We start from the raw sequence: 144,179 nt of genomic DNA on the forward strand, positions 1-144,179 counted from the left end.
AGTTTAATTTGGATGCCCCACCACTGCTATCAATCTTCCAAGTACTGCGGGGATTTATGTATATCCCACTTTCTCAGTTCCACTTTGGAACTCGCAGCTCTCCGGCGCCCCCTTACCCTCAGGTCAGTCAGGGAACTGCACCTAGGATAATTAGTCGCCGGACGGGCTGCCTGTTGTGAACCGGCAATTAGGCTTCTGCAGTAAGGGAATTATCAATGCTGTGGCCGCAGACCCTTATTCAGCAATATAAGACCCTTCTAGACTGCCAGCAAGCCGCAATAGCCGTGCACAACGCGCTGCCACCAGTCACGGTTACTTAATTCACAGTGTTAAATTAAGAGGGTCCGTGGCAAACCCTTTGAATTAGTAGCGATTATCTAACAAAGGCGTATAGTTCGATTCTTAGAGCATGGAGACAGATCTAAATAATTTCATTTATTTTCCGAAAGAGGACAGTGATTACAGATAAAAGTTGCTATAAAATTGAGACATAAAATATGTACAGTACAGGTATAAAATAAAAGTGGAGAAAACAAAGAGATTACACTCACAGTTCCATATTGTTCCTTAGGCAGACCATGCGGCTAAGGTGGGTGGAGGCGGAGCTGCACTTCTCCGCTCATCTGAGTTCTTGTCAGCACGGACTCTGCAGCTGTTCTGTGCTGGTTTGCCCAGGGAAGGCCTTATAGGCTTTGCTTTGTGACATCACGGAGAGATGCATTCTGGGTTGATCCCTCCTCTCTCATCCGAGTTATGTTTTGGCTACAAAACTTAGATTAGCTATAACTTTATGGGAGAAGCTGGTATGGACTCATCAGTGGTATCATGTTACCCAGCGTAATGAGCCTATCAAGAAAACATCAAACATCTATGCGATATGACCATCCATTTGGGCGCAAATCATATCTCAGGTTCTGGACATCCGAGAGTTTTGCAACAGGCACCACAGCGAAGCTGGGTCTGCTCGGATCGCAGAAATATGATTTTCATATCTCTACTTGGTACGGTTTTCGCAGGGCTCTTAAAGTTTTTATTTCAAACAAAGACCTTTTTCCCGCATTTTTCTCTTTCAGCTGAGAGAAGCCAAATGGTGTGAGGAAGATGGTCTAGCTAATTAACATTCCTGCTCTTCCAGAGGAAGTGGCAGGGTTGATAAAACCTGGGGGGGAAGGAATTCCTACTACTGACAGTTTACAATGTCCTAGGATGGAGGATTTGTTAGCACATTGCAACAGAAAACATATCTTGCAGACATTGTACATCACACCTCCCCCCTTAAGAGGGCGCTAAGGAGGCATTACCTCTCGGTAATCGGCCATGCGCACCTCAGCGGGTTCGCCCCGGCAGGACAACCCATCGGCATTGCCGTTTTCACTGCCCTTCCTGTGTTTTACAGTGAAGTCATACTGCTGAAGGGCAAGGCTCCAGCGGAGCAATCTTCCATTGGTTCCCGACACTGTGTGCAACCAGCTCAGAGGGTTGTGGTCAGTTACCACCGTGAAGGCGCGCCCGTACAGGTAGGGCTGCAAACGTTGCAGTGCCCACACCATGGCCAGACACTCCTTCTCGATGGTCGAGTATGCCACTTCCCTCGGCAAAAGTTTCCGGCTTAGGTACAGCACGGGGTGTTCTTGGTCTCCCGAGTCGACCTGGCTAAGCACAGCACCGAGGCCAAACTCGCTGGCGTCGGTCTGTACCAGAAACGGGCGACTGCTGTCGACTGCTCTCAACACTGGAGAGTTGCACAGGGCTGCTTTCAAAGCTTGGAAAGCCGCCTCACAGTCATCTGTCCAGTTGACTGTTTGGGGTAGCCTCTGCTTGGTGAGGTCAGTCAAGGGTTTGGCAAGGGCGCTATAGTCCTGTACAAACCGCCTATAGTACCCTGCAGTGCCCAAGAAGGACTTCACCTGTTTCTTGGTCCTGGGGGTGGGCCAGGACACGATTGCGTCCACTTTTTCTGGCTCCGGACTCATGGAACCCCCGCCTACCCGGTGCCCCAGGTAGTGGACCTTGTGCATGCCTATCTGGCACTTCCCCGGCTTGATGGTCAGGCCTGCCTTGTGAAGACGCTTGAGCACCTCCTGGAGGTGCTGAAGGTGTTCCTCCCAGGTGGAACTGAAGACGGCAATATCGTCTAAGTACGCCACTGCGTACTCCTCCAGTCCCCGAAGCAGGTGGTTGACCATCCGCTGGAAAGTGGCAGGGGCATTCTTCATGCCGAAGGGCATGACCGTGGACTCGTACAGTCCAAAGGGGGTGATAAAGGCGGATTTCTCCTGCGCCTCAGGGCTCAGGGGAATCTGCCAGTATCCCCGACTCAAATCCATGATGGATATGTAGTTGGCGTTTGTCAACCGCTCGAGCAGATCCTCGATGCGCGGCATCGGGTGGGCATCAGAGGTTGTGATGGCGTTGAGCCCCCTGTAGTCCACGCAGAACCGGGTGGTTCGATCCTTTTTAGGCACGAGGACTACAGGTGAAGCCCACGCACCTTTTGACCGTCGAATCACTCCCAGCCTTAACATCTCATCGACCTCTTGGCGCATGACTTGTTGCACCGTTTCAGAGATCCGATAAGGTGTTCGCCGTAATGGGGCATGATTCCCGGTGTCCACCTCATGAACCGCTAACTCCGTCCTCCCAGGACGGTTGGTGAACACGGGCCGGAAGAGTTCCAGGGTGGCCATCAACTGCAACCGCTGGGACACGGTGAGCGAACCACTTATCTCCATGTCCTCAATGGACCCATTGGCCTTGGCCTGGGCCAGCATGTCCAGGAGGGAATCTTCCTCCCCATCCTCTGGCAGATTGCAGACCGGTAGGACGCAAGCTTCATGTTCGTAGTGCGCCTTCAGCATGTTGACGTGAAAGGCCTTGCGCCTACCCCGAGCATGGTCAAGCGTGACCACGTAGGTGACCGGGTTGAGCTGTTGGTGGACGACGTACGGGCCTTCCCAGGCTGCCTGAAGCTTATCCGTTGGTACAGGGACCAGCGCCCACACCTTTTGACCCACCTGGTAGGTCCGCTCCCGGGCGTTCTGGTCATACCAGTGCTTCTGGTCAGCCTGAGCCTGCGTCATGTTGTCATGCACCAACTGCGTCAAGGTCTGCATCTTGTCACGGAAGCGCATGACATAATCCACGATGGACACTTCTGTGGGGTTTGGCTCATCTTCCCAGGATTCTCTTATCAACCCAAGGGGTCCCCGGACTCACCTGCCATACAGGAGCTCGAAGGGGGAGAACCCGGTCGAGGCCTGCGGAACTTCTCTGTAAGCGAACAGCAGGTGTGGGAGGTACCGCTCCCAGTCGCGCCCTTGGGTCTCAACCAGTATGTGGAGCATCTGTTTGAGGGTACCGTTGAAGCGTTCACACAAACCATTAGTCTGTGGGTGATACGGACTCGATACCAGCTGCGTCACCTGCATTTTCTCACAGAGAGGCTCCATTAGGCGAGACATGAATTGGGGCCCTTGATCGGTAAGCATCTCCCTGGGAAATCCTACTCTTGAAAAGATGGTCACCAGTGCGTCAGCCACCTTATCTGCCCTGGTTGAAGACAGAGCTACTGCCTCCGGGTACCGGGTAGCGTAGTCTACCACGGTGAGAATGTATCGCTTTCCGGAGCTGCTGGGGACGGACAGCGGCCCTACAATGTCCACCGCGATTCTCTGGAAAGGCTCCTCTATCACCGGCAAAGGAATAAGGGGAGCCTTAAGAGCAGGCCCCGCCTTACCCACTTTTTGACAGGTGGCACAGGAGCGGCAGTAGTGTGTTACATCTGTCCCCATCTTGGGCCAATAAAAGTGTTGAGACAGCCGTGCCTTTGTTTTGCTGATCCCCAAGTGTCCAGCGAGTGGAATCTCATGGGCAATCCGCAACAACTCAGTTCTGAACTGATAGGGGACGACCAGCTGTCTTTCCCTCAACCACTCCTTTTTAGGATCTCCGGGTACTGTCTCCCGGTACAACCTTCCTCGTTCCCAGAACACCCTCTCCTTATCAGACTTGGAGGTGGGCGTCTCGGCGAGACCTCTCAATTTCTCCAGGCTGGCATCTGAGTGCAGAGCAGCCTGGAACTCCATGCTGGAGGCTGCCAGAAGTGACGTCAGGGTCCCCTCTTTACTGGGACCCTCTGGAACCGGCTCTGGGTTCACCTCTGGTTCAGTCTCTCCTGTAGCAGCAGAGGGTCCAGAAGACAGTGCGTTACCTGCGATCTGGGCACTCTGACTGCGTGTGACAGCTGCTATGTATGCTGTCTCCCTGGGGATTTCTTCAGACCCACCAGCTGGTGCTGCCCTGGGCTCTACCTCCCCATCCACCCCCAACACTTCAGGAGCAGTGCTACTTATGGGCCAGTTACCTTCCTCGGTGGCACTGGTCAGCTGCATGGCATTACCTTCCTCATGGTCCCCATGCACCTCCCCATTTCCTTGAGCACCGTTGCTTACTCCTGCCAGGGGTTCCTCAGCCGTCTCACTCCGCAGAGTGATGGGGCTGAGCACTTCGGTACCTGTGGACACATCTACCGCTTCAAAGAAAGGGTTAACGGGTTCAGTCGGCACAGATACATCAACATCATCATCATCCTTCCTAGGAGAAGAATGGTTATCAGTTTGCTTTGGTACATTCACATCAGCATCAGCATCGTACCTGGGGAAAGAATGGTTGTTAGTTGCATCATTACTCATCAAGGCATTAGCAGGTAACACATTCAGTTTCCCGTCATCATCATCATCATCAGGGTTAACGTTACCCTTATTATCAGTTTGGGGAAGGGTGTCAGGGACGTAGTATGCAACCATCCGCCCCAAGTCAGTCCCCAATAAAACATCAGTGGGCAGGTTTTCAGACACTCCCACCTCCCTCAACCCGCTCCCGGCACCCCAGTCAAGAAAAACTCGTGCCACTGGCAAGGGACAACGGGTGCCTCCAATCCCGGTGACAGTCAGGGTTTTCCCCTCAACAAACTCTTCAGGGGCCGCCAGTCCAGGACGGATGAGGGTTCGTTCAGCCCCGGTGTCCTTGAGGCCTGTAGCAAGACGGGCCCCCACCTGAACAGGTTGAACGTTGTCGTCAGCCCTCCCAACCACACCTCCCACCAAAAGAACAGAGGCGTTGGGCCCGGGGGCCTTGGCTGGGGGGTTCTTCGGCCTATTCGGACAGGTGTAAAAGAAGTGACCAGGCCGCTGGCAGTGGTGACACAGGCGACTGTCAGTAGCTGGCCTGCTGTTGGCAACAGGGACTGGGCCTCCGGAGGGACGGCTAGCTGGGGCATTGGGCTTGGTTGCTGGCTTACCCCCTTTCCAGCTGGTGGCGACTGGCCTCCGCGTCTCGGGCTTCCGGTTGGCCTCGTGGTTGTCGGCGATCTGCGCCGCTTTGTCCGCGTTCGTTGGTTCGCGGTCCAGGATGAACTGTCGGACCTCAGCTGGGCAGAGATGCAGGAACTGGTCTTTGATCATCAGGTCCCGTAGCTGCTCAAAGGTTTCAACGGACAGTCCATGGATCCACTGGTCAAAGTGGGTCGTGAGTCCTTGCACCACATCACTGTAGCTATCATGTGGGCCACGTTGGAGGTGCCGGAACTTCTTTCGGTATACCTCAGGTGTCAGCCGGTATTTGGCGATCAGCGCCTGCTTTATGGCGTCATAGTCATCATCGGCTTCTGGCGGAAGAGAAGCAAATGCCTCCAGGGCTTTGCCTTTTAGCCCTGGGGTCAAGTACCTTGCCCATTGGTCTCTGGGCAGCTGGTACTGTCTGCAGGCTTTCTCAAAGGCTCGCAGAAACGTGTCCAAGTCCCCGTCCTTTTCCATCACGGGAAAAAGCTCTGGCCGGGGTTTAGGAGTCTGGATGCTGCTGGGCTCACCGCTTCGGGCTGTGGGGGCATTCCCACCCCGCTGGAGTACCTCCAGTTCATGGGCCCTCTGCTCCTGGCGCTCGGCTCTCTCAGCCTCTGCTCAGCGCTCAGCTCTCTCAGCCTGGGCTTGACGCTCGGCCCTCTCAGCCTCAGCTTGGCGCTCACGTTCGGCTTGGGCCTCCTGCCGATATTGCTGGATCAGCCTCACCCGCCCATCACTGTCTTCGGCGGGGAGTTCGTCCAAGGCCATTTGCAGATAGGAGTCCACCCCGTTCTGGCTGAATGTGGGGCCAGCGCTCAGGAGTGGAGCCTCTGCTGCAGCCCCATTGCCACTTGGGCCAACTTCTGCGCTCGCTGGATTCTGGTCGTTGTCCAGCTGCACTAGAGCCGCGATCATTTGAGCTCTGTTTTTGTTCGTGGCGTCAAGGCCTTGGTACGTGCATAACCCAGCAAGAACTTCCTTTGTCTGCCGGTTGTACCAAGGTTCTCCTTTTGCCGCCATGGTTGCCAAATAAAAGATAGAAAAAGAAAAACGAAGAAACGGGAGGGGGATACTTGCAAGTACACACTAATGTCTCAGGACTAGTAACCACTGAGTCTGTTCTCCAAAACCTATGATGCAGGATTCCCGCAGGAACCGTGCAGGTTTTTAGTGAGAGGAATGATTGCTCAAACCAAATCACTAATGCTCTAGGATTATCCCACCGCGCTGCCACCAATATGTGACGACCAGCCCACCGCCGTTCGTCCACTTACGGGCGATGACTAACGGGGGTCCCGCTGCCACCAAAACGCGACGGACAGCGGACCCTGTGTCACCACTATGTCACAATCCCACCACTGACACCGGTGTATCAGCGGACGGAGGGATGTGACACAATGCCGGCACACGGCTATCACAGGCGCAGTGGGGCTTATCTTAGTTATCCCACCACTGGCACCATGTGACAAAAATATCCAGCAAGCTAATCTCGCTCTACAATTTGCCGCAGGGGGAGTTTAATTTGGATGCCCCACCACTGCTATCAATCTTCCAAGTACTGCGGGGATTTATGTATATCCCACTTTCTCAGTTCCACTTTGGAACTCGCAGCTCTCCGGCGCCCCCCTTACCCTCAGGTCAGTCAGGGAACTGCACCTAGGATAATTAGTCGCCGGACGGGCTGCCTGTTGTGAACCGGCAATTAGGCTTCTGCAGTAAGGGAATTATCAATGCTGTGGCCGCAGACCCTTATTCAGCAATATAAGACCCTTCTAGACTGCCAGCAAGCCGCAATAGCCGTGCACAACGCGCTGCCACCAGTCACGGTTACTTAATTCACAGTGTTAAGTTAAGAGGGTCCGTGGCAAACCCTTTGAATTAGTAGCGATTATCTAACAAAGGCGTATAGTTCGATTCTTAGAGCATGGAGACAGATCTAAATAATTTCATTTATTTTCCGAAAGAGGACAGTGATTACAGATAAAAGTTTCTATAAAATTGAGACATAAAATATGTACAGTACAGGTATAAAATAAAAGTGGAGAAAACAAAGAGATTACACTCACAGTTCCATATTGTTCCTTAGGCAGACCATGCGGCTAAGGTGGGTGGAGGCGGAGCTGCACTTCTCCGCTCATCTGAGTTCTTGTCAGCACGGACTCTGCAGCTGTTCTGTGCTGGTTTGCCCAGGGAAGGCCTTATAGGCTTTGCTTTGTGACATCACGGAGAGATGCATTCTGGGTTGATCCCTCCTCTCTCATCCGAGTTATGTTTTGGCTACAAAACTTAGATTAGCTATAACTTTATGGGAGAAGCTGGTATGGACTCATCAGTGGTATCATGTTACCCAGCGTAATGAGCCTATCAAGAAAACATCAAACATCTATGCGATATGACCATCCATTTGGGCGCAAATCATATCTCAGGTTCTGGACATCCGAGAGTTTTGCAACAGGCACCACAGCGAAGCTGGGTCTGCTCGGATCGCAGAAATATGATTTTCATATCTCTACTTGGTACGGTTTTCGCAGGGCAGGCTCTTAAAGTTTTTATTTCAAACAAAGACCTTTTTCCCGCATTTTTCTCTTTCAGCTGAGAGAAGCCAAATGGTGTGAGGAAGATGGTCTAGCTAATTAACATTCCTGCTCTTCCAGAGGAAGTGGCAGGGTTGATAAAACCTGGGGGGGAAGGAATTCCTACTACTGACAGTTTACAATGTCCTAGGATGGAGGATTTGTTAGCACATTGCAACAGAAAACATATCTTGCAGACATTGTACATCACACATACTGCCAGGCTGGATGAAACTACTGGTCTCAGGCACCCTAATCTTAGTGGTTGGACAGAGCCAGCGCCACCCAGAGCTTCTGGTTTCGACATCTCTTCTATTACCAGCAACGCCTGCACAATAAATAAGGCGCTGCTTGGTGATGGAATCAAACATCACAGGAGCAGATTCCAGTGGAGAGGGGACACACCATCTGCAGATGCCCTAATATAGCAAAATTACAGGGAACTGAAGCAGTAGAAATCCCCATAAAGTGACTCCATTATGGAAATTATAACCCTCAGTGAATTATTCTATGGGAGTAGTGACACTTTACGGAAATTAGCTCGCACTGGATGTTGCAACATGAAAATTGCACATTTGCCATTTTATTACCCAACACATAATGCCCAGATTGTGCTCCAGGAAACACACACCGTAAATTAAGTGGGTTCTTCTCACTATAGTAATGCCAAATATATGGATGCTAAATATGGTTTGGGCGCACTACAAGGCTCAGAAGAGAGTGGATATTTGACTTTGGGAGAGCGGATATTGCTGGATTGGTTTATGGAAGCCATGTTGCTTTTCAAGAGCTTTTGAGCCACAAATATTGTGGAAACCTTTTGGTTTTCTTCTGACAGATGATGGACCTTAGTGGTGTCTTGTGTTTCCGTGAGATGAGTAGAAGTTTTATTGGTATAATTTTTGCCTATATAACATTGTTTGTTGGCTTTTTATTCCATGTTTGGGAGGCAGAATGAACAAACCATTGAACACCATGATGCACTGGTTCATGCTATGAGGCTTTCGATTAGACTGTGAACTCTCATTGTCTTGGTGAATAATTCAATGGTTTTAAAAAGCTTGTATCTTTTATGGACAGCTTAAGTAGAAATGTTCAAAAGTATAAAATTTGAAGATATTTTATTCAAAATTATTAACTGGTTTTATTTTTAGGAACGCTGACATCTTCAATTTTTAAATCTGATGATCTTGAGATCACACAGGATACAACTGAAGTGATTGCCATTACTCCAGATATACCATCATCCCTTCATAGCAAAGATCTGTCATCTGATCCTATGAAACAGGTCCCATCTTTTGGTTCATTACCAACTACTAAGGAAAATCAAAGTCACAATATAGGCATTAAAAAATTAATTGCTTCTAAAGGAAAGGAGCCATTTTCAGATTCAGAATATGGAAATAGTTTTCTTGAAAAGACTTTTCTTAAACATGAAAAAATACACATAACAGACAATAGATTTTCCTGTTCTCAATGTGGGAAATTAACAAAGAAATCAAATTTGGTTAAGCACCATAGAACTCACACAGGGGAGAAACCTTTTTCCTGTTCAGAATGTGGGAAATGTTTTGCACATAAATCACATTTTGTTACTCACCATAAAACTCACACAGGTGAGAAACCTTTTTCCTGTTCAGAATGTGGGAAATGTTTTAACCAGAAATCAGATTTGGTTAGTCACCATAGAACTCACACAGGGGACAAGACTTTTTGCTGTTCAGAATGTGGGAAATGTTTTACAAAGAAATCAGATTTGGTTAAGCACCAAAGAACTCACACGGGGGAGAAGCCTTTTTGCTGTTTAGAATGTGGGAAATGTTTTACAAAGAAATCAGTTTGTGTCAAGCACCAGAGAACTCACACAGGGGAGAAGCCTTTTTCATGTTCAGAATGTGGGAAATGTTTTATCCAGAAATCACATTTGGTTAATCACCATAGAACTCACACAGGGGAGAAACCTTTTTCCTGTTCAGAATGTGGGAAATGTTTTACAAAGAAATCACATTTGGTTAGTCACCAAAGAATTCACACAGGGGAGAAGCCTTTTTCCTGTTCAGAATGTGGGAAATGTTTTACAAGGAAATCAGATTTGATTATGCACCGTATAACTCAAACAGGGGAGAAGCCTTTTTGCTGTTCAGAATGTGGGAAATGTTTTAATTGCAAATCACATTTGGTTAAACACCATAGAACTCACACAGGGGAGAAGCCTTTTTCCTGCTCAGAATGTGGGAAATGTTTTAACTGTAAATCATATTTGTTTAAGCACCAAAGAACTCACATGGGGGAGAAGCCTTTTAACTGTTCAGAATGTGGGAAATGATATAATGGTTGACTATGGGATGGAGGATGTGTGATGGGTATATGGGCACTGGACTATGGGATGGAGGATATGTATGATGGATATATGTATGATGGAGGATGTGTGATGGGTATATGGGCACTGGACTATGGGATGGAGGATATGTATGACGGGTATATGGGCACGGGACTATGGGATGGCGGATATGTATGGTGGGTATATGGGCATGGGACTATGGGATGGAGGATATGTATGATGGGTATATGGGCACAGGACTATGAGATGAAGGATATGTATGATGGGTATATGGGCATGGGACTATGAGATGAAGGATGTGTGATGGGTATATGGGCAGTGGACTATGGGATGGAGGATATGTATGATGGATATATGGGCACGGGCCTATGGGATCGTGGATATGTATGATGGGTATATGGGCACAGGACTATGGGATGGAGGATAATTATAATTTGCTATAACTAACCACAGTTAGTTACTATGCCCGGGCAGCGCCGGGCTCTTCAGCTAGTGTTACAATAAAAACACTCATTGTACGAGAATGATCAGTAGTAAATATATTGAACAGCCATGTCAGACTAAGCTGCCATCATAGAAAATCTTTCGCTAACTAACTTTGCAGCTAATGAGATGACTTTATGGGAGCTCTAGCCAGAATGGAGACATAAAATGACATCAGAGCCATTAGCAGGTATGGTTGGCATACACAAGGGTTAATAGGAGTAGCTGCAGGGCATTGTGAGAGTAAGTAATGGTGTCATATGGTAGTAAGCAGTGTCTGTGATGAGGACAATACAGTTGTCAATATGTGAAGAGTTATGTGAGTAATGACATTAGTTAAAAGGGACATGGGGATTTATGGACTGTAATGGGGTTTGGTGAAATACTCCTAAATATTGTCATTTTGTATTATCACTTTCTTTAGTATTCTAGAATACATGTCTTCCCTGCAGTATGAGGTTATCATGTATACACCTTTTGCCGCTCTATGTAGTTTGTTTGTCTAACCATATATATATATATAAAAAGCCCAAATGAGGTCCTCCATATATTCAGAAGTAGAAATCAACAACATAGCCTACAAACGTTACTCCCATAAACAACATTTCAGTATGGAATATATCTGTATTTCAACAAAACACATAAAAAAATGTAAAAAGAAGAGATTATGCAGAGAGAAATCATCAGGTATGTATATAAAACGAATCTAATCTGTCCCAAAATGTAGTTTAGAAAAATCCTTTACATACAGTCATATGTAAAAGTTTGGGCACCCCTATTAATGTTAACCTTTTTTCTTTATAACAATTTTGGTTTTTGCAACAGCTATTTCCGTTTCATACATCTAATAACTGATGGACTCAGTTATATTTCTGGATTCAAATGAGGTTTATTGTACTAACAGAAAATGTGCAATCTGCATTTAAACAAAATTTGACCGGTGCAAAAGTATGGGCCCCCTTATCATTTTCTTGATTTGAACACTCCTAACTACTTTTTACTGACTTCCTGAAGCACTAAATTGGTTTTGTAACCTCATTGAGCTTTGAACTTCATAGCCAGGTGTATCAAATCATGAGAAAAGGTATTTAAGGTGGCCACTTGCAAGTAGTTCTCCTATTTGATTCTCCTATGAAGAGTGGCATCATGGGCTCCTCAAAACAACTCTCAAATGATCTGAAAACAAAGATTATTCAACATAGCTTTTCAGGGGAAGGATACAAAAATTTGTCTCAGAGATTTAACCTGTCAGTTTCCACTGTGAGGAACATAGTAAGGAAATGGAAGAACACAGGTACAGTTCTTGTTAAGCCCAGAAGTGGCAGGCCAAGAAAAATATCAGAAAGGCAGAGAAGAAGAATGGTGAGAAGAGTCAAGGACAATCCACAGACCACCTCCAAAGACCGGCAGCATCATCTTGCTGCAGATGGTGTCACTGTGCATCGGTCAACAATACAGCGCACTTTGCACAAGGAGAAGCTGTATGGGAGAGTGATGCGAAAGAAGCCGTTTCTGCAAGCACGCCACAAACAGAGTCGCCTGAGGTCTGCAAAAGCACATTTGGACAAGCCAGTTACATTTTGGAAGAAGGTCCTGTGGACTGATGAAACAAAGATTGAGTTGTTTGGTCATACAAAAAGGCGTTATGCATGCGCTGTATTGTTGACCGATGCACAGTGACACCATCTGCAGCAAGATGATGCTGCAGGTCTTTGGAGGTGGTCTGTGGATTGTCCTTGACTGTTCTCACCATTCTTCTTCTCTGCCTTTATGATATTTTTCTTGGCCTGCCACTTCTGGGCTTAACAAGAACTGTACCTGTGTTCTTCCATTTCCTTACTATGTTCCTCACAGTGGAAACTGACAGGTTAAATCTCTGAGACATCTTTTTGTATCCTTCCACTGAAAAGCTATGTTGAATAATCTTTGTTTTCAGATCATTTGAGAGTTGTTTTGAGGAGCCCATGATGCCACTCTTCATAGGAGAATCAAATAGGAGAACTACTTGCAAGTGGCCACCTTAAATACCTTTTCTCATGATTTGATACACCTGGCTATGAAGTTCAAAGCTCAATGAGGTTACAAAACCAATTTAGTGCTTCAGGAAGTCAGTAAAAAGTAGTTAGGAGTGTTCAAATCAAGAAAATGATAAGGGGGCCCATACTTTTGCACCGGTCAAATTTTGTTTAAATGCAGATTGCACATTTTCTGTTAGTACAATAAACCTCATTTGAATCCAGAAATATAACTGAGTCCATCAGTTATTAGATATATGAAACTGAAATACCTGTTACAAAAACCAAAATTGTTATAAAGAAAAAAGGTTAACATTAATAGGGGTGCCCAAACTTTTACATATGACTGTATATATAATTGTAAGTGGAAAGTCCATATGGAAGAAGTATAACAATTATATCGCTTATCACCCTATATCATTACATATCTCAGGTGTAAGGTCTCCGCCGAATTGTAAATAGCAATTCACAATAAACCCAGATACAACGAATATATAGAACGGGTTTACAATCCACACAGGAATAAATATTACATTGTAGACTCATAAAGTGACAGTGCTCATGGAAACATTCAAAAAATAGTACAGACAATGAATGTTATAAAGCCGATTCCATAGGGCATGTGTGGCATTATGGGCATGACACGGTCACGGCTTCACATAGAGTCTTCATTGCTGGTGCATAAATCCAGAAGCAGCAGAATGGGGCAAACTGCACATTACCCGCGTTTCTCTTGTAGAAACCCCTTTCTGAGGAAGCATTACAAGCGAAACGTGCTGAAAAGAGGCATCTGGGTAATGTTCCATCTCTATAGATCGGTCTTGTCTGTGTGTGCCTCTTTGGTATGTGGACATTGTGGGGTTCGCCACGTTCTCCTGCTTCTGGATTTGTGCACTAGCAATGAAGACTCTATGTGAAGCAGTGACCGGGTCACAATACTATTTTGTCCTCACACTCACTCCCTGTGATTGTGTGGATGTGTTTGGCCTAAGAGAGACAATCAGCAAGTGGGTTATAAATTAGGTATAAATATAATATATATGATCAAATATATTGTAGTTCCCCCTTCTTTCTCTCCCATAAGAAGATTCTTGCCGGTAGAATCAGCGCGGATGAGCTCCTACTGTGCTCTCTCCCCGGCCACAATTCCCCATCTTATTTCCATCCTCACCCTTTCCCCCTAGTCATCTTTTCCCATCTAGATATATATCTACCATCCGACTATAGTGATAAGCTCTCTGCAGATTAATGATATACTATATCGGTCTGTGTTCCTGGAGGATAGCTTCTGCTCCACTAGATACCATTGATAAGATACATGGTGATTCACGTCCAGTATTGTGAATAACATATATTATTATGGGCAGCTGTTCTTTCAGATCGGTAGATTTAACATATGTCAAACTAAAAAGCGGGTCTGTAATATCCCAAAATTTCCAAGGTTCAGGTTACAATCGATAACTTCCTTGTCAATTCCTGAACCTGGTGGGAAAATTATATTTCCACCTTATTAAAACCAAGCCAGGTATATACTGAGCCTAATATGAAAAACTTACCCATCAGCATTTTCTCTTTTCTTCTTTTTTCCATAAATTCCTTGATGTTCCTGATTTCTAGTTTTTTAACAGGATATTGGGGCCCATATGTCCTGGAACCCATGTTTCTCTCTGTGTCCTAGTACACTGTGCTTCTGGTCTCCGGCCCATACTGCTATTAGTGAGCAGAATGGATTCCCAAAATATTGGACTCCGTTCACCTCACTTTCTGAAGTGATGCAGCGTTCGGCTCATTCTGCTGATTTACTGCCCTCTGTGCCTGCTCCTCACGCTGTGAAGTTTGAGCTTATAATTATTTTCATTTAAACAATTAAAATAAAATCTACATAAAATTATCATGGTTAAAATATTTATACATTTAAATAGCCACAAAAATACTCATCAGTACATAAGAAATGATTCAGGCATTTATTCTGGACCTCATAACTTTTAGCCTGGTATCTTACCTCTCTGGTTTTCTGTCCATGACCCTGGTATCTTACCTCTCTGGTTTCCTGTCCATGACCCTAGTATATTACCTCTCTGGTTTTCTGTCCATGACCCTGGTATATTACATTTCTGGTTTCCTGTCCATGACCCTGGTATATTACCTCTCTGGTTTTCTGTCCATGACCCTGGTATATTACATTTCTGGTTTCCTGTCCATGACCCTGGTATATTACCTTTCTGGTTTTCTGTCCATGACCCTGGTATATTACATTTCTGGTTTCCTGTCCATGACCCTGGTATATTACCTCTCTGGTTTTCTGTCCATGACCCTGGTATATTTCCTCTCTGGTTTCTTGTCCATGACCCTGGTATATTACGTTTCTGGTTTCCTGTCTATGACCCTGGTATATTACGTTTCTGGTTTCCTGTCTATGACCCTGGTATATTACCTCTCTGGTTTCCTGTCTATGACCCTGGTATATTACCTCTCTGGTTTACTGTCCACGACCTTGGTATATTACCTCTGGTTTTCTGTCCATGAACCTGGTATCTTACCTCTCTGGTTTGCTGTCCATGACCCTGGTATCTTACCTCACTGGTTTCCTGTCCGTGACCCTGTTATATTACCTTTCTTGTTTCCTGTCCATGATCCTGATATCCCACCTCTCTGGTTTCCTGTCCATGACCCTAGTATATTACCTCTCTGGTTTTCTGTTCATGACCCTGATATATTACGTTTCTAGGCTCCTGTCCATGACCCTCCATGACCCTGGTATATTACCTCTCTGGTTTCCTGTCCATGACCCTAGTATATTACCTCTCTGGTTTTCTGTCCATGACCCTGGTATATTACATTTCTGGTTTCCTGTCCATGACCCTGGTATATTACCTCTCTGGTTTTCTGTCCATGACCCTGGTATATTACATTTCTGGTTTCCTGTCCATGACCCTGGTATATTACCTTTCTGGTTTTCTGTCCTTGACCCTGGTATATTACATTTCTGGTTTCCTGTCCATGACCCTGGTATATAACCTTTCTGGTTTTCTGTCCATGACCCTGGTATATTACCTCTCTGGTTTTCTGTCCATGACCCTGGTATATTACATTTCTGGTTTTCAGTCCATGACCCTGGCATATTACCTTTCTGGTTTTCTGTCCATGACCCTGGTATATTACATTTCTGGTTTCCTGTCCATTACTCTGGTATATTACCTCTCTGGTTTTCTGTCCATGACCCTGGTATATTTCCTCTCTGGTTTCTTGTCCATGACCCTGGTATATTACGTTTTTGGTTTCCTGTCTATGACCCTGGTATATTACCTCTCTGGTTTCCTGTCTATGACCCTGGTATATTACCTCTCTGGTTTACTGTCCACGACCCTGGTATATTACCTCTGGTTTTCTGTCCATGAACCTGGTATCTTACCTCTCTGGTTTGCTGTCCATGACCCTGGTATCTTACCTCACTGGTTTCCTGTCCGTGACCCTGGTATATTACCTTTCTTGTTTCCTGTCCATGATCCTGATATCCCACCTCTCTGGATTCCTGTCCACGACCCTGGTATGTTACCTCTCTGGTTTCCTGTCCACGACCCTGGTATATTACCTCTCTGGTTTACTGTTCATGCTGTTGTGAGCAGAATGAATTCCCACATTATTGAATTGAGTTGATTTTACTCTTTGAGCTCGGCACTATGGGGAATTCCATCCCAGAGCTTCCATCTAATATGGCGATCGGCTCTTTCTTTTTCTCCGTTCTCGGTGCCTGCTCTGCAGGCAGTGAAGTAAGAGCTCACTATGCTTTTTATTCAAATAGGTATTTTTGCTGAATTTTATTAAATGTTAACTAAAATGAACATGGATATAAATATTTATAAGTGCGCTAAAACACATATCAGGAACTTCCGGTGTGACAAGAGGTCTGTAAACCAGCTTCTCTCAGTGAGATTACTGGGACCTATTCAACCTTGCGACTGGCTAATTGCCTGTCAGTGAGACTCTCCAGACATCTCCATCGGCGGCGCATGGAGAGATTTATTAACAGAAGCGGGTCCCGGAAAAGTTTAAATCCCCACACACCACTAGAAGCGTGCAACAAGATGGCGCCCGACACTCCAAAAGCAAAGAAATCTAGTAAGTCCTCGGGCACAGCACCGCATATGATACAGATGGGGGAGGAAGAGGGGGAACTACCAGTAGGACTTAATATATCATATAAAGCTCTGGCTGCAGAGGAGGCTAAAATATTGGCACCAGACATAAAAAAGACTTGAACAAACAGTTTCTGCATCATTGCAGCAGCCGCAGGCTTCCATCACCCAGCGGTCTGAAAGGCTTGATATAGCTGAGCACAGATTGAGTGCAGCAGAGGATGAACTTCAGAATATACAACTAAAGCTGAGAAAAGCCACAAAATTGAGCCTGCAATTGTCTGAAAAAGTAAATGATCTAGAAAACAGATCGAGGAGAAACAATCTAAGGATAATACGTCTCCCAGAATCTATCCCCCCTACTCATTTAATGAAGATTTGTATGGAGGAACTTCCCAGATCGTTGGGGATAGAAAACAGTATGAAAGTAGAAAGAGCCCCCAGAGTGGGTCCACCTCTGCCGCAGCAGCACAATTCTCCCTCTCCTTCTAGTAGAGCAAGACCGGTAATTGTGAAATATCTGGACTTTGTGGCTAAATCTGTCCTTCTACAACATTACAGAAAAAAGTCGACTCAAATCAATATTAGAGGGCTACAAAGGTTTATTATTCAACGATTATTCCGTAGAAGTCACAAAGAAAAGGAGAGCATTTAGTGATCTGTGTACTGCAGTAGCTTAGCTACCGGGGGGGGGCAGAGGGGGCGGTGGCCCCGGGCCCCGCGCTCTGATGGGGCCCACCCGAGCTATGCTATGTAACTATATCGGCGTGCAGATTGTGCCGATACAATTCCATGCTGCAGCAGGGAGTGAGTCATGTGACCGCTCTTCTGCAGAGGAGAGGGGGAGGGGAGGTGACTCACTCAATCCTGGCTGAGCGCGCTCTCCTTGAAAGCTCCCTGCTGCAGAGAAGTCATCAGCTCCAGCAGCAGCCTGGACGCGGGGGGCTCTGCCTCTGCCTGTGAGCTGAGTTCACTGTCTGCTCTGCACTTGATTGCTTCTGACTGAGAGGAGCCTGACAGCTGAGGAGCCGCTGCTCCAGGACCAGTGGACACTGCACACAGCATGGGGATTGATGAGTATCTATGTTAATCACTATTTGAAGTGTCTAATCTGTTGCTTTGGATATATACATACAACTTACTGCTATTTGGGTGTAATATTCATTACATGATGCTCTCCTTACGTGTTACATAATTTTCAGGCACTTTGCAGCGGTCACTGATGCGCTATATGGCGATGCTTTGTCTTGGCCTGGGAATTTACTGCACTTTGGGACTGAGAGAAAACCAGGAAAAGTGCAAACTAGAGATCGCACTGCTGGCTGCAGGCATTGAGCTGTGCAGAGAGAGCGGCGCATCCTCCCTGGCAGGCAGAGGGAGGGTTAAACCAGTGTATCACCTTATCTCGCTGTTTGTGCTGGCGTGTAATTATTAACCTACCCGTTACCAGGCTGACAGCGAGTCCTGGAGGATTAGGGGATGTGCACACGTTGTGGATTACTCTGCGGATTTTTACGCCCGGATTTGGCCAAATCCACAGGTAAATCCACAGGTTAAATGACCGGCGTTTTACCTGCGGATTTAGTGCAGATTTTGTGCGGATTTCCCCTGCGTTTTTACACCTGCAGATTCCTATAATGGAGCAGGTGACAAAACGCTGCAGATTCCGCACAAAGAATTGACATATTGCAGATTTAAATCCGCAGAAAATCCTCAGCGTGTGCACTGTGTTCTTCATTTCTCATACACTGTACTGTACAACGCAGCAGAAACTGCTGATCCGCAGGACCAAATCCACTGCGGATCCGCAGCAGAATCCGCAGCGTGTGCACACAGCCTAACTAGTGTTTGCTGCTCCTACTGGGAAGTGAAGTCTGGCACTTGTAGTGCCACAGCAGCAGTTAGTGCTTGATGACAAATAGCTGTGGAATAGTGTGTTTCTATACAGCGATTGTTAGTGGCATGGACATGTTACTAGTGTGATATATTAGTATCAGTAATGCAGGTGACTTATCTCTAACCCTACAATGTGGGGAGCTACGGGGGGGGGGGAGGTCACCCCGGGACCAGCGCTCTGAGGGGACCCACCCACAGCACGCCGATAGTGTTACATTCTGCGGCAGATCAGGCAGAATCGATCTCCCTGCTCTGCCACCTGGCCGCTATGGGGCCCGTGAGCAGGCGCTATGGCCCTGCGCCAGCAGTGGGTCCCCACCTGTCATTGCAAAATCAACTGTGTTGGCTGGAGGCCATTTCAGCTGACTCCATTGATGAGAGGAGGAGCATTACGCTCCCTCTCCCATCATCCCCCTCTCATCAGCTTCTGATGTCACTAACGCCAACACTGACAGGGGGTCGCAATGACGTCACTACTCGGAGCCTACAGTCCGGAGATGTGCGGGAGCTCACAGCAGTGAAGAAACCAGGAGGAAAGGTGAGTTTTGGATTTATTTTTTATGAGGCTGCCTATGGGGTGCATTATATAAAGGGCTGCATTATTCTATAGGGTCTGCCTATGGGGAGTGCATTATACTATATTGAGGACTATAGTGAACTTGTCTGGCACATTATACTATATGGAGGCTATCTAGCGGGCCATCATACAGTGTGGAGATTACAGTGTTGGAGCTATCAAACAATTTGGGGAATACTAAGCGGTCAGTGTATATACAGTGAGGGTGGATTAGACTGTGTATAAGAGAGCGTCATACAGTGTATAGGGGAGCATCATACTGTGTATAGGGGAGCATCATACAGTGTATAGGGGAGCATCATACTGTGTATAGGGGAGCATCATACAGTGTATAGGGGAGCATCATACAGTGTATAGGGGAGCATCATACAGTGTATAGGGGAGCATCATACAGTGTATAGGGGAGCATCATACTGTGTATAGGGGAGCATCATACAGTGTATAGGGGAGCATCATACAGTGTATAGGGGAGCATCATACTGTGTATAGGGGAGCATCATACAGTGTATAGGGGAGCATCATACAGTGTATAGGAGAGCATCATACAGTGTATAGGGGAGCATCATACAGTGTATAGGGGAGCATCATACAGTGTATAGGGAAGCATCATACAGTGTATAGGGGAGCATCATACTGTGTATAGGGGAGCATCATACAGTGTATAGGGGAGCATCATACTGTGTATAGGGGAGCATCATACAGTGTATAGGGGAGCATCATACAGTGTATAGGGGAGCATCATACTGTGTATAGGGGAGCATCATACAGTGTGTAGGGGAGCATCATACTGTGTATAGGGGAGCATCATACAGTGTATAGGGGAGCATCATACTGTGTATAGGGGAGCATCATACAGTGTATAGGGGAGCATCATACTGTGTATAGGGGAGCATCATACTGTGTATAGGGGAGCATCATACAGTGTATAGGGGAGCATCATACTGTGTATAGGGGAGCATCATACAGTGTATAGGGGAGCATCATACAGTGTATAGGGGAGCATCATACAGTATATAGGGGAGCATCATACAGTGTATAGGGGAGCATCATACTGTGTATAGGGGAGCATCATACAGTGTGTAGGGGAGCATCATACTGTGTGTAGGGGAGCATCATACTGTGTATAGGGGAGCATCATACTGTGTATAGGGGAGCATCATACTGTGTATAGGGGATCATCATACAGTGTATAGGGAGCATCATACAGTGTATAGGGGAGCATCATACAGTGTATAGGGGAGCATCATACTGTGTATAGGGGAGCATCATACTGTGTATAGGGGAGCATCATACAGTGTATAGGGAGCATCATACAGTGTATAGGGGAGCATCATACTGTGTATAGGGGAGCATCATACTGTGTATAGGGGAGCATCATACAGTGTATAGGGAAGCATCATACTGTGTATAGGGGAGCATCATACAGTGTATAGGGAAGCATCATACTGTGTATAGGGGAGCATCATACTGTGTATAGGGGAGCATCATACAGTGTATAGGGGAGCATCATACTGTGTATAGGGGAGCATCATACAGTGTATAGGGGAGCATCATACTGTGTATAGGGGAGCATCATACAGTGTATAGGGGAGCATCATACAGTGTATAGGGGAGCATCATACAGTATATAGGGGAGCATCATACAGTGTATAGGGGAGCATCATACTGTGTATAGGGGAGCATCATACAGTGTGTAGGGGAGCATCATACTGTGTGTAGGGGAGCATCATACTGTGTATAGGGGAGCATCATACTGTGTATAGGGGAGCATCATACTGTGTATAGGGGATCATCATACAGTGTATAGGGAGCATCATACAGTGTATAGGGGAGCATCATACAGTGTATAGGGGAGCATCATACTGTGTATAGGGGAGCATCATACTGTGTATAGGGGAGCATCATACAGTGTATAGGGAGCATCATACAGTGTATAGGGGAGCATCATACTGTGTATAGGGGAGCATCATACTGTGTATAGGGGAGCATCATACAGTGTATAGGGGAGCATCATACTGTGTATAGGGGAGCATCATACAGTGTATAGGGGAGCATCATACAGTGTATAGGGGAGCATCATACAGTATATAGGGGAGCATCATACAGTGTATAGGGGAGCATCATACTGTGTGTAGGGGAGCATCATACAGTGTGTAGGGGAGCATCATACTGTGTATAGGGGAGCATCATACAGTGTGTAGGGGAGCATCATACTGTGTGTAGGGGAGCATCATACTGTGTATAGGGGAGCATCATACTGTGTATAGGGGAGCATCATACTGTGTATAGGGGATCATCATACAGTGTATAGGGAGCATCATACAGTGTATAGGGGAGCATCATACAGTGTATAGGGGAGCATCATACAGTGTATAGGGGAGCATCATACAGTGTATAGGGGAGCATCATACTGTGTATAGGGGAGCATCATACAGTGTATAGGGAAGCATCATACTATGTATAGGGGAGCATCATACAGTGTAGGGGAGCATCATACAGTGTATAGGGGAGCATCATACAGTGTATAGGGGAGCATCATACAGTGTACAGGGGAGCATCATACTGTGTATAGGGGAGCATCATACAGTGTATAGGGGAGCATCATACTGTGTATAGGGGAGCATCACACAGTGTATAGGGGAGCATCATACAGTGTATAGGGGAGCATCATACAGTGTATAGGGGAGCATCATACTGTGCATAGGGGAGCATCATACTGTGTATAGGGGAGCATCATACTGTGTATAGGGGAGCATCATACAGTGTATAGGGGAGCATCATACAGTGTATAGGGGAGCATCATACTGTGTATAGGGGAGCATCATACTGTGTATAGGGGAGCATCATACAGTGTATAGGGGAGCATCATACAGTGTATAGGGGAGCATCATACTGTGTATAGGGGAGCATCATACAGTGTATAGGGGAGCATCATACAGTGTATAGGGGAGCATCATACAGTGTATAGGGGAGCATCATACTGTGTATAGGGGAGCATCATACAGTGTATAGGGGAGCATCATACAGTGTATAGGGGAGCATCATACAGTGTATAGGGGAGCATCATACAGTGTATAGGGGAGCATCATACTGTGTGTAGGGGAGCATCATACTGTGTATAGGGGAGCATCATACTGTGTATAGGGGAGCATCATACTGTGTATAGGGGATCATCATACAGTGTATAGGGAGCATCATACAGTGTATAGGGGAGCATCATACTGTGTATAGGGGAGCATCATACTGTGTATAGGGGAGCATCATACAGTGTATAGGGGAGCATCATACTGTGTATAGGGGATCATCATACAGTGTATAGGGGAGCATCATACAGTGTATAGGGGAGCATCATACAGTATATAGGGGAGCATCATACAGTGTATAGGGGAGCATCATACTGTGTATAGGGGAGCATCATACAGTGTGTAGGGGAGCATCATACTGTGTATAGGGGAGCATCATACAGTGTGTAGGGGAGCATCATACTGTGTGTAGGGGAGCATCATACTGTGTATAGGGGAGCATCATACTGTGTATAGGGGATCATCATACAGTGTATAGGGAGCATCATACAGTGTATAGGGGAGCATCATACAGTGTATAGGGGAGCATCATACTGTGTATAGGGGAGCATCATACTGTGTATAGGGGAGCATCATACTGTGTATAGGGGAGCATCATACTGTGTATAGGGGAGCATCATACAGTGTGTAGGGGAGCATCATACTATGTATAGGGGAGCATCATACAGTGTAGGGGAGCATCATACAGTGTATAGGGGAGCATCATACAGTGTATAGGGGAGCATCATACAGTGTATAGGGGAGCATCATACTGTGTATAGGGGAGCATCATACAGTGTATAGGGGAGCATCATACAGTGTATAGGGGAGCATCATACTGTGTATAGGGGAGCATCATACAGTGTATAGGGGAGCATCATACTGTGTATAGGGGAGCATCATACTGTGTATAGGGGAGCATCATACTGTGTATAGGGGAGCATCATACAGTGTATAGGGGAGCATCATACAGTGTATAGGGGAGCATCATACTGTGTATAGGGGAGCATCATACAGTGTGTAGGGGAGCATCATACTATGTATAGGGGAGCATCATACAGTGTAGGGGAGCATCATACAGTGTATAGGGAAGCATCATACAGTGTATAGGGGAGCATCATACTGTGTATAGGGGAGCATCATACAGTGTATAGGGGAGCATCATACAGTGTATAGGGGAGCATCATACAGTGTATAGGGGAGCATCATACTGTGTATAGGGGAGCATCATACAGTGTATAGGGGAGCATCATACTGTGTATAGGGGAGCATCATACAGTGTATAGGGGAGCATCATACAGTGTATAGGGGAGCATCATACAGTGTATAGGGGAGCATCATACTGTGTATAGGGGAGCATCATACAGTTTATAGGGGAGCATCATACTGTGTATAGGGGAGCATCATACAGTGTATAGGGGAGCATCATACAGTGTATAGGGGAGCATTATACAGTGTATAGGGGAGCATCATACTGTGTATAGGGGAGCATCATACAGTGTATAGGGGAACATCATACAGTGTATAGGGGAGCATCATACAGTGTATAGGGGAGCATCATACAGTGTATAGGGGAGCATCATACTGTGTGTAGGGGAGCATCATACTGTGTATAGGGGAGCATCATACTGTGTATAGGGGAGCATCATACTGTGTATAGGGGATCATCATACAGTGTATAGGGAGCATCATACAGTGTATAGGGGAGCATCATACTGTGTATAGGGGAGCATCATACAGTGTATAGGGGAGCATCATACTGTGTATAGGGGAGCATCATACAGTGTATAGGGGAGCATCATACAGTGTATAGGGGAGCATCATACAGTGTATAGGGGAGCATCATACAGTGTATAGGGGAGCATCATACTGTGTATAGGGGAGCATCATACAGTGTGTAGGGGAGTATCATACTGTGTATAGGGGAGCATCATACAGTGTGTAGGGGAGCATCATACTGTGTGTAGGGGAGCATCATACTGTGTGTAGGGGAGCATCATACTGTGTATAGGGGAGCATCATACTGTGTATAGGGAGCATCATACTGTGTATAGGGAGCATCATACTGTGTATAGGGGATCATCATACAGTGTATAGGGAGCATCATACAGTGTATAGGGGAGCATCATACAGTGTATAGGGGAGCATCATACAGTGTATAGGGGAGCATCATACTGTGTATAGGGGAGCATCATACTGTGTATAGGGGAGCATCATACTGTGTATAGGGGAGCATCATACAGTGTATAGGGGAGCATCATACAGTGTATAGGGGAGCATCATACTGTGTATAGGGGAGCATCATACTGTGTATAGGGGAGCATCATACAGTGTATAGGGGAGCATCATACAGTGTATAGGGGAGCATCATACTGTGTATAGGGGAGCATCATACAGTGTGTAGGGGAGCATCATACTATGTATAGGGGAGCATCATACAGTGTATAGGGGAGCATCATACTGTGTATAGGGGAGCATCATACAGTGTATAGGGGAGCATCATACTGTGTATAGGGGAGCATCATACAGTGTATAGGGGAGCATCATACTGTGTATAGGGGAGCATCATACAGTGTATAGGGGAGCATCATACAGTGTATAGGGGAGCATCATACAGTGTATAGGGGAGCATCATACAGTGTATAGGGGAGCATCATACTGTGTATAGGGGAGCATCATACAGTGTGTAGGGGAGCATCATACTGTGTATAGGGGAGCATCATACAGTGTGTAGGGGAGCATCATACTGTGTATAGGGGAGCATCATACAGTGTATAGGGGAGCATCATACAGTGTATAGGGGAGCATCATACAGTGTATAGGGAGCATCATACAGTGTATAGGGGAGCATCATACTGTGTATAGGGGAGCATCATACAGTGTATAGGGAGCATCATACAGTGTATAGGGGAGCATCATACTGTGTATAGGGGAGCATCATACAGTGTATAGGGGAGCATCATACAGTGTATAGGGGAGCATCATACAGTGTATAGGGGAGCATCATACAGTGTATAGGGGAGCATCATACTGTGTATAGGGGAGCATCATACTGTGTATAGGGGAGCATCATACTGTGTATAGGGGAGCATCATACTGTGTATAGGGGAGCATCATACTGTGTATAGGGGAGCATCATACAGTGTATAGGGGAGCATCATACAGTGTATAGGGGAGCATCATACAGTGTATAGGGAGCATCATACTGTGTATAGGGGAGAATCATACTGTGTATAGGGGAGCATCATACAGTGTATAGGGAGCATCATACAGTGTATAGGGGAGCATCATACAGTGTATAGGGGAGCATCATACAGTGTATAGGGGAGCATCATACTGTGTATAGGGGAGCATCATACAGTGTATAGGGGAGCATCATACAGTGTATAGGGGAGCATCATACTGTGTATAGGGGAGCATCATACTGTGTATAGGGGAGCATCATACAGTGTATAGGGGAGCATCATACAGTGTATAGGGGAGCATCATACAGTGTATAGGGGAGCATCATACTGTGTATAGGGGAGCATCATACAGTGTGTAGGGGAGCATCATACTATGTATAGGGGAGCATCATACAGTGTAGGGGAGCATCATACAGTGTATAGGGGAGCATCATACAGTGTATAGGGGAGCATCATACAGTGTATAGGGGAGCATCATACTGTGTATAGGGGAGCATCATACAGTGTATAGGGGAGCATCATACAGTGTATAGGGGAGCATCATACTGTGTATAGGGGAGCATCATACAGTGTATAGGGGAGCATCATACAGTGTATAGGGGAGCATTATACAGTGTATAGGGGAGCATCATACAGTGTATAGGGGAGCATCATACAGTGTATAGGGGAGCATCATACAGTGTGTAGGGGAGCATCATACAGTGTATAGGGGAGCATCATACAGTGTATAGGGGAGCATCATACAGTGTATAGGGGAGCATCATACAGTGTATAGGGAAGCATCATACAGTGTATAGGGGAGCATCATACTGTGTATAGGGGAGCATCATACAGTGTATAGGGGAGCATCATACAGTGTATAGGGGAGCATCATACAGTGTATAGGGGAGCATCATACAGTGTATAGGGGAGCATCATACTGTGTATAGGGGAGCATCATACAGTGTATAGGGGAGCATCATACAGTGTATAGGGGAGCATCATACTGTGTATAGGGGAGCATCATACAGTGTATAGGGGAGCATCATACAGTGTATAGGGGAGCATCATACTGTGTGTAGGGGAGCATCATACTGTGTGTAGGGGAGCATCATACAGTGTATAGGGGAGCATCATACTGTGTGTAGGGGAGCATCATACTGTGTATAGGGGAGCATAATACAGTGTATAGGGGAGCATCATACAGTGTATAGGGGAGCATCATACTGTGTATAGGGGAGCATCATACAGTGTATAGGGAAGCATCATACAGTGTATAGGGGAGCATCATACTGTGTATAGGGGAGCATCATACAGTGTATAGGGGAGCATCATACAGTGTATAGGGGAGCATCATACAGTGTATAGGGGAGCATCATACTGTGTATAGGGGAGCATCATACAGTGTATAGGGGAGCATCATACAGTGTATAGGGGAGCATCATACTGTGTATAGGGGAGCATCATACAGTGTATAGGGGAGCATCATACTGTGTATAGGGGAGCATCATACAGTGTGTAGGGGAGCATCATACAGTGTATAGGGGAGCATCATACAGTGTATAGGGGAGCATCATACAGTGTATAGGGGAGCATCATACTGTGTATAGGGGAGCATCATACAGTGTATAGGGGAGCATCATACTGTGTGTAGGGGAGCATCATACTGTGTATAGGGGAGCATCATACAGTGTATAGGGGAGCATCATACAGTGTATAGGGAGCATCATACAGTGTATAGGGGAGCATCATACAGTGTGTAGGGGAGCATCATACAGTGTATAGGGGAGCATCATACAGTGTATAGGGGAGCATCATACAGTGTATAGGGGAGCATCATACAGTGTATAGGAGAGCATCATACTGTGTATAGGGGAGCATCATACAGTGTATAGGGGAGCATCATACTGTGTATAGGGGAGCATCATACTGTGTATAGGGGAGCATCATACAGTGTATAGTGGAGCATCATACTGTGTATAGGGGAGCATCATACTGTGTATAGGGGAGCATCATACTGTGTATAGGGGAGCATCATACAGTGTATAGGGGAGCATCATACTGTGTATAGGGAAGCATCATACTGTGTATAGGGGAGCATCATACTGTGTATAGGGGAGCATCATACTGTGTATAGGGGAGCTGTACGGGGGGAGACTCATGACATTATTAAATGTAAAGTGGGCACTTATAAGTTATAGGGAACTCAGGTAACTCTGACTGTCAAAGGGGCACAAATGGCGCTATTACTTTCTAGGGGACAAAATATGGGCACTGTTTTCGAGAGTTGCTTTAGAATTTAGAGGGCACAGAGAACCACACAGCAGGTACAGTTAAAGGGACACATACAGCAGCAGCGGCTCAGCATTGGGGTATCAGCAGGGTAAGGAGTTTGTGCAGGTAGGGAGTAGTCCCATTGGTGACAGTGCTGAAAATATGAGACATGAAATGGATCTTTGTTGTAATCTCAGCAGACGAGTACTGGCTGGAAGAAGTTGTCATGTTGGTCTGGGCGAGATGGAAAAGTGAACGATTCCATCAGAAAGAACGTCAGCTGTAAGTCACCATCTGTAACTGTGCTGTGATCTCTTATACGGTATGTTGTGCAGGACAGGTATCTACCACTCACTATATGGCGGTAATATCAATATTGGTCTTTATTTAGAAATTATATTCAGCAACAGCGCGGTCCTCTGCTGAGGTTCTCCTCCACTATTATTGGGCGTCACCGAGTTGTAATCAAGGTTACCTGGTTGGGGGCCCACTCAAAAGTTTCGCCCCCCTGAACCAAAACCCTAGCTACGCCTCTGCTCATTGATCTACTATGCTATAAATTCTCCACAAAATGTTAAAAAAATTGAAGTATATGTTACAGTGGGAGGAGGATTTGGGGGATGGAACAGTCAATTGATGAATGGTATCGTAGCTGTGACACCCTATCAAGAGGTAGTCACCAGACTTCCCTTGTGGAGACTTCCTTAAAACTATTGCACAGAGTCTATTATGTACAGGAAAAAATTCACAGCATTTTTCCTAAAATCTCGGGAGACTGTTTTGGGGCTGTGGAATATCTGGTGACATGAGACATATTTGGTGGTCTTGTACGGTGGTTTCTGGGCTTTGGGAGAAGGTGAAGCGTCTGATAGCACAGATGTATGGTGGACCGGTTGTTCTGAAACCTTCTACCCTTTTACTGGGAACCAGGCCTTCCCGGCTTCCAGAAAGCTTTCAGAAGCTAGTAAACTACTTATGTATGGCCACTAAAATCCACATTGCGGCAAAGTGGAAGTCGCCCTCACTGCCAATATCTATGGTGAAAGAGAAGATGAGCGACATTATGTTATTCTCATTTGTGGCCCCAGCGTTTCTTGTAGAATAAATCCCTTTCTCACACAGTCCTGTAGAAATGACTTTGTTCTCACGTTTTGTAGGAGGGTTCGTCTGACTCCATCTTATGTTATCAGTATAAGTGCGAGAGATGAGAAGACCGACGACCGCAGTTTTACCGTGTGTGTCCGGCGTCAGTTCTACAGTGTGAGAGATGCGGGGTCTGTGACCGAAGCTGGGGTTATACGGTGTATACTGTAAGAGAATGGTCAGCCATAATATACTGAGCGGCCATGTTGTCTCTAGCAGTCATCTTGTCAAAAGTTAGAGAAGATTCAACTTTTACAAAAGAACTAATAAAATGTACTTAATGGAGGATGGAAAATGAGATCATGTCTCTTACCAACTTCAGTAGATGTGCATAGAGGAAGATTGGATCAATAGGGCCACAGGTCACTAAATATATGGTCAATATGCTTATACGTGATAGTGTGGTAGCAAAGAGTAAAGTAATTAGAATGTCAGGATGTAAGAATTTATGGACATAGATTGGAGACAATGATAAGATTTTAGGACAGTAGCCATAGATACCAATGACTTATGGGTTTTAGTTTTGCTTGGAGAAAAGTTAATTCATATCTTCGTATTATGTCATTATATTCTCTGTTCTAAACCACGTTTCTGTAGATTACCATGAAAACGCCTTAGAATTATAATGTTAACGCCCTCTGCGGCAAAATGCAGCTTTCTTTGTTCTGATAAAGTATAAGAAGCCCCTGTTACTGTCGCTCGAGGCCATTCCATCGCCATCATGCCGCTGTGCCTCACCATGGCCAGGGCACAGAGCCTTATCATCGCCAGACTTCCTAGCGAATCTCTGCCCGTCTGAATCCCTGTTTTTGCCTGCATATTCCAGCTCCTCTGTTATTCTGTATCTGTTTTGCTGTGTATCTCCGAATAAACTTCAACCTCAGCTTGATAAGAGATCGTCTGTGGAACTTCTTCCCGACTCTTCCAGCTCTCAGTAGAACTTTTTCTTACAAGTGGCGATTGCCAGCCAGGAGGAGCGGCTCCGGAGAGCTGCCTCCAGAAGAACCACCGGAAGAAGCTGCAGATGAGGGCTTGGAGGTTGGAAGAATGAAGAGAAAAACATAAAAGAAACGCGTGTGCCATACGTTAAACCGGTCAAAGGAAGCCAGCCTGAAGGAGAACCTCTCGTGATCGCTCTGAAACCGCCTGCCCGATTTTTTTATAAGAAAATTACAGAAGAAAAAAAGACTATAAAAATATATGAGAAGAAGCTATCTACAAGGACGTGAGAATTTGTTGTGCCGGGTAGCAAGAAGCTTTAAAAGGGCGTGGGGAGACGCTTGGCAAGCGTAACGAGTGAGGCTGGAATCACGGCTGCACCTCTTTTGATATCTGGTCGACCCCAAACAGCTGCAGCGAGGTCTTCCATCTGAGAGGTGTGAGTATCTAACTTTGTTTAAATTGCATTTGTTGATACTAGAACAGAGTAAAATTCGTCCTTGTAGACCACTGTAAATATGGAGTGGTTACGGAAGCAGGCAGAGAAATATGCTGGCACACCCCAGCTGGAGGGGGTTAATGTGGAAACCACGTGGTTAAATTGTATGCGTTGGTTTACCACAGAGAACAGGGAACTAGATAGAAAAAATTCGCTAGGGTAAGCTTATAGTCAAGTAGCGGCTTTGTGTAAGACAGTCATAACTTTTGATCAGGCTCTTGATAGGCAGCTTACACAACAATATGTTAACATGATCACCCGGGGAGGGGCAGCAAATAGGGAGAGATTAGAAAAGCTGAGTGAGATGCTGGAGCTAGCACAGAAGCACAGAGAGGAGGGGTGCGAGCAGCAGCAGCAGCTGAGAGCAGTTATGTCACAGATGGACACTGCAGCTTCGAGACACAGTGCTGATGTAAATACAGTTGTAGACTGGAGAAGAGAGTTAGGAGAATGAGTGAAGTAGTACATAACAAGATATAGTGTCCCAACAGCTCCAGCTTATGCAGACACAGTTGAGGAAAGATATATTGTCCCGACAGCTCCAGCACATGCAGACCCTAGGTTAGGTGTGATGCTGCTTCAACCCCGAGAGAAAAAAATCCTAGGCCAAATGTTCCTGGTCCATCTTAAATTTATTAAAAAAAATGTTGCCTAATTGGGAGGAAAGTAAAGGAGTGTTTTGTTAGGACGATGCAATCCGAGGTGAGGGGTGATGAGTCTAATGTTTTTGCGTACCATTCACCTCGGGGTGTATCTGCTGATTCGGGGAGGCCAGGGGTTCCAGGGGGGTACGGCCAGGTACCGAGAATGGGCAGGTTCCGTTCGGCAGAGCCCCCAAGGGATCCCATGAGGGGTCCTCCCTTGTGTTACTTTTGTGGACATCTGGGACATGTTAGACGTTTTTGTCCCAGCCTTGTGCCAGGGATTGTTCCCCGAGAACCCCGGGCACCATTTAACCCCAACAGACGCGGGAGTTCTCCAGACCACCTTTCGGAGTTAGACCTCCGTATCCAGCAGTGAATGACCCTAGGCAGTATCAGCAGTATAATGGTCTTCAAATGGTTAACCCAGTTTTACAGGTGCCTTCTGCTCCTGTTCCTTCCCCAACGGCTTTCACTCATCCGTGCCCGGAGGTCCATGTCATTCAGGGAGGGGTCGCTCCTCCTCGTCCCTACGCTCCCCTGATCAAGGAGCTACGGGAACATGAGGACCGGACCCTGACTAAGGATCTCTTTGGGGCGGAGATGGCAGCTGTTGGACGGAAGCCATGCCCAGATGGGGATGATGGATTTTTTGGGCTTCCCACCGCAGGTAACACTGATTAATGGAGTGCTCCCCCTGTTCCCCTTACCCTCCTTGCCCCCCTTTCCCTGGGCAGGGACGGTAGACCTTATGTCAGAGGGAGAATAGAGGGGCTGCCTTGGGAAGACATCCTCATCGATACAGGAGCCTCAGTTTTAATCATAGAATCGTAGAGTTGGAAGGGACCTCCTGGGCCATCTGGTCCAACCCCCTGCTCAAAGCAGGATTCGCTAAATCATCCCAGTCAGATGTCTGTCCAGCCTCTGTTTGAAGACTTCCATTGAAGAACTCACCACTTCTCGTGGCAGCTTGTTCCACTCATTGATCACTCTAACTGTCAAAAAGTTTTTCTAATATCTAATCTGTGTCTCCTCCCATTCAGTTTCATCCCATTGCTTCTAGTCTTTCCTTGTGCAAATGAGAATAAAGTTGATCCTTCTACAATGTGACAGCCCTTTAGATATTTGTAGACAGCTATTAAGTCTCCTGTCAGTCTTCTCTTTTGCAAACTAAACATTCCCAAATCCTGCAACCTTTCCTCATAAGACAGGGTTTGCAGACCGGTCACCATTCTGGTCGCTCTTTTCTGAACTTGCTCCAGTTTGTTGATGTCTTTTTTAAAATGTGGTGCCCAAAACTGGACACAATATTCCAGATGAGGTCTGACCAAAGAGGAGTAGAGGGAAATAATGACTTCACGTGATCTAGACTGTATGCTTCTGTTAATACATCCTATAATTGCATTTGCCTTTTTTGCTGCTGCTTCACACTGTTGACTCATATTCAGTCTGTGATCTATTAGTATGCCCAAGTCTTTTTCACATGTGCTGTTGCTTAGCCCTATTCCTCCCATTCTGTATATGCTTTTTTCATTTTTATTGCCCAGATGTAGTACTTTGCATTTTTCCCTGTTAAAAACCATTCTGTTTGTTGCTGCCCACTTCTCCAGTTTATTTATATCTTTTTGAATCCTCTCTCTCTTCTCTAGTATTAGCTATCCCTCCTAGCTTTGTGTCATCAGCAAATTTAATCAGTTTACCCTCAATTCCTTCATCTAAATCGTTGATAAAGATGTTGAACAATACAGGGCCCAGGACAGAGCCCTGTGCTACCCCACTTGAGACATTCTTCCAACTGGATGTGCAGCCATTTACGACCACTCTTTGGGTCCGATCACTAAGCCAGTTATGAATCCACCTAACAGTTGCCTTGTCCATTCCATACTTAGACACTTTTTAAATAAGGATTGTATGAGATACTTTGTCAAATGCTTTGCTGAAGTCAAGATATACTATATGACTAGCTGACAAAAAGCTGACAATGAATTGAGGCTTGCAAGAGATGTCAAAAGCAATAATAAAGGATTTTGGGGATATGTCAAAAGTAAAAGAAAAGTCAAATATGCTATAGGATTTTTACAGGATGAAAATGATGAAATGGTAAGACAGGATGTTGAGAAGGCTGAACTTTTAAATTCCTATTTTGCATCTGTTTTCTCTCAGAAAGGAAATGTAACACCAACTGTTATTCACTGTCCTATTAAGGGAATAGAAGAATCCAGGATATCTATAAACAGAAAGATAGTGAGGAAACACTTAGCTAACCTAAATGAATTCAAGTCTCCAGGTCCAGATGAATTACACCCCAGAGTACTGAAGGAGATAGCAGAAGAAATTTTTGAACCCCTCTCCATAATCTTTGAAAATTCTTGGAGAACAGGAGAAGTGCCAGAAGACTGGAGAAGAGCAAATGTTGTTCCTATCTTCAAAAAGGGGAAGAAGGTGAACCCAGGCAACTATAGGCCGGTGAGTCTGACTTCTATACCAGGAAAGATCTTTGAACAAATTATTAAACAACATGTATGTCAATACCTGGATAAGAATGAAGTGATTAAACAGAGTCAGCATGGGTTTGTAACTAATAAGTCATGTCAGACTAACTTAATTTCCTTCTATGACGGTATCACTGATTGGGTGGATCAAGGAAATGCTGTAGATATAGTATATCTTGACTTCAGCAAAGCATTTGACAAAGTCTCTCATACAATCCTTATTGAAAAAATGACTAAGTATGGAATGGACAAGGCAACTGTTAGGTGGATTCATAACTGGCTTAGTGATCGGACCCAAAGAGTGGTCGTAAATGGCTGCACATCCAGTTGGAAGAATGTCTCAAGTGGGGTACCACAGGGCTCTGTCCTGGGCCCTGTATTGTTCAACATCTTTATCAACGATTTAGATGAAGGAATTGAGGGTAAACTGATTAAATTTGCTGATGACACAAAGCTAGGAGGGATAGCTAATACTAGAGAAGAGAGAGAGAGGATTCAAAAAGATTTAAATAAACTGGAGAAGTGGGCAGCAACTAACAGAATGGTTTTTAACAGGGAGAAATGCAAAGTACTACATCTGGGCAATAAAAATGAAAAAAGCATATATAGAATGGGAGGAATAGGGCTAAGTGACAGCACATGTGAAAAAGACTTGGGTATACTAATAGATCACAGACTGAATATGAGTCAACAGTGTGATGCAGCAGCAAAAAAGGCAAATGCAATTCTAGGATGTATTAACAGAAGCATACAGTCTAGATCACGTGAAGTCATTATTTCCCTCTACTCCTCTTTGGTCAGACCTCATCTGGAATATTGTGTCCAGTTTTGGGCACCACATTTTAAAAAAGACATCAACAAACTGGAGCAAGTTCAGAAAAGAGCGACCAGAATGGTGACCGGTCTGCAAACCCTGTCTTATGAGGAAAGGTTACAGGATTTGGGAATGTTTAGTTTGCAAAAGAGAAGACTGAGAGGAGACTTAATAGCTGTCTACAAATATCTAAAGGGCTGTCACATTGTAGAAGGATCAACTTTATTCTCATTTGCACAAGGAAAGACTAGAAGCAATGGGATGAAACTGAATGGGAGGAGACACAGATTAGATATTAGAAAAAACTTTTTGACAGTTAGAGTGATCAATGAGTGGAACAGGCTGCCATGAGAAGTTGTGAGTTCTCCTTCAATGGAAGTCTTCAAACAGAGGCTGGACAGACATCTGACTGGGATGATTTAGCGAATCCTGCTTTGAGCAGGGGGTTGGACCAGATGGCCCAGGAGGTCCCTTCCAACTCTATGATTCTATGATTCTATGATTCTATGATTCTATATCTACAGCATTTCCTTGATCCACCCAATCAGTGATTCCATCATAGAAGGAAATTAAGTTAGTCTGACATGACTTATTAGTTACAAACCCATGCTGACTCTGTTTAATCACTTCATTCTTATCCAGGTATTGACATACATGTTGTTTAATAATTTGTTCAAAGATCTTTCCTGGTATAGAAGTCAGACTCACCGGCCTATAGTTGCCTGGGTCCACCTTCTTCCCCTTTTTGAAAATAGGAACAACATTTGCTCTTCTCCAGTCTTCTGGGACTTTTCCTGTTCTCCAAGAATTTTCAAAGATTATGGAGAGGGGTTCAGAAATTTCTTCTGCTATCTCCTTCAGTACTCTGGGGTGTAATTCATCTGGACCTGGTGACTTGAATTCATTTAGGTTAGCTAAGTGTTTCCTCACTATCTTTCTGTTTATAGATATCCTGGATTCTTCTATTCCCTTAATAGGACAGTGAAGAACAGTTGATGTTACATTTCCTTTCTGAGAGAAAACAGATGCAAAATAGGAATTTTAAAGTTCGGCCTTCTCAACATCCTGTCTTACCATTTCATCATTTTCATCCTGTAAAAATCCTATAGCATCTTTGACTTTTCTTTTACTTTTGACATATCCCCAAAATCCTTTATTATTGCTTTTGACATCTCTTGCAAGCCTCAATTCATTGTCAGCTTTAGCTAATCTGATTTGTGCCCTGCAGGTTCTGCAGACAGCATTATATTCTTCTTTAGATATGCCTCCCTCTTTCCATTTTATAAACATGTTTTTCTTCCTTTTTAGCATGTGTTTAAGTTCTGTGTTCATCCATAATGGCTTCCTTAAATGCTTCCTATTCTTCCCTCTTTTCGGAATTGTTAACAATTGTGCTTTGAGAATTTCATTTTTCAAGATTTCCCATCCTTCCTGGACATTTTTGTCTTTAAGGATATCCAGCCATTGGATCCCACCAATTCTCTTTCTGAATCCCTTAAAATCTGCCTTTCTGAAATCTAACCTTGACGTCTGAGTCTTCACAGGTCTTCCTCCTCTAGTTATCCAAAATTCTAAAATAGCATGGTCGCTACCTCCTAGGGTCCCAGCCACTTTTACCTCCTCAACCATTTCCTCCCTGTTTATAAGGATTAGATCCAAGGTAGCAGTTCCCCTTGTTTTCTCCCCTACCTTTTGGAAGATAAAGTTGTCAGCAAGAGAGGATAAGAATTTCCTTGACCTGTTAGTTTTGCCTGAGAGAGATTCCCAACAAATGTCTGGATAGTTGAAATCTCCCATGACAACTATGTCATATTTTTTGGAGAACTTGGCCATTTGATGCATAAAGAGTTCATCCATATCTTCAGCTTGCACAGGCGGCCTGTAGTAAATGCCTACAATGGTGTCCTTTCCATTGTTCTGTCCTTGTATTCTTACCCAAACAGTTTCCACAGAACTTCCAGTCTCTGAAGCTTCAATCTCTGTGCAGATATACGCGTTTCTAACATACAATGCGACACCTCCTCCTCGTTTATCAAGTCTGTTTCTTGAAAATAAGTTGTATCCTTCTAGTCTTGTATTCCAATCATGTGTATCATCCCACCAAGTTTCAGTGATTCCAATGACATCATATTTCTTTTCCTGTGTTAGTAGTTCCAATTCTCCATGTTTGTTGCCCATGCTTTGTGCATTAGTATAGAAACATTTTAGTTTGTGATTGGTTTCTCTTTCTCCAATATTTTTATTATTTAGATTCTTTTGTCTTTGTTCTTCCTTTCCACTTCTAATAGCAGAGTTCTCAATAGTATTTGTCAGATGTATGGCTTTTTCTGGTCTTTTGCTTCCCTTCCCATGTTGTTCTAGTTTAAAGCTCTCCTTACAAGTGTAGCAAGGCGACTTCCAAATATATCTTTTCCAGTCTTCGTAAGGTGCACCCCATCTCTAGCAAGTAGTCCATCGTAAAGGTAATTCACTCCGTGATCCATAAATCCAAATCGTTCCTGACGGCACCATCGACGTAGCCAGTTAGTAACAAGACACAAACTGCAGTCACCCCCTGGACTGCCTGAGACTACCAATTTTGTTAGAATTTGGGGGCTCCTGTATTCAAGCAGTAAAAAGTCATCCAGTGAACCTGAGATTTCAGGACACAGGGGGATCGACGCAAAGGGGTCTTCGATGCGCTTTTAGGGTAAACCCACAGTTACGGTATACTATTTTGGGAACTGTTGTTTTGGGAGCAATGGGAATTGTTGATTTCTGTAATTGTTCCTGTGGAGGAGGAAGAGTAGAGTCATAAATTACCCAATGCTAGTTTCGGAATATGTGATAGTGAGAATGTTGAAAATGCTGACAATGATGCTTTAAAGAATGAATTGAAGCAGAGGTTCCCTGAATTGTGGATCTCAAAGAAAACTGATTGTGGGTTAATGCAAACTCAGGTTAAAATTGATGGTGAAAAACTGCCACCTTTCCAGCGTCAGTACCGTATTCCTGAGGATGCAATCCCTTACATAAGAGTAGCAGTCAGTGAATTGGAGAAACAAGGTGTTGTTGTAAAAGGTAATTCTCCATGTAATAGTCCTATTCTACCTTTAAAAAAGGAAGATGGCAGTTTTCGAATGGTAGTAGACCTGAGACTTGTAAATAAGTACACTCCCTCAGCTGCTCACCTTGTTGCATCTGTCCCTGAAGTTATGTCACAGCTGAGGAGTGATTGTAAAGTGTTTTCTTGTTTGGACATTGCAAATGGCTTTTTCTCAGTACCCCTAACACCTGAATCTGCCCTCCGCTTCGCATTCACTTTTGAGAATGTGCAATACTTGTTCACGCGGTTGACCATGGGATTTCACAGTTCTCCTGTGTATTTCGATCAGGCATTGGCTCAGATGTTAGAACCCCTTGGCTACGGAGACAAAGTCTTACAGTATGTGGATGATTTATTGATTCAAACTGTCGATGAAGGTGAACACAGAGAAACCCTTGAAAATGTTTGTCAGGCTTTACAAGATGCAGGGCTCAAAATGAGTCTAGATAAAGTACAATTGATGAAATCAGAGGTTAAATTTCTGGGTGTGTCTGTCTCAGCAGAAGGAAAGAAACCCATGCATGACAGGGTTAAAGCTATTCAGGCTGTTCCCATACCAACCAATATCACTGAGCTCAGAAAATTTTTGGGTCTTATTAATTTTTCCAGAGAATTCATTGAAGATTTTTCTTATTTGGCTAAACCACTGTATGATTTATTGAAAAATGTTGATAATGACTTTGACCCTGTTAATGTGGAGGGAACCGCCTTACAGGCTTTTGAGGGATTGAAGCGCGCCCTTACGGCAGCTGCTGCATTGATTAACCCTGACCCTTCCCAGCCTTTTTACATTCAGACTCACACTGGTGATATTTCTATTTCTTCGGTGCTCCTACAAAAATGACCCAAAGAAAGCCCAGAAGTGTCTAGTGTCAGTTGTATGCCCTAGGTTATTACTCCAGGTTGCTTACCCCCGTGGAAAAAGGATTCACTCAGTGCATGAAGCACCTACTGGGCGTGCACTGGACTGTGAATCAAGTGAAGCATATAGTGGGATTTGCTCCTTTAATTTTACATACCCCGCATGTCACCTTAAAAACTTTGCTGAAGGGAAAAGCTTCAGGTATTAATTCACAGAGAATGGCCCAATGGATCATTGATTTTGAGACTAGAGACTTACAAGTCGAAGTGGGTGAGAAATATCACTTAGCCCAGATGATGCAATATGCAGGAAAAACTCACGATTGTCAAATTGAACAGGCTAATATCACTCCCTCTCCCTTCCGAGCAGACTTTCAAGAGGGAATCCCTTGTGCCTATATTGCCGGAGCTCGCTATTGGCATGAGGGGCATTACGTCACAGGCTTCGCTGTGTGGTTTCCAGCTAAGCCATTGCTGCTGCAGTATAAACTCCCTGGTCATTTCTCCGCTCAAAGAGCTGAGTTGGAAGCAGCTTTACAGGTCATTCTCGTGTGTACAGAACCAATGAATATCTTCAGTGATAGCGCATATGTCGTGTCATCACTCACTCTGTATCTTAATGCATGGGCCCTTAGGGGGATGGTTGATTCTCAGAATAAGCCCTTGCAGCATGCAGAAATTCTTAAACGAATTGAGCATAGGGGCAAAGAATTCCCAAAATTATGGTCCTTCTGTAAAATCAAAGGACACCAGAGGTTGATTCCTGACCCCCACATCCTTGGCAATGCATATGTAGACCACGCAGCCAAGGAGGCTGCACTCACAGGCGATGACAAATATCCTCAAGAAATCATCGCTGCAGTCACAAAACAACCCCGTGAGCCCCCCCTTGTCTTTTCTCCTCTGCAAGATCTCATAAAGGCACAGGAGAAGGATGGAGACTCATCCCTGTTCAATTCCCTTGAGTCCCTGCCCATTGAAGGGGACAGGCTAGTGCCTTACATCCCAACAACAATGATTAAATCTTTGCTCAAATTTCAAGCTGCAAAGGTGTTAAATGGTTCATATCAATCAGTGTAGACTTCTTAATTATTTTTACTGAGTTTTCTGGTAAGGACTGATACTCCACTTTTTTTCTATTTTTTCCAGGTCAGCTGAAGATTTTCATATTCGACTCCTGGGACCATGAAACTATTGGATGATCAGGAGAAGATGTTTCACACTATACAGTGGGACTCTGATAGTGTGAGAGGGGGAGATCAGGAAAATCCAGAAGACAAAGAATGAGAAGAAAAAGACCAAAAGACTTGACTATTGTGCAGACTATTGTGCAACTTATTTTTTTTCGGGACTATTTGAATTATTTTTTTATTATGTGATTGTGCTATTTTTAGGGACTTTTGCCTTACACACACGTGCATAAAGCGCTGAATTACCTCAATATTCTTATTTTCAATAATTCACCCATGAATATTACAGTACTGTATGTTGTACTCTGGATAGAGTACAAGAGGGGGACTTGTAAGAGAATGGTCAGCCATAATATACTGAGCGGCCATGTTGTCTCTAGCAGTCATCTTGTCAAAAGTTAGAGAAGATTCAACTTTTACAAAAGAGCTAATAAAATGTACTTAATGGAGGATGGAAAATGAGATCATGTCTCTTACCAACTTCAGTAGATGTGCATAGAGGAAGATTGGATCAATAGGGCCACAGGTCACTAAATATATGGTCAATATGCTTATACGTGATAGTGTGGTAGCAAAAAGTAAAGTAATTAGAATGTCAGGATGTAAGAATTTATGGACATAGATTGGAGACAATGATAAGATTTTAGGACAGTAGCCATAGATACCAATGACTTATGGGTTTTAGTTTTGCTTGGAGAAAAGTTAATTAATATCTTCGTATTATGTCATTATATTCTCTGTTCTAAACCACGTCTCTGTAGATTACCATGAAAACGCCTTAGAATTATAATGTTAACGCCCTCTGCGGCAAAATGCAGCTTTCTTTGTTCTGATAATGTATAAGAAGCCACTGTTACTGTCGATCGGGGCCATTCCATCGCCATCATGCCACTGTGCCTCACCATGGCCAGGGCACAGAGCCTTATCATCGCCAGACTTCCTAGCGAATCTCTGCCCGTCTGAATCCCTGTTTTTGCCCGCATATTCCAGCTCCTCTGTTATTCTGAATCTGTTTTGCCGTGTATCTCCGAATAAACTTCAACCTCAGCTTGATAAGAGATCGTCTGTGGAACTTCTTCCCGACTCTTCCAGCTCTCAGTAGAACTTTTTCTTACATATACAGCATACACAGAGGGGTCTGTGACCGAAGCTGGGGGTATATGGGTGTATACAGAGTACACAGGGATCTGCGACCGAAGCTGGGGGTATACGGATGTATACAGTGTACACAGGGGTCTGTTACCGAAGCTGGGGATATACGGGTGTATACAGCATACACAGAGGGGTCTATGACTGAAGCTGGGGGTATACGGGTGTATACAGCGTACACGGGGGGGGTCTGTGACCAAAGCTGGGGGTATACAGGTGTATACAGCATACACAGGGGTCTGTTACCGAAGCTGGGGATAGACGGGTGTATACAGCATACACAGAGGGGTCTTTGACTGAAGCTGGGGGAATACAGGTGTATACAGCGTACACAGGGGTCTGCGACCGAACCTGGGGGTATACGGGTGTATACAGCATACACAGGGGTCTGCGACCAAAACTGGGGATATACGGGTGCATCCAGTGAACACAGGGGGCTGTGACTGAATCTGGGGGTATACGGTGTATACAGCATACACAGAGGGGTCTGCGACCGAAGCTGGGGGTATACGGGTGTGTATGACATACACAGAATGGTCTGCGACCAATGCTGGGGGTATACAGGTGTATACAGCATACACAGACGGGTCTGTGACCGAAGCTAGGGGTATACGGGTGTATACAGCATACACACAGGGTTCTGAGACTGAAGCTGGGCGTATACAGGTGTATACAGTGTGAGAGACGCGGGATCTGTGACTGAAGCTGGGGGAATACAGGTGAATACAGTATACACAAAGGTCTGCGACTGAAGCTGGGGGTATATGGGTGTATACAGTGTACACAAGGGTCTGCTACCAAAACTGGGGATAAACAGGTGTATACAGTGAACACAGAGGTCTGTGACTGAAGCTGGGGGTATACGGGTATATACAGCATACACAGAGGGGTCTGTGACCGAAGCTTGGGGTATACGGGTGTATACGGAGTACACAGAGGGGTCTGCGACTGAAGCTGGGGGTATACGGGTGTATACAGCGTACACAGAGGGGTCTGAGACTGAAGCTGGGGGTATACGGGTGTATACAGCATACACAGAGGGGTCTGTGACGGAAGCTGGGGGAATACAGGTGTATACAGTGTGAGACGCGGGGTCTGTCACTGAAGCTTGGGGTAAACAGGTGTATACAGTATACACAGGGGTCTGCGACTGAAGCTGGGGGTACTTGGGTGTATACAGTATGCACAGGGGTCTGCGACCGAAGCTGGGGGTATATGGGTGTATACAGCGTACAAAGAGGCGTCTGCGACCGAAGCTGGGGGTATATGGGTGTATACAGCATACACAAGGGTTTGTGACCAAAGCTGGGGGTGTACAGAGTACAGAGAGGGGTCTGCGCCCGAAGATGGGGGTATACAGACTACACAGAGGGGTCCACACATACACGGCTTCGCTCCGTACACCTCGTACACACACGGCTCCACTCCGTACACCTCGTACACACACGGCTCCACTCCGTACACCTCGTACACACACGGCTCCGCTCCGTACACCTCGTACACACACAGCTCCGCTCCGTACACCTCGTACACACACGGCTCCGCTCTGTACACCTCGTACACACGCGGCTCCGCTCCGTACACCTCGTACACACGCGGCTCCGTACACCTCGTACACACACTGCTCCGCTCCGTACACCTTGTACACACACGGCTCCGCTCCGTACACCTTGTACACACACGGCTCTGCTCCGTACACCATGTACACACACGGCTCCGCTCCGTACACCTCGTACACACACGGCTCCGCTCCGTACACCTTGTACACACACAGCTCCGCTCCGTACACCTCGTACACACACGGCTCCGCTCCGTACACCTCGTACACACGCGGCTCCGCTCCGTACACCTTGTACACACGCGGCTCCGCTACATCCACCCTGTAAACCCCTCCTGACCCCACATAGAAACTTCCCCTCATCCAGCACCATGACAACCAGCACAGCAGAGTCCTGCACACACTGAGGCCCCTGATCATGTGACCCCTGACTCCTCCCCCCTGTGACCTCATCACAGGTCCTGTGCGCACAGAGCAGCTGTAGAAATCTCCGGCCTCGGGGGTCTCACCAGACTTCGCTCTTTTCTTGCAGGGGCCGCAGTGGATTTCATCCCGGATCCATAGAGCTGAATAGAGGAGCGATGTTCCTTCACTCTGATGGGAATTGATGGTGACGTTTGTCCAACGTCCACGTTACCGAGTAAATCCCCCCAGGACTGCAGCCGGTAAAGACCCCGATATCCACAGGTGTCCCCTCTAATTGGGGGAAAGGGATAGAAAAGCCTCTTATCCCGAGGGGAAACCCTGTACATGGAGACATCGGCCTCAGATCTCTCCTGTCCTGTTCTTCCAGAAAAGCCTCAAACTTCTGTGTGACTCAGAGCTGAGATCTAACGGGAGAGAAGATTCCAGTGCGGGGAAGACGGGGAACCTTCATATAGACGGCCGGTGGGGATGGAGGCAGTGACCGACTCTGGCCAAATCTGTCTCTAGAGCCGCAGTAGAAGATGAAGATGTCGTCCTCATCATGAAGGAGTTATTTCTCATGTCGCGTGTAATGAATCTCTCCTGCAGTATTGCTAATGCCGATTCCAGTGTCGGTAATGAGACGAGAATTAGCGTTATGGAAGATGAGTCTATGAGGAACGTGTTCAGCTGCCGACTCCGAGGAGGAAACTGCTTGTTGTCTGTGGCCTAAATATATAGGTTTTATTAGTAGATGTCAGGGAAGAAAACTAAACCCTGTAAGATAATAAATCTCCTCATATGTTTCCCGTATTATCTCCAGTAATTGTATTATTACACAGGATTCTTATGATGTTACATCGGATCATCTTCTTCTCATTCAGGTCTCTACAATATCGGATCCTCTCAGTGAAGATCTTCTACAGAAGAGAATTTTCCTGATTTACCCACCAAGGATGGATATGGACAGAGACAAGATGGCGGAGAGGATGTTACACCTCACCCTAGAGATCCTCTTCCGTCTCACTGGAGAGGTGAGAGATTCTGATGACGTCACATTACATCATTCTTATCTATGGGAATAACAGATGGACAGAACTGGAGAGGTGAGGACTCTGGGAATGTCTGTAGTGAGATTTATTAATGTGTCTCTCCATAACCAGGATTACACAGTGGTGAAGAAGACCTCTAGTGATCGCTGTCAGGACCCTGTGTCTGAGGGATGGGGACGACCCCTGAGCCCAATCACGGGGCCTCCACCTCACCCCCTGATCCATGAGGACATCAATGACCAGAAGATCCTAGAACTCACCTACAAGATGATTGAGCTGCTGACTGGAGAGGTGACACTGCTGGGAATGCTGGGACATTATACAGTAACGCTATGAAGGGATCGGGGGATGACGGTATCATTGTATGTGTCAGGTTCCTATAAGGTGTCAGGATGTTGCCGTCTATTTCTCCATGGAGGAGTGGGAGTATTTAGAAGGACACAGAGATCTGTACAAGAACGTCATAATGGAGGTTCCCCAGCCCCTCACATCACCAGGTAATAGACAGGACTAAATACACACGGCCTATAATTATCTGTATGTAGAGAATGAATTCAGTCCCTGTATGTGTTTCCTCCAGATCTATCCAGTAAGAGGACAATGCCAGAGAGATGTCCCCGTCCTCTTCTTCCACAGGACTGTAAACAAGAAGATCCCAGTGCTCCTCAGGATCATCAGGTAGATGGAGAGAAGGTGTCAGGAGATCTCCCCTATGATGTGTAGACGGCTGTGAAGGTCTTGTGCTCAGTCTTGTTTTATCCACCAGTATTATACGTTTTATACTTGTGTAATGAGAGCGGTGGAGATGGCAGGATTAGAGCTGATCATAGATGGGACTTCTCCATCTGTCTGTGACTTTTACAATATTTGTTTCAGGGTGAAGATCTCACCTATATTAATACTACAGAGACATATGTGAGGGGTGATGAGTGGTGTAAAGAGGAGATTCCCACATATGACTACCCAGGTGAGTAGTAACCACTGAATGCAGAGAAGTCACAGATTCCTCTTAGTCACCGGCTGTGGCTGCTTTATCGGTGATGTAGTCCGGCCGTATTACCATGACCACCATTTTGCCTCTAGACCACAACATTCTCCTCCACCCAAAACTGTTCAAATTTCTTTGGGCATTGATAGCCCTTTTCTATAGAACTTAGAACCTGGAGGATCCATCCACCTCAAAAAACTGACCGTTACCTGCCCAGATCTGTAACTATAAAGCCAAATGACAGCGTACGTAGAATGTGCTGACAAGATAGAAAATCACTTGAAGAAAAATCTTATGCTGGGCCTGTAAGAGAAAGCGGAGGGTAATGATGCTGTTGGCTTCCTAGATCCCTGAGATCTTATCGGATGAATCTCCCTTCTGTGCTGCTGAATGTCTCATGGTTCCTAGGGATGAGCGAGTATACTCGTTAGGATTTGGTACTCGGCGAGTAATGCGGTACTGAAATCCTGGCGAGTCTTTCACAACTCACCTCTCTAAGCTGTGTGTGGCCGATGGCTGTAATATACATTTATTCCCGCCTGCAGGAGATGTGTTGGCTCCAGCCCTGGTGTCATGGATTCACTCCACGTCATAAATTACATTGTTTTTCATCCTAAGGAATTCAGATTCCTGCACAATCTCTCCTGAAATGGGGAGCAATAATATTTTCTCTAATCTTCTGCTCAGGATTCATAGTAGCTCCAATGATCCACCATAAATGAGGGCAACTCTGGTTTACTGTTGTGTAATCTGTATTTGTAGTTTTCAGTTAATGAGATTCTCGTGCTCTGGGGCGGGGCTGTGGGTGGGGCTTTATGTGGTGCTCTGATTACATATTCATCTGTATTGGCTTATGACAGGTCGCTGACCCCTCACTGACCTGCCCCCCATTATTACATAATGCATATAATAGCTTTGATGTTATTGCTGATAATGCCTATAATATTGGGGCTATTGTGAGGCTTAGAAAAAAAATTACATCCAGCAAAATGACACCAGCGGCTCCTGTCCAGTAACCTCTATCTCTTACTTATAGATGCTACTGCGCAGGCGCCGCCATCGCCGGTGACATTTTGCTGGTTGGCCCTATCTTCTCTGCTTTCCATATCCCAAGGATTGCCTTGCTCATCGCTCTATAACACCCTTACATGGAATCTGGACTTACACTGGGACCCCTAGGCTTGGACCATGGTGTTACCTGCTATTCTGTGGAGTTAGATGGCAAGAAGAATAGTCAGGTAGCTGGGTCAGAACCAGAAGGACAGAATCAGAAGACACAAGAGTAGTCAGTAAACGGGCCACAGTCACAACAGGAAACAAATACTCAAGCCAGGAGCTGAGCACAGAGGACTGAACCAGAGGAGAACAGCGCTGTATCTGGCAGATTCCGGCCATGTGCTTTGCGCTTTAGTAGGGTGCGGTACTTTCCAATTGGCTGAAGTAGGGAGCAGATTACTCCAGCTGGACAGTAGGAACAGATCCCAGATGAGATTGGACACACCATATGCAGAAGCCCTAATATAACTAAATGACAGAAAACCAGAATAATCGAAATCCCCATAAAGTGATTCCATTTTATAAATTCACTGAGAGTTATAATCTATACACACAGGGTCAATGTTGTTGTTACCCCTCGTTTAATGACAGAAAAACCCACAATGGTGACAGAAATAACTTGAATCTGACAAAAGTAATAATAAATAAAGCATTTCTGAAAATGAACAAATGAAAGTCAGACATTGCTTTTCAGCCATGCTTCCAGAGAATTTAAAAAAAAATGAAACTCGCGAAATAGGCCTGGGTAGAAATGATGGTACCCCTGAAAATAATGTGACAAAAGGGACATGATAAATCGCGGTGTGTCCACTAATTATCATCACAGGTGTCTACAATCCTGGAATCAGTGAGTGGCCTGTATAGAGGCTACAGATACTCACTGTGCTGTGTGGTGACATGGTGTGTATCACACTCAACATGGACCAGAGGAAGCGAAGGAAAGAGTTGTCTCAGGAGATTAGAAAGAAAATTATAGACAAACATGTTACAGGTAAAAGTTATAAGACCATCTCCAAGCAGCTCGATGTTCTTATGACTACAGCTGCACATAATATTCAGAAATGTAAGCTCCATGGGACTGTAGCCGACCTCCCTGGACGTGGCCGCAGGAGGAAAATTCATGGCAAATCAAAGAGATGGATAATACGAATGGTAACAAAAGAGCCCAGAAAAACTTCTAAACAAAAGGTGAACTTCAAGCTCAAGGAACATCAGTGTCAGATCCCACCATCACAAAAATTTTCCTTTAGACCTAATTTTTTTTTACTTTCGTAAGGGTAATAGAAGAAAATGGACTATACATTTTGTTTTGCAATTTCTCCTGAGCATGCCGAAACCCCATATGTGGGGGAAATCTACTGTTTGGGCGCACGGCAGGGCTCGGAAGGGAAGGCGCGCCATTTGACTTTTTGAATGTAAAATATGCTGTAATAATTAGCGGTTGCCATGTCGCGTTTGGAGAGCCCCTGATCTGCCTAAACAGTGGAAACCCCCAATAAGTGACACCATTTTGGAGACTAGACCCCTTTAGGGAACTTATCCAGATGTGTGTTGAGCACCTTGAATCCACAGGTGCTTCATAGAAGTTTATAACTTAGAGTCGTCGAAATAAAAAAAACATTTTTCACAAATAATTCATTTTTTGCCCCATATTTTGCATTTTCATAAGGGTAAGAGGAGAAATTGCTCCATACAATTTGTTGTGCAATTTCTCCTGAGCTCGCCGATACCCCACATGTGGGAGAATACTACTGTTTGGGCGCATGGCAATGCTTGGAAGGGAAGAAGCGCCATATTGGAGAGCAGATTTTGCTGGAATTGTTTGTAGGTGACATGTCAAATTGTCAGAGCCTCTGACGTGTCTAAACAGTGAAAACCCCCAACACGTGACCCCATTTTTTGGCTAGACCCCCAAGGAGCTTATCTAGATGTGTGGTGGGCTCTTTGAACCCCCAAGTGCATCACAGAAGTTAATTACGTAGAAACGTGAAAATAAAAAATATTTAAAAAAAAAAAAAAGATCTTTTCGCCCTCCATTTTTTATCCAAAGGGTAACAGGAGAAATTGGACCGCAAAAGTTGTTCAATTTGTCCTGAGTATTCTGACACCCCATATGTGGGGGTAAACCACTGTTTGGGCGCATGGCAGAGCTCGGAAGGGAAGGAGCGTCATACTGGAGAGCAGATTTTGCTGGAATTGTTTATGGGTGACATGTCACATTGTCAGAGCCCCTGAGGTGCCGGATAAGCATAAGCCCCAAAAGTGACTGCATTTTACCAAATACTTCCCTGAATGAATTATTCTAGTGGCGCAGTGAGCATACTGACACCACAGCTGTTTCATAGAAAATTATACCATTGGCCAGTGAAGAAAAAATAATTATATTTTTACCACTAAAATGTTGTTCTAACCACAGATTTTACATTGGAAAATAGGTAGATGGTCATCATAGGTAAATCTATGGGTGTACATAGATGAATTTGCAAGAGGTGACATTTCCTATTCCCAGAGGGGTGTCATTTCCAAAATGGGGTCACTTCATGGAGGATTCCATTGGGCAGTGAAGAAAAATAATTACATTTTTACCACTAAAATGTTGTTTTAACCCCAGATTTTACATTGGAAAATATATAGATAGGTAAATGGTCACTACACCCATAGATGAATTCGCAGAGGGGGGTCATTTTCTATTCCCAGAGGGGTGTCATTTCCAAAATGGGGTCACTTCAGGGGGATTCTGCTGTTATGACACTTTGGAGAGCCGCTAAGTGCCAGAACAACAGAATCCCCCTGAAGTGACCCCATGTTGGAAATGACATCCCTCTGGGAATTCATCTAGGGATATAGTGACCATTTTCACTACATGGATGATTTCCAGAAACTCGTAGAAGTTTTAGAGCAAAAATTGCAAAAATGTCATTGTAGTGCCCAATATATTGAGCCCAGCTTGTGTCTCTGGAGACCTCCCCCCACCTACCCCGGGAAATTGTTAAGGCTACTTTCACACATCAGGTTTTCGGCGTCAGGCGCGATCCGGCGTCGTGCCGGAATGCCGGATCCGGCAAATGTTTTGTAAAACCTGATGTGCCGGATCCGGTTTTCTGCCGGATCCGTCTTGTTCTTGACAGACAAAACCGGATCCGTCTCATCCGGTTCATCCGTTTTTCTATCCGTTTTTCGACGGATTACGCCGGATCCGGTTTTTAAAATTGACCCTTGTGGCCTTCCGAACGGGATTGGCTACTGGAAAACTATATATAGCATGTTCCTACAGCCCTTCTTTGACAGGTTGTAGAGAAGAAAGTGCAGGTTGGAGAGAAGAGCAAGTTACTGGCGAAGATGGATGTTGTCATTGGAAATATTACCACTAGAAGTTCTGTGACGGTTTCAGTAATGAGGGACAATTTTGCACTATACTTTATGTCACCTCAAGGCAGAGTACACTGGCAGGATGACAGAGTGTGAAAGATTTGTGCCCTAACCAAACTTGTGTACCTTCTGGACCAACAGTATATACCTTTGCCAACCAAAGTTGGCTATCTTGTCATGGTCTCTATTTTTAGCTTTAGGCCACAGGTGTGTACCTGGTTGTGTTTTATGCAAAGTATTTCACCTTTTAACAAAAGTTGTGTACATTGTTAGGAAATCACCAACAATAAACACAACTTTTTAGGTGAAATACTTTGCTTCAAACACAACCAGGAACACAACTGTGGCAAAAAGCTAAAATTTACCCACAGTTATATACCTGGTTTTGAATACCTTTTTACCTTTGAAATACCCTGTATTTAACCTTTTTTTTAAACATAGTTCGCCGCAGAAAGAAATGACAGACAACCATTGTGAAACGATAATTTAACTTTTATTTAAATTTTTTTTTTTTTGTAAAATGTTTTTAAAGTGCAAAAAACTTTTTTAATACAGGTTTTAAACCCAATGGGCATTTTTATTAAAAAACACACATTACAAATCTGTGTAGTGTGGGGTGGAAATACTGCTGGAGGGGCTGCGGGACACTTCGACACTGGGTGTGTGGAGAGAGGACTGGGATCGTGGTGGGGAAGGAACAGTTAGAGGTGAAGGTGTGGAAAAAGCTACAGAATGGGTGGACATGTGGGAGGCAGAAGAGGTGGTGGGCGGTGGAGTGGAGGGTTGGGCAGGGACTGTAGGAGCAGATGATGTTGATGGAAAGCTGTATGGGGAAGGAGTTTGGTACGGGGAAGGAGTTTGGTACGGGGAAGGAGTTTGGTACGGGGCAGGTTGCTGGAAGTGGGGAGATGTCTGGTACTGGGGAGGTTGCTGGTACTGGTGAGGTTGCTGGTATGTAATAGGAGGGGGAGGATGGAAAGTGGCTGGAGGGGGTGCAGATGTAATAGGAGGGGGAGGATGGAAAGTGGCTGGAGGGGGTGCAGATGTAATAGGAGGGGGAGGATGGAAAGTGGCTGGAGGGGGTGCAGGTGGAGGAACTACAGTGGTGGGAGGTGGAGGTTGGGAGGTAACCTGCTGTAGAGCACCGTGGCACGAATGCATTACATGCATCTGCTGGGTAGGAGATAGTGTTGCCATGCGCTCCACAACAGACCTGAAAAAGGTGTGGTTTGGCGAAGATCTTGCTTCTGAATGCATGGTTTGCAGAAGTGTCTTCACCTCCAGAATGCTGGAGTTGATCTGCTGAAAGCCTGCGGAGATTTGCTCTGCTGACAAGACTTTTAGACAGTTCTGGAAAGATGCATTCAGATGCAAGAACTCTTGCGCATAACTCTTTTCCTGACCCCTCTGCCGCTGCCGCCCAGTACCCGCAGGTGTACTAGAGGTGGCAGGGGCAGAAGGGTGGGGTAAAGGGAAAGCGATCTCCTCACCAGCAGCTTCATGTAATGTAGGCGGCCACGATGCTCCTGTGCTGGTGGATGGGACAGATGGGTCGAATGTGTGGGAAGGCTGGGAAGGTGCAGATGTACCGGGGCGGTCGAAGTGTCCCTCGGTGCCGGTCTCCTCAGGGATCGCCTCAGAAGGGTCCAATCGTGCAGGCTCCCGAGTGTTGCTCACCGTGCTGTGGAATAAAGAGAAAAAAAAACAATTAAAATACTGACATGGTATGGCCCTGGCTGAAAAAAAAAAGTTACATCTAACATTTTTTTGTCACATGTGGTGTGTAATATTTACCTTCTGGTGAGCATTGTCTCCCGGAGGAACGAAAGGGCTCGTGCGTACTTGTACTTGCTCCTGCGTCCTCCAGATCCACTCGGGGCCCGCATCTCTTTATTGAACTCCTTCTTGAAACGATCCCTCACAGACCGCCACCGATTCACAATTCTGTTCCCTGAAATGAGAAAGGAGTGGTTAGTATACAACATCAGTGTTTCCCAAACTACAGTCCTCATGGTCCCCAGGGGTCATGTTTTCAGGATTTCCATAGTAAATAGAAATCCTGAACACATGATCCGTGGGGACCACGAGGACTGGAGTTCGGGAAACACTGGTTTACATCAAGCAACCGGTACTGTATATACTTACGCTCTTTAATCTGGGCCCGAACATCGAGGTCCTCCCAGCGGCCCACAAGGAGCGAACAGATTTCCTCCCAGAGTCGTCGGGTAACGATAAGGTCAGCGTGGCGGCAGTCAGCCATATTCCAGAGCGGCTCCCTTTCTCGGACGAGATCGATGAGGTGGTCCACATCGAGTCCTCCATCCTCACCGTCAGAGTCGGGAGCACGCTGTGAAGGCTGTTAAAGAAAAAGACAAAAATAACATAATTAGCCTCCACAAAAGAAATGAAATAAAAAGTGCAAAAAAACAAAGCAAAAATATTTATACTTACACGCTGGTGACCGCCGCGTTGCTGTCGCCGACGACCCTGGGAGGCACTGCGAGGACCTCTTGGCCGAGCACCAGATTGGGAAGACTAGAGAAGAAAACAAAAAATGTTATGTCTTTGGATGTAGGCATTTGTTTGCTGTGTGTGGTCTGCAGAACATTGTTTTCTATGTGTTGTGTGTAGTGTGATGTTGTGTTTCTGCGTTTGATGCAAAAAACTTACCAATTGTGAGCCCACTCCAGGTGTCTGTCCACCCCTTCCTTCTTCTTCTGGGAGCTCCTCTTCATCTTGTGATTCCTGTTTTGAAATAAAAGGCAATGAATAGACATATATTACAGAGATGATGGATTTTGGAAATAAAAACTTACCGTCAAACGCTGACGATGCGAGGGAGGGCTCCCAGAAGAAGATGTGCTGTCCTGTTGATGGCCAGACTCCATGGCTGTGGGTATTGCTGCTGCTGTTGCTGCTGCCAGTGATGCCATTTCTGCTGCTGCTGCTGCTGCATCTCTTGGGCGGCTGTTGAATAAAGAGAAACAAAGGGCCAATGAATATCTTGATATTCCATGGCCCTAGTTTGGAGGAATGGGGGATTTGATAATTACCGTCTCTCATCTGCTGCTGGACTCCCCTCCTCAGCATGTTCCATTTGCTGCTCCATTTGGGGTGGTGGTGGTGCTGATGGTGCTGCAGTGGTCTCCTGCCTTCTCCTGCTGCGCTTGGTTGCTTTCTTGGGTGGCATGTTGGGTGTGGCTGTGGGTCCCACTGTCTTGCTTTTATATATGTCTTGTGGGCAGAGCTACTGAGCATGCTCAGACCAAAAAAAACGGATCCGGCCACCGGATCCGGCTTTCGCCGGATCAGGCGCATTGCGGCGCTCATAGGCTTTCATTGTGTGAAAAAGCCGGACGCGCCAGATCCGGTGGGTCCGGCTTTTTCGCCGGAGACAAAAAACGTTACAGTAGCCGTTTTTTCCAGACGATCCGGCGCAAATGCAAGTCAATGGGGGGGAAACCGGATCCGGCATTGCATTTCGCCGGATCCGGTTTCTGTCAAAAGCGCCGGATCACGCCTGATGGCGAAAACCTGATGTGTGAAAGAGGCCTAAGTCAGCTCTACTCAAATGTGTCTGTCACTAAAGAAACCAAATGCTTGAATGTCAAAACAGTTCAAAAACGTGGTTCTGTGTGGAAGATTGTAAAGCCGTCATGGAGGCATAAGGCGCAGTGATGGGCATTGTGGGTAATAATAGCGGGGATCATGCCTCATTCCTCTCTAGGAACATACACGACATCTTCTCTGGGGGTTCTTTCTTGTTTCAGTTACTGGGATGAGTGCAATAAAATGTCGCTCAGTGAGTCTTCTGACATCTTCACATTCTAAAGGATTGGCGGGGACAAAATTTTCAAAAACAAGATTTTCAGTGACCTTTTCCTGATGATCAAGGAAAGTATCTGCATTTCCGGCTTTTTTGTATAATACAAAAGAATTCTATGTGGCCACCTGAAACAAATACATGACTAACTTTTTATACCAGATATATGATTTTCTTGATACCTGGTATGGCTGTAGAACCTGATCTGCAAGGTCCACACCCCCATAGATTTGTTGTAGTCCATGACAGACACAGGTTTTGGAGTAGTGGATCCCTGTTGGTCTGCAGTGGCCCTTGTGGCATCTGTGTGGATCGAGCTCAGGATATATCTTTTTTATCCTTAAACTTGAGGACAAGCAGCTTTCCATTGCGTAAAGCCCCTGACTGCCCCTTTCGGAACTATTTGCTGACCAATGATTGTGGAAACCCCTGACGGTTTTTGCGAATGGTCCCACAAGCCCCTATGTTATGTTCAAACAGACTTTTAAATAGAGGTATGCTGGTGTAGTAGTTGTCAACATACAGATTGTAGCCTTTTTGTAAAAATGGAGTTATCAGCTCCCAAACGATTTTTCCAGATGTCCCCAGATAAGTAGGGCCTCCTGGTGGGTTTAGTTGGCTATCTTTCCTCTCATATATGTAAAAGCTTTCATAACGGGTCCTAGGAAGAACGGCAGAAAGCATAAGGGTGGCTTGAACAGGGTGGTTGGACTAATAAGACTGAATGCTCGTTTTTTAACAAGCCCCATAGCGAATGTAAGTCCTGAAAATGTTTTCATTTCTAGGACATTAGTTGGTTCCATAAATTTGACCTAGCATAATAGGATCATGGATTCTGGCTGATGAATTAGGACGCATATAAATTTGTAGGACAATATGCTCTAGCAAGCTATCTGTCAGAAACAAATTAAAAAAAATAATTGGTCCAAAATTTTCCACCTCCACATTTATACCAGGAATGGCATTAAAATTAGGGATGAATGGAGTAGCCGAAGCCTCCCATCTGGGAAATGCTACATGAAGAGGCAAAGCCCCTTGGACATTGGTGTGCGCCAATTCTCGAGCACTAGGGACAGCGCTAGTACTGGGCATTGTTCCCTGAGCTGGAGACATTTCTCCAGAAGCGCTATTTGTCCTTCTTGTTGTACTGGTCCTTGTGTGTGAGGATGGACCAGAATCACTGCTCATTTCTGAGCTATCACTGTCGCTGCTACTAAAGCCCTCGAAATCCACATCGCCATCTGACACTGCACTTGCTTCACTGTCAGAACAGGAAAGTGCATAAGCCTCCTCTGTACTATAATACTGATGGGCCATTTTATTTTTTTACATTTTTTTTCTGGAAATAGAAAACTCTGACGTGACCAAATTATTTGGGAGACAATTGAGAAAAGCCTAATTCTTTAGCCTAACCCTAACTTTAGCCTAACAGTAACCCTAACCTGCCTTACCTGTTTTTCCATTGACAAATGATGGACCTGAGTGGGGACTTGTTTTTTGTGAGATGAGAATTGGTATTATTTTCGCCTACATAACATTGATTGGTTTCTTTTTATTTGATATTTGGGAGGCAGAATGAACAAACAGTTGAACACCACACACTACTGGCTCATCCAACAAGGTTTTCTATTAGACTGTGAACTGTCATTGTCTTGGTAAATAATTAAAGTTTTTTACATAGCTTGCCATTTTTATGGACAGTTTAAGTAGAAATGTTCAAAAATATAAAACTAAAGGATATTTTATTAAAAAAAATTGTTTTTTTTTTTATCTTAGCAGATAACTGTACCAGGAGATCAGAAGGACAGCTGAACTCTTCAATTTTTAAATCTGATAATCTTGAGATCCTACAAGATAAAACTGAAGTGATTGCTATTACTCCAGATATACCATCATCCATTCACAGCAAAGATCTGTCATCTGATCCTATGAAACAGGTCCCATCTTCTGAGTCATTACTGACTACTAAGGAAAATCAAAGTCACAAAAGAGGTAATAAGAAACAAACTGCTCCTAAAGCAAAGAAGTCATTTTCATGTTCAGAATGTGGGAAATGTTTTAGCAAGAAAGCGATTCTTGTTAGACATCAGAGCATTCACACGGGGGAGAAGCCTTTTTCCTGTTCAGAATGTGGGAAATGTTTTAACCAGAAATCAGATTTGGTTAATCACCATAGAACTCACACGGGGGAGAAGCCTTTTTCCTGTTCAGAATGTGGGAAATGTTTTAACAATAAATCATATTGTGTTAAGCACCAGAGACTCCACACAGGAGATAAGCCTTTTTCCTGTTCAGAATGTGGGAAATGTTTTAACCGGAATTCACAATTGGTTAATCACCATAGAACTCATACAGGGGAGAAACCTTTTCCGTGTTCAGAATGTGGGAAAACTTTTAACCAGAAATGTCATCTTGTTAGTCACCAGAGAACTCACACAGGGGAGAAGTCTTTTTCCTGTTCAGAATGTGGGAAATGTTTTAACCGGAAATCATATTTGGTTGATCACCATAGAACTCACACGGGGGAGAAGCCTTTTTCCTGTTCAGATTGTGGGAAATGTTTTATCCAGAAATCACATTTGATTGATCACCAGAGAACTCACACAGAGGAGAAGCCTTTTTCATGTTCAGAATGTGGGAAATGTTTTGCACATAAATCACTGCTTGTTACTCATCAGAGAACTCACACAGGGGAGAAGCCTTTTTCCTGTTCAGAATGTGGAAAATATTTTAGACTGAAAGTCAATCTTGTTATGCACCAAAGAACTCACACAGGAGAGAAGCCTTTTTCATGTTCAGAATGTGGAAAATATTTTAGACTGAAAGTCAATCTTGTTAAGCACCAAAGAACTCACACAGGAGAGAAGCCTTTTTCGTGTTCAGATTGTGGGAAATGTTTTAACCAGAAAGGGAATCTTGTTAGGCACCAAAGAACTCACACAGGAGAGAAGCCTGTTTGATGTTTAGAATGTGGGAAATGTTTTACTCAGAATTCAAGTCTTGTTACACATGAGAGAATTCACACAGCAGAGAAGCCATATTCATGTTCAGAATGTGGGAAATGTTTTAAATGGAAAATAGATCTTGATCGCCATCAAAGAATCCACACACGGGAGAAGCCTTTTTCCTGTTCAGAATGTGAGAAATGTTTTAACCGGAAAGCGCTTCTTGTTAGACATCAGAGCAGTCACACAGAGGAGAAGCCTTTTTCATTTTCTTAATGTGGGAAATATTTTACTTGGAAATCAATTGTTAATAAACATCAGAGATGTCACATAGGGGAGAAGTCTTTTTTATATTCATAATGTTGGAATAGTTTTAACCAAAATTGAATCTTCTTAAATGGGTTGTGTCTTGTCATTCCTCATGTTTGCTGACAAAAGGATAAAACTAAACTTTATTAATTCCAAATGTAAAACTATACCCATAATTCACCCCCTGAAGATTAGTTAATAGGTGACTAATAGAAAAAACATGTACACCACAGTTCAGTATATAGTGTGAGGTGACATTTACACACTCACTCTCCAATTCTCTCATTTCTATGGGTTTCATCATCCTCACCAAAGGCGTCATCAGGAGACTATTTAATATTAACCTATATTCAAGTGAGACTAGACAAAAAAACTAAAATCATGAATCATGTTATCCAAAAGAGAAAACTAGCCACATATTGGCAGATCGCAGACCTCAGACTATATACTGTGTAAGTTTATAAGCCACTCCAGTGTCAGGAATAGATAGTATGTGAAAATACAGTATAATTCTTGGGTTTTTCTCCTATAGGGACTGCCCTAGTTTGGTAATGTAACAGCTGATAATTAGTAGTGCAGACAAATTGTCCTAGACTAAACTCAGTCTTCAGACGGCCCAATATGTACCACTCAGGGAAAACTTACCTGCTCCAAAGATCATTAGCAGCTTCTAACTAATGGCCATGCTGCGGTCTGGCAGGGAATGAGTGCAATATCGGTATAAAGACTAGGGATATGTGCAATCATAATGTCTGGGAGATCTGTGCCATTATTTAGTATGAATATGGAAATTATCTCTGAAAGGTAAGTGTTCCCTGAGCGGTATATGCGGTATTTTCACATACTATCTATTCCTCACATTGGAGTGGCTTATAAACTTACAAAGTATATAGTCTGAGGTCTGGGATCTGCCAATATGTGGCTAGTTTTCTGACTGTTTCGGATAACATGATACATGATTTTAGGGTTTTCTTCGTCTAGTCCCGCTTGAATGTAGTTCAGTATGAAATAGTCTCCTGATGAATGAATGATGAATCCATTGAATATTCATTTCTCTTAAGTAGCGGCACACGTGACCGCCGGCAGCAGCAGGAAGCCGGGGGCTGACACTGTGCGCTACTGAAGAGCAATGAATAATCACCCCGATCTCCAATGAACAGTCCCGGTAAGTACTCCGGCAGCTGTGCTCTGCTTGTGAGCAGCGCATGACGCCCCTGCCATGTGCTGCTTACAAGCATAAAGCAGTTGCTGATACCGGAGCAGGACGCAGCGAGGGAGCGCCAGGTAGGTAAGTGTAATTTTTTTTTTTTAAGTTTTCTGATGGTGCCATGCATACCAGGATGGGGGTGGGGGCAAATGGGATGGGGCCATGCATACCAGGACGAGATGGGGGCCAATCATACCAGGACGAGATGGGGGCCCCTTTATATTAATATAGGGATGAGGGCGATCATTCCTGCCAGGATAAGGATGAGGGATCCATGCATACCAGGATAGGGATGAGGGGGCCTTGTGTATCAGGATGGGGGTGAGGCGACCATATATACCTGGATAGGGGATATTAAGTACAGAATTGACCACATTTTTTGCTTTAACCCCTTTACTCCCAAGGGTGGTTTGCATGTTAATGCCCGGACCAATTTTTACAATTCTGACCACTGTCCCTTTATGAGGTGATAACTGGGGAACGCTTCCATTGATCCCGGTGATTCTGACATTGTTTTCTCGTGACATATTGTACTTCATGTTAGTGGTAAAATTTAATTCATATAACTTGCGTTTATTTGTGAAAAAAACAAATTTGGCGAAAATTTCGCAATTTTCCAACTTTGAATTTTTATGCCCTTAAATCACAGAGATACGGCACTCAAAAAACTTAAGTAACATTTCCCACATGTTTACTTTACATCAACACAATTTGGGAACCAAATTTTTTCTTGTTAGGAAGTTATAAGGGTTAAAAGTTGACCAGCGATTTCTCATTTTCACAACACCATTTTATTTTTACGGACCACATCACATTTGAAGCCACTTTGAGGGGTCTATATGATAGAAAATACCTAAAAGTGACACCATTCTAAAAACTGCACCCCTCAAGGTGCTCAAAACCAGATTCAAGAAATTTATTAACCCTTCAGGTGCTTCACAGGAATTTTTTAAATGTTTAAAAAAAAATGAACATTTAACTTTTTTCACAAAAAAATTACTTAAGGTTCAATTTTTTTATTTTACCAAGGGTAACAGGAGAAATAGGGCTGCAACAGTTATTGTGCAATTTGTCCTGAGTACGCTGATTCCTGATATGTGGGGGGAACCACTCTTTTGTCTCATGGCAGAGCTTGGAAGGGAAGGAGCGCCGTTTGACTTGAATATTTTTTCCACAAAAATGATCTTTTCACCCCCAATTGTTATTTTCCCAAAAGTAACAGGACCCCAAAAGTTATTGTGCAATTTGTCGTGAGTACGCTGATACCCCATATGTGGGGGTAAACCACTATTTGGGCGCAAGGAAGAGCTCGCAAGGGAAGCAGCGCCATTTGACTTTTTTGGCTGGTATTGAGATCAGACACCATGTTGTGTTTGGAGAGCACCTGATGTGCCTAAACAGTTGAAACCCCCAATTCTAACTCCAACCCTAACCCCAACACACCCCTATCCCTAATCTCAGCCTTAGCCCTAACGGGAAAACGGAAATTGTCACGATCCCACTGCTGCCAACATGTGACAATCCCACCGCTGACACCAATATGTCAGCAGACGGAGGGATGCGACGCACTGCCAGCACATGGCTATCACAGGCAAAGTGGGGGCTTATCTTAGTTATCCCGCCACTAGCACCATGTGACAAAAATATACAGAAAGCTAATCTTGCCCTAACAATTTATTGCAGGGGGGTTATTTTGGATGCCCCACCACCGCTAACAACCTTCCAAGAACTGTGGGGATTTATGGATATCCCACTTTCTCAGTTCCACTTTGGAACTCGCAGCTCTTCAGTGCCCCCCTTACCCTCAGGTCAGTCAGGGAACTGCACCTAGGATAATTAGTCACTGGATGGGCTGCTTGTTGTACACAGGCAATTAGACTACTGCAGTAAGGGAATTATCAAAGAGTTAATTAAGAGGGTGCATAGCAAACCCCCAAATTAGTAGCGATTATCTAAAAAAGCACATAGTTCGTTTCTTAGAGCTTGAAGACAGACTGATAATTTTATGATTTATTCCCCAAAGAGGGCAGTAATTACATAGATAAAAAGTTGTTAGGCTGGTTTCACATTAGCGTTAAAACAACGCTGCGCACTGCGTCGGTAAGCCCCGCCCCCATCCGGCTCCCTGCCCGCCCCATCCGGGATCCGCGTCTGTGAGTATGCTTAAACCTTCTTTCCTCCAGACGTAGAGGATGCCCCCTTGTCCCCATCACAGGTCTAAGAGTAAAAAGATCATTAGAAAGGTCTTTGTACTGTCCCCACATATATTTATACATTGTAATAAGATCACTCCTAAGCCTTCGATTCTCCAAACTAAATAGCCCCAAGTGTAATAACCTGTCTTGGTATTGCAGACCCCCTAGTTCACTAATAACCTTAGTCGCTCTTCTCTGCACCCGCTCCAGTTCAGCTATGTCTTTCTTATACACCGGAGACCAGAGCTGTACACAGTATTCTAAGTGTGGTCGCACTAGTGACTCATGAGCATCTATGCCTCTTTTAATGCATTATTTTATTTGCCTTTGCAGCAGCTGCCTGACACTGGCCACTAAATGTGAGTTTGTCGTCCACCCATACACCCAGGTCTCTTTCAGTGACAGTTTTGTCCAGTGTTTTACAATTAAGCACATAGTTATACATCTTATTCGTTCTACCCAAGTGCATGACCTTACATTTATCCCCATTAAAGCTCATTTGCCATTTATCAGCCCAAGCTTCTAGTTTACATAAATCCTCCTGTAATATAAAATTGTCCTCCTCTGTATTTATTACCCTGCAGAGTTTAGTGTCATCTGCAAATATTGAAATTCTACTCTCTATGCCCCCTACAAGGTCATTAATAAATAAGTTAAAAAGAAGCGGGCCCAAACCTGACCTCTGTGGTACCCCACTGCTAACCGTGACCCAGTCCGAGTGTGCTCCATTAATAAACACCCTTTGTTTCCTATCCCTGAGCCAGCTCTTAACCCACCTACACATATTTTCCCCTATCCCCATTGTTCTCATTTTATGTATCAACCTTTTGTGTGGCACCGTATCAAAAGCTTTTGAAAAGTTCATGTACACCACGTCCACTGCATTCCCTTGGTCCAGTCCGGAACTTACCTCTTCATAAAAGCTTATCAGATTAGTCTGACAAGAACGGTCCCTTGTAAACCCATGTTGATATTGGGTCATGAGGGTATTCTTCTCCTGATACTCCAGCATAGTATCTCTTAGAAAACCCTCCAGCATTTTACCCACAGTTGAGGTTAAACTTACTGGCCTATAATTTCCAAGTTCAGTTTTTGTCCCCTTTTTGAATATTGGCACCACATTTGCTATACACCAGTCCTGTGGTACAGACCCTGTTATTATGGAATCTTTAAAGATTAAAAATAATGGTCTATCTATGACTGTGCTTAATTCCTGCAGTACTCGGGGGTGTATCCCATCCGGGCCCGGGGATTTGTCAATTTTACTGATTTTTAGACGCCGCCATACTTCATGCTGGGTTAAGCAGGTGACATTTAATGGAGAATTTTTATCCCTGATCATGTTATCCGTCATGGGATTTTCTTGAGTAAATACTGTTGAAAAAAAGTCATTTAGCATATTGACTTTTTCCTCATCCTCATCCACCATTTCACCCAGACTATTTTTAAGGGGGCCAACACTATCATTTTTTAGCTTCTTACTATTTATGTAGTTATAGAATATTTTGGGATTATTTTTACTTTCTCTGGCAATGAGTCTCTCTGTCTCAATCTTTGCTGTCTTGATTTGCTTTTTACAGAATTTATTTAATCTTCTGTATTTAGTCAATGCCTCATCACTACCTACTTGCTTTAATTCTCTAAATGCTTTATTTTTGTCTGTTATTGCGCCCCTTACAGCTCTATTTAGCCATAGTGGTTTCCTCCTATTTCTAGCATGTTTATTCCCATATGGTATACCTTTGGCTTGGGACAGCTCATAGAATCCCACGGTTTGCAGTATCACCACTATGCCGATGACACGCAGATCTACCTATCTGGAACCGACCTCGCCTCCTTATTGAATGAAATCCCACAATGTCTGTCTGCTATCTCAGCCTTCTTCTCTGCTCGCTTTCTCAAATTGAACATGGACAAAACAGAATTCATCATCTTTCCCCCATCTCGCTCAACCCCTCCACCAGACCTATCCATCAATGTCAACGACTGCTCTCTTTCCCCAGTCCCGTACGCCCGGTGCCTTGGGGTGATCCTCGACTCTGCGCTCTCTTTCAAACCACATATCCCAGCCCTCGCCTCCTCCTGCCTCCTCAAACTCAAAAATATTTCCCGGATCCGCTCATTCCTCAACCACTAAACCACAAAAACACTAGTGCATGCTCTTATCATCTCCCGCCTCGACTACTGCAACCTCCTACTCTCTGGCCTCCCCTCTAGCACTCTGGCTCCGCTCCAGTCCATCCTTCACTCTGCTGCCCGACTAATCCACCTGTCTCCCCGCTATTCCCCAGCCTCCCCCCTATGCCAGGCCCTTCACTGGCTTCCTATTGCCCAGAGGCTCCAATTCAAAACCCTAACCATGACATACAAAGCCATCCACAACCTGTCTCTTCCATACATCTGTGACATGGTCTCTAGGTACTGTGAGGTGCCAAGGGGAGAGGTACTAGAAAACAGGTATATTTCTCCCCGTTTCATTTCATATGTCTCCCTGTACTGATGATGAAGCCAGTTTATTTCACTGTAATCCAGTCCTGGTTTCCTTAGTGATCAGCATGGAAAGGAATGGTAGTTCCCCCTCCACTTATTCAATCCAGGTTTTGGTTTCCTGACTGGTCCAGCTGATATAATCAGGAGGAGCTGGGATCTCTCAGTCTCTCTGTCTGCTGAGCTGGGAGCTGACACAGTAAGATTACATGGACTTGTTTGCTGTTATATAGGTTTATTTTGTAGTTAGCCTGCTACTGTTAGTTAGTGGCCAGATGGCCCTAGATGTTTTATTTCATGTTTGGCATGTGTAACATTGAATAACAAGTGTGCACAATAAATATGCCGTGTCCATATTCATGTGGAACTTGCTAGTCTGCTGAAGTGACTTCATAGCCACACGCTTGTGCCAAAGCAAAGATCCCAGCTAAGTTATCTATTCCCACAAATGGTGTTTCGAATGCGGGCACTTGTGGCTGCTGGACTGTGACTGCAGAGAAACCGCTGTGTATGTCCTGGCTGAAAGCTTCTGCGCTTTTGAAGAGCCAAGAGTCCAGTAATATGGAGGAACTAGTGAAGCAGTTATTGCAAGCAAATGTGCAACAGCAGCAGACTAATACTTGCTTCCAGAAGGCTCTGGAGCAGCAACACCAGATGCAGCAAGAGCAGTTGGAGGCAATAAAACAGGCCTTGGTTCGGCAACCCCGAGATGAGGGAGACCGTGCACAAAGCGCTGCTAGTGCGCAGAAAGCCGTACAGAAGACTTTACTTAAAATGACTGCAGACGATGATGTGGAAGCATACCTCACCGTGTTTGAACGTATTGCAGAACGTGAGCACTTACCACTGGACAGATGGGCTGAGGTAGTTGCTCCATTTCTGAGCGGAGATCCACAAAAGGCCTATTACGATCTGAGTGGAGCGGATGCTATGGACTATATCAAACTCAAAGGCGAAATCCTGGCAAGGCAGGGAGTAAACACGTATGTACGCGCACAGAGGGTGCATTTATGGAATTTTGTGGAGCATCAGCCAGCCCGCTCACAAATGCATGATCTCATCCATCTAGTAAAAAAATGGCTGCAACCAGAGGCTTTGACGTCCGCACAGATGGTGGAGCGTGTTGTTCTAGACAAGTACCTGCGGTCCTTACCCGCTAAGATCCAGAGGTGGGTTGGACAGGGTGACCCAACTACCGCTGACCAGTTGGTGAATATGGTCGAACGCTACAATGCTTCTGAAAGCCTACTCCAAGGGACGTTAGCACCCCACTGGCTCCCCAAGAAATCACTGGAGAGTCCTGCGAAACCTACTTCATCTTCAAAAGAAGAGAATGTCACAATGAAGGGTAGCAGACCTACAAAGGACTATGGAGGTGGTACGGGCTCACATCAAGCCAGCAGACCTCGTCTGGGATCTCCATCGAGGAGACAAGGGCCTATACAATGTTGGCGATGTCGCGGACTTGGCCATGTAGCAGCTAACTGCCCAATGACTACAGAGCCAATGGACTGTAACGCTATGAGGCGTCTTTCGTTATATGTGCAGTCAGTCTGTGTGGCGGAGACCCTCAAGGGAAATGAACAATACGTGTGCCACGTCGAGGTTGACGGTTATAGTGTAAATGCCGTCTTGGATTCCGGCAGTCAAGTAACTTTGGTACATGCCAGTTTGGTGGACTCTAGCGCCCTAACGAACTTAACCGTGGGCAGCCCGGAGGCCCCCGCACGCCCCTTGCTGGGCGCCGCCATGTTGCGGTGGCCTCCGGGAGCATGGACGCCGGCAAGATGGCCGCCGGTCCGGGGACGGCGCATGCGCAGCTTCAGATCTCGTGCCGAGATCTCGGGGGACGAGATTCAAATCTCGGCAACGAGATCTCGTCCCCCGAGATCTCGGGACGAGATCTGAAGCTGCGCATGCGCCGTCCCCGGACCGGAGGCCATCTTGCCGGCGTCCATGCTATCGGAGGCCACCGCAACATGGCGGCGCCCAGCAAGGGGCGTGCGGGGGCCTCCGGGCTGCGAAGAAACGCCGGCGGAGCCGCCGCCCCTGCACCGGAGCACAGCCCGCTGCCACCACCGCACCGCAGAGCCTCGCCCGCTGCCACCAGCACACCAGGTACCGTGCATTGCGACCATAAGACGCACCCCCCACTTTCCCCCCAAATTTTGGGGAAAAAAGTGCATCTTATGGTCCGAAAAATACGGTATGTCACATTTTAGAAGCCCCTTAGTGCCCTTACCAATAATAGAGGTGCCCTTCAAGAGGATAGCAATGGATATAGTCGGTCCATTAGTTAAATCTGCCAGGGGTCATCAGTACATTTTGGTAGTATTGGATTATGCCACGCGTTATCTCGAAGCAGTGCCCTTGCGGAATGCCAATGCGATATCAATTTCAATTGAGCTGGTTAATATGTTTTCCCGCACCGGCATTCCGAAAGAGATACTTACGGATCAAGGGACCCCCTTTATGTCTCGTATACTTAAGGATTTATGTAAACTACTAAAAATCTCCCATTTGCGTACCTCAGTAAATCACCCTCAGACTGACGGTTTGGTGGAGCGCTTTAACAAAACCTTAAAGGGAATGTTGAAAAGGGTGGTGTATAAGGATGGGAGAGATTGGGATGCCCTACTACCATACCTCCTGTTCGCTATACGTGAGGTACCCCAATCCTCCACAGGCTTTTCACCTTTTGAGTTGGTTTATGGGCGGTGTCCTAGAGGCCTGTTAGATATTGCCAAGGAGACTTGGGAACAAGAGGTGACTCCTTATCGCAGTGTAATTGAACACATAACACTTATGCAGGACCGAATTGCAGCAGTTATGCCAATAGTTAAAGAGTGTTTAGAGCGCGCACAACATGCCCAAAGCACGGTATACAACCGAGCGGCAAAAACACGAGTCTTTCAACCCGTAGACAGGGTGTTGGTATTGATGCCTACCGTAGAGAATAAATTTCTTGCCAAATGGCAGGGACCATACGAAGTGCTGGAATGAATAGGTGAAGTAAATTATAAGATACACCAACCAGACAAGAGAAAGCCCGAACAAATATACCACATAAACTTGCTTAAGGCCTGGCGGGACAGGGAGAGTCTGGTGGCAGGAGCTGCCCTTGAGGATGGGCCTCGAGGGGCACCACCTTCTAAGGTAAAGGACCCCCAGGTAGCTCCGCCAGAAGTGGGTATTGCAGACACGCTATCCGAAAGCCAAAAACAAGAGACCAGGGAGTTCATACAGAGGAACGCAGATATTTTCTCGGAACTTCCTGGCCGGACTCACCTAATTAAACATGACATTGCTACTGATCCACAGGCGCGCGTACGGCTAAAACCATATCAAATTCCGGAGGCTCGGAGACAAGCCATTGCCCAGGAAGTGAAGAAGATGTTAGAGCTCAGGGTCATTGAGGAGTCCCGGAGTGATTGGGCTAGCCCTATTGTACTGGTGCCCAAACTCGATGGGACTATCCGATTTTGTAACGATTTTCGGAAAGTAAATGAAGTATCGAAATTCGATGCCTACCCGATGCCAAGAGTCGATGAACTGATAGAGAGACTGGGTTCGGCCAGGTACATATCCACTATTGACTTAACAAAAGGTTATTGGCAGATTCCCCTCACGGAATCAGCCAAAGAGAAAACTGCCTTTGTTACGCCCCAGGGATTATTCCAGTACCGAGATATGCCATTTGGGTTGCATGGTGCCGCAGCCACCTTCCAACGTCTAATGGATATTGTCCTAAAACCTCATGGCCAGTATGCATCTGCGTACTTGGACGACATCATTATCTTTAGCGATGACTGGGACACGCATTTGTCAAAAGTACAAGCCGTCTTAGACTCCCTAAAAACAGCTGGGTTGACTGCCCATCCCAAGAAATGTACGTTGGGATTGGAAGAGGCTCGCTATCTGGGATATAGCATAGGGAGAGGCGTCGTGAAGCCTCAAGCCAATAAAGTGGACGCTATTCAAAATTGGCCACGACCAGTAACCAAAGAACAGGTTGGAGCTTTTTTAGGGATCGTTGGTTATTATAGGTGGTTCATCAAACATTTTGCGACCATCGCAGCTCCTCTCACAGATCTTACTAAGGGGTCGAAATCTGTCACAATAAAGTGGAACGCAAAAGCAGAGGAGGCCTTTCAGCGATTGAAAATAGTCCTCTGTGACCAACCAGTGTTGGTTGCACCAGACTTTAAACGGGAGTTTATTGTCCAAACGGATGCCTCTGGGCTGGGCCTCGGTGCGCTTTTGTCTCAAGAAGCAAATGGCGAGGAACACCCAGTGGCCTATCTAAGCAGAAAGCTTATGAGAGCAGAAAAGAACTACAGTGTAGTTGAGCGGGAAGCCCTGGCTGTGAAATGGGCCCTGTGCACCTTGCGCTATTATTTACTTGGTCGCCAGTTTAGACTAGTGACGGACCATTCACCCCTAACGTGGATGTCCCGGGCAAAAGAAGGCAATGTGCGGGTGACACGCTGGTTCTTAGCATTACAAGGGTTTAAATTTTCCGTTGAGCACAGGGCGGGCACAGCGCACAGAAATGCAGATGCGTTGTCTAGAACGCACTGCTTGGTGACTCGTCATGTCCGATCCCACGGGCTCGAACAGAGGAGGGGGGTGTGTGAGGTGCCAAGGGGAGAGGTACTAGAAAACAGGTATATTTCTCCCCGTTTCATTTCGTATGTCTCCCTGTATTGATGATGAAGCCAGTTTATTTCACTGTAATCCAGTCCTGGTTTCCTTAGTGATCAGCATGGAAAGGACTGGTAGTTCCCCCTCCACTTATTCAATCCAGGTTTTGGTTTCCTGACTGGTCCAGCTGATATAATCAGGAGGAGCTGGGATCTCTCAGTCTATCTCTGGTCTGCTGAGCTGGGAGCTGACACAGTAAGATTACATGGACTTGTTTGCTGTTATATAGGTTTATTTTGTAGTTAGCCTGCTACTGTTAGTTAGTGGCCAGACGGCCTTAGATGTTTTATTTCATGTTTGGCATGTGTAACATTGAATAACAAGTGTGCACAATAAATATGCCGTGTCCATATTCATGTGGAACTTGCTAGTCTGCTGAAGTGACTTCATAGCCACACGCTTGTGCCAAAGCAAAGATCCCAGCTGAGCTATCTATTCCCACAGTACCTATCCGCACGCAACCTTTGATCATCTCAAGATCTCCTCTACTCCCCCCTTATCTCTTCTTCCCACAACTGCATACAAGACTTCTCCCGTGCATCCCCCATACTCTGGAACTCCCTGCCACAACACATCAGACTCTCACCATCAACGGAAACCTTCAAGAAAAACCTGAAGACGCACCTGTTCCGACAAGCCTACATCCTGCAATGATCCTCGGTCTACTGAACCACCGCCCGACCTGCTCTACCCCCCTCCTACTGTATCCTCACCCATCCCTGTAGACTGTGAGCCCTCGCGGGCAGGGTCCCCTCTCCTTATGTACTTGTGTGTCCCTTGTCTTACACATGTTTGCTATACTTGTCTATATTTCCCATTTTCACATGTAAAGCGCCATGGAATAATTGGCGCTATATAAATGCATAATAATAATATGGTATATATTGTGCACAGCTCCTATTCAGGATGCTAATAAACGTCTCCCATTTTCTTTGTGTATTTTTATGTCTCAGGATATCGTCCCAGTTAATTGCACCAAGATCATCTCTCATCCGTTGGAAATTTGCCTTCCTGAAGTTTAGTGTCCTTGTAACCCCTCTACTACACATCTTATTAAAGGATACATGAAAACTTATTAATTTGTGATCACTATTACCCTAGTGACCCCCAACCCTTACATTTGATATGCGGTCTGGCCTGTTGGTTAATATTAGGTCTAGCAGTGCCCCCCCTCTTGTTCGGTCCTGAACCAGTTGTGAAAGGTAATTGTCTCTCATAGTTGTCAGACACCTATCACCTTTGCTGGAACTGCAGGTTTCGGTTCCCCAATGTATTTCAGGGTAGTTGAAGTCCCCCATAATAATGACTTCTCCTTGAGTCGCTGCTTCATCTATTTGCTTTATGAGGATATTCTCTGTTGCTTCCATTATTTTTGGAGACTTATAACAAACCCCTATCACTAATTTACTATTTCTTCCCCCTCCCCTTATCTCCACCCACCGATTCCTGCCCTAAAAGGCATCTGCCCAGGTGATGAGTTGCCACATCTTTTCTTCCCTGTTTTGGCCCACTGCTATGATGCACAGTGGCTGTGGATAACGTGGGTTGCAGCGCTTTAACATTACGTGGCTAATGAGCTGTCCGGGTCTATAGCCCATGTGGACACTTGGGCACCCTGGCCGGGTCTGACCTAACTTCCTAGAAACTCCTGTCTTACCACCCGGCAGCCCCTCCTACACTTAAACCTCTATAACCATCCTATCAACTATACCTAACAGAGCACACTAGTATGCCCCCATCTAGTGGTCCATAAATGAACTACACTTGCCCTTGTATATCATCAACATGTAAGGAAAAAGCCAGACAGCACTGCCAAAACTACTGCCGATATAAAGCTGTTATATCCATATTGCTGATAGAGGCTGAACCCCGTGATCTCGGGTGCTGGAACAGAAGACACAGTATATAAATCCACATGGAAGAAAAGAAGACCATAGCACTCACCGATCCAGGTGAAAAAGTCTGCTTTATTTAGCAATCTACATGAAAACTTCATGGCCAGGAGGCTGGAGGGAAGAGTGAGCAAAATCTGACGACGTGCCTACTAGCACTTCAACGGGTCAGTGAGTAGAAGAATGTGACGTGGGAAATTATACCTTGCCACCTTATTGCTCCTCCTTCTACAGCTGCTGCCATAATGACATGAAATACATAGACATTTAAAAACAATTAAAACCAAGTCACGAACGTGAAAACACAGAAATTCACATAAATGTGTAGGGAAAAATCTTTTACACTATAATGTAGTTCATCAGATTCCATATATATACATTTATCTGCAAAACTATTTTACTATAAATATCACTGTCTTGCACACTGAATGGATAATCAAATTAGATATTAAATTAAACATTAATAACATGTAACCTAATTATACAAAAATTATGCGATCTAAATATAGCGATAATAATTAAAGAACAGACGTGATGACTAAAATATACTCAATGATATATCATATATGTTGTTCTTAGTTATGGATATATGCCCTAATAATTATTATATTTAATCTTCCCTGTAAATAATCTTCACATGATTAGAATATTATCTACCAGCTATACAAGCAAAATATTACTAAGGATACCGCAAACGATAAGTGACTATTATCAGGGAAAATTTGCTACAGAAAAATGGACATGTCCACCCTATCATTAAATCCTGTGGGGCCCATTGCATTAGTCTGCATAATCCACCTAGCCTCACGTCTTAGTAGAAGTTAGTGTAGGTCTCCCCCCTGTGGGGGCAAATCCACTTTCTCCAAACCCGCAAATGCCAGAACATTCGGGTCCCCTGCATGTGCCTCTCTGACATGATGAATCAATCTCGGTACACCCTTATTCGACATGATAGATTTATAATGTTCCCTAAAACGGACATATAGTGACCGTATGGTCTTCCCTATATAAAAGTATTTGCACGGGCAGAGCACTACATAAACGACATCATTCGTTTTACATGAGATAAACTCTGCAACAGAATGGCTTACAGCTCCCATGCAAATAATTTGGTCCGTTAAATGGAATTTGCAATAAGGGCAATGGCCACACTTATGGTTTCATTTCGTTATGCCGTTGTGTATCCAATTCACACTATGCATCCCAATGCGATTTTTTACCAAGATGTCCCTTAATCTGGTGCTTCTACATGAAACAAGAGGTCCCCTTGCTACAATCTCAGCTGGTTCTTTGTCCCTTTCCCTTAGTTTACCCTTGTATATAAGAACTATATACTAAGGTGTCCTCTCTAATGTCCCCAAAAGAAAGCACCTTACTCTCCCTAAACTGTACATGAACATTAGTACACATCACAAATGTTATATAGAATATTATGCTAAAGGAACACAACACAATATAATTCAGCTCTCTAAAGAATGGTAACACATATACTACCATTCAAAAGTTTAGGATCACGTAGAAATTTCCTAATTTTTGAAAGAAAAGCACAGTTTTTTCCAATGAAGCCATCATTAAATGATTCAGAAATACACTCTATACATTATTAATGTGATAAATGACTATTCTAGCTGCAAACGTCTGGTTTGTAATGCAATATCTTAATAGGCGTATAGAGACCCATTTCCAACAATCATCACTCCAGTGTTATTATGGTACTTTGTGTTTACTAACTGTGTAAGAAGGCTAATGGATGGTTAGAATACCATTGAAAAACCTTATGCAAGTATGTTAGCACAGCAGAAAACAGTTTGGCTGATTAGAGAAACTATAAACCTGACCTTCCTTTGAGCTAGTTGATAATCTGGAGCATTACATTTGTTGGTTCCATTAAACTCTCAAAATGGTCAGAAAAAAAGAACTTTCATGTGAAACTCGACAGTCTATTCTTGTTCTTAGAAATGAAGGCTATTCCATGTGAGAAATTGCCAAGAAACTGAAGATTTCCTACAACAATGTGTACTACTCCCTTCAGAGGAGAGCACAAACAGGGTCTAACCAGAGTAGAAAGAGAAGTGGGAGGCCCCACTTCACAACTGAGCAACAAGACAAGTACATTAGAGTCTGAAGTTTGAGAAATCGATGCCTCACAGGTCCTTTACTGGCAGCTTCATTAAATAGTACACGCAAAACGCCAGTGTCAACGTCTACAGTGAAGAGGCGACTCTGGGATGCTGGCCTTCAGGGCAGAGTGGCAAAGAAAAAGCCATATCTGAGACTGGCTAATAGAAAGAAAAAATTAATATGGGCAAAAGAACACAAACACTGGACATTGAAAAATTGGAAAAAAGTGTTATCGACAATCAAATTCAAGTTCGGGGTGTTTGGATCATACAGAAGAACATTTGTGAGATGCAGAACAACTGGAAAGATGCTGGAAGAGTGCCGGCGCCATCTGTCAAGCATGGTGGAGGTAATGTGATGGTCTGGGGTTGCTTGGGTGCTGGTAAAGTGGGAGATTTGTACAAGGTAAAAGGGATTTTGAATAAGGAAGGCTGTTATGAATGAGTCACCAAGGAGGAAAAAACAAAAAGCAAGCTAAGCCCAGAAAACCGGAGAGGTTGGTAACTAGCGGATTGCAGACCCCTGATCCTATCCACAACAACTAGCAGTAGCCGTGGAGCATGCCTACGGTGGTCCTAGACGCCTAGTCATGGCCAGAGAACTAAATAAGCCTAAAGAAAGAAAGGGAAAATCTAAACTGCCCCAGAGCAGACCCCAAAGCAATAGACAGCCCCCAACATGTATTGTCGGCGAAACAAGATGAAAACACAAACACAGATAGAAAGATAGGCTGAGCAAACGATGGGGTCCTCACAAACTAGAAAGGACAGGAAAGAAAAGCTGCTGTCTGCAATCAGGCAAAAAACCCTGCCAAAAAATGTCCAACACGTCTGATAGAAAAAGGCCCTGAAGTCACTAGACTTCAAATCCCTATATCAGCACTTAGGTATATTCTAAAGACAGAGCAAAAGAGATCAACCGATCAGAGACAAAATGGGGATTCAGCCCATTCCCAGCCAGGGTTGGCTGAACACAAAAACTAAGTAAACCAGACAAAAACTCATATGAACAATAGCAGAGAAAACTTAGCTTTAAGAAGGTAGGAACCAAACTGGAAATCAGAAGCCACAGTCAGGAGAAATCACCAGAAAGAAACTAGGGAGTTGGCTGCCTTAAATCCAATCAGAAACTCCTGATATCCAATCGCAGTCCTCTTCCTCAGGTGGCCGGTCTCTGCCATTTAGATCAGCTTCATTACCTCCCTTCAACAACAGAGGGAGTCCAGATAGAGAACTGTTATGAATGAGTCACCGTAGGAGGCAAAAACAGAAATGCTAGCTAAGTCCAGAAAACCAGAGAAGTTGGCAGCTATCGGATTGCAGACCCCTGAACCTATCAACAACAACTAGCAGTAGCCGTGGGGGGTTCCTACGGTGCCCTAGACCCCTCGATCACAGCCGGAGAACTACATAGCCTAAAGACAGAAAGGGAAATCTAAACTGCCCCAGAGCAGACCCAAAAGCAATAGGCAGCCCCCAACATATAATGACGGTGAAGCAAGAAGAAAAAACACTAACACAGATAGAAAGATAGACTGAGCAAATGATGGGGCCCAAGCTAACTAGATAGGACAGGATAGAAAAGCTGCTGTCTGCAATCCGCCAAAAACCCTATAAAAACAAGAGCCAACAGACTGACAGGGAAAAAGGCCCTGAAGACGCTAGGCTTCCAAAAGACTATGTCAGCACTCAGGTATTTTCTGAAGACAGAGCAAAAAGACACAAAGGAATTCAGCTCACCCCAGCAGGGAATGGCAGAATCCAGAAAAGCAAGGCAAAATAAAACCCAAAACACAAATGCAAAAGGCAAAGCAGAAAACCTAACTTTAGAGGAGCAGGAATCAGATTGGTCTCCTAGAATCCCTCAGAGAAATCACCAGCGAGGCAGAAGGGCGTCGACTGCCTTATATCCAGTCAGCAATTCCTGTCACCCAGTCATCCTCTACCAGCTCAGGTGTTTGGTAATCAGCCTCACTACCTTCCTTCACTAGAAGAGGGAGTTCATCAGACCTCATTGGTGAAGGGGAAAATGAACTCATAACAGTACCTCCCCCTTGAGGAGGGGTCACCGAACCCTCATCCACGCCACTAGGGTGATCAGGGTGAGCCCGATGAAAGGCACGCACCAATCTTTTGGCATGAATATCAGAGGCAGAGACCCAGGAATTATCCTCCTGACCATAACCCTTCCACTTAACCAAATACTGGAGTCTCCGTCTAGCCAGACGGGAATCCAGTATCTTCTCTACCTCATATTCCATGTTACCTTCAACCAATACAGGGTCCGGAGGTGCCACCCCAGGAACTACTGGTTCAACAAACCTCTTCAACAAGGACTTATGAAACACATTATGGATTTTAAATGTGACAGGAAGAGCCAACCGAAAAGAGACCAGATTAATGATCTCCAAAATCTTGTAAGGTCCAATAAATTTAGGCTTAAACTTAGGAGAAGCCACCTTCATAGCGATATTTTTTGATGATAACCAAACCATATCACCCACCTTAAACTGGGGACCAATGGTCCTATGTTGGTTGGAAAACCGCTGGGCCGTTTCCTGGGAGATAAATAACTTATCCACCACTTGGTCCCAGATCTGGTGCATTCTCTCCACCACAGTGTCAACACCTGGGAAGGCAGAAGGCTCCACCTGCCCTGAAGAAAATCGAGGATGAAACCCAAAGTTACAAAAAAAAGGTGACATCAAAGTGGCAGAACTAGCTCTATTATCTAAAGCAAATTCGGCCAAGGGCAAAAATGAAACCCAATCATCCTGATCAGCGGAAATAAAACATCTCAAATACGACTCCAAGGTCTGGTTTGTTCTCTCCGTCTGCCCATTGGTCTGAGGGTGAAACGCAGAGGAGAAGGACAACTGAATTCCCAGCTTGGAACAGAAAGTCCTCCAAAATCTAAAAATATTCAGGATTGAGAGTTCTCAGTAGTTGATACCTTTTAATGGCTAACTGAAAAGATGGTAACACATTGCAAGCTTTCGAGACTACTCAGGTCTCTTCATCAGGCTAGACTAATACAAAATCTGAAGTCACATATTTATGCACAATACAGCCTAGAAAAAATGCAATAGATAAGACAAGTGACGTGAAGCAGAACTATCAATATGGGAGAGGGAGAAACATAAATATAAACATTGGACCAGTTCATAGATAAGGAGTCCGGATGTTTTATGGTCCTCTGATTGGGGTCTAGTTCTGTGTTGTGATGCCCCCACACGGTTTTAAAAGGAAATTCCTTAATTGATGTAAAAAGACATAAATCCATGCGACACATTCATTCCAGCACTGAGAGTGTCAAAGTTCGTCATAAATTTATACTCCCAAACTCGTCTCTCTCTCTGAGAATTGAAGTTACCTTTCAATACCAGTAATTTCATATCCACGCTGCTGTGATCAGGGATACAGAAATGTTTGCCAAAGGTAGATCCATTCTTTTTTCTCTTATTGTGTGACGATGAGCATTCATCCTTGTTCTAAGCTTTTGCCCTGTCTCCCCCACAAACAGACCCCCAGTTGGACATTTAGTACAAATAATTAAGTACACCACATTAGATGTAATGCAGCTGAAAGTACCTGGGATCTTGTCATCCTGATGTGAGTTGGGGATCTTTATCTTGTCCGTGGTCATTATAAATGGACAGGTTTTATATTTTTTCTGGTTGCAAGGAAAGGTTCCTGCAGCTGTTGGAGAGGACAGGGAGCTTCTGACAATGATGCTTCTTAAATTTGGGGGCTGCCTAAAACACAGCAGTGGGGGGTCTGGAAAAATGGATTTCAATCGGGCATCTTTTTGTAGTAAAGGTTGTAATTTCCGTGCAGCTCCCCTTAGCACCTCCAGATTTGGGTTGTAGGTGACTACTAGAGGCACTCGGTTATTTTCTTCTTTAGCTTTGTAATTTAGCAGGTGATTCCTTGACAATCTGGTGGCTCTTGTAATTTGGTTTTCAATTGTTCTTGGATGGTAACCCTGATTCAAAAAGGTCTTTTTGAGGCGACCAAGGTATTTGTCTCTATCCATGGGGTTGGAACATATACGATTGTATCTGATGGCTTGGCTATAGATAATAGAGTTCTTTATGTGTTTTGGATGGAAACTGTCCCATTTAAGGTATGTTGGATGGTCGATTGGCTTCTGATACAGGGATGTCTCTATTTCATTGTTTTTTAGCTTAATGATGGTGTCCAAAAAATTAATCTCAGTACTGGAGTAGTTGAGTGTTAAATTGATGGTGGGATGAAATTGATTAAACTGTTCGTGGAACGTCTTTAGCTGTTGCTCAGACTCCGTCCAGATGATTAAAATATCATCAATGAAGCGGTAGTAGGCCAGGGGCCTGATGGGGCATGAGGACAAAAAGTCGCTTTCAAGCTTTGCCATGAAAAGATTTGCATACTGTGGAGCCATTTTACTTCCCATAGCTGTGCCAGTCTCCTGTAGATAGATCCTGTTGTCAAATTCAAAGTAATTGTGGGTGAGGATGAATTTTATAAGTTTCACCACAGCATCAGCATCAGTCCCTGTGTTTTCCATGAAGAATTTGCAGGCATTTAATCCATCTTGGTGGGGGATATTAGAGTACAAAGATTCCACATCCATGGTGGCCAGGATGGTTCCTTCTGGTAGAGGACCTATTGCTGCTAGTTTATTCAATAGGTCAGTTGTGTCCTGAATGTAGCTGGATGTATCCTTCACCAGTGGTTTAAGAATACCCTCTACCCATCCAGATACCTGCTCAGTGAGGGTGCCCACACATGAAATAATTGGTCTTCCTGGATTTCCAGATTTGTGGATTTTGGGAAGCATGTAGAATGTCCCTATTCTTGGAGTCTCTGGTATCAGGTCATCGCCAGCTCTTATGGACTGGTCAGGCAGACAAGAAACCAACTTGTTTAGTTCCTTGTAATAGTCCTGTATAGGATCCGACTCCAATTTTCTATAGTAGCGTGTGTCCATAAGTTGCCTGTTTGCTTCCTTCATGTAGTCTGACGTATTCATCATGACTATTGCACCTCCCTTGTCAGCAGGTTTAATGATGATTTCTTTGTTGGTTTTTAAAGACCGTATGGCCTTTCTCTCCTGGGCACTGATGTTGGATGCTTGTCTCCTGTTAGTGTCTATGATTGTGGATTTTATCAAATGTCTGAAGGAGTCTATATATTTATCCAAATGAGGGTTGCGTCCAGGTGGAGGTGTCCAGTCTGACCTTTTCCTAGTTGTTACGATCCCTTTTCCTTCGGTCTGAGTGTTTTCTGAATCTTCTGTATCATTGAAATATTCCCTCAGGCGCAGTCTCCTGAAATACTGTTCCATATCACTGCAGAGTTCAGTTTTATCTAGGGCCTTAGTGGGACAAAATGAGAGTCCTCTAGAAAGCATGGCCAGTTCCACTTTGTTGGGTTTATAATCTGAGAGATTGATGACACAGTTAGATGCTTTTGTGTCTGGAATGGAGTGTTTGTCCAAGTTGTCAGGTTTTGGATTTGTTTTGCAACTGTTTGTATAGAGTCCTGAATTGAGACGCAGTCTGTGAAGTTTCTTTTCCTTGTTATGAACCAGAAAGGTCCGTAGTTTGTTGTAGTATTGTTGTAATTTTTGCTCTGTGCTTTCTGTAAGTGTTTTCCTCAGAGTTTCAAATTGCCCCTGGACTTTACTCCTTATCCTGCAGCAGACATGTAAAAGGTGGTACCTTAGTCTTTCAGAAATCCTGTGACAAAGGTTTTCTGCATAATGGGTATTGTAGGTATGAAGAATTGGGTTTGTAATCCAGAGTCCTTTGGGAATTAGATTCTCCTTTTTGCATTTAGATAAGAAAAAAATGTCGCTGTCCATTTGTTCACGTTTCTTCAGAAGTGGTTTTAGTTCCATAAAGATGCGGTACATTCTGGTATCCTCCATTTTGATACAGGAAAGATGTTTATCTTTGTACCGTGTTAGCCAGTAGATAGAAAAATATTCAGGATTGAGAGTTCTCACTAGTTGATACCTTTTAATGGCTAACTGAAAAGATGGTAACACATTGCAAGCTTTCCAGACTACTCAGGTCTCTTCATCAGGCTAGACTAATACAAAATCTGAAGTCACATATTTATGCACAATACAGCCTAGAAAAAATGCAATAGATAAGACAAGTGACGTGAAGCAGAACTATCAATAAGGGAGAGGGAGAAACATAAATAAAAACATTGGACCAGTTCAAAGATAAGGAGTCCGGATGTTTTATGGTCCTCTGATTGGGGTCTAGTTCTGTGTTGTGATGCCCCCACACGGTTTTAAAAGGAAATTCCTTAATTGATGTAAAAAGACATAAATCCATGCGACACATTCATTCCAGCACTGAGAGTGTCAAAGTTCGTCATAAATTTATACTCCCAAACTCGTCTCTCTCTCTGAGAATTGAAGTTACCTTTCAATACCAGTAATTTCATAACCACGCTGCTGTGATCAGGGATACAGAAATGTTTTGCCACAGGTAGATCCATTCTTTTTTCTCTTATTGTGTGACGATGAGCATTCATCCTTGTTCTAAGCTTTTGCCCTGTCTCCCCCACATACAGACCCCCAGTTGGACATTTAGTTCAAATAATTAAGTACACCACATTAAATGTAATGCAGCTGAAAGTACCTGCGATCTTGTAGATACCAGAGACTACAAGAATAGGGACATTCTACATGCTTCCCAAAATCCACAAATCTGGAAATCCAGGAAGACCAATTATTTCATGTGTGGGCACCCTCACTGAGCAGGTATCTGGATGGGTAGAGGGTATTCTTAAACCACTGGTGAAGGATACATCCAGCTACATTCAGGACACAACTGACTTATTGAATAAACTAGCAGCAATAGGTCCTCTACCAGAAGGAACCATCCTGGCCACCATGGATGTGGAATCTTTGTACTCTAATATCCCACACCAAGATGGCTTAAATGCCTGCAAATTCCTCATGGAAAACACAGGGACTGATGCTGATGCTGTGGTGAAACTTATAAAATTCATCCTCACCCACAATTACTTTGAATTTGACAACAGGATCTATCTACAGGAGACTGGCACAGCTATGGGAAGTAAAATGGCTCCACAGTATGCAAATCTTTTCATGGCAAAGCTTGAAAGCGACTTTTTGTCCTCATGCCCCATCAGGCCCCTGGCCTACTACCGCTTCATTGATGATATTTTAATCATCTGGACGGAGTCTGAGCAACAGCTAAAGACGTTCCACGAACAGTTTAATCAATTTCATCCCATCATCAATTTAACACTCAACTACTCCAGTACTGAGATTAATTTTTTGGACACCATCATTAAGCTAAAAAACAATGAAATAGAGACATCCCTGTATCAGAAGCCAATCGACCATCCAACATATCTTAAATGGGACAGTTTCCATCCAAAACACATAAAGAACTCTATTATCTATAGCCAAGCCATCAGATACAATCGTATATGTTCCAACCCCATGGATAGAGACAAATACCTTGGTCGCCTCAAAAAGACCTTTTTGAATCAGGGTTACCATCCAAGAACAATTGAAAACCAAATTACAAGAGCCACCAGATTGTCAAGGAATCACCTGCTAAATTACAAAGCTAAAGAAGAAAATAACCGAGTGCCTCTAGTGGTCACCTACAACCCAAATCTGGAGGTGCTAAGGGGAGCTGCACGGAAATTACAACCTTTACTACAAAAAGATGCCCGATTACAATCCATTTTTCCAGACCCCCCACTGCTGTGTTTTAGGCAGCCCCCAAATTTAAGAAGCATGATTGTCAGAAGCTCCCTGTCCTCTCCAACAGCTGCAGGAACCTTTCCTTGCAACCAGAAAAAATGTAAAACCTGTCCATTTATAATGACCACGGACAAGATAAAGATCCCCAACTCACATCAGGACGACAAGATCGCAGGTACTTTCAGCTGCATTACATCTAATATGGTGTACTTAATTATTTGTACTAAATGTCCAACTGGGGTCTGTATGTGGGGAAGACAGAGCAAAAGCTTAGAACAAGGATGAATGCTCATCGTCACACAATAAGAGAAAAAAGAATGGATCTACCTGTGGCAAAATATTTCTGTATCCCTGATCACAGCAGCGTGGATATGAAATTACTGGTATTGAAAGGTAACTTCAATTCTCAGAGAGAGAGACGAGTTTGGGAGTATAAATTTATGACGAACTTTGACACTCTCAGTGCTGGAATGAATATGTCGCATGGATTTATGTCTTTTTACATCAATTAAGGAATTTCCTTTTAAAACCGTGTGGGGGCATCACAACACAGAACTAGACCCCAATCAGAGGACCATAAAACATCCAGACTCCTTATCTATGAACTGGTCCAATGTTTTTATTTATGTTTCTCCCTCTCCGATATTGATAGTTATAGTTCTGCTTCACGTCACTTGTCTTATCTATTGCATTTTTTCTAGGCTGTATTGTGCATAAATATGTGACTTCAGATTTTGTATTAGTCTAGCCTGATGAAGAGACCTGAGTAGTCTCGAAAGCTTGCAATGTGTTACCATCTTTTCAGTTAGCCATTAAAAGGTATCAACTACTGAGAACTCTCAATCCTGAATATTTTTCTATCTACTGGCTAACACGGTACAAAGATATACATCTTTCCTGCTCCAAAATCTAGACACAAACTGAACTCCTCTGTCAGATACAATGTTCTCAGGAATCCCGTGCAAGCGAACCACCTGTTGCAAAAACAGGGGCACCAACTCAGAAGAAGATGGCAACTTAGGAAGTGGTACAAGATGAACCATCTTAGAGAACCTATCACAAATCACCCAAATAACAGTCATTCTGTGAGAGACGGGCATATCAGAGATGAAATCCATTGAAATATGGGTCCATGGCCTCCTGGGGACCGGCAAAGGCATCAACAACCCACTAGAGTGAGAACAAGGTTTAGACCAGGAGCAAGTCCCACAGGACTGCACAAAATTCCTGACATCACGAGACAAGGCGGGCCACCAAAAAGACCGACTCACCAGATCTTCAGTACCAAAAATACCTGGATGACCAGCCAATGCAGAGCAATGAACTTCAGACATCACTCTCTTCTTCCACTGGTCAGGAACATACAACTTTCCACTGGGACAACGCTCAGGTTTGTCCTCCTGGAACTCTTCCAGAGCACGTCTCAAATCGGGCGAGATGGCAGAAAGAACTACCCCTTTGCCTAAGATGGTAGCAGGCTTGGTCACCACAGGAGAATCAGCAAAGAAGCTACTAGAAAGAGCGTCAGCCTTGACATTCTTAGTGCCAGGAAGAAAAGAGACCACAAAATCAAAACGTGTAAAAAACAAGGCCCATCTAGCCTGTCTAGGGTTCAAGCGTTTGGCCAACTCCAGGTAAATCAAATTCTTGTGGTCAGTAAGGACCACGACTTGATGTTTAGCTCCCTCCAACCAATGTCTCCACTCCTCAAATGCCCATTTCATGGCTAACAGTTCCCGATTCCCCACATCATAGTTACGTTCAGATGGGGAGAACTTTCGGGAAAAGAAAGCACAGGGATTCATTTTACATGTCACAGGATCCTTTTGGGACAAAACAACTCCTGCACCAATTTCAGAAGCGTCCACCTCTACCTGGAACGGGAGTGAGACATCAGGTTGCCGCAAAACCGGGGCAGAAGTGAATCTTCGCTTCAGCTCCTGAAAGGAAGAAACAGCCTCCGGAGACCAATTCAACACATCAGCACCCTTCTTAGTCAGATCAGTCAATGGCTTGGCAATACTAGAAAATTTTGCTATAAATTTCCGATAAAAATTAGCAAAACCCAAAAACTTCTGAAGGGCCTTCAAAGAAGTGGGCTGAACCCAATCATAAATGGCCTGTACCTTGGCCGGGTCCATTTCAATAGTTGACGGAGACAAATTAAATCCCAAAGATGAAATCCTCTGTACTCCAAAAAGGCATTTCGATCCTTTGACATACAGGGAATTCTCCCTCAAGATCCGGAACACAGTCCGAACATGTTCCACATGAGAATCCCAATCCTTGGAGAAGATCAAAATATCATCCAGATAGATAATCAAAAATTTATCCACAAAATCTCGGAAAATGTCGTTCATGAAGCACTGGAAGACAGAAGGGGCATTAGTGAGCCCAAAAGGCATCACCAGGTACTCAAAATGTCCCTCTGGAGTATTAAACACCGTCTTCCATTCATCCCCATGCTTAATGCAGATAAGATTATACGCCCCCTGAGGTCAAGCTTGGTAAACCAGCAAGCACCTTTAACTCTGAAGAATAGATCCGAAATCAGGGGTAACAGATACTGATATTTAATAGTAATTTTGTTGAGGGCACGATAATCAATACAAGGCCTTAATGAACCATCCTTTTTGGCCACGAAAAAAAACCCAGCACCTAATGGTGAAGAGGATGGTCTAATATGACCCTTCTCCAACGCCTCCTTAATATAGGATCGCATAGCCTCATGCTCGGGTACAGATAAATTGAAGAGCCGACCCTTGGGAAATTTACACCCCGGGCTCAGTTCAATTGCACAGTCATAACTCCTATGAGGAGGCAAAGACGCAGATTCATTCTCACTAAATACATCATAAAAGTCCGCCAAATAGTCAGCAACATCATGTGACTGAGGAGAGGTGGAAAAAAATGGAGCCTCACTAAGGGCACACCGACAACCCCAACTCACCACAGACACAGATTTCCAATCCAAAACTGGATTGTGAATTTGCAACCAGGGAAACCCCAGAACAATGGTATCATGCAAATTATGCAACACCAAAAATCTGCAATTTTCTTGATGGTCTGGGGCGACCCGCATTACCACCTGGGTCCAAAACTGAGGTTTATTTTTCGCCAAAGGAGTAGCATCAATCCCCCTCAAAGGGATAGGCGTCCACAGAGGTGTCATAGGAAATCCACAACGTTTAGCAAAATCCAAATCCATTAGGTTCAGGGCTGCCCCCGAATCCACAAAAGCCTTGGCGGAAAATGTGGACAGGGAGCAGATCAGAGTAATTGCCAGAAGAAACTTAGGTTGAACACCACCCACAAAAAACGTGTGTACAAAACGTTTCTCTCATTTAGGACAGACAGAAATAATATGCGAGGCATCTCCACAAAAAAAACACAGCTTATTACGCCTTCTGAACTCCTGACGTTGCTCCCTGGACAAAACTCCATCACATTGCATAGGTTCAGACACTTGCCCAACAGGTGGCAACACCTCTCGTGCAGTTCTGCTTTCACGTAAACGCCGATCAACCTGAATGGCTAATGACATAGAATCGTCAAGACCAGAGGGAACAGGAAATCCCACCATAGTATCTTTTACGGCTTCTGACAAACCCTTCCGAAAGAGAGCTGCCAAAGCATTATCATTCCAGGTAGTAAGGACCGCCCACTTTCGGAATTTTTGACAGTACAATTCTGCAGAATCTTGACCCTGGCTCAATGCCAACAGGGTCTTTTCAGCCTGATCAATAGCATTAGGTTCATCATACAACAACCCCAAGGCTTGAAAAAATGCGTTCACATTAGTCAGAATAGGATCATCTGGTTTCAAAGAAAACGCCCAATCCTGGGGATCGCCACGCAGCAACGAGATGACAATTTTAACCTGCTGCGTGGAGCTCCCTGACGAGTTAGGCTTCAAGGCAATAAATAATTTACAATTATTTTTGAAATTCAAAAATTTAGACCGATCACCAAAAAACACATCAGGAGTAGGGATCTTTGGTTCAGCAGCATGTGAATGAGCAAGGTAGGCGGAAATTCCCCGCACTTCCGCAGCGAGCTGCTCCACACGATCAGATAATTGCTTTATCTCCATTGAGAGAAAAAAAAATTCCCCCTACAGCCTCAGAGATATAGAGGAAAAAATATACACACTTTTTTTTTGTTTGTTTTTTTTTACAATTCTTCCCTGCTATTGAGTACCCTAGGATCTGCGGTATGGCTGGTGATTCTGTTATGAATGAGTCACCGTAGGAGGCAAAAACAGAAATGCTAGCTAAGTCCAGAAAACCAGAGAAGTTGGCAGCTATCGGATTGCAGACCCCTGAACCTATCAACAACAACTAGCAGTAGCCGTGGGGGGTTCCTACGGTGCCCTAGACCCCTCGATCACAGTCGGAGAACTACATAGCCTAAAGACAGAAAGGGAAATCTAAACTGCCCCAGAGCAGACCCAAAAGCAATAGGCAGCCCCCAACATATAATGACGGTGAAGCAAGAAGAAAAAACACTAACACAGATAGAAAGATAGACTGAGCAAATGATGGGGCCCAAGCTAACTAGATAGGACTGGATAGAAAAGCTGCTGTCTGCAATCCGCCAAAAACCCTATAAAAACAAGATCCAACAGACTGACAGGGAAAAAGGCCCTGAAGACGCTAGGCTTCAAAAAGACTATGTCAGCACTCAGGTATTTTCTGAAGACAGAGCAAAAAGACACAAAGGAATTCAGCTCACCCCAGCAGGGAATGGCAGAATCCAGAAAAGCAAGGCAAAATAAAACCCAAAACACAAATGCAAAAGGCAAAGCAGAAAACTTAGCTTTAGAGGAGCAAGAATCAGACTGGTCTCCTAGAATCCCTCAGAGAAATCACCAGCGAGGCAGAAGGGCGTCGACTGCCTTATATCCAGTCAGCAATTCCCGTCACCCAGTCATCCTCTACCAGCTCAGGTGTTTGGTAATCAGCCTCACTACCTTCCTTCACCAGAAGAGGGAGTTCATCAGACCTCATTGGTGAAGGGGAAAATGAACTCATAACAGAGAACTCACTACTCCTCTGTCAGCACAGCCAGCTCCATAACCCTCACCAGAAGTTAGAGGCAAACCCGAAAATGAGCTCACAACAGTACCCCCCCTTGAGGAGGGGTCACCGAACCCTCATCCATGCCACCGGGCCGATCAGGATGGGCCCAATGAAAACCATGAACCAATCTATCGGCATGAATATCAGAGGCAGAGACCCAAGAATTGTCCTCCTGGCCATAACCCTTCCACTTGACCAAATACTGGAGTCTCCGTCTAGCCAGACGAGAATTCAGTATTTTCTCTACCTCACATTCCACATTACCTTTAACCAATACAGGGTCAGGAGGTGCCGCCATAGGAACTACTGGCTCAACATACAGTGGGGCAAAAAAGTATTTAGTCAGTCAGCAATAGTGCAAGTTCCACCACTTAAAAAGATGAGAGGCGTCTGTAATTTACATCATAGGTAGACCTCAACTATGGGAGACAAACTGAGAAAAAAAAATCCAGAAAATCACATTGTCTGTTTTTTTTTCATTTTATTTGCATATTATGGTGGAAAATAAGTATTTGGTCAGAAACAAAATTTCATCTCAATACTTTGTGATATATCCTTTGTTGGCAATGACAGAGGTCAAACGTTTTCTGTAAGTCTTCACAAGGTTGCCACACACTGTTGTTGGTATGTTGGCCCATTCCTCCATGCAGATCTCCTCTAGAGCAGTGATGTTTTTGGCTTTTCGCTTGGCAACACGGACTTTCAACTCCCTCCAAAGGTTTTCTATAGGGTTGAGATCTGGAGACTGGCTAGGCCACTCCAGGACCTTGAAATGCTTCTTACGAAGCCACTCCTTCGTTGCCCTGGCGGTGTGCTTTGGATCATTGTCATGTTGAAAGACCCAGCCACGTTTCATCTTCAATGCCCTTGCTGATGGAAGGAGGTTTGCACTCAAAATCTCACGATACATGGCCCCATTCATTCTTTCATGTACCCGGATCAGTCATCCTGGCCCCTTTGCAGAGAAACAGCCCCAAAGCATGATGTTTCCACCACCATGCTTTACAGTAGGTATGGTTTTTGATGGATGCAACTCAGTATTCTTTTTCCTCCAAACACGACAAGTTGTGTTTCTACCAAACAGTTCCAGTTTGGTTTCATCAGACCATAGGACATTCTCCCAAAACTCCTCGGGATCATCCAAATGCTCTCTAGCAAACTTCAGACGGGCCCGGACATGTACAGGCTTAAGCAGTGGGACACGTCTGGCACTGCAGGATCTGAGTCCATGGTGGCATAGTGTGTTACTTATGGTAGGCCTTGTTACATTGGTCCCAGCTCTCAGCAGTTCATTCACTAGGTCCCCCCGCGTGGTTCTGGGATTTTTGCTCACCGTTCTTGTGATCATTCTGACCCCACGGGGTGGGATTTTGCGTGGAGCACCAGATCGAGGGAGATTATCATTGGTCTTGTATGTCTTCCATTTTCTAATTATTGCTCCCACAGTTGATTTCTTCACTCCAAGCTGGTTGGCTATTGCAGATTCAGTCTTCCCAGCCTGGTGCAGGGCTACAATTTTGTTTCTGGTGTCCTTTGACAGCTCTTTGGTCTTCACCATAGTGGAGTTTGGAGTCAGACTGTTTGAGGGTGTGCACAGGTGTCTTTTTATACTGATAACAAGTTTAAACAGGTGCCATTACTACAGGTAATGAGTGGAGGAAAGAGGAAGAAGAAGTTACAGGTCTGTGAGAGCCAGAAATCTTGATTGCTTGTTTCTGACCAAATACTTATTTTCCACCATAATATGCAAATAAAATGAAAAAAAAACAGACAATGTGATTTTCTGGATTTTTTTTTCTCAGTTTGTCTCCCATAGTTGAGGTCTACCTATGATGTAAATTACAGACGCCTCTCATCTTTTTAAGTGGTGGAACTTGCACTATTGCTGACTGACTAAATACTTTTTTGCCCCACTGTATCTCTTCATCAGCGACTTATGAAAAACGCTATGGATCTTAAACGTAACAGGAAGAGCCAATCGAAAAGAAACCGGATTAAGAATCTCCAAAATCTTGTATGGTCCAATAAATCTTGGCTTGAACTTTGGAGAAGCAACCTTCATAGAGATATTCTTTGATGACAACCAAACCATATCACCCACTTTAAACTGGGGACCAATGGTCCTATGCCGGTTAGAAAACCGCTGGGCCTTTTCCTGGGAGAGAGACAACTTATCCACTACTTGGTCCCAAATCTGCTGCATTCTCTCTAACACAGTGTCAACACCTGGGCAGGCTGAAGATTCCACTTGCCCTGAAGAAAATCGAGGATGAAACCTAAAGATACAGAAAAAGGGGGACATTAAGGTGGCAGAACTAGCTCTATTATTTAAAGCGAATTCAGCCAAGGGCAAAAATGAAACCCAATCATCCTGTTCAGCACATATAAAACATCTCAAATAGGGCTCCAAAGTCTGGTTTGTTCTCTCCGTCTGCCCATTGGTCTGAGGGTGAAACGCAGAGGAGAAGGACAACTGAATTCCCAGATTGGAACAAAAGGCTTTCCAGAATCTGGAAACAAACTGAACTCCTCTGTCCGACACAATGTTCTCAGGAATCCCATGCAACCGAACCACCTGTTGTTAAAACAAGGGTACTAACTCTGAGGAAGATGGCAACTTTGGGAGTGGTACAAGATGGACCATCTTAGAGAATCTATCACAAATCACCCAGATAACAGTCATTCTCTGAGAGAGAGGAAGATCAGAAATAAAATCCATTGAAATATGGGTCCATAGCCTCTTAGGCACCGGCAAGGGCATCAACAACCCGCTAGAGCGAGAACAGGGTTTAGACCGGGAACAAGTCCCACAGGACTGCACAAAATTCCTGACATCACGAGATAAGGCAGGCCACCAAAAAGACCGACTCACCAAATCTCTGGTACCAAAAATACCTGGATGACCAGCCAATGCGGAGCAATGAACTTCAGACATCACTCTCTTCCTCCACTGGTCAGGAACATACAATTTTCCCATAGGACAACGCTCAGGTTTGTCCTCCTGGAATTCTTCCAGAACATGTCTCAAATCGGGCGAGATGGCAGAAAGAATTACCCCCTCACCTAGGATGGTAGTAGGCTTGGTCACAATAGGAGAATCAGCAAAGAAACTCCTAGAAAGGGCATCTGCCTTAACATTCTTAAATTCCTATTTTGCATCTGTTTTCTCTCAGAAAGGAAATGTAACATCAACTGTTCTTCACTGTCCTATTAAGGGAATAGAAGAATCCAGGATATCTATAAACAGAAAGATAGTGAGGAAACACTTAGCTAACCTAAATGTATTCAAGTCTCCAGGTCCAGATGAATTACACCCCAGAGTACTGAAGGAGATAGCAGAAGAAATTTTTGAGCCCCTCTCCATAATCTTTGAAAATTCTTGGAGAACAGGAGAAGTCCCAGAAGACTGGAGAAGAGCAAATGTTGTTCCTATCTTCAAAAAGGGGAAGAAGGTGGACCCAGGCAACTATAGGCCGGTGAGTCTGACTTCTATACCCGGAAAGATCTTTGAGCAAATTATTAAACAACATGTATGTCAGTACCTGGATAAGAATGAAGTGATTAAACAGAGTCAGCATGGGTTTGTAACTAATAACTCATGTCAGACTAACTTAATTTCCTTCTATGACGGAATCACTGATTGGATGGATCAAGGAAATGCTGTAGATATAGTATATCTTGACTTCAGCAAAGCATTTGACAAAGTATCTCATACAATCCTTATTGAAAAAATGACTAAGTATGGAATGGACAAGGCAACTGTTAGGTGGATTCATGACTGGCTTAGTGATCGGACCCAAAGAGTGGTCCTAAATGGCTGCACATCCAGTTGGAAGAATGTCTCAAGTGGGGTACCACGGGGCTCTGTCCTGGGCCCTGTATTGTTCAACATCTTTATCAATGATTTAGATGAAGGAATTGAGGTTAAACTGATTAAATTGCTGATGACACAAAGCTAGGAGGGAAAGCTAATACTAGAGAAGAGAGAAGAGAGAGAAGATTCAAAAAGATATAAATAAACTGGAGAAGTGGGCAGCAAGTAACAATGGTTTTTAACAGGGAAAAATGCAAAGTACTACATCTGGGCAATAAAAATGAAAAAGCATATACAGAATGGGAGGAATAGGGCTAAGCAACAGCACATGTGAAAAAGACTTGGGTATACTAATAGATCACAGACTGAATATGAGTCAACAGTGTGATGCAGCAGCAAAAAAGGCAAATGCAATTCTAGGATGTATTAACAGAAGCATACGGTCTAGATCACGTGAAGTCATTATTTCCCTCTATTCCTCTTTGGTCAGACCTCATCTGGAATATTGTGTCCAGTTTTGGGCACCACATTTTAAAAAAGACATCAACAAACTGGAGCAAGTTCAGAAAAGAGCGACCAGAATGGTGACCGGTCTGCAAACCCTGTCTTATGAGGAAAGGTTGCAGGATTTAGGGATGTTTAGTTTGCAAAAGGGAAGACTGAGAGGAGACTTAATAGCTGTCTACAAATATCTAAAGGGCTGATACATTGTAGAAGGATCAACTTTATTCTCATTTGCACAAGGAATGAGTAGAAGCAATGGGATGAAACTGAATGGGAGGAGACACAGATTAGATATTAGAAAAAACTTTTTGACAGTTAGAGTGATCAATGAGTGGAACAAGCTGCCACGAGAAGTGGTGAGTTCTTCTTCAATGGATGTCTTCAAACAGAGGCTGGACAGACATCTGACTGGGATGATTTAGCGAATCCTGCTTTGAGCAGGGGGTTGGACCAGATGGCCCAGGAGGTCCATTCCAACTCTACGATTCTATGATTCTATGACAACCCCAACTCACCACAGACACAGATTTCCAATCCAAAACCGGATTATGGATTTGCAACCAGGGAAAACCCAGAACAATGGTATCATGTAAATTATGCAACACCAAAAATCTGCAATTTTCTTGGTGGTCTGGGGCAACCCGAATTATCACATGGGTCCAAAACTGAGGTTTATTCTTCGCCAAAGGAGTAGCATCAATACCCCTCAAAGGAATAGGCGTCCGCAGAGGTGTCATAGGAAAACCACAACGTTTACCAAAATCCAAGTCCATCAGATTCAAGGCCGCTCCTGAATCCACAAAAGCCTTTGCGGAAAAAGTGGATAAGAAGCAGATCAGAGTAATTGCCAAAAGAAACTTAGGTTGTACACCACCCACAGCAAATGTGTGTGCAAAAGGTTTCTCTCGTTTAGGGCAGACAGAAATAACATGAGAGGCATCTCCACAGAAAAAAAACACAGCTTATTACGCCTTCTAAACTCCTGACATTGCGCCCTAGACAAAACTCTATCACATTGCATAGGTTCAGACATTTGTTCAAAAGGTGGCAGCGCCTCCCGTGTAGTCTTGCATTCACATAAACGCCGATCAACTTGAATGGCTAATGACATAGAATCGTCAAGACCAGAGGGAACAGGAAATCCCACCATAGTATCTTTTAAAGTTTCAGACAAACCCTTCCGAAAGAGAGCTGCCAATGCACTATCATTCCATGTAGTAAGGACCGCCCACTTTCGGAATTTCTGACAGTATAACTCTGCAGGATCCTGACCCTGGTTTAATGCCAACAGGGTTCTCTCAGCTTGATCAACAGCATTAGGTTCATCATATAACAACCCCAAGGCTTGAAAAAATGCATCCACATTAGTCAAAACAGTATCTTCAGGTGTCAAAGAAAACGCCCAATCCTGGAGATCGCCGCGCAGCAAGGAGATGACAATTTTAACCTGCTGCGCAGAGCTCCCCAATGAGTTAGGCTTCAAGGCAAGAAATAATTTACAATTCTTAAAATTCAAAAATTTAGACCGATCCCCAAAAAACACATCAGGGATCTTTGGTTCAGCGAGCTGCTCCACATGATCAGGCAATTGCTTAATCTCCATCAAGGAGAAAGAAAAAAAAAAATCCTCCTACGGCCCCAGAGAAAAAGAGGAGAAAATATACATACAAAAAAAAAAATTCTGACACTTTTTTTTTTGTTTCCTTTCCGTTCTTTCTACAATTCTCTCCTGCTTTTGAGTACCCTAGAATCTGCGGTATGGCTGGTGATTCTGTTATGAATGAGTCACCGAGGAGGAAAAAACAAAAAGCAAGCCAAGCCCTGAAAACCGGAGAGGTTGGTAACTAGCGGATTGCAGACCCCTGATCCTATCCACAACAACTAGCAGTAGCCGTGGAGCGTGCCTACGGTGGTCCTAGACACCTAGTCATGGCCAGAGAACTAAATAAGCCTAAAGAAAGTAAGGGAAAATCTAAACTGCCCCAGTTGTAGTGTCGGCGAAACAAGTAAACCAGACAAAAACTCATATGAACAATAGCAGAGAAAACTTAGCTTTAAGAAGGCAGGAACCAAACTGGAAACCAGAAGCCAGAGTCAGGAGAAATCACCAGCAAGAAACTAGGGAGTCGGCTGCCTTAAATCCAATCAGAAACTCCTGATATCCAATCGCAGTCCTCTTCCTCAGGTGGCCGGTCTCTGCCATTTAGATCAGCTTCATTACCTCCCTTCACCAACAGAGGGAGTCCAGATAGAGAACTCACTACTCCTCTGTCAGCACAGTCAGCTCCATAACCCTCACCAGAAGCCAGAGGCAAACCCGAAAATGAGCTCACAACAGAAGGCTATCACTCCATTTTGCAACGCCATGCCAAACCCTGTGGACAGCGCTTGATTGGAGCCAATTTCATCCTACAACAGGACAATGTCCCAAAGCACAAATCCAAATTATGCAAGAATTATTTAAGGAAGAAGCAGGCAGCTGGTATTCTGTCTGTAATGGAGCGGCCAGCGCAGTCACCAGATCTCAACCCCATTGAGCTGTTGTGGGAGCAGCTTGACCGTATGGTACGTAAAAAGTGCCCATCAAGCCAAACCAACTTGTGGGAGGGGCTTCTGGAAGCATGGGGTGAAATTTCTCCAGATTACCTCAGCAAATTAACTGCTAGAATGCCAAAGGTCTGCAATGCTGGAATTGCTGCAAAGGGGGCATTCTTTGACGAAAGCAAAATTTGAAGGAGAAAATTATTATTTCAAATAAAAATCTTTTTTTTTGTGCCGTGTCAATGTCTGGACTAGATTTTAAATTCATCTGGCAATTCATTTAATTAATAAAAGTATGCGTTTTCATGGAAAACACAAAATGGTCTGGGTGACCCAAAAATTTTGAACGATAGTGTAGGTGATAATACAAGAATGCTGTGGTATTTGAGTATACTGTGTGGCCGAGATAAGTTTGTGACATGCGTTCCACCATATCATTAGATGTGGAACGCATTATACACTCCACCATATTACCACTAGTGGTCCAGGCTGAAGCATATCCGGGCCTATTATTTGGTGTGCGCTCCTTCCGGTCCTGAGTGGAGTGCAGTGTATTTCATCATATGAGTGCATTTGGCTGCTAGTTTGCATGTACTGATGCATTACTTCCGGGTCGTGGGAGAGCATAGTACATTCCACCGGGCATTTCTGGTCCAGAAGGAGCGTGTGACTGGCACATGGTATCCGGTCTTGCAGGGACTTGGGTCTTTAAAATGAGAGCCACCATTATGCTAGAGTCCACACATTGGCAGAAATTCTTCTAAGCGGTCAGTGTAATTGGGTGCTGATTAGAGCCCCACACCCTTTGAAATCACCTGATGAACCCCTGTATCCATCTAAGAGAGGGAGGAAACGCGTCGGGATGGGATGCATGCATCTAGAAGCTAAGTTATAACCTCTATGTTGATACATGCTGTTGAACGTGCCTGAAGGCTCAGTGAAAGCTACTCAATGGTAGAACTAAGAAATATCTCTGATGTGTCATTGAGACATAATGCACCCTAATATTGGATGTGGGGTGCACCATTTTTTTAAATGTTATTTATTAAGGGTTAAGATATCCCAAACCTTATACATGTAAAGTACTTCTTATGTGTCATTGTGACATCTCTACCTTTAACATCTGATTGGGAGTGTATCCTCTTGTGAGGTGATTTATTAAGGGATATTATACCCCGGATATATTCAAATCTCTTATATGTCATTGAGACATGCTTTGCTCTAACATCTGATGGGAAATACTCTCCTGAGGTGACCTAATAAGGTCTACAATGCTCCCATTTTTATAAATGGAAGATGTATCTCTCATGTGTCAGTGAGACATAGTATGTTCTAAAATCTGACTCCTGAGTGTACTTTCGTGAGAGGTTGTCTATTTAAGGGCAAAATGTCTCCAATCTAATACCTGTGAAAATTATTTCTAATGTGTCACTGAGACATGATCTACTCTAACATTTCATTTGGAGTGTATTTTCTTGGGAGGTGGTCTATACATATAGTTTTGTGCTCACCCTAGAGGTATTGAAGACACAATATATACACAATATATATTAATATATGGTCATTTGATTAAAATACTATACCCAAGCACTGGAGACATATTTGTTATCAATACATTACATCTACAGTAGGTTCAACACTTGGATAAAGCACTTAAGCACTTTTTAGGTGACAGTGATGGCTTGGTGAGGGATTTCCTTATAGGGTCAGACAGGGTCAGTGGACATTGAGCGGAGGCACCAGAACGTTTTCCCCTCGGGTGCCAAACTCCGCTGCCAGGTAGGGAAACGGTGTATTGTGGATCTGTTCCCCTAGACTATTTTCTACTTGGGATAATTTTGTACCTGGTCTTTGAACCTATCCGGCACCCGTGTCTGACCTACTCACCATTTTATTATTATGTTTAAATAACTTTTCATGAAAGTATTAAAAGTTATATTTTAGGTCTGTTTTTGGCAGAAGGTTTTCTTGATTGGTTTACCAGACCTTTCTATTTAGCTGGTTTAGTCTTGGTCTCCGAGCCTTTCGTCAAGCTCTCCTTTCATCTTATTCCCTGTCCAAACTATACTGCTGCTCCCGTGTACCGACATCTGACTGATTCCCGAGTACGCAACCTGCTTATCCTTCAAGCTGTACTGCTGCTACTGTACAATGACTTCTGGCTGACTCCTGACTTCGCTACCTGCTGGTGCTGCCCATAGTAGTTCCAATACCACTATTCCAACCCAGGTCAGTTCATAACAGAAAAACCACGTATACAACATGGAGTCTGCTGTAACCACCCTGAGGCAACATGTTGCTGAACTTCAGGATTTTGGTGCCACATATCAAGAAACATTTTCCAATTTACAGACACTGGTGTTGGCTCAGCAAAACAAAATTATTGAGTTACAGGGACAACTTCTGGATTTGTGCAACTCAAGCTCAGAAGCAAACGTACGCATGGCGCTGCCCGCAAAGTTCAGTGGGGATTGTGAGCATTACCATGGGTTTCTTAATCAATGTCACATCTATTTCCGGATGTAATCTTCTCCGCTTACCAGTGACAGGAGAAAGTTTCTTTTCCTTATTAATCTCCTGACAGATGAGACTTGTGATTGGGCCTCACCTTATGTGGAAAAGAATTCTGACCTCCTCGATGACTGAGTTTCCTTCATCACAGCTATGGGTCAGGTGTTGATGACCCGAATCGTTGTGCTACCGCTGAAATCAAGTTGTATCATTTACATGAAGGGTGGTTATTTGTAGCTGAAGATACTTCAGAATTTGGCCGCTGGGCGACAGACAACACGAGGAATTTAGCTGCTCAGAGGGAGCAATTTCAACAAGGATTATCAGAACTAAATAAATAATGTAATTGCAAGGGTGGAGACCCCTGATAATTTAGAGAACTTTATTCAGTTGTGTATCCGAATTGATCAGAGACTCACCGAACGAAGAAACCAAAGACTGCGAGGGTTTGGAAACAACTCTAGCTACTCTTTCACTCAATCAGCCTTAAACCACCAACAGTTCTTGGAAAGTGTGCCTGAACCCATGCAAATTGCTGCAATCCGAAAACGACTCTCTGCAGTAGAGGAGAGGCGACGTACAGAAAATGTATGCCTCTACTGAGGGGGATAGACACATCAATCCTAGCAACCTGGAAATATTACCAAGGGGTAAAAGAGATTCCAGCTAAATATTACAATGTTTATCAATACAAAACCAATAAAACTATGCATAGAAACGAAAGAGCAGGGATAAATACTAATCTCCAAATAATGGGAGACAGTGAGTCACATCTGGTCACAAGAATATATGTAATAAAAGATCTGCATGCAGCAATTAGTATGATGCCGGGTAATGGCAAGAAGCACCAAATCAAGTTACAGCGGGTACGGAAAGTATTCAGACCCCTTTACATTTTTCACTCTTTGTTTCATTGCAGCCATTTGGTAAATTCAAAAAAGTTCATCTTTTTCTCATTAATGTACACTCTGCACCCCATCGTGACTGAAAAAAAATGTAGAAATTTTTGCAAATTTATTAAAAAAGAAAAACCGAAATATCACATGGTCATAAGTATTCAGATGCTTTGCTCAGACACTCATATTTAAGTCCCATGCTGTCCATTTCCTTGTGTGCATGTCACCCCAAATGAGAATCATGAGGTCAAAGGAACAGGCCAAGGAGCTCAGAGACAGAATTGTGGCAAGGCATAGATCTGGCCAAGGTTACAAAAGAATTTCTGCAGTACTCAAGGATCCTAAGAGCACAGTGGCCTCCATAATCCTTAAATGGAAGAAGTTTGCGACCACCAGAAGTCTTCCTAGACTTCCTAGCCATGTGTCTTTGCTCAAACCGTTCAGTGAGAACCTGTTTCCTGGAAGAACTCAACCACCTCCTCCACCAGAAAAAGTTTATGGTGAAGAATACATTGTGGATACAGTTCTGGTCTCTAGAAGATTTAGAGGAAGATTACAATATTTGGTGTACTGGAGGGGTTACAGACCATAAGATAACTCATGGGAGCCAGGGTACAACGTTCATGCACCCATGCTTACAAAAGCCTTTCATTGGAGACATCTGAAGAAGCCAGCTACATCTTGGAAAGAGGTGGACTACTGTCAGAATCCGAACCCAGCAGCTCTTGTGCATTAGGTGGCAGCTTTTCCTTTTGAGCTATTCAGCTCGTTGGACAGTTCCTTGCTAACCAAGGTACTAGAACCTGTGTTGTTCCTGATTGTTTCCACTTTGTAATCCCTTAAATTGAACTCCCTACTTAAATCTGGCATTGCACTTCCTTCCTTGCGTGATTATTGAGCCTCACCCAAACTATACTGCTGCTCCCGTGTACCGACCTCTGGGTGATCCCTGACTACGCAACCTGTCGGTGGTGCCCCTAGTGGTTGCAATACCACTACTCCAACCCAGGTCATAACACTCATTAATATCCGTGCAGTGAAGGGCTTCTTTTGAATCTTGAAAAACGTGCACAGTAGCTCCAGCTACCACCCTTAACTCAACATCATATTTCATCCCTCAGATGTGTTTGATATCAAAGAGTGTGGCTCTTTGTTTCTGGTGAGTAATAAAATGGCGCCTGGCCACACCTACACCTGTGAATTGAGTGAGAGATAGGGTCGGCGTCCGACCGCTGTCTCCTATGCCCAGGGACTGCTGTATTTGAGGACGGAAAGTGTCGTTCAGCAGCCATTACAGACCTGCAAGGTAAAATGGCAGCACCCAGTGGCTGCACCAAAACAGTAAAAAAATAAACATAACAGAGTCAAGCTTAGGTGAAAACAGCTTTTTAGATAATTTTCATTTTTACAATAAGTTATCAAAAATCACAGCACCTTCCCTTTAATCTCATCTCCCCCTTGATAGTGACGCTCTCTTAGGATACATTTTACTGTATGATGGCACTTCTGCACATGGCCACTAGATGGCGCTACAACATTTGACATTTCCCTGAATTTTTATATCTACACATGGTTTACACAAATTATATTTTCTTGTGGTAACTCTATACTATTTACCATTAGAAGCTGTGTATTTCTGTAATTATCTGTATGTATACATGATTGATTACCACTTCTGTCTCTGTAAAAACAATCCCCTTTAACCCCTTTCCGACATCAGGGGTAAATGTATGTTGATGTCGGACTCCCTCCTTTTGATGTCGGCTCCAGCGCTGAGCCCACATCTTTTCTGGCACATGTCAGCAAGCGCGCCAGAAATCCCGCCCATCAGTGACCCCGTCACATGATCGCGGGTCACCAATGGGTTGGCATGACAACCAGAGGCCTCCAGCAGAAGTCAATGCTTGTCACTGCCGGATTGCTGTGCGCCGCCCGCTAGCCGAAAACGCATGGACCAGGGATCGTCCTGCCGAACTCCCGCTCTCCTTTTAATATGGGCAAAACGCTACTCAGACAACACAGGGTGAGGGTAACACAGTGTGGGCAATGCTTTACTGTACCACAGAACAGGCAGATAACACATAGAACAGTCCCAGCACAGGACCCAAGATGGGGCACATTAGTGTCGAGCGGCGCTTAGTTACCCGCTGTTTACCTTGGATACCAGCGTCCTCGTTTGTCCTGATCGCTGGTGAGATCTGCCCATTTGACAGCTCACCAGGGATCATGTAGCGACGCACCAGCGATCCTGATCAGGTCGTATCGTTGTCGGGATCGCTGGTGCGTCGTTTAGTGTAACGGGACCCTAAGAATGGAGATGAGATTATTATAGCATTACTTGATTATTTACACTATTTGCATAGTTTTTCCCTCTCTGCTTTAGAAGTCAACAAACTGGCTCCATAACACAATGCATTATTAGCATATCAGCAATCATCACCAGTGATCAAGGATAAGCGCACAATAAAAGTCAATATTACCGACTTACACAAGGAAAAGTCTGTTTTCTTGACCAACCAGAAATCAACACTTACATTTAAAGCCAACATACAGATAACATTCTATTATTCTTCATTTGCTAAAAATAGTCATCTGGTTAATTAAGATACAATGCTGTATGTCTTACAATGCCAAAAGTAAAAAATGTTTTTAAAAATATATAAAAAATATATAAAAGTTTAAATCACCCCCCTTTTGCCCCATTCAAAATAAAACAATAGAAAGAAAATAAAACATACACATATTTGGTGTCGCCGAGTTCAGAATCGCCTGATCTATCAATATAAAAAAAACATTTAAACCGATCGCTAAATGGCGTAACGAGAAAAAGCCAAAACACCAGAATTATGTTTTTGATCGCCGCAACATTGCATTAAAATGCAATAACGAGCGATGAAAAGATCGTATCTGCTCCAAAATGGTATCATTAAAAACGTCAGCTCAGCACACAAAAAATAAGCCTTCACCCAACCCAAGATCATGAAAAATGGAGATGTGACGGGTATCGGAAAATGGCGCAATTCTTTTATACTTTACCTAATAAAGAGGAGTTATTTTTACTGAAAAATGTTTGTTTTGGGTCGTTTATTTTCTGTTGGTATTTGGTTTATCCTTTAAAACTCCCATATAATATTCTCACCTTGAATTTATCCTATAAATCTCCCATATAATATTCTCACCTTGAATTTATCCTATAAAACTCCCATATAATATTCTCACCTTGAATTTATCCTATAAAACTGCCATATAATATTCTCACCTTGAATTTATCCTATAAAACTCCCATATAATATTCTCACCTTGAATTTATTCTATAAAACTCCCATATAATATTCTCACCTTGAATTTATTCTATAAAACTCCCACATAATATTCTCACCTTGAATTTATCCTATAAAACTCCCATATAATATTCTCACATTGAATTTATCCTATAAAACTCCCATATAATATTCTCACCTTGAATTTATCCTATAAAACTCCCATATAATATTCTCACCTTGAATTTATCCTATAAAACTCCCATATAATATTCCATCCTTGAATTTATCCTATAAAACTCCCATATAATATTCTCACCTTGAATTTATCCTATAAAACTCCCATATAATATTCTCACCTTGAATTTATCCTATAAAACTCCCATATAATATTCCATCCTTGAATTTATCCTATAAAACTCCCATATAATATTCTCACCTTGAATTTATCCTATAAAACTCCCATATTATATTCCATCCTTGAACGCACGCCGCGTGCATCATGTTTTTGTACAATTTGTGAATAATATATATAGTGTGGTGTAGTAACCACTGTATCCGCTAGGGGGCGCTGTGTGGATGTCCCAAGAGAGAGGATGAGTGGCAGAATCCTGAAGGACGGTTATGTATCTCAAGGTGGGTGGCCTTGAGATGGAGACTTATGTATGTGTGTTGATCAGCAAGGACATTGCTGAGGTGTTGCTTCAATGTGTCAGGGAGAAGTCTCCAGGTAACTAGAGAGATGGGCGGACCTGGCTACCTACAAACCCACCCAGGGGGTGTGTTTAAAGAACAATGTTGTAAAGAGTGTGAGTGGTTGAAGGACCTGTGATGAGGTCATAGTCATGTGACTCGGTGGGCGCAGCTATGGACCATATCATGTGGCCAGGGTAGGTCACATGTGGTGAATGCTGGGACCTGGTTGGTCCAGTGTGGAAGGTCCCATCTGAGTGGATGGGGTTGCCTTCTGACAGCAAGTGAACGCTGTGTTAATGGCTGCACGCGCCTGGTAAATCGCTGGAGGGAATGGACGTCTGCCGCATGATGGTGATGGAGCCATGAGTGACCCTGACGGAGTGAGATTACACTGAGGCTGAAGAGCCTGTGTAATGGACATTTGCTTAACCTGTATGCTAAAGGATTACAGAGCTGAACTCTGTCATGGACGCTATGCTGATGTTAGGAAGTTTATGTTACTGCTATGGGTTTATGCTGCTGAATAAACGACATGGACTGTTATGAGTTTATGGAAAATCTGTGCCGGATCTGATTTTGTGGCTGCTGAGCGAGTATCCCCTACCTGAATGACAGCGCTACCTCACAATAGGTTCTCCCCGTCTGAGTTATTTTGAAGGTCAACAAAATACGATTTTCCTGTAATTCATTTCTCGTCCTCTAGGTATAATAATGACTTTTCCCTGTGTGGGATTTTTGATAGAAAGGTTGACAACTAGTTGGACAACCCCTTCTCATTCCTCATGTTTGGTCCTGTTAAAATAAAAACACACAAACCTCCCATGCTGGCTCCGTTTCAGCGGTGTCGGCACTTGCATTCTTAACTCTTTTGAGGTTTTTACGTCATGTGAGCCCTGTGCCCAATCAGCGCTGACGTCACTGTCCCCACCTTCAGACAAATCAAGCATCATGAGGCCGTCAGAGAGCAGCTGCAGCCCTGGCTTCCTCTCGATGTTCAATACGTCCGAAGGAAGGAGCAGTGAAGCTGCCGCTGATTGGGTGCAGGGCTCGTGTGATGTGAGAACCTCACATAAGCCCCGAGACAGTGAGTCTCAACACCGCTGAAGTGGAGCCGGCACGCCAGCGGAGTATGAGTGGTTTTATTTTAATGGGCAAAACATAAGGAAAGAGTTCACTGAGATAAAAAAAAAATATATATATATACCGTATTTTGTGAACTATAAAACGCGCCTGTTTTAGAGCAGGAAATTAGGGAAAAAAATTAAAGCAAAAAATGAGGTCGATTCTGTACTTAATATTCCCTATCCTGGTATATATGGCCCCTCACCTCCATCCTGATACACATGGACCCCTTATCCCTCCCTGGTATGCATGGCCCCCTCATCCCTATTGTGGCATGCATGGCCCCATCCCTATCCTGGTATGCAGTGTCCCCATCTCATCCTGGTATACATGGATCCCTCAACCCTATCCTGGTATGCATGGATCCCTCATCCCTATCCTGGTATGCATGGATCTCTCATCCCTATCCTGGCAGGAATGATCGCCCTCATCCCTATCCTGGTATGCATGGCCCCCATCCTTACCCTGGTATGCAGGGCCCCCATCTCGTCCTGGTATGCATGGCCGCATCCTTATCCTGGCATGCAGGGCCCCATTTCATCCTGGTATGCATGGCCCCATCTCATCCTGGTATGCATAGCCCCATCTCATCCTGGTATGCATGGCCCCATCCTTATCCTGGTATGCAGGGCCCCCATGTCGTCCTGTTATGCAGGGCCCAATCGCTGTTCTGGTATGATTGGCCCCCATCCCAGTCCTGGTATACATTGCCCCATGAAAATACATTAAAAAAATTACACTTACCTACCCGGCGCTCCCTCACAGCATCCTGCTCCGATGCCAGCAACTGCTTTATGCTTGTAAGCAGCACATGGCAGGGACGTCATGCACTGCTCACAAGCAGAGCACAGCTGCCGGAGCACTCACCGGGATTGTGCGCACAGAGAGCAGTGAGTATTCATTCCTCTTTGGTAGCGCACAGTGTCAGCCACCGGCTTTCTGCTGCTGCCGGCGGTCACGTGTGCCGCTACTTAAGAGAAATGAATATTCATTGGATTCATCATTTATTCATCAGGAGACTATTTAATATTGAAGTATATTCAAGCGGGACTAGACGAAGAAAACCCTAAAATCATGTATCATGTTAACCGATAGTCATAAAACTAGCCCCATATTGGCAGACCCCAGACCTCAGACTATATACTGTGTAAGATTATAAGCCCCTCCAGTGTCAGGAATAGATAGTATGTGAAAATACAGTATATACCGCTCAGGGAACACTTACCTTTCAGAGATAATTTCCATATTCATACTAAATAATGGCACAGATCCCCCAGACATTATGATTGCACATATCCCTAGTCTTTATACTGATATTGCACTCATTCCCTGACAGACCGCAGCATGGCCATTAGTTAGAAGCTGCTAATGATCTTTGGAGCAGGTAAGTTTTCCCTGAGTGGTACATATTGGGCCGTCTGAAGACTGAGTTTAGTCTAGGACAATTTGTCTGCACTACTAATTAACAGCAGTTACATTACCAAACTAGGGCAGTCCCTATAGGAGAAAAACACAAGAATGATACTGTATTGTCACATACTATCTATTCCTGACACTGGTGGGGCTTATAAACTTACACAGTATATAGTCTGAGGTCTGAGATCTGCCAGTATGGGGCTAGTTTTCTGACTGTTTCGGATAATATGATTTTAGTTTTTTTTTGTTTAGTGTCGCTTGAAAATCGGTCAATATTGGTGGCGTGGCTATGTAGCGTGCAGGAGAGGATGCTGCTGAAAGAGCTCCTTAGAATCCTGAAGAAATCCTGGCATCTAGACCCATTTTTTCATGACTTACTGCTGGCGATCTGGACCCCCTGGACGTTGGGACCCCCTGGTGCCCCGCAAGAGAGCATGAGGTGGTTGCTGCAGGCGGGCGGCTGATCCTGCTCCTCCACGAAGTGGCGGCCATCTTGGGCGCACGGCTCTGCTGCTGAGAGCTGCGACGCTGATTCACACCGCTGCACCGCAGGCAGTGAAGATACTGGCAGACCGATAGAGGGGACACGCGGTGAGTACCCTGGAAAATTGGGCCCTGCGTGTTATTCTCCCCTCCGTTAACCCCTCACTGCGCTGGCTGGTGCCATTACTGAGGGAGGCTTTGAGCACCCTCCCCCACTACTGCTGTCTGTGTGGGGATCCCTCTCCCTCCCCTGGCCGCAAGGGACTCTCCTGAATAGTGCTCACGATTATATATAGCCTCCTATCTGCGGCCTATGCTGAAACTATAATATCTATTATTAACCCTGCTGTGATTGCCCTCTGCGGTGGGAATTGTCCGGGGTACATATTTCTGACTGCCTCACTAGATTGTATTGCAATCAGTCATGAGTCGATTTAAAGGGCCAGGAGCGGCAGAAAAATTAAAAGAGTATGCAAGACCCAACCCCTCCAAAAGTGCCCGACTCCTTAGGAATACCTCCTCTCAAGTTCAACGAAAAAATAGCCCTTCTGGGGATGAGGAGGAGACGGACCAGGAGGAGTTGACCCTCAAACAGGCGTCGAGCAGTTGATGCAGGCTATCTCGCTGACCAGGACATCCCTGACGGAGAAAATCGAGGATGTCTACACGGAGGTGGGGAGGCTTCGTCACGATATGCAGGCCATGAAGGGACGTATTACGGAGGTGGAGATGAGGGTTTCCAGGGTGGAGGATACCATTACACCTATGGAGGCCAAATTGACGAAGGTGGCGGGCTCCATGAATGCTTGGAAACAAAAGGTGGACGACTTGGAAAATAGAATGTGTCGGAATAATATCCGCATTATTGGTCTGCCTGAGCGCTCGGAAGGTCAGCATCCTGAGCAGTTTCTGGAGGACTGGCTTAAGACCTCCCTGGGAGATGAATTCTCCCCAATGTTCGCTATTGAAAGAGCCCACAGGGTCCCTACAGAACTCCTGCCTCCGGGGGCCCCACCTCGGCCTTTCCTGGCATGCCTGCTCAATTGTAAGGACAGGGACACCACTCTACGTCTTGCACGACTAAAAAGTCCCATCAAATTCAATAATGCTGTCGTCTCCATCTTTCCGGACTTCTCCATGGAATTGCAGAAGCAGCGGGCACTGTTCATCGAGGTCAAGAAATGGCGCAGGGACAGAAACATTGTGTACTCGATGATATACCCAGCCCGGCTCCGGGTTGTTCACAGAGGTACCTCCGTGTTTTTTTACAGATCCGGCGGAGGCGGCTGAGTGGCTGCGGTCCCATGGGGGATCCCCTGCGGAGGAATCCTAATGTGACGGCTGTTAATTTGAATCCTTTCAGTTACAGGTCTAATTGGAGCTTCTTCGGAAAGGATCCAGTTACCAACAATACCGGACGCTGTGTTCAGTGATGGTATCCCCTTCCTTATTTTTTGATGGGGGTGTGAGACTGTGCTCCTACATCACTAAGTTCTTGTTTTGTGTTTTCTCTTTTCAAGGTTTTAGTTATTATAGGTTTTTAGGTAAATGCCGCAGCCGATGCCAACTTTGTTCTCTAGGTTCTGTTCGGGTACCACAGCGCAACATACCCAGATAGGCGGGAATGGGTTCTGAGCTAATTTGTATGACCTGGAATGTAAGGGGCATAAACCCCCCCCGAAAGAAAATTAAGGTATTCTCACAGATTAGACACTATCGCCCTCATATTGTGGCTCTGGTTGAGATGCACCTGACCAGGGATACGGTTCTGTGGGTGCAAAAACCATGGGTACAGTGGTTTATACATGCCTTTCACACCAACTATTCCAGGGGAGTTTCACTATTAATACATAAAGATGTTCGGTGGGAGACCAGGGAGGCCCGGAAAGACCCTGAGGGACGATTTGTGTTTGTACATGCGCTAATTGACTCTCAGAAATATGGTATCCTGTGTATTTACAACCCTTCCCTAGCGAATATGTCCATTATCCAGAAGGCATTGAGTTTCGCCCTGAATTACCCAGATGCTCACGTTATTTGTATGGGAGATTTTAATTTGGTGATGAATAATCATCTAGATAAGCTGAGACTGGATGATGGGGTGCGGAACGGGACATCCCCCCGGTTACATCCCAGCTGTCACAATTCATGGCGGGCAGCGGGTGGCTAGATCTGTGGAGAATGCGCCATCCTGAGACAAGGGAGTATATTTGCCATTCCTCCACTAAACGCTCCCTATCTCGTATAGACGACATTTTTGGATCCAGCAGCCTAGCGATATGCGTTGACAATATTGAACATGGCACTAGGGGGATTTCAGACCATTGTCCGGTTGTTCTTAAACTTAAATTTGGCCCATCGACCAACAGGATAACATGGAAGTTGAACCCCTTTTGGCTGAAGTTGATAAAATCGCCTGATAGAACGATAGATCAGCTACGTTGCTTCGTCTAGTCCCACCCTGAACCCCGAAATGTTAATATATTTTGGGACACTCTTAAAGCTTATCTGAGGGGTTGTTTATACTCTACGATCTCTTATATTAAATGGGTGACATCGGAGGAGGATGATGAGATGGAGCAATGTCTGAAAAATTCGGAGGCAGCCTACATATCTGATCAAACTAACAGCAATAGGGTGGAGTGGTTGACTGCTCAAAGGCTATATACTCAATATATTGATACTAAAACTAAACGCAAACTATTTTTTACTAGACAATCTTATTTTCAAATGGGGAATCAGGCTAGTAAATTCTTGGCTTATTTGGTGCGACAGCATGATACAACTAACACAATTCTACAGATTCGCAACTTGGATGGTACTCTGGTTTCTTCAACGGAGGAAATTCTGAAATGTTTTTCTGATTATTATAGTTCATTGTATAATTCTAAAACTGATATGGATGGCCCGGAGTGTCTAAATTACTTGTCAGATATGGAGTTTCCTACGCTGAGTCCTTCCCAGCGGGCCTTTATGGATGCTGAATTTACTCTGGAGGAGGTGGAGGATGCCATAAAGGATATGGCCTCTGGGAAGGCCCCTGGGCCGGATGGCTTTCCTGTTGAACTGTATAGGAAATACCAGGAGATACTGGCGCCTCTTTTGTTGACGGTGTTTCAGGGGATTTGGGAGGGGGGATGCATGCCGGAATCCTTCTATGAGGCCAATATAATTGTTGTTTAAAAGGAGGGGAAAGATCCTTTAGATTGTGGATCTTATCGGCCCATATCATTGGTAAATGTGGATTATAAGATTTTTACAAAAATTTTGGCCAAGAGGTTGAATTCAGTCATATCAGATCTTGTACACTCTGACCAAACTGGATTTATGCCTGGTAAGAGCACCTCCATTAATATTAGACGAGTCCAGTCAGTGGTCCAATATAGCTCCCTGGTGCAGGACAATGAATGGGCATTGGCATCGATGGTAGCGGCCAAGGCCTTTGACTCTCTTGAATGGCCTTTTCTCCGTGCATGTTTGCAGAGGTATGGATTCGGTGATAGATTTAAAAAATGGGTCAGTATTTTGTACATGAAGACTAAGGCCCGGGTCATTGTAAATAATTCCATATCTGAGCCATCTTCACTGCATAGGGGAACTCGTCAGGGGTGTCCCCTTTCCCCGGCCCTTTTTGCTCTTGCTATTGAGGCACTGGCAATTCGTATAAGATCTTCCCCTAATGTTGCTGTATAGAAATAGCAGGTCGGACAGACACCATGGGCCTATATGCTGACGACATGGTGATATTTATGGACAAAGCGGAGGAAACCCTGACAAGAGTGATCACTATTATCAATAAATTTGGTAAATTTTCTGGCCTATATATAAATTGGGGGAAATCTGCTCTGATGCCTCTTTCCCATGCTCCGAGCCACGACTTGAGACTCTCTCCTTGCTAACCATTGTAACCAGTTTTAAATACCTGGGTGTCCATATTTCTAAAGACAGTAAACTTGATTTGCACCTTAATATATATCCGCTACAGGAGATGGTTAAAGTCAAATTTGAGGTAATCTTCCACTGTCTGTGGCCGGACGTATTAATTTAATTAAAATGATATTACTCCCCAAACTTAGCTACTTTCTTCAACATAGTGCTGTAGTGGTGCCCAGATCCTTTTTCGCTAATTTGAATTCCCAAATCACATCTTTTATATGGGGGAAAACTAGGCCCAAACTTAAGCTAGCCACTTTGCAGAGGCCCAAGAAGGGAGGGGGGACAGCGTTACCCGATTTCTTCCTGTATTATTTGTCTAGGCAGGCCAAAGCCATAAGCACGTGGATGCCCAGCGGTCACCTACCTAATTCTGAAAAGCATTTACTTCATGCCGCACAAACTAGTTGCCCGTTGGGATTTTTGGAAATGAGGAAAACAAATGTCTCACGACTGCTGCCCCTGCTTCGTCTGGCACGATCAATATGGAAACAGATCAAGAGGGTGGTTGGATTTGAGGATATTGTAGCTGAGATGCCCCTATGGAGTAATGGTTACCTTCCGGCGTTACTTGAACATCCATCTGCTGAGTTTTGGGCTCAATATAGTGTCTCTACGATAGGCGATCTGTATGACCGTGGAACTTTGATTTCTTTTGAACAATTACAAATTAATCGCAGTGTCCTGAGGTCTCAGTTCTTTCATTATTTACAGCTAAGATCAGCGTTTCAATCACATATGAGATGTATAGGTACAGATAATGCTATTTCATCTCTACCCTTGATAGGGATCCTTAAATCACAGGGCCCCCAGGGTCACATCTCTTCTCTATATACATATCTGTTGTCAATAGGGACAGAATCCACCATAGACTCCGTTAAGAAGAAGTGGGAAAGGCTCATCCCAGATACACAGGGAGAGGAGTGGGAAGAAATTCTAGAGTCATCAATCAAGGTATCTCTGTCTGTTAAAAACAGGATGATACAGTTATACATTATAAATCAATCATATTTGACTCCAACTTGGCTCTTTAAGATGGGCCGATACCCATCTTAATGTTTGAGATGTCATTCAATAGATGCAGACTTTGTTCATATGATTTGGTGCTGTCCGGTTGTTGCACAATATTGGAGGGAAGTGACATCACTACTGACGTCTCTGGTACAAATTCCTGTTCCCCTTGAGCCACTGATCTGTCTATTTGGAGTATGGGATGAGGAGACATGGGGTCAATATGATGGGATATTCCTAATAGAGACACTGTTTATGGCACGAAAGGTATTGGCATTGCGGTGGATGAGGAGTTCATCTCCCTCTCTCGAGTCCTGGATCAGCCTGGTAAACTCGATTATTCCATATGAGCGCACGTTATATCAGAAAAAAGGGTGCCCAGGTAAATTCAACAAGATATGGGAGAGGTGGAATTCCTCTCACCTTACTTTACAGAGTGTAGATGTCACATAATAAACAACTAAGTGTGTGGAAGTAGGCTGCGGAATAGTTTTTTCTTTTTTTTTTTTGTTCTCGTAGATGTAGGTATGATTTAGTAGTCAGGTAGATCTCATCACTGGAATAATAACACAAGGCCACTGTGATTTAATGCATATTATGTTTTGCTTTATTTGTATGCTATTGGTATTTACATTTTGCTGTACATTTTAATGCAGTGTGAAATATGTGTATTTATATTATGCTAATTATGCAAATTGTCTCTTCAGAGAGGAAGAGGACTAGAACTCTAGTGCCACCTATTGGAGGTAGCAATCCTAAAAGTCAATGTTGACCCTTTAACGAGCCTAGTTACATGACTTAGGATAAAAGCCAAGCCAGAATCTCCATTTGCAGACACTGTGTTTCGGGGTACTGCCCCTCATCAGTGCAAAGTGGGAGAAGATCTGGTTTGGCTGTGACAGAGGCGTCTGACCGATATCCAAGAAGTATCATTTCTCCTTGCGTAGAATGACATGCTAAGCATGTCGAGGTGAGGAGACTTAAAGCCGCAATGCTCCTCTGTGAAATATGCTAATTATGCAAATTGTCTCTTCAGAGAGGAAGAGGACTAGAACTCTAGTGCCAATCCTAAAAGTCAATGTTGACCCTTTAACGAGCCTAGTTACATGACTTAGGATAAAAGCCAAGCCAGAATCTCCATTTTATCCTAAGTCATGTAACTAGGCTCGTTAAAGGGTCAACATTGACTTTTAGGATTGCTACCTCCAATAGGTGGCACTAGAGTTCTAGTCCTCTTCCTCTCTGAAGAGACAGTATGTATGCAGTACACTTGTTTATGGTTCAATAAACAAATTTAAAAAACAAAATAGGTCAATATTAAATAGTCTCCTGATGAAGCCTTTAGTGAGGATGATGAAATCCATAGAAATTAGAGGCTTGGAGAGTGAGTGTCAATACATCACCTCACCCTATATACTGAGATGTGGGGTACATGTTTTTCTATTAGTCACCTATTGATTAACCTTCAGGGGGTGAATTATGGGTATAGTTTTACATTTGGAATTAATAAGGTTTAGTTTTATCCTTTTGTCAGCAAACATGAGGAATGGCAAGAGACAACCCATTTATGAAGGTGCAATTTTGATTAAAACTATTCCAACACTATGAACATAAAAAAGGCTTCTCCCCTATGTGACGTCGCTGATGTTTATTAACAGTTGATTTCCGAGTAAAACATTTCCCACATTAAGAAAATGAAAAAGGCTTCTCCTCTGTGTGACTGCGCTGATGGTGATCAAGAAGCGCTTTCTGGTTAAAATATTTCCCACATTAACAGGAAAAAGGCTTCTCCCCTGTGTGAGTTCTATGGTGATTAACCAATTGTGATTTCCAGTTAAAACATTTCCCACATTCTGAACAGGAAAAAGGCTTCTTCCCTGTGTGAGTTCTATGGTGATTAACCAATTGTGATTTCCAGTTAAAACATTTCCCACATTCTAAACAGGAAAAAGGCTTCTCCCCTGTGTGAGTTCTATGGTGATTAACCAAATCTGATTTCTGGTTAAAACATTTTCCACATTCTGAACAGGAAAAAGGCTTCTCCCCTGTGTGAGTTCTATGGTGATTAACCAATTGTGATTTCCAGTTAAAACATTTCCCACATTCTGAACAGGAAAAAGGCTTCTTCCCTGTGTGAGTTCTATGGTGATTAATCAATTGTGATTTCAAGTTAAAACATTTCCCACATTCTGAACAGGAAAAAGGCTTCTCCCCTGTGTGAGTTCTATGGTGATTAACCAATTGTGATTTCCAGGTAAAACATTTCCCACATTCTGAACATGAATATGGCTTCTCTGCTGTGTGAATTTTCTCATGTGTAACAAGACTTGAATTCTGAATAAAACATTTCCCACATTCTGAACATGAAAAAAGCTTCTCTCCTGTGTGGGTTCTTTTGTGTTCATCAAGATTCCCTTTCTGGTTAAAACATTTCCCACATTCTGAACAGGAAAAAAGCTTTTCCCCTGTGTGAATTCTATGGTGATTAACCAATAGTTTTTTCCAGCTAAAACATTTACCACATTCTGAACATGAAAAAGGCTTCTTCCCTGTGTGAGTTCTCTGATGTGCAATAAGATTTGATGTATTTATAAAACATTTCCCACATTCTGAACAGGAAAAAGGCTTCTCCCCTGTGTGAATTCTATGGTGATTAACCAATAGTTTTTTCCAGCTAAAACATCTACCACATTCTGAACATGAAAAAGGCTTCTTCCCTGTGTGAGTTCTCTGATGTGCAATAAGATTTGCAGTATCTGTAAAACATTTCCCACATTCTGAACAGGAAAAAGGCTTCTCCCCTGTGTGAATTCTATGGTGATTAACCAATAGTTTTTTCCAGCTAAAACATTTCCCACATTCTGAACATGAAAAAGGCTTCTCCCCTGTGTGAGTTCTCTGATGTGCAATAAGATTTGATGTATTTATAAAACATTTCCCACATTCTGAACAGGAAAAAGGCTTCTCCCCTGTGTGAGTTCTCTGGTGTGTAACAAAATGAGATTTCTTGTTAAAACATTTCCCACAATCTGAACATGAAAATGACTTCTTTGCTTTAGGACCAGTTTGTTTTTTAATGCCTCTTTTGTGACTTTGATTTTCCTTAGTAGTAAGTAATGAAACAGAAGGTGGGACCTGTTTCATAGGATCAGACAGATCTTTGCTGTAAATAGATGATGATATATCTGGAGTAACAGCAATCACTTCAGTTGTATCTTGTAGGATCTCAAGATCATCAGATTTAAAAATTGAAGATGTCAGCTGTCCCTCTGATCTCCTGGTACAGTCATCTGCTAAGATAAAAAACATTTTTTTTAATAAAATATCCTTGAGTTTTATATTTTTGAATATTTCAACTTAAACTGTCCATAAAAATGGCAAGCTATGTAAAAAACTTTAATTATTTACCAAGACAATGACAGTTCACAGTCTAATAGAAAACCTTGTTTGATGAACCAGTAGTGTGTGGTGTTCAACTGTTTGTTCATTCTGCCTCCCAAATATTGAATAAAAAGAAATCAATCAATGTTATGTAGGCGAAAATAATACCAATTCTCATCTCACAAAAAACAAGTCCTCACTCAGGTCCATCATCTGTCAATGGAAAACCAGATAAGCCAGGCTACAGTTAATGTTATAGTTAGGGTTAGTGTTAGGCTAAAGTTTGGGTTACTGTTAGGGTTACTGTTAGTGTTATGGGAATATATATGTATATTTCATATAGATCTCACTTGCATGCTATATACGCCATATAAACTCCACATATACACTCTATATTCATATATGCTCGCTTAGAGATATAATCATAGCTGTCTTGAACTTTTTTACTAGTTACTGCAGCTGACCTGACCCCATGAAACCTGTCTGGACAAACAACTTGAGAAATATCTAGCAGACATAGGAAATGGGGAAGTAAGGCCAGATGTGCCAGCCGATACCAGAACATGCTGACACTGTAAAAACAATAGGCCGCAAATTATATTGCTAGAATCCGCTTTTTTGGTAAACTCTTCCATATATGTTCATGTATGCAAACTGACCAATTAAACTAGAAGTTCAGCCTTTATGTTAATCAGATAACCTCCTGTTATGATTGAGTCACCGTAGGAGGCAAAAACAGAAATGCTAGCTAAGTCCAGAAAACCAGAGAAGTTGGCAGCTATCGGATTGCAGACCACTGAACCTATCAACACAACTAGCAGTACCCGTGGGGGGTTCCTACGATGCCCTAGACCCCTCGATCACAGCCGGAGAATTAAATAGGCCTAAAGAAAGAAAGGGGAAATCTAAACTGCCCCAGAGCAGACCCCAAAGCAGCAGGCAGCCCCCAACATATAATGATGGTGAAGCAAGATGAAAATACTAACACAGACAGAAAGATAGACTGAGCAAAGAGGGGCCAAAGCTAACTTGATAGAAAAGGACAGGAAGGCTGCTGTCTGCAATCCGTGAAAAACCCTATGAAAATAAGAGCCAACAAACTGACAGTGAAAAAGGCCCTGAAGACGCTAGGCTTCAAAAAGCTATGTCAGCACTCAGGAATAACTAAAGAGTTAGCGTGCACACACGTCCTAGTAGTGAGGTGCAGGTGTAACGGACCAGTAGGTCCTATTACCAATAATAATCTATTCACTGCACACTCTGAGGAGTTTAATGCAAACAAGTGTTCATTTTATTATGTACAAAACATGTGGGTGCCAAAAAAGAACATATAGCACCAGGTAGAAGCGATATAGATATTACGACGTTTCGGCTCAGTCCGAGCCTTTATCAGTTTATCGCTGAGTCCGGTTTCAAATCTTTGAGTAAAGAGGAGAAGAACTCCCAAGTGAAAGAGAGATGGCTATAGCTGTGGTGCTTTAGAGCGGCGCTGCAGCCAGGCGCGGGCTGGACACAGGGGGAGGACAGGAGAAGCAACAAACACCCATGCACAGGAAGGGACAACAGCGCCCACGCCAGGCCACGCGGTGGTGTTAGCTTAGGGGAGATATTGCAGGCTAAACCATTTGACAGGTTGCCACCAACACACCTGGTCACAGGAAAGGACAGGAGAAGCCGGCCCGGGTATCAGGTGGTGGCAACATTGTGGGAGTTATCACATTACTGATACCGACGAGCCAGGCAGGACGTGCAGTACAGCGTGTTATCATTCCCGGGTCACCAGCGCAGTGCACCCAGTGTGGTTGGCAGTTATCGGTTACCAGCAGCTGTTTCACATACGAGTCGCAAAACAAGGGCTTTCGATCTCTTTCGACGGACGTCTCAGTGTTTGCTACCCCATGATGTGCCGTTTGCTTTCCATGTAGACCCGGGACTGGAAAGTCTAAAGTCTTTTTTGCACTTCCTCTTTTCGCCTGTAGGGTGTGTCCCCGATATACATATTTTCAAGATTGTCACATTTTGTTTTACACTCTGCTGTTTGCATAATTTTATCTTGCATTTTTGGTAGTGGTTTTTGTTACTGCCGTATGAGAATTTTCAGGAAAGCTGGATCATTGTCATTTTGAGTATATTACTGTAGTCATAGTCTGCTTTTTGGTTTTCCATTGTTCTCAGATTTTACAGAGACGCAGGCATAAAAAGAGGAAGGTGGGTGCCTGCATTCTGCATTAACACTTTTTATTGTTGGAAGCTGTACTAGTTTTTGGACTTTTATTTCCTTTTTGGAGCGTTTTACCAAGGTTTACCAACTTTTGTGTTTTTTTTTCTTTCCTTTTTCCCTCTATTTTCCATAGTATTGGTTTTTGGTTTTTTTTTCTGAGTGGTTCTTCTAAAGTTTATATACGTTTTGATCTTATCAAGTTTTTGGTTTATTGTCCTTTTTCCTTTTTATCCCTTTTAATTTTTCTTCCGAGTTTTTCTTCCACTTTTCTTGTGACAGTTTATCAGTTGTTTTAGTTTTTACTTTTTGTCTTTTCAGTTCAATTCTTTTTTCTCAAAGAGTGATTACCTGTTTTCGAGTTTTTGAGTTTTTCTTTTTCCCCTCGTGTCAATTTTTTTGATTTTTATCCCCTGTTTTTGAAGTTTTTACCATGGGGAATAAGTTGGGCAAGCAGGAGGCTCTTTTACTTCCTGGAGAAAGAACTGCCACCCAAGTAGTGGCCGAGCAGGAAGGTGTTAAATTTTTGAAAAATTACAGACTGCTCATGAGAATATGTGAAATCCATCAGAAGGGCAGATTGCAAGCAGCAGAATGGCAGGATGTATTACCACAGAAAAAGGGAAAATTAGTTGATGCCAACCTGCTAAATGAAGCCACCGCATGGTTCCGAGTAGCAGCGGACCTGCATCGGTGTGGAGCCACTGAGAGATATGTGGACACACCAGGAAATGATTTTTATGTGTACAAGTTTGCAAAACGTATGAAACCATCTGCACCTCCACCCTATGGTGAAGGGCAATACTGGGTGTGTGAAGTCTGCTCTCAGCAGAATCCATTGTACAAGGAGACCTGTGCTGCCTGTGGTGCTCCGCGCCCCTCCCTACAGGGAGCGAGTACTGCAAGTCCCAGCATGCCCGCACTGGATGCTGGAAAGGGGAAGCGCCCGGCTCCCCCTCCTCCCTCTGCTCTTTCCTCGCTTCCTCCTTCACGTCTCTCACTCCCCCCCACCTTTTTCTCCGCTGCTCTCTCAACCCCTCCCGTCTCCTCCCTCCCTTCTGGCTCTCGCTCCAAAACTCTCTCTTCACACCTTTCATCTGTACTTCCTCTTTCTTCACACTCTCATGGTTCAGTGGTACCACCTGGGCCAACGCCCAATCCCGGTCCAGTATCACTGTATCCCGTTCTAACAGCACAGGGGACCTTTTATGTGCCGCACAATGCACAACCAGTGTCACTCATGCACTCAGGGGATGACGCTGAAAATCCTCAAGCTAACACTGATGCAGACAATGACCAGTCACACACTCAGACCCAGCAGGGGGCAGCCAGCTCCGCTCAACTGGGAGGGGGAGAACATCCTGCTGCAGAGGCAGATGAGGGACAGGTGGAGCAGGCAAACACCACATTCTCACCCAGGTGGAATTATGATCCTCATGCATTGCCACTGCAGCAGAGGGGGGAGATGTACAGAAAGGCATCCCATAAGTCAAAGCATCCGCAGCTGCAGTATCAAAAAATATCGCTATGAAGGTGGCTTCTCCTAAGTTTAAGCCTAGAATTATTGGACCTTACAAGATTTTGGAGATTATTAATCCGGTCTCTTTTCGTTTGGCTCTTCCTGTCACGTTTAAGATTCATAATGTGTTCCATAAGTCCTTGTTGAAGAGGTTTGTTGAACCAGTAGTTCCTGGGGTGGCACCTCCTGACCCTGTATTGGTTGAAGGTAACATGGAGTATGAGGTAGAGAAGATACTGGATTCCCGTCTGGCTAGACGGAGACTCCAGTATTTGGTTAAGTGGAAGGGTTATGGTCAGGAGGATAATTCCTGGGTCTCTGCCTCTGATATTCATGCCGAAAGATTGGTGCGTGCCTTTCATCGGGCTCACCCTGATCGCCCTGGTGGCATGGATGAGGGTTCGGTGACGCCCCCTCAAGGGGGAGGTACTGTTGTGAGTTCATTTTTCCCTTCACCAGTGAGGTCTGATGAACTCCCTCTTCTGGCGAAGGAAGGTAGTGAGGCTGATCACCAAACAGCTGAGCAGGTAGATGATGACTGGGTCACAGGAACTGATGACTGGATATAAGGCAGCCGACGCCCTGCTGCCTCGCTGGTGATTTCCTGCTGGATTCTTGGAGACCAGTCTGATTTCTGCTTCTCAAAGCTAGGTTTTGCTCTGCCTTGTGTACACTTTAGTTCTGGTTTTGTTTGCCTTGTTTTTTTGGAGTTCAGCCATCCCCGGCCGGGGGTGAGCTGAATTCCATTTTTGTCTCTGATCTGTTGATCTCTGGCTCTGTCTTCAGAATATACCTGAGTGCTGATATAGTCTTTTTGAAACCTAGCGACTTCAGGGCCTGTTTTTCCTATCAGTCTGTTGGTTAATTTTTGGATAGGGTTTTTGCGGCTTGCAGACAGCAGCTTTTCTATCCTGTCCTATTTAGTTAGCTTGGGCCCCATCATTTGCTCAACCTTTCTTTCTATCTGTGTTAGTGTTTTTCATCTTGCTTCACAGTCATTATATGTTGGGGGCTGCCTATTGCTTTGGGGTCTGCTCTGGGGCAGTTTAGATTTCCCCTTTCTGTCTTTAGACTAATTTAGTTCTCCGGCTGTGATCGAGGGGTCTAGGGCACCGTAGGAACCCCCCACGGCTACTGCTAGTTGTTGTGGATAGGTTCAGGGGTCTGCAATCCGATAGCTTCCAACTTCTCTGGTTTTCTGGACTTAGCTAATATTTTTTGTTTTTTCCTCCTTCGGTGACTCATCCATAACACAGGCCCATCATAAGATTTTTCTTCAAGTGATTTTCTATCTTGTCAGCACATTCTACGCACGCTGTCATTAGGCTTTATAGTTACAGATCTGGGCAGGTAACGGTCAGCGTCTCCTAATGTGAAGGAGAGAATGGCTAATGAAATCAATTATTAACCCCTTCCCGACCCATGACGCCTACGTAAGCGTCATGGAATAAATAGAGTTCCTGCTGGTTGGGAGACCGGGGTCACCGAAATGTCACCCCACCCACAGGTATTGGTGGACCTTTAGTTAACCCTAGGGAGGTGGCTTTGCCCCCCCTCGTGGTTACGATCGCTCTGATTGGCCATTGAAAATGAAACAGCTAAACTGAGCGATTGTAATATTTCACCAATGAAACTTGGTGAAATATTACAAATCAGCAATGGCTGATGCTTCACTAGCATCAGCCATTGGCTGGAGCTAGGTGACCTCTGTGTCATCCCCCAGATCTGATTGGAGCTAGCATACATGTGACGCTATCCCTCCAATCAGATGTGGGGCAGGTGTCAGGTATGGCTGCCCTCGCTCTTCAGCCTCATCCTGTCCGTGGTAGATGAAGAGCGAGGTGCTGCCTGCTGCCCTGACACCTGACAGGTCTCTGCCTGCTGCTGCTGTCGCCGATCACCATGCCTGCTGCCACTGCTGCCGATCTTCCCTCTGGTACTGTGCTCCGCTCCCCTCTGTTGCCTCATTACAGCCCCCGCCCCTGTGATCACTCACTCTGCCCAGGTGATCGCACCCCCCCTGCCCAGTAATCACCCCCCTGCTGCTGTCACCACTGATCTCCCCTCTGTGCTGTCCTCCGCTCTCCTCTGCTGCCCAATTCTACTCCCTCCGGCCCTGTGATCACCCCCCTGCAACAGTAATCGCCTCCCTGCCCCTGTGATCACACCTCAGCCCTGTAATCACCCCCTGCCCCAGTAATCAACCCCTGCTGCTGCTGCCGCTGATCTCTCCTCTGTGCTGTCCTCCGCTCCCCTCTGCTGCCTGATTCCACCCCCCGGCCCTGTGATTGCCCCTCTGCCCCGGTGATCATGCCCTGCTGCTGAAGCCGCAGATCTCTCTTCTGCTGCCTGATTCCGCCCCCCCTGGCCCTGTGATCGCCCCCCTGCCCCGGTGATCGCCCCCGGTGATCACCACCCTGCTGCTACTACCTCCTGACCCACCACGCCTGACAGCCCCCTCCTGTAGTAGAAAGTTTCAAACACTCGCACATACACACGCACACTATAAGTTTATCTTTTTTTACACATACACACCACACACACAATGTCCCACTCGTCACAGTCATCCCAGTCTCAAAGGGTGTACTCAGCTGAGGAGGCATATGCCTTTACTGCCTCCGAAGCGGATAGTGAGGGAGAGGACACCACTTTTCTCTATTCCTCCCACTCTTCCTCCTCCAGCGACACAGACTTACCACCACCAAGATGTCGCAGGATGAGAAATCGTCTGGAGCCCAGGGAGGAAGAGACGGAGGCCGAGGGAGAAGACCCACAGCCAAATATGAGTAACCCCCAACCTAGCGCTAGTCAGGCCCAACCTAGCACTAGTGCCCCCTCCTGGACCCCTGTCCCTGAGAATTTTGCTCCACGGAATCCTGATTTCATTCCCTAATCAGTAATCCAGTTTGAGACTGCCAACTTCAGGGAAAGAGACTTTTTCAAAGTCTATTTCTCGGAGTCAATTGTCAGTCTTATGGCGGAGCAAACAAACTTGTATGCCCAGCAATTTTTGGCTGAAAACCCTAATTCATTATTCTCTACTTGGAGTCCCATTGACTGTAGAAATGATGAAATATTGGGTACTGGTCCTTTACATGGGGATTGTGAAGAAACCAGAAATTCGTCAATACTGGAGTACTGAAATTTTATATCAAACTACAGTATTTGTCATGGTTATGAGTTGCAGACGTTTTGAGGCGATTCATAAGTTTCTCCATTTTAGGGACAACACTGACAGTCTTCCCTGTGATGACCCAAATTTTGATAGACTGTTCAAAATTCGGCCGGTCATCGAACACTTCAGCAACAAGTTTTCTGAAGTGTACATTCCCCAAAGGGAAATTTGTGTGGATGAATCCCTCATCCACTTCAAAGGGAGGCTTCAGTTCTGTCAGTACCTGCCCAGCAAAAGGGCGAGGCACGGGATAAAACTCTACAAGCTGTGCGAGAGTACCTCAGGGTACACACTCAGCTTTAGAGTTTACCAAGGGAAGGACACCAGGATCCAGCCCCCAGAATGTCCACCTGCTCTGGAGGTGAGTGGGAAAATAGTGTGGGATTTCGTCCACCCTCTGCTTGATAAAGGTGACCATCTGTACATTGATAACTTTTATACAAGCATCCCACTCTTTCACTCCCTCTCTGCCAGAGCCACCGTCACTTGAGGTACCGTGCGCAGAAACCAGAGGGGTCTCCCTTTGTCACTAATTGAGCAGCCTCTCCCTAAGGGTGAGAGCTGAGCCCAATGTAGCGGCAACATGGTTGTGGTCAAGTTCAAAGACAAAAGAGACGTCTTTCTCTTGACAACAATCCATGGTCCCAGCACCACGGCCTCCACCGTTCGAGATACCCCAGACCAGGTCCACAAACCGGACTGTGTCCTGGGGTACAACAAACACATGGGGGGAGTTGATCTTTCTGATAAAGTCCTCCAGCCCTATCGTGCCATGAGGAGCGCAAAAGTGTGGTATAAAAAACTGGCTGTGCACATCATACAAATGGCACTGTATAACGCATGCGTGCTATCACGATGTGCAGGCCAGACCAACAACACCTTCCTTCAGTTCCAGGGGGCGGTGATAAAGACCATGATTTTTGGAGAGGAGGACGGAGCGCGCCCCAGCCCCCCTGGAACTCAAGTTTCCCATATGGTACCAGGACAGCATGCTCCCACTAAGGGGAGAACAAAAATAAAGGTGCCGGGTGTGCTATAAAAGGGGCATAAAAAGGGAAACTCGTTTCCAATGTGAAACGTGTCCCGACAAACCTGGACTGTGTACGAATGAATGCTTCAGAATTCATCACACGTCCAGGGACGAAACACATCCTGACACTCCACTACAGAACTCACCCACACCAGGCTGACATACACTACACCACACACCCCAACCTGACGTACACTACACCACACACACACACCGACCTGATGTACACTACACCACACACAGACCTGACATACACAACACCACACACCGACCTGATGTACACTACACCACACACAGACCTGACGTACACAACACCACACACCCCAACCTAACGTACACTACACCACACACCGACCTAACATACACTACACCACACACACCAACCTGACGTACACTACAACACACACCACCCTGACATACACTACACCACACACCACAACCTGACATACACTACACCACACACCAACCTGACATACACTACACCACACACCGACCTGACGTACACTACACCACACACAGACTTGACATACACAACACCATACACACCAACCTGACAAAGTGTGTCAGGTTGTTGTGTGAGGCGTAGTGTATGTCAGATTGGTGTGTGGTGTGGTATAGTGTACGTCAGGTTCGTGTGTGTGTGTTGTAGTGTATGTCAGGTTGTTGTGTGTGGTGTAGTAAACACCACACACAGACCTGACATACACTACACCACACACACCAACCTGACGTACACTACATACTTTCCATACGCGACATGGTGTCCGCTAACGATTGGAGCTAATTTTCCCTTCAAAAAGTCAAATGGCGTTCCTTCCCTTCCGAGCCCTGCCGTGCGCCCAAACAGTGGTTTATGATCACATATGAGGTATCGGTGTACTCAGGAGAAATTGACCAACAAATTTTACAATCCATTTTATCCTGTTGCCCATGTGAAAATGAAAAAATGAGGCTAAAAGAACATTTTTGTTGGAAAAATTGAAATGTCCATTTTTTCATTCCACATTGCTTTAGTTCCTGTGAAGCACCTGAAGAGTTAATAATCTTCTTGAATGTGGTTTTGAGCACCTTGAGGGGTGCAGTTTTTGGAATGGTGTCACTTTTGGGTGTTTTCTGTCATATTGATCCCTCAAAGTGACTTCAAATGTGAGGTGGTCATCACTAAGAAAAAATGGTGTTGTAAAAATGAGAAATCGCTGGTCAACTTTTAAGCCTTATAACTTCCTAAGAAAAAATTTTTTTCCCCAAAATTGTGCTGATGTAAAGTAGACATGTGGGAAATGTTATTTATTAACTATTTTGTGTCACATAACTCTCTGGTTTAATAGAATAAAAATTTAAAATTTGAAAATTGTGAAACTTTCAAAATTTTCACCAAATTTCCAATTTTTTCACAAATAAACGCAAAAATTATTGACCTAAATTTACCACTAACATGAAGCCCAATAGGTGATGAAAAAATTCTCAGAATCGCTAGAATCCGTTGAAGCGTTCCTGAGTTATTACCTCTTAAAGGGACACTGGTCAGAATTGCTAAAAATGGCCAGGTCATTAAGGTCAAAATAGGGTCAACCTTATATAAGTCAGTTCAGATATGGTGAACCAAGATGGCGTCTGTGTCTTCAGACAACACCCTGGAAGGAATCCTTGGAATGCAGAAGCTGAGATGCTGGATACCATATATGGAAGTGAAGCTGAAATGGACGTATCATAGACTGACACTGGCTACTCAGAAGATTGTGTGACACCCATTTCCTGTCTCTTTGTCTTGAGAATAAACTTCAGTTGTGTGCAAGCCTTTGCTGAGAAAGGAGTAGACATCTAACTCTGTGTTCGGAGTGACTCTTTAAGCGTGCACTCGGCCTATATTGGGTCAGGTACAAGCAATCATATAGATCTCGCTTTAAGGGATCACCCTCACATTAATCCCAGGGGTTAGGTGGATCCTCCAAGGGTTAAGTTCTATAGAAAAGGGCATTCAATGCCCAAAGTCATTGGAACAGTTTTGGGTGGAGGAGAATATTGTGGTCTAGAGGCAAAATGGTGATCATGGTAATACGGCCGGACTACACCACCGATAAAGCAGCCACAGCCGGTGACTGAGAGGAATCTGTGACTTCTCTGCATTCAGTGGTTACTACTCACCTGGGTAGTCATATGTGGGAATCTCCTCTTTACACCACTCATCACCCCTCACATATGTCTCTGTAGTATTAATATGGGTCAGATCTTCACCCTGAAACAAATATTGTAAAAGTCACAGACAGATGGAGAAGTCCCATCTATGATCAGCTCTAATCCTGCCATCTCCACCGTTCTCATCACACAAGTATAAAACATATAATACTGGAGGATAAAACAAGACTGAGCACAAGACCTTCACAGCCGTCTACACATCATAGGGGAGATCTCCTGACACCTTCTCTCCACCTACCTGATGATCCTGAGGAGCACTGGGATCTTCTTGGTTACAGTCCTGTGGAAGAAGAGGACGGGGACATCTCTCTGGTGTTGTCCTCTTACTGGATAGATCTGGAGGAAACACATACAGGGACTGAATTCATTCTCTACATACAGATAATTATAGGCCGTGTGTATTTAGTCCTGTCTATTACCTGGAGATGTGAGGGGCTGGGGAACCTCCATTATGACGTTCTTGTACAGATCTCTGTGTCCTTCTAAATACTCCCACTCCTCCATGGAGAAATAGACAGCGACATCCTGGCACCTTATAGGAACCTGACACATACAATGATACCGTCATCCCCCGATCCCTTCATAGTGTTACTGTATGATGTCCCAGCATTCCCAGCACTGTCACCTCTCCAGTCAGCAGCTCAATCATCTTGTAGAGGAGTTCTAGGATCTTCTGGTCATTGATGTCCTCATGGATCAGGGGGTGAGGTGGAGGCCCCGTGATTGGGCTCAGGGGTCTTCCCCATCCCTCAGACACAGGGTCCTGACAGCGATCACTAGAGGTCTTCTTCACCACTGTGTAATCCTGGTTATGGAGAGACACATTAATAAATCTCACTACAGACATTTCCAGAGTCCTCACCTCTCCAGTTCTGTCCATCTGTTATTCCCATAGATAAGAATGATGTAATGTGACGTCATCAGAATCTCTCACCTCTCCAGTGAGACGGAAGAGGATCTCTAGGGTGAGGTGTAACATCCTCTCCGCCATCTTGTCTCTGTCCATATCCATCCTTGATGGGTAAATCAGGAAAATTCTCTTCTGTAGAAGATCTTCACTGAGAGGATCCGATATTGTAGAGACCTGAATGAGAAGAAGATGATCCGATGTAACATCATAAGAATCCTGTGTAATAATACAATTACTGGAGATAATAAGGGGAACATATGAGGAGATTTATTATCTTACAGGGTTTAGTTTTCCTCCCTGACATCTACTAATAAAACCTATATATTTAGGCCACAGACAACAAGCAGTTTCCTCCTCGGAGTCGGCAGCTGAACACGTTCCTCATAGACTCATCTTCCATAACGCTAATTCTCGTCTCATTACCGACACTGGAATCGGCATTAGCAATACTGCAGGAGATATTCATTACACGCGACATGAGAAATAACTCCTTCATGATGAGGACGACATCTTCATCTTCTACTGCGGCTCTAGAGACAGATGTGGCCAGAGTCGGTCACTGCCTCCATCCCCACCGGCCGTCTATATGAAGGTTTCCCGTCTTCCCCGCACTGGAATCTTCAATCTATATGTAATATATGGGTACAACCCCAAGAACACAGTCCCAACTGCGAGGCCTAGTGTAATGATCAACGTGTGACTGGACACAGCGCCTCCAGCAGGGCGAATTTATGATACACGTGACCCTGGATACAGCGCCTCCAGCGGGGCGAATTTAAATAATACCGGAACGTGCAGCCGGATACACCGCCTCCAGCTGGCGAATTTAAAAAGTACACGTAAAACTGGATACCCCGCCTCCAGCTGGCGAATTTAAATAATAAGGGGAAACACAGGAACAATTACAGTGGTGGGCCCTGTAATAGGAAATAGGGACGTGGAGACCTCCTGAGCTCCCCTGAGGAAGCGTCCCTGCACTCCTTACGTTCCCTATACAGGCTCCGCACCTGTCGCCGCACGCGAACCTTATGCCCTGACTCGCCCTGAACCTAGTCCCTCGCTAGGGCATTGGCCGGTGCGGAAACTAATCCCACCACTGCACTAGATCACACATAAGGAAAGTCACAAACAGGGGAAATAGAAAACTTAGCTCTCTCTGTGCAAATGCTCCAGCACAGAGTCCAGAAACCGACTGCAGCCTTCCTCCTGAATAGCTGCCACCAAGTTCAGTCAGCGCTGCAAAGAACTCCCTTTGGTGACTCCTTCCACATCAGGACTCAGATTGAGCTGAGCAATCTCTCCAGCTCCTTCCACCACCAAGGTTGGTTGCAAATGAACAACTATCACCAACAATGATTGAATACCCTGAGACTCATTTATAGAGCCCCACACCTGATTTATAATTACAATTAAACCTACCACTAAGGTGCGATACCACTCCCCACCACTGGGCAACTTAGAATGAAAGACACCACGTGTGATAATTCCAATGGCCACCGGGGGCAATCACGTCACACATTGCACTTGACAAAGTAAAAAAAATTCACTTTGTCCAATTTAAAACTGTCAGATCATGACACCTAGTGGGGGAAACATCATACTTTGGGGTGCTTTTCTGTAAAGGGAACAGGACAACTGCAACGTATTGAAGAAAGGATGGATGGGGTCATGTATCGGGAGATTTTGGCCAACAACCTCCTTCTCTCAGTAACTGCATTGAAGATGGGTGGAGGCTGGGTCTTAGAGCAGAACAACGACCCGAAACACACAAACAGGGAAACTAAGGAAAGAATAACACAGGGACCGAAAGGGTTAATAGGACTCACAGGAGGAACCGGCCCAGAAAGCAGAAGATCCAGGAGTGTCTGCCACATATATGACTGCTCTGTGCACACAGGACCTGTGATGAGGTCATAGGAGGGGAGGAGTCAGGGGTCACATGATCAGGGGCCTCAGTGTGTGCAGGACTCTGCTGTGCTGGTTGTCATGGTGCTGGATGAGGGGAAGTTTCTGTGTGGGGTCAGGAGGGGTTAACAGGGTGGATGTAGCAGAGCCCTGTGTGTAAAAGGTGTACGGAGCGGACCTGTGTGTGTACAAGGTGTACGGAGCGGAGCCGTGTGTGTACGAGGTGTACGGAGCGGAGCCGTGTGTGTACGAGATGTACGGAGCGGAGCCGTGTGTACGAGGTGTACGGAGCGGAGCCGTGTGTGTACGAGGTGTACGGAGAGGAGCCATGTGTGTACGAGGTGTACAGAGCGGAGCCGTGTGTGTACGAGGTGTACGGAGCGGAGCCGTGTGTGTACGAGGTGTACGGAGCGGAGCCCTGTGTTTACGAGGTGTACGGAGTGGAGCCGTGTGTGTACGAGGTGTACGGAGCGGAGCCGTGTGTGTACGAGGTGTACGGAGCGGAGCCGTGTGTGTATGAGGTGTACGGAGCGGAGCCGTGTGTGTACGAGGTGTACAGAGCGGAGCCGCGTGTGTGCGAGGTGTACGGAGCGGAGCCGCGTGTGTACGAGGTGTACGGAGCGGAGCCCTGTGTGTAGTAAGTGTACGGAGCGGAGCCGTGTGTGTACGAGGTGTACGGAGCGGAGCCGTGTGTGTTACGAGGTGTACGGAGTGGAGCCCTGTGTGTAGTAAGTGTACGGCGCGGAGCCGCATGTATACGAGGTGTACGGAGCGGAGCCGCTTGTGTACGAGGTGTACGGAGCGGAGCCGTGTGTGTACGAGGTGTACGGAGCGGAGCCGCGTGTGTACGAGGTGTACGGAGCGGAGCCGCGTGTGTACGAGGTGTACGGAGCGGAGCCGCGTGTGTACGAGGTGTGCGGAGCGGAGCCGTGTGTGTACGAGGTGTACGGAGCGGAGCCCTGTGTGTAGTAAGTGTACGGAGCGGAGCCGCGTGTGTACGAGGTGTACGGAGCGGAGCCGCGTGTGTATGAGGTGTACGGAGCGGAGCATTGTGTGTAGTAAGTGTGCGGAGCGGAGCCGCGTGTGTACGAGGTGTACGGAGCGGAGCCGTGTGTGTACGAGGTGTACGGAGCGGAGCCGCGTGTGGACGAGGTGTACAGAGCGGAGCCTTGTGTGTAGTAAGTGTGCGGAGCCGCGTGGGTACGAGGTGTACGGAGCGGAGCCGTGTGTGTACGAGGTGTACGGAGCGGAGCCGCGTGTGTACGAGGTGTACGGAGCGGAGCCGCGTGTGTACGAGGTGTACGGAGCAGAGCAGTGTGTGTACGAGGTGTACGGAGCGGAGCCGTGTGTACGAGGTGTACGGAGCGGAGCCCTGTGTTTACGAGGTGTAAGGAGCGGAGCCGTGTGTGTACGAGGTGTACAGAGCGGAGCCCTGTGTGTACGAGGTGTACGGAGCAGAGCAGTGTGTGTACGAGGTGTACGGAGCGGAGCCGTGTGTGTACGAGGTGTACGGAGCGGAGCCGTGTGTGTGTATGAGGTGTACGGAGCGGAGCCGTGTGTGTACGAGGTGTACGGAGCGGAGCCGCGTGTGTACGAGGTGTACGGAGCGGAGCCCTGTGTGTACGAGGTGTATGGAGCGGAACCGTGTGTGTACGAGGTGTACGGAGCGGAGCCGTGTGTGTACGAAGCGGAGCCGCGTGTGTATGAGGTGTACGGAGCGGAGCCCTGTGTGTAGTAAGTGTACGGAGCGGAGCCGCGTGTGTACGAGGTGTACGGAGCGGAGCCGCGTGTGTACGAGGTGTACGGAGCGGAGCCGTGTGTGTACGAGGTGTACGGAGCAGAGCAGTGTGTGTGCGTGGTGTACGGAGCGGAGCCATGTGTACGAGGTGTACGGAGCGGAGCCGTGTGTGTACGAGGTGTACGGAGCGGAGCCGTGTGTGTACGAAGCGGAGCCGCGTGTGTATGAGGTGTACGGAGCGGAGCCCTGTGTGTAGTAAGTGTACGGAGCGGAGCCGCGTGTGTACGAGGTGTACGGAGCGGAGCCGCGTGTGTACGAGGTGTACGGAGCGGAGCCGTGTGTGTACGAGGTGTACGGAGTGGAGCCGTGTGTGTACGAGGTGTACGGAGCGGAGCCGTGTGTACGAGGTGTACGGAGCGGAGCCGTGTGTGTACGAGGTGTACAGAGCAGAGCCGTGTGTGTACGAGGTGTACGGAGCAGAGCCGTGTGTACTAGGCGTACGAAGCAGAGCCGTGTGTGTTCGAGGTGTACGGAGCAGAGCAGTGTGTGTACAAGGTGTACGGAGCGGAGCCGTGTGTGTACGAGGTGTACGGAGAGGAGCCGTGTGTGTACGAGGTGTACTGAGCAGAGCCGTGTGTATACGAGGTGTACGGAGCGGAGCCGTGTGTATACGAGGTGTACGGAGCGGAGCCATGTGTGTACGAGGTGTACGGAGCGGAGCCGTGTGTGTACGAGGTGTACGGAGCGGAGCCGTGTGTGTACGAGGTGTACGGAGCGGAGCCACGTGTGTACGAGGTGTACGGAGCGGAGCCCTGTGTGTACGAGGTGTGTGGAGCGGAGCCGCGTGTGTATGAGGTGTACGGAGCGGAGCCGTGTGTACGAGGTGTACGGAGCAGAGCTGTGTGTGTACGAGGTGTACGGAGCAGAGCCATGTGTGTACGAGGTGTACAGAGAGGAGCCGTGTGTGTACGAGGTGTACGGAGCGGAGCCGTGTGTGTATGAGGTGTACGGAGCGGAGCCTTGTGTGTACGAGGTGTACGGAGCGGAGCCGTGTGTGTACGAGGTGTACGGAGCGGAGCCGTGTGTGTACGAGGTGTACGGAGCGGAGCCGCGTGTGTACGAAGTGTACGGAGCAGAGCCGTGTGTGTACGAGGTGTATGGAGCGGAGCCGCGTGTGTACGAGGTGTACGGAGCGGAGCCGCGTGTGTACGAGGTGTACGGAGCGGAGCCATGTGTGCGAGATGTACCGAGCAGAGCTGTGTGTGTACAAGGTGTACGGAGCGGAGCCGCGTGTGTACGAGGTGTACGGAGTGGAGCCATGTGTGTATGAGGTGCACGAAGTGGAGCCGTGTGTGTACTAAGTGTACGGAGCGGAGCCGTGTGTGTACGAGGTGTACGGAGCAGAGCCATGTGTTTACGAGGTGTACGGAGCGGAGCCGTGTGTGTACGAGGTGTACGGAGAGGAGTCGCGTGTGTACGAGGTGTATGGAGCGGAGCCGTGTGTGTATGAGGTGTACGGAGCGGAGACGCATTTGTGTGGACCCCTCTGTGTACTCCCAGCTTTGGTCGCAGACGCCTCTGAGTACGCTGTATACACCCGTATACCCCCAGCTTTGGTCACAGACCCCGCGTCTCACACTGTATACACCTGTATACCCCCAGCTTCAGTCTCAGACCCCTGTGTGCATGCTGTATACACCTGTATACCCCCAGCTTCAGTCTCAGACCCCTGTGTGTATGCTGTATACACCTGTATACCCACAGCTTCTGTCACAGACCCCTCTGTGTACTCTGTATACACCCGTATACCCCCAGCTTCGGTCCCAGACCCCTCTGTGTACGCTGTATACACCCGTATACCCCCAGCTTCGGTCACAGACCCCTGTGTTCACTGTATACACCTGTATATCCCCAGCTTTGGTCGCAGACCCCTGTGTACACTGTATACACCCGTATACCCCCAGGTTCGGTCGCAGACCCCTATGTACGCTGTATACACCTGTATACCCCCAGCTTCAGTCTCAGACCCCTCTGTGTATGCTGTATACACCCGTATACCCCAGCTTCGGTCTTAGACCCCTCCGTGTATGCTGTATACACCCGTATATCCCCAGCTTCGGTCACAGACACCTCTGTGTACGCTGTATGTACCTGTATACCCCTAGTTTCGGTTGCAGACTCGGTCGCAGACCCCTGTGTATTCTGTATACACCTGTATACCCCCAGCTTTGGTCACAGAACCCCCTGTGTACGCTGTATAGACTCGTATACCCCCAGCTTCGGGCATAGACCCCTCCGTGTATGCTGTATACACCCGTATATCCCCAGCTTCGTTCGCAGACCCCTGTGTACTCTGTATACACCCGTATACCCCCAGCTTCAGTCGCAAACCCCTGTGTATGCTGTATACACCCGTATAACCCCAGCTTCAGTCACAGACCCCGCATATCTCACACTGTAGAACTGACGCCGGACACACACGGTAAAAGATAATCCTTTAATCGTCCCACCATGGGGAAATTCAGAGCATTACAGCAGCAAGGCAGGAACAAGTACAGATACAGATGCATAAAGGCATTACATTGACAGTAGGTAGGTACATATACGAAGAAAAAAAAAATGTAACTGGACTGTCACAACTTTGGATCTATCAGTTCACTGTGTGGGTTGTTCTCCGTTTTGGACAGTGCTGGTTATACAGCCTAACTGCAGCAGGAAGGAAGGACTTTTGATAGCGCTCCCTCTCACATTTAGGATGAAGTAGCCGGTCACTGACAGTACTGCACATCTTTGTCACGTCTCATGCATGGGATGGGAATCATTCTGCACCATGTAGCTCACCTTGGCCAGTATCCTCCTGTCGCCTACTTCCTGAACTGGGTCAAGGGGGCATCCCAGTACAGAGCTGGCCCTTCTAATCAGTTTGTCCAGCCTATTCCTGTCCCTGGCTGATATGCCACTACCCCAGCACGCCACACCAAAGAAGATGACTGATGCCACAACAGAGTTGAAGAAAGATGCAAGGAGTGCCCCTCTAACTCCGAAGGCTCTCAGCCTTCTGAGCAGATAAAGCCTGCTTTGGCCCTTCCCGTACACTGCATCCAAGTGATGGGCCCAGTCAAGCTTATTATTGTGGATCACACCAAAGTACTTAAAGGTGTCGACTATCTCAATGTCATTTCCCTGAATGTTCACCACTACTGGTGGATTTTTGCCCTTGCGAAAGTCCACCACCAATTCCTTGGTCTTCCCGGAATTAATCCTAAGGTGGTTCCTCTGACACCACTCCACAAAAGCTTGGTTAGTATCTCTGTACTCTCTTTCATCTCCTCCTGTGATGAGGCCTACTATTGCAGAGTCATCAGAATACTTCTGCAAGTAGCAGCTAGATGAGTTGCACCTAAAATCCGCAGTGTACAGTGTGAAGAGAAAAGGGGCAAGAACTGTACCTTGAGGTGCCCCTGTATTGCAGATCACTGTGTCTGACACACTGTCCCGAACCTTTACAAACTGAGGTCGGTTCGTGAGGTAGTTAAGGATCCAGGTGGAGAGTTGGAGGTCCACACCAACAAGGCCCAGCTTGTCTCTCAGTAGACCTGGCTGTATGGTGTTAAAAGCACTAGAGAAATCGAAGAACATTATTCTCACAGTGTTCCCAGGTTTCTCCAGGTGAGAGAGAGTCCTATCTAGAAGGTGGATAATGGCATCATCCACACCAATGCCCGGCCTGTAGGCAAACTGGAGAGGGTCCATATCCGAGCTCACTAGAGGACGGAGACGTGTGAGAATCAATCTCTCTAATACCTTCATCAGGTGTGATGTCAATGCTACAGGTCTATAGTCATTAAGGTCTTTCGGATAAGGTTTCTTTGGAACTGGTACCACAAACGATAATTTCCACAGTTGTGGTACTATACCCATTCTCAGGCTCATATTGAACAGATATGTAATGATCACACTCAGCTGGTGCCCGCAGGTTTTGATTAGCCTTGCACTGATGCCGTCAGGACCTGCATCCTTCAAAACTTTGATCTTATTCAGTTCTTTTTCAACCAGGGTACTTGTGAAGAACAGACCCTGGCTCAGTTGACAAGTTGCAGCAGGGGGTGAGGTTATTGAAGCAGAGAGGTGTGAATAGTATGCAGGGGCAAGAGCAGCCGGTGTGTGATTAAATCTGTTAAAGAATAGATTAAGTTCATTAAGCCCCTCTTTATCTACAACCATCCTGGAGACAGTCTGTCTATGCCCAGATATAGACTTTAGACCCTCCCAGACTTCATGGATCCTTTTCTGTGACAATTTCAGTTCAATCCTTCTCTTATAATTAGCCTTTCCCTGCCTGATTAGATACTTCAGATCCTTCTGAACCTCTCTCAGCCTGCCCTTGTCACCTGATCTGAAGGCCAACTTCTTCTCTTTGAGAAGAGCCTTTATTCCAGGGCTGAATAAACTGAATAAACGAGAATAAACTAAAACTGCAGTCGTCGGTCTCTCATCTCTCGCACTTATGCTGATAACATAAGATGGAGTCAGACGAACCCTCCTACAAAACGTGAGAACAAAGTCATTACTACAAGACTGTGTGAGAAAGGGATTTATTCTACAAGAAACGCTGGGGCCACAAATGAGAATAACATAATGTCATTCATCTTCTCTTTCACCATACATATTGACAGTAAGGGTGACTTCCACTTTGCCGCAATGTGGATTTTAGTGGCCATACATAAGTAGTTTACTAGCTTCTGAAAGGTTTTTGGAAGCCGGGAAGGCCTGGTTCCCAGTAAAAGGGTAGAAGGTTCCAGAACAACCGGTCCACCATACATCTGTGCTATCAGACACTTCACCTTCTCCCAAAGCCCCGAAACCACCATACAAGACCACCAAATATGTCTCATGTCACCAGATATTCCACAGCCCCTAAAACAGTCTCCCGAGATTTTAGGAAAAATGCTGTGAATTTTTTCCGGTACATAATAAACTCTGTACAATAGTTTTAAGGAGGTCTCCACAAGAGAAGTCTGGTGACTACCTTCTGATAGAGTGTCACAGCTACGATACCATTCATCAATTGACTGTTCAAACCTCAGATCCTCCTCCCACTGTAACATATACTTCAATTTTTTATCATCTTTTAGAGAATTTATAGCATAGTAGATCAATGAGATCGTTCCCCTGCCCAAAGGGTCATTTAGACATTAATTTTCAAAACTGGTTGCCCTGAGAGTAGTACCGCTCGGGAGGATCTGCTTTGCAAAGTGGGAGATCTGGTTCAAGCGCATTACCTCCCTAACTGGAGGGTCAAATTTTTGAACAAATTCCTGTCTGTCAAGTAAGATATTAAATGGGGAACACAAATGTTGAAGTACATGAATACCTTTCAGCTTCCACCAAGAAAAAATTTGAGGCTCAAGACCTGGCGGGAACATGGGGTTTTGTAATATAGCTGTCAGGGGAGAAGGGCTTTATTGTAAGTTATATTTAAACCAGACTTTCCTCCAAAGAAGCAACAAGTGGACTGTGAAAGGAGCCACATTCATTAACCCCCGTGGAAGTCGGTCTGTGGTCCACATTAGGCCTGATAAAGAGAATGGTTTGGAGAGAAATGATTCCAGAATAACCCATCTCGGACTATTGGGATATGAACACGCACTTATTAATGGAGCAATCTGTGCTGACTTGTAATAAAGTGTAAAATTAGGGAGGGATAAACCCCCTTCTTTTCTGTGACGGAACATAAGTTTTTGGCCAATTTTGGGTTGTTTTCCTAGCCAAAGAAACTTAGACATCATAGAGTGTAAATGAGTGAACGTTCTGGCTGGTACCATAATTGGGAGGGACCTAAATAGATATAAGAAGCGAGGCAGTGACACCATTTTTAATGCATGTATTCTGCCGAGCCAGGGTAACTTTGAGGAAGCCCATCTATCCAGGTCCCTCTGGAAGTTTTGGATCAGTGGAGTGTAATTCCACCTAAACAGAGGTGACCTGTTGGCTGTTAAGTTGATACCCAGATATGTTAGATAATGTTCTTTGTGTATAAACCCAAAATGGGAGGCTATAATAGTTTGCTCTGTCTTAGGAAAATTTACAAATAATGCTTCGGCTTTATCAATGTTAATGTTTAACCCTGAGATCTTCTCAAATTTGTGAAGGAGGGAAAACAAGTGAGGGAGTGTAGTGTGGGGACTTATTAATGTTAGCAGGAGATCATCCGCAAAGAGGCTGACTTTATATTGGTCTCCCATATTCTCAGGGCCCAGGATATTCTGATCTCTCCTTATTGCTTCCACAATGGGTTCCATTGCAAGTGCAAAAAGAGCCGGAGATAGAGGACAGCCCTGCCTGGTACCCTCTGAATATTAATTGGAGGGGGATGTGGTGACGGGAGTTTTACATAAGCGATAGGGCTGTCATATAACAATTGGAGGCACTTTATAAGTTTAGGGGAGAATCCGACTTCCGATAGAACCGTAAAGAGATATGTCCAGGATGCCGAATCGAAAGCCCTCTCAGTATCTAATGCAAGCAGGAGAAGTCGCTTTCGCTGTAGGTTAGTTGTATGAATAATATTTAACCCTCTCCTAATATTATCTGGGGCCTGTCGCGCTGGTATAAAACCAACCTGATCCCGATGGATGAGGTGAGGGAGGATTTTATTGGTCCTGTTAGTCACAATGGTTGTAAAGATTTTGAAGTCAATGTATAAGAGGGATATAGGTCTATAATTTGTGGTGAGATGATCTTTCTTAGGATTAGGGATTACGGTTACATGCGCCACGTAGAGCTCAGGGGGCAGCTGTGAGCCATTTAGTAGTGAATTACAGAGGTTTTTATATGTGGTGTCAGCACATCGCTGCATTTTTTATAATATATTGCTGTAAGACCATCCGGCCCCGGGGCCTTTCCTCTTTTTAGTTTTTTGATTGTTGAAACTATTTCCTCCTCAGAGATGTGTAAATGGAGTTGTTGTGCCGCGGACTCAGTCAGGTTAGGTAGATGTAGTGTGTGAAGGAATGACTCCAGTAGTGGGGGGGGGTGATTGTGGGGGCGAATACAAACTCTGGGGGTATTCATTATAAGTGCTATACATGACATCGGGGTGGGCTGAGATCTGACCCTTAGGGTCTTTTATAGGGGAGATTATATGCAGTGACTCTCTCATTCTGAGCTTACGAGCGGCATCTTATTAGGCTTATTGGCATGGTGATAAAACGCGGCTTTACTCCAAGTTAGCGCCTCTCCGTTCTGGTGGTGAGAATGGCGTCTAATTGTCATTTCCTATCTTGTATTTGTGTAGATAAGTATAGGGGTGAAGAGCGCTGATTGGCCAATTCTCACTCCTGCAGTTTCTCCTCCAGTCTGGGCTGTAATTCAGACCTTTCTTCTTCCTGTCGGCCGATAACTTATCACAGAACCGGGAATAGATTTTCTGTGCGCGAGTCACATTGCTCCAAGTGAGGCCTCCTCCGCTGTGTGAGTTTAGGGGAAATTTGTTATATCTTCTCTTATAGCGGTTACATTAGAGATTTGGGAATTTTAGCTCCTGGTGTGGAGTCGATAGCACAATCATATGCCGCCATATAGTAGACGGCCGGTAACTGGGGAGAATTCCCTCATGTGTGGGGTCTATTTCCCTCCAGAGAAATCACACGTTACATTCCACACATAACACTGTGTAGAGAAGGCGGCGCGGGGTAATTGTGCCAGTAGTGAGGGGCGAATAATGGCGGGAATGTCACTGACTGAGGAGAAGGCTCCATGGAGGTCTGCACTCCGGAGATCATGTGACCCCTGACTCCTCCCCTCCTGTGACCTCATCACAGGTCCTGTGCACAGAGCAGCCATATATGTGGAGTGCGGCTCTGCAGGTTAGTGATGGGCAGTCCGGCTCTTCTGGCTCCTTTCCCCACTTTTCTCCCTCCTGTCCCTTCACTATAAAGCCTGGGCCTCATTATACAGCTGTACAGGGGTCTAGTGAAGGCTTTTTAGCCCTTTCCTCAGACTGTAGCTCCTGGGCACATGCCCTCACTCCTGTCCCTTCACTATAAAGCCTGGGCCTCATTATACAGCTGTACAGGGGTCTAGTGAAGGCTTTTTAGCCCTTTCCTCAGACTGTAGCTCCTGGTCACAAAGGAAAAAGTTTTTTGTCAGCTCACCAAACCGTAGCAAATGCGAAGTCTGGAGGAATGCAATCAATCCTGGGCGGTGCAGGGAACTTGGATTCCGGAAAATCTTGTAGGCACAATACTTGGGAGATGTTCCAGCAACTTCAACCAAAGGATGGTTAAAATCAAAAGACTTTATTCCAAAAAAATGATTAAAAACAGAATAGATGCATAAAAAACATATGGTTCACCAATGTGACAGACGCTTACGCGTTTCGGACTAGAGGGTCCTTACTCATAGCTATGAGTAAGGACCCTCTAGTCCGAAACGCGTAAGCGTCTGTCACATTGGTGAACCATATGTTTTTTATGCATCTATTCTGTTTTTAATCATTTTTTTGGAATAAAGTCTTTTGATTTTAACCATCCTTTGGTCGAAGTTGCTGGAACATCTCCCAAGTATTGTAGCTCCTGGTCACCATGTGATCTCACCATAACCCTAACAAGCTAATTAAGGTGTGAAATCTTGGTCAAAATTATCTCAGTACACAAATCTCCAAGGGTGCCCAAAATTTTGCATCGTCCCTCTTTCCTTTTTGCAATTATGAAATTGTAAAAAAGTCTATATACTGTTTATAGACTTTTTTACAATTTCATAATTGCAAAAAGGAAAGAGGGACGATGCAAAATTTTGGGCACCCTTGGAGATTTGTGTACTGAGATAATTTTGACCAAGATTTATATATATACAGTGGGGCAAAAAAGTATTTAGTCAGTCAGCAATAGTGCAAGTTCCACCACTTAAAAAGATGAGAGGCGTCTGTAATTTACATCATAGGTAGACCTCAACTATGGGAGACAAACTGAGAAAAAAAAATCCAGAAAATCACATTGTCTGTTTTTTTTTCAGTTTATTTGCATATTATGGTGGAAAATAAGTATTTGGTCAGAAACAAAATTTCATCTCAATACTTTGTGATATATCCTTTGTTGGCAATGACAGAGGTCAAACGTTTTCTGTAAGTCTTCACAAGGTTGCCACACACTGTTGTTGGTATGTTGGCCCATTCCTCCATGCAGATCTCCTCTAGAGCAGTGATGTTTTTGGCTTTTCGCTTGGCAACACGGACTTTCAACTCCCTCCAAAGGTTTTCTATAGGGTTGAGATCTGGAGACTGGCTAGGCCACTCCAGGACCTTGAAATGCTTCTTACGAAGCCACTCCTTCATTGCCCTGGCGGTGTGCTTTGGATCATTGTCATGTTGAAAGACCCAGCCACGTTTCATCATCAATGCCCTTGCTGATGGAAGGAGGTTTGCACTCAAAATCTCACGATACATGGCCCCATTCATTCTTTCATGTACCCGGATCAGTCGTCCTGGCCCCTTTGCAGAGAAACAGCCCCAAAGCATGATGTTTCCACCACCATGCTTTACAGTAGATATGGTGTTTGATGGATGCAACTCAGTATTCTTTTTCCTCCAAACACGACAAGTTGTGTTTCTACCAAACAGTTCCAGTTTGGTTTCATCAGACCATAGGACATTCTCCCAAAACTCCTCTGGATCATCCAAATGCTCTCTAGCAAACTTCAGACGGGCCCGGACATGTACAGGCTTAAGCAGTGGGACACGTCTGGCACTGCAGGATCTGAGTCCATGGTGGCGTAGTGTGTTACTTATGGTAGGCCTTGTTACATTGGTCCCAGCTCTCTGCAGTTCATTCACTAGGTCCCCCCGCGTGGTTCTGGGATTTTTGCTCACCGTTCTTGTGATCATTCTGACCCCACGGGGTGGGATTTTGCGTGGAGCACCAGATCGAGGGAGATTATCAGTGGTCTTGTATGTCTTCCATTTTCTAATTATTGCTCCCACAGTTGATTTCTTCACTCCAAGCTGGTTGGCTATTGCAGATTCAGTCTTCCCAGCCTGGTGCAGGGCTACAATTTTGATTCTGGTGTCCTTTGACAGCTCTTTGGTCTTCACCATAGTGGAGTTTGGAGTCAGACTGTTTCAGGGTGTGCACAGGTGTCTTTTTATACTGATAACAAGTTTAAACAGGTGCCATTACTACAGGTAATGAGTGGAGGAAAGAGGAGACTCTTAAAGAAGAAGTTACAGGTCTGTGAGAGCCAGAAATCTTGATTGCTTGTTTCTGACCAAATACTTATTTTCCACCATAATATGCAAATAAAATGAAAAAAAAACAGACAATGTGATTTTCTGGATTTTTTTTTCTCAGTTTGTCTCCCATAGTTGAGGTCTACCTATGATGTAAATTACAGATGCCTCTCATCTTTTTAAGTGGTGGAACTTGCACTATTGCTGACTGACTAAATACTTTTTTGCCCCACTGTATATATAAATTTATTTATTATTATTTTTGCCTAAAATACAAAGGACATGTGTCATCTTAGAGGTTCGTCCTGCTGGTGTTCAATATTTAATAGGGCCTTGCTATTAAACTTAATGAAAAGTTCGGTGAATTTCTTTGAGCTGTTATAACTAGAGATGAGCGAATATCGTCGGAGAAGTTGTTATTGGCTAATATCGCTTAGCGAATAGCTGCATCGGGACCCCGGATCCCTGGAGCGCTCCCGATAATCAGCTGCATGTGTCGACCTCCATGCAGGTGCTGTGACTATCACACAGCGCGACACACGCAGCTGATTATCGGGAGCGCTCCAGCACACTGAGCCCTGCACACACTGATGCCCCTGATCATGTGACCCCTGACTCCTCCCCTCCTGTAACCTCATCACAGGTCCTGTGTGCACAGGGCAGTCATAGGCAACGGCGGCGCAGTCATGACAGTACCCCCCCTTTACGTCTCCTCCTTCTGAGATTGGCCAAGAATCTGTCCATGATGTGAGGAGCATCAACATTCTCTCGCGATTCCCAAGACCTCTCCTCAGGCCTCTCCAATCGATGAGAAAAAAGGTCTTTCCCCTAACCTTTTTCATGGCCAAAATATCCCTCACTTCGAAGACGTCATCGTCCCCTACTGGCTGAGGAACAACGGGAGGCGCAGGACAGAACTGATTGAGGATGACTGGTTTCAGGAGCAATATATGGAAGACGTTATGGACCCGGAGTGAAGCAGGCAGCCTCAATCTGTAGGCCGTATTGTTGATGCGTCCAAGAACCTCGAAGGGACCGATGTACCGGAGGCCCAATTTATACAAAGGGATTTTCAAGCGGATATGCTTGGTCGACAGCCAGACCTTGTCTCCTGGATGGTATGGTGGGAGGTCCCTCCGCCTCTTGTCGGCATGTTTTTTCATCCCGGCCACGGCTTGTATAAGAGCCTCTTTGGTCTTCCTCCAGACCTGGGAAAACTCTTGGGAGAGGGCATCGGCGGCGGGTACACCGGAGGATGAAGATAATGGAAGAGGCACACCTGGATTCTGACCGGAGCCCACAAAAATGGATACCTGGTGGTGGATTCATTGGAGTGATAGTTATGCGCAAACTCTGCCCATGGAAGAAGATCGACCCAATTGTCATGATGAGCATTAGAGAAGTTCCGCAGGTAGGAGGTCAAGACTTGGTTGATCCGTTCGACTTGCCCGTTGGTCTGTGGATGATAAGCGGAAGTGAAATCCAGGGATATGCCCAAGAGTTTACAGAGTGCTCTGCAGAAGCGGGAGGTATACTGTACCCCGCGGTCAGACACAATTCGCTGAGGAAGTCCGTGTTATCTGAAAATCTGATGAATGAAGATTTTAGCCAATTCAGAAGCTGTGGGCAAGCTGGGTAACGGGACAAAATGGGCCATCTTGGAAAACCGATAGACTACCACCAGATCCAGAAGAGCGGGGTAAGTCGGTAACAAAATCCATGGTGATGTGTTGCCAAGGAGCTTCGGGAACAGGCAACGGCAGAAGAAGGCCAGAGGACAAGCTTCTAGGTACCTTGTTCCTGGCGCAAATTGAGCAGGAGGCCACGAAGTCTGACATCTTGGCGTAGAGAAGGCCACCAGTAATAATGGGAAACCAGCACAAGGGTCCTCTTGATGCCGGCATGTCCAGCGATCTTGGAGGAGTGGCCCCAGCGTAGTACTTCTGCCCTTTTGTCTTGCGGGATGAGGGTCTTGCCAGGCTGCACGGAATCAAGATTCACAGGAGCTACCGAGATAACTCGGGCAGGATTGATAACATGCGACGGAGCCTCCTCCACTTCAGGTGACTGCAGGGACCGGGAGAGAGCATCTGCTTTGGTATTTTTGTCACCGGGTAGGAAGTGGAGCTCAAAGTCGAAGTGAGAGAAAAACAATGACCACCTGGCTTGTCTGGAGTTAAGTCTTTGAGCTGACTGGAGGTAGGCCAAGTTTTTGTGGTCAGTGACTATGGTGAAGGGATGGACCGCCCCTTTCAGGAGATAACGCCACTCCTCCAACGCCATCTTTATGGCCAGCAACTCCCGATCCCCAATCATGTAGTTATACTCTGCGGGTGAAAATGACTTGGAGAAGAACCTGCACGGAGCCAAGCGCCCTTTTGGGAAAGAATCGCCCCAGCCCCAGTAGAAGATGCGTCTACCTCGAAGACGAAGGGCTTGCTGACCTCTGGCCGATACAAAACCGGAGCCGTAGCAAAGGCCCGCTTCAGGGCGAAAAATGCATCTTCAGCTTCCTAGGGCCAGATGTTCGGTCTTGCTCCCTTCTGGGTAAGAGCAACAATAAGCTTGGTTAAAGCAGAGAAGTGCGGGATGAATTGCCTATAGTAATTTGCGTTGAATGGCCTTCACTCCGGCAGGTCGTGGCCATTTGAGCACCGCGGACAATTTCTCTGGGTTCATTCGCAACCCCAAGTCCATGATGATATACCCCAAGAAGGGTAGGGAGGTCTGCTCGAACAGGCATTTCTCCAACTTGGCATAAAGTTGATTCTCCCGCAAGCATTGCCAGACCAGGCGAACACTCCTCCTGTGAGAGGACAGGTCTGATGAAAAGATGAGGATGTCATCTAAATACACCACGGAGGCACGAGTAGTATAGGAGATCCCGGAAAACGTCGTTAACAAATTCTTGGAAGACCGATGGGGCGTTACAAAGTCCAAAGGGCATGACCAAATATTCATAATGGCCATCCCGCATGTTGAAGGCGGTCTTCCACTCATCTCCAGCACGTATTCGGACCAAATTGTAGGCCCCCCGTAGATCCAGTTTGGTAAAGATCCGGGCACCACGCAGGCGGTCAACAGTTCGGGGATAAGTGGTAGAGGATACCTATTCTTGACCATGATGTTATTTAAGCCTCGGTAGTCAATGCAAGGTTGAAGGGATCCATCCTTCTTACGAACAAAGAAAAACCCGGCCCCTGCTGGAGAAGACGACTTCCGGATAAAGCCCCTGGCCAAGTTTTCCTGGATGTACTCCGACATGGCTGAGGTTTCTGCAGGCGACAACGGGTATATTCTTCCCCTGGGAGGAGTAGCTCCAGGAACTAGCTCGATTGAGCAATCGTAGACCCGATGCGGAGGAAGGGTCTCAGCTTCCTTCTTGTTGAAGACATCCGCAAATGAATGGTTGGCCACGGGAAGCCCCGGAAGGTCCGCGGGCACTTGGTGCAGACTGGTATGAGTAACAGGCAGCAGACAACGTTCTTGGCAAGCGTGACCCCAGCGGAGGACTTCCCTGGAGCGCCAAGCAAGGACTGGCTCATGCGACCTGAGCCAGGGCAGGTCAAGGAGCAGAGCGTGAAACAAATTAGGCAAAACTTAAAAAGCAATTCTCTCCCGGTGAAGAGCTCCGATATGCATTTCCAGCACGAGAGTGACCGTGGTGATGGGAACAGGTAACGGCTTGCCATCCACTGAGGTGATCACACGCGGCTCTTCAAGGGTGACGACAGGAATCCGGAACTTGTCCACCTTTTCCATCCGAATGAAGTTGCCCGCCGCACCCGAGTCCACATATGCCTCCACAGATCTACGCTCCCGACCTAGGAGAATTAAAGCTGAGATGGTAAGGGGTAGAGAGGGAACAGAGTCACCTAGGAAGGCCTCTCTTACCTGGCCTAGGCGGAGGAGTTTCCCGGCCTCTCAGGACAGGAACGCAGGAAGTGGTTGGTTCCACCACAATAGAGGCATAAACCTTGCTGTAACCTTTCCCTGCGCCGCAGCTCTGATAGCTTAACGCGATCCACCTGCATGGGCTCCGGGGCAGAACTACTGGCAGGCTTCAACGAACGAGGATTGGGGGCAGGATTGAACCTAGACGGGCCTCTCTTCCTGACTGTCTCACGGGAGCGTTCTTGGAATCGCAAGTCAATGCGAGTAGCCAGGGATATAAGGTCCTCTAAAGAGGTGGGGGTGTCCCGACCAGCAAGCTCGTCCTTGATTTTCCCCGAAAGCCCCCTCCAAAAGGCCCCTACCAATGCCTCATTATTCAACCCAAGCTCTGAGGCCAGGGTCCAGAAGCGGATAGTGGACTATCCCAAGGTAAGAGTTCCCTGTCGGAGATTGAAAAGGGACTCCGTGGTGGAGGCCAGACGCCCGGGCTCGTCAAAGACCCGGCGGAAAGTATCCAGAATGTCACGTAGGCTGGATACCACCGGATCATCCCGCTCCCACAGGGGGTTCACCCATGCCAAGGCCTCCCCCTCGAGATGGGACACGATAAATGCCACCTTAGCCCTATTACACGGGTATTGCTGGGGCAGCAGCTCGAAATGTAGGCGGCACTGGTTAAGAAACCCCCGGCATAATTTGGGATCCCCGCTATACCTAGGAAGCTTCCCCAAACGTGGCGGTGGGTAAGGTGCAGGGTCGCGGGGCTGGACAGAGGCCGCTGTGGACGACTGCAGGGACTGCAAACGGTCATCAACAGACGAAATGTAATTTAGAATATGGGACTGAGTATCACGCTGCTGTGCGAGCTCCTGCTGCAGTCCCACCAGCAGAGGGGCGCTCCCTGGATCGGAGGTTTGAATGGCGGATAACCGAGTGTCCATGAACTTCATAAAAGCCATAATCCGGGTTTGGTTCTCCCGCAAAAAGAGTAGTTTCTTTTGGGTGGCTGCCGAGGCACCAGCGGGGTCCATGGCCTGATTATACTGTTATGAGTAGCAAGAGTGGACCCTCTGGGTCACGGTACCGGGATCCCTGGGGTGAGCTGGCCAGGTGGTGCCGACCCCTATGCAGGGACCGACAGGAGCAGGCCCGAAGGAGCCGAATACCGTGACAGCTGATACCAAGAGGGGCGGCTCAGGTGCGGGTGAGACAGACAAGGCAGAGCGACTGGAGTCAGGAGTGACCAGAGTCAGGAGTGACCGGAGCCAGGAGCAACAGGGGTCAGAAGCGACAGGAATCAGGAGTAACCAGAGTCAGGAGTCAGGAGCGACTGGAGTCAGGAGCGACTGGAGTCAGGAGCGACTGGAGTAAGGAGCGACTGGAGTAAGGAGCGACAGGAGTCAGGAGCGACAGGAGTCAGGAGTAACCGGAGTCAGGAGTAACCGGAGTCAGGAGCGACTGGAGTCAGGAGCGACTGGAGACAGGAGCGACAGGAGTCAGGAGCAACTGGAGACAGCAGTGACCAGACAGGGCCAGAATACCATACGGAAGGCACACGATAATCAGGCGCCTCCATGAGGGAGGAGCCGCCTGATATACCCTGTGCTGGAGCTTGATTGGTGATCGCTCCACATGGGGTGGTGCAGAAGGGGTTAAGTGAGGAGAAGGGAGCACGCCCGCGGCCTAAGGTGCATACCTGGAGCAGGACAGGAAGAGGAACCCTCTTGCTGAATCCCCCGGGCTGCAGGATGGGAGGCTGAGGGTGTCATGCGGCGGCCAGAGCGGTAAGCGGGGATCCGAGGGGGAACCCTGGGAGCAGCAGCAGCAGGAAGAGCGGGACCCGGTGAGATAGGTGACGCCGGCCCCAACCTGACAGGCGGCGCCGGTACTGGTGGTGCAGGCATGACAAGATCGCTCTCCACAGCGTCTCCAGACTCTGTCACGTCTGTCACATGTGCTCAGTGTGAACCTGCTTTCATCTGTGAAGAGCACAGGGCGCCAGTGGTGAATTTGCCAATCCTGGTGTTCTGTGGCAAATGCCAAGCGTCCTGTACGGTGTTGGGCTGTGAGCACAACCCCCATCTGTGGATGTCAGGCTCTCAGACCATCCTCATGGAGTCAGTTTCTAACCATTTGTGCAGACACATGAATATTTGTGGCCTGCTGAAGATCATTTTGCAGGGCTCTGGCAGTGCTCCTCCTGTTCCTCCTTGCACAAAGGTGGAGGTAGTGGTCATGCTGCTGGGTTGTTGCCCGCATACAGCCCCCTCCATGTCTCCTGGTGTACTGGCCTGTCTCCTGGTAGCGCCTCCAGCCTCTGGACACTACGCTCACAGACACAGCAAACCTTCTTGCCACAGCTCGCATTGATGTGCCATCCTGGATGAGCTGCACTACCTGAGCCACTTGTGTTGGTTGTAGAGTCCGTCTTATGCTACCATGAGTGTGAAAGCACAACCGACATTCAAAAGTAACCAAAACATCAGCCAGAAAGCATTGATACTGAGATGTGGTCCCCACCTGCAGAACTACTCCTTTATTGAGGGTGTCTTTATAATTGCCAATAATTTCCATCTGTTGTCTATTCCATTTGCACAACAGCATGTGAAACTGATTGTCAATCAGTGTTGCTTCCTAAGTGGACAGTTTGATTTCACAGAAGTTTGATTTACTTGGAGTCATATTCTGTTGTTTAAGTGTTCCCTTTATTTTTTTCAACAGTGTATATAGATAGAGATATTTTTTTTTCTTTAGGTTGGAGGAATCCAATTCCAGCTATTGCTGTGGGATCTGTGATTTCTATCTGCTCCACTGTGGATAGGATAATAAAGTGTAATAAAGTAGTTATGGACGTGACGTAACTAACATTGTGCAGTGACTCTGCTTTCCATATAGTGACAGATATTTCTTGTTGCTGAAACTGTGATCTTTTTTTCCACTTTAAACCTTTTTTAAACCCCTCTGATCAGTGTGATCATACAGCATACAAGCCTCTGATGGCTCCGGTGATGCCCTGTACTCCTGTAGTGCCGTGTATCATCACTGCCTGTCAGTGTAATACTAACGGCCCCATACACATGAGATCAGAGTTGGCTGAACGGTCATTTGGCAGACGGCGATCTCTCCCGACTCCCCCATACACACAAATATTCCAGCTTTCCTGTGGTCTGTATGAGAGAGTCGCCTCCAGACTCCTCTAGAGGAGGATTATCTACAGGAAGAACAAACGGATTATCCTCTTAAATTCAGGATGCCAGATCCTTCTCTGACCTGACATCATCTGTCGGGAGACCCCCAAATACATTATATGGTCGGCCAAACCCCCCGAAATCAGTGCTTTCATGGAATTTTAGTCTAGTGTGTATGGGGGGGGGGTTATAAGGTAACTTATTGGACGCTGCCTCTGGCCCGGCCTAATAGACCTTCATACATTGCAGCCCAGACCCCATTATTAGTCATGTAAGTATCGGAGTAACTAGGCCGCCCCATACTATCGAGAACTTGGGGGCGGGGGGCATTCAGCCGGACTCTGTCACATCTTCTTAGATGTCATGTTTGCTTTTCAGGGTTTTTGATAAAGCCTCATCTGTGCCGTCCCTGCGGTGTACATCTATGTTCTGGGGCCCAAAAAGATTAATTTATTTTTAATAAATGTTTAACATGTGATAAATTATAAAATGTGTCTTCTGATTTTTTCTTCTTACAAGAATTGTTGGAGCCAATTTTCTTTAGAAACATTTTAATATCGCCTTTTTCTGGAGTTTTTCTTGTAATATAGGAAAGCCTAAGGCCAGAAATAAACCCCATAAATCACTGTACATGGAGACTTTGGGATCAGATCACTTCTGTCCACGTTGATTGTGGAAGCAAAAGATCTTTTTTAATGCCTCAAACTTCTGTGTGTGACTCAGAGCTGAGATCTAACGTGAGAGAAGATTCCAGTGTGGGGAAGACGGGAAACCTTCATATAGACGGCCGGTGGGGATGGAGTCAGTGACCGACTCTGGCCAAATCTGTTTCTAGAGCCGTAGTAGAAGATGAAGATGTCGTCCTCATCATGAAGGAGTTATTTCTCATGTCGCCTGTAATGAATATCTGTTGTGAGTTCATTTTCCCCTTCAGCATTGATGTCTGATGAACTCCCTCTGCTGGTGAAGGGAGGTAGTGAAATTGATTTAGATGCGAAGAACCTGTCATCAGAGCAGGCGGAGGGTGATTGGACATCGGGAATCTCTGAGTGGATATAAGGCAGCCGACGCCCTGCAAGGTTGCTGGTGATCCTCTCTGCTATGAGCTCTGGCCTCCAGTCTAGTTCCTGTCTTCTAAAGCTAAGTTTTTGCCCTGCTATTATTCCATGAGATTTTGTCTGGTTTACTTAGTGTTTGTGTTCAGCCAGCTCTTGCTGGGACTGGCTGAATTCCATTTTTGTCTCTGATCAGTTGATCTCTTTGCTCTTTTTTCAGAATATACCTGAGTGCTGATATAGTGATTTTGAAGTCTAGCGACTTCAGGGCCTTTTTTCCTATCAGACGGTTGGGACATTTTTGGCAGGGTTTTTGCGGATTGCAGCCAGCATCTTTTCTGTCCTGTCCTATCTAGTTAGTTGGGCCCCATCGTTTGCTCAGCCTGTCTTTCTGTCTATGTTTGTGTTTTCATCTGTTTTTCACCGACAATACATGTTGGGGGCTGTCTATTGCTTTGGGGTCTGCTCTGGGGCAGTTAAGATTTCCCCTTTCTTTCTTTAGGCTTATTTAGCTCTCCGGCTATGACGAGGGGTCTAGGAACACCGTAGGAACCCCCCACGGCTACTGTTAGTGGTGGTGAATAGGATCAGGGGTCTGCAATCCGATAGCTACCAACCGCTCCGGTTTTTCTGGACATAGCTTGTATTTTTGTTTTCTCCTCCTCCGGGACTCATTCATAACAGAATCACCAGCCATACCGCAGATTCTAGGGTACTCAATAGCAGGAAAGAATTGTTAAAAAAAAAAAAAGTGTCAGAATTTTTTTTTTTGTGTATATTTTTTCCTCTATTTTTCTGAGGCCGTAGGGGGAATTTTTTCTTAATGGAGATTAAGCAATTGTCTGATCGTGTGGAGCAGCTCACTGCTGAAGTGCGGGAAATTTCCGCCTATCTTGCTCATTCACATGCTGCTGAACCAAAAATCCCTACTCCTGATGTGTTTTTTGGGAATCGGTCTAAACTCGTCAGGGAGCTCCGCGCAGCAGGTTAAAATTGTCATCTCTTTGCTGCGTGGCGATCCCCAGGATTGGGCATTTTCTTTGAAACCAGATGATCCTATTCTGACTAATGTGAACACATTCTTTCAAGCTTTGGGGTTGTTGTATGACGAACCTAATGCTATTGATCAGGCTGAAAAGACCCTGTTGGCATTGAACCAGGGTCGAGATTCTGCAGAGTTGTACTGTCAAAAGTTCCGAAAGTGGGCGGTCCTTACTACCTGGAATGATAATGCCTTGGCTGCTCTCTTTCGGAAGGGTTTGTCAGAAGCCGTAAAAAATACTATGGTGGGATTTCCTGTTCCCTCTGGTCTGGACGATTCTATGTCATTAGCCATTCAGGTTGATCGGCGTTTGCGTGAACGCAGGACTGCACGAGAGGTGTTGCCACCTGTTGAACAAGTGTCTGAACCTATGCAATGTGATGTGACAGTTTTGTCCAGGGAGCAATGTCAGGAGTTCAGAAGGCGTAATAAGCTGTGTTTTTTTTTGTGGCGATGCCTCGCATATTATTTCTGTCTGTCCTAAATGAGAGAAACGCTTTGCACACACGTTTTCTGTTGGTGGTGTTCAACCTAAGTTTCTTCTGGCAATTACTCAGATCTGCTCCCTGTCCACATTTTCCGCCAAGGCTTTTGTGGATTCGGGAGCAGCGCTAAACCTAATGTACTTGGATTTTGCTAAACGTTGTGGATTTCCGATGACACCTCTGCAGACACCTATCCCTTTGAGGGGGATTGATGCTACTCCTTTGGCTAAAAATAAACCTCAGTTTTGGACCCAGGTGGTCATGCGGGTCGCCCCAGACCATCAAGAAAATTGCAGATTTTTGGTGTTGCATGGTCTGCATGATGCCGTTGTTCTGGGGTTTCCCTGGTTGCAAATTCATAATCCAGTTTTGGATTGGAAATCTGTGTCTGTGGTGAGTTGGGGTTGTCGGTGTGCCTTTAGT

This window comes from Dendrobates tinctorius, unplaced genomic scaffold (genome assembly GCF_039654945.1).
Source record: "Dendrobates tinctorius isolate UK_male_01 unplaced genomic scaffold, ASM3965494v1 ptg000366l, whole genome shotgun sequence".
NCBI classification, from domain to species: domain Eukaryota; kingdom Metazoa; phylum Chordata; class Amphibia; order Anura; family Dendrobatidae; genus Dendrobates; species Dendrobates tinctorius.